A 144,179-nucleotide genomic window follows, 5' to 3' on the forward strand; every position below is an offset into this window, starting at 1 on the left:
CTCCTTCTCCTTCTTTTGAGCCAAAGACCACCACACAGGCTTTTCTTTTGAAAAATGTCTTTGTAAGTAATGATTTGTATAGCATTTTCTTTTCATGGTGTTGATGCTTTCAGTTTAAACCTTTATTTAGCTGAAAAGCAGTTCAAAGAACTTGACGGTTGCACTGTTAAAGATCCTCCCACAACATGCTAGCATCATTCCTCTTCAAGATACAGGACTGTTCTCTCAAACAAATCGGTTTTTTGCAAAATATTTTCATACATTTTCAGCTAAAATTGTATCCCAGTGGAGGAATTTATCAATTTCACTTTGCTCATACATCTAAAATCAAGCACAAATACTTTTAGAGTCTATTAAATATAGATTTTGTGAAATTCCCTGACCAATAATGGGGAAACAGGGCTCTAACAGTGAAATTTAAAGTCTTAATGTTCTCAGTTCAAGTAATAAAGTTCAGGGCCTGAAGTGAAAGAAGTCACATGAAATAAGCATAACAAATCTTACAGTGGAACTAGATCATCATCATAAGTCCTTTCCAACTGAAATTTCTATTCTATTCTATTCTATTCTATTCTATTCTATTCTATTCTATTCTATTCTATTCTATTCTATTCTATTCCATTCCATTCCATTCTATTCCATCCCATCCCATCCCATCCCATTCCATTCCATCCATTCCATTCCTTTTAATTCCATTTTGTGCCATTTTATTGCATTCCACTCAATTTTGTCCTTCTACAGAAAAATCTTCATGGAGAAGATTCACAGAGGAATTATCTATCTCAGATGTCAGTTAACTAGCTTTCCTAGTTTACTTTTCATTGTCTCATGATCTCTACTATTGAATTTTGTTTGTACATCTTATATACATTACATTCTTATAATCAAGTGTTAATAGGTGCCGTAAGTATGTATAAAGTATTTTTCCCCCCATTATGTTTTTTGTTCTAGAAACTCAGCAAGAAAAAAATCAGAAGTTTAATAATTGACTCATTTTCTGGCATTAATATTCCTTTGTATATATTTGGATTTATACTTTGTGTATTTCATTTTTGCTTTGTTGTTTTGCTGTGTTGGCTGGAAGGACTCTGCTAAAATTCACCTGTCATTCAGTTTAATTTCTTGTGTTTAGGGCTGTACAACATTCCGTGTAAAGTTAATCAATAGAAGGATTTATGAAACATCGAAACAGAGCAGTCTAAAGGAGGAAATTATAGTCAGTTCCAGTTATTAAAGATTTCCTATACTAAATTTAGTATAAGAGAATCCTTATACATCTTCTTTTAGGGTATTTGTCAAGTGCATAGACTGAAGAAACAATTGTTGTTGATTCCACTGCAATGTGTCTTTATTTGTTGCTTGCTATTTAATGCTAGCTGGAAGGAAGCAAACCATGTCATGTGGAGGTGAAATACTGATTTGATTTTAGTCACTAGCAGCAGCTCTTCCATTAATTTCTTCTAAAATTTTACCTGATGTGCAAAACCCTGTGCAATGGAAAAAGAAACAGCAAATTTTATAAGATGAAAATAGGATGAAAATATACATGACTCTGCATCCTTCCTATATTCAGCTGTCTCACATTCCAAGCTGCATTAGGTACATATATACATATTCATACATATAGGCATCTACAGGCATTTATATCAGGAGTATATAAAAAGAAACAGCTTTATATATCATTACCTACTTTAAATGCAGGATTTGTAGTCAAATACATTTGTTTCTTTCCAAGATTAACAAAACATTTGCTTCAATATTTATCAAAGACTTTTGACTCTACTTTCGTTTCTTCTCATGGCTAATCAGAATGCTTTATACTTTATACAGCAAATTTTATTAAGATATTTGTGTCTCAAAACACTTTGACTACCTAAAACTTATATAGACTTTTAAATGCTTACTTTGGAGGGGTTGAAGAGATTGACAATTTTGGTTTTGGTACTTTAGCTTACAGACAAAAAATGCTTTTTTAAAACATAGAATTTCACATGCAAGATGAATTGTCCCTTTACATGATATAAATATATATATGTATGCATATACATATATTTTTCTGCACATATGCAAGCACACACACATGTACTCTAGGAGGTTTGGTTACCTTATAATATATTAGAAGTATTTATAACAAAACACTCACCTATCACAATGTACTCAATGTGTGTCTTTCATAAATCAATTTGTAAATAATATTTCAATATAGGAACATGCAGATCTCTTAAGAACTTTTAAAAAGGAAATTATCTGCAGATGTCAGTGCAAATCCATTTCTTGTTTAATTTATCCATTTCTGTAGGCACTGACCTGAAGTTAAAATACTTCATTTTTTTTGTTCTCTCCAAGTGTAATCTGAAATCTTAATGAGTTATTCATTTTGCTTTTGTGAACAACAAAAATTATTGTATAGTTTCCATTGTTTCTCTCTCAGTTGCCTAGCATGCCTCTGGTACTCCATGACACATTAGTAAGTGAGTTGCTACTGATTCATTCACAATTTAAAATATTTTTTCATGAAGTTCTGATTTGCAGACAGCTCCTCTTGCCTCTTGTCCTTCCTTCGCTTACAAACTGGAATATAATGGGACCTGTAGAGAGAAAATAATAAATAAAAAACTAATTTCATTGGCATACAGAGCACACAGAAAACTAGCTTATGCAAAAGGCAGAGTGCTCAAACTATATGTTTTCTTTTCAACATGACAACACTGTACACTCATTTTAAACAAAAAAGTTTAATAATGCTGAATACTACAACAAATCACAAACAGGAAAACAAGGTCTGGTTCAGTTTTTGTTGCCACCTGTTTCTTTTAGACGCTGGTCAGCAGGCAAAAGGAAAGTTTTCAATTGCTACAATTTGTTCATGTTAGTACTACCCTTGTTCCTCAAAACGACTCTTTGCTTTACAAGAAGATTCTTTAGAAATAATTATCATTTGCATTATGGAGATCAACTTGTACACAAAACAATTTTATCACTGCAATGCATGTATATTTACAAGAGGTGATGGTCTTCTGTTAATTGCACAATACAGCTTAAGATAATAAAATATATACTGTAGCCAAATCTGGATTGCTTCTGAAAAGGAGTAATTTTGGGGTCAGACAACAATCTTTCTGCTTCAGTCCTCAGTGAAGAAAAAAAAAATAAAAAGGACAGTCTTTATCTTGCTAAGTTTCTATTTTCAAATCTTTATATTTCCTCTTGGGACATATGATATGGGAACTAGAGATAAAGAAAACATCAATAAAAAGAAAAATATTATATGGTAGTGAACATTATCAGAGAGTGAAACTGCAGAATAAGTTGCACTGAAATCTGTTTCTAGTGACATAACAAATAAGCTGAGAAGTACTTAAAAGCATTAATAGGGATGAGACTCTGTCTTTACCACTGGATAGGATCAGGCTCCATTTTGGGCTCACTCAGTATGTGCTGTATGTATTCAATGCCAATATTCAAGACACAGTCCTGTAATGTCATTACAAGGTCCCATCACAGTCACTTGCACATTTCCTTTTGCACAGCAGATTTTTTTTTTTTTTTTGATGGGGGACAGGGTCAACAGTCAAGAAATCCCTGCCCTCTAATAAGACAGCAGGAGAAGAAAAACACTTGCTAAGCACTTCAGCTGTTCTCAGATTCATAAAAAACACCATGTTGTGGAGATGATAATGTTTCTTTTTCCTGTTGGTCAGCTGCTGGGAAGCCCTTGGAAATTTGCTGGGTAAAAGCTCCAGAAACTCTGAGGTGCTTCTTTCATTCACCTTGGTACAGGAGCTACGGCAGAACTTCTAGTGCCAGATGCACCATCACAGGCAACATTTCCCATTATGCTGGAGGGAGGGACAGGAGCAGCAGTCCTCTCCCCGACATTAAAACTGCTAAGAACAATAAGGAAGCTCTTCAGCTCTTCAGAATGCTGATGGAAATCACAAAAAGTGTGACAATGTAGACAATGGCAAGACACTGATGCCCCCAAGAAGGGGAAGAAATTTGGGACCAGGGAGATAAGGCATCTGAATTATGCAGTTTGGAAGCTCATGCTCAAACCTGCATCCCCTGGGAATCAACACAGCACATTTCAGTTTCTATGTTATGCTGACAAAATCTCCCAGTTTTGCTCTTTCTCTAGTTTTGTACCTTTCACACTGCAGGAGAGTCTTTTTATCAATCTTAGTCTGTATCCCAACCTTCTTGCGTAAAGGTTAAAAAGAATGTATTGATTATACTGTGAAGTGTGCCAATGACATTTCTAAGGTTGTGTCATACAAATCTATAGATAGCTAGGCAGTGTTCATGCTTGATCAAGTTCTTGTTATTACTGGGAGAAGCTCAAACCTTAACAGATGAAAGATGTTTTTCAAATTACCTAGCTCTGTAAAATATTTTTCCTGATTCAGAGCATTTTAACTTCCACTTGCTCTTAATGTACAACAAATCACAGAGGAGTCTACAGAAAGGAACTGTGATGAAATCCTGGTTATGGGAGATCTGTCACTAACTTCAAAGCGGTCAGTATTTCACTTCAGGTTCTTGATATAAACAAGGAATATAAATCTTCGTTTCTAAGCAAACATTGATCAAGGTAGTTGTGTCAGATCTGCTCCTGGGCCTTTTCTCTGCATGTTTTGCAGCTGTCACATCATCCCTGAAGATATTCTCCTCTCTGCTTCTGCAATGGGGCAAGGAATTCTGAAAGTCAGCACCCTGCTGCTGCCTTACTGGGCATTAGGAGGTCCAGGAAAATTAGATTGGTGAAGCTTGGCTTCTCATGGATTGGCATGCTATGGTCAGATCTTCCAGTGCCTCTCTGTGGAACAGCTGTGACTGATACTCTCCATGCCACTGAGGCATCACAGTGCTTCTCCTCCCAGGCAAGATCTCTCATTTGACAAGGATTTCACTGCATCTGAAATTTTTCCCTCAGGTTGACACAAGAAGGTCTCCCCTCTCCCAGCAGTCTATTTTTGTGAACTTTTTAGGAATCTTATGAGTATTAAAACTGCCAGACAGCTGAAAATCTTCTATAAAACTTGTCTGGTCAGATAGATACATTTACAGAGATTGGCAGACACAAGCACTTAAGACTTGCTTCTGTAGAAAGACAAGTTACAGAGATTTAGACTTTTAGCACTTTTGTGACAGGATTCCTCAGTAGGTATTCAGGCTTTAGTCACAGGAGCTCAAAAAATTTCATCAGCCCTATCCACCCTGGAACAGCTCTGTTCCACACAGTTTTTGTTGCCGTTACAAGTAATTCTGAAGCCTGCTGACAAAAGGAAAGAAAAAATGCAATAACCCTTCAAGGGAATAAACAAATCAACCTTCGAGTCTCAAATGAGTGCTGAGACACAGGTCCCAGGGCTGACACTTGAGCTCCAGACTTTAAAATCTGCTTTGCCTGTGTGTCAGCCCTGGCTGTGAATAGCGAGAGGCTGAATGGCTTTCTTGCCGTCAGGAGTTCCTTACAGGAGCGGTTCAGTTCATGAGTCATTGGCTAAGCAGATGTCAGAAAGCATGATATCTAAAGTTGATTTCTGATGGAAATGTCAAAGGAGGTGTCTCTAATGCTGAAGTCACTTCTCAGTGATGGCTTGCTACTGGTTCATAACTGCTTTCTGCTCTGCTTCCATCTACCGTGAAAGTTGCTGTGGTGCTACCTTGAATGTGTGCTCAGACAGAACTAGACTGGATTCTGTTAAATGAACTGGATAAGCCAATCACCTAGCCAAAACTGATGGCACACTTAGTGTACTGAAACTGTCCATATTGCTATTCCTTCTTCATGGGCTAAATACAGAACCTTGGAAATACAGAGTTTGTAAATACATAGGAAGGAGAATTCACACTTTGTGATTTTTTCCTAGCAGCGATTCTCTCAAAAAACAATGAAGTTACAGATATCAATTTGGCCCTATTCTCACACCCCCATCTCAAAATATGATGTCATAGAGTCAAGTTCACTAAGAGCCTGCTATTTGTGAAGTGTACACCAAGCTTTGATCCAGGACAAGAAGATGTCTACAAGATTTGCATATAAAGGAAGTGCCTTTTTTTCCCCATCTATTCAGAGGTGAATTCAATCTTCTGAGCTTTTGTTCTCCATTTTAAATTTGTTTCTGTCAAATAACTAGGTACAACCTCTGAAATATCTCAATCAGTTCAAGTAAAAATAATAAATAATAATAATAAAGCATAGACAGTAACTTTTTCAAAGCTAGTCTGCATAGGTAAGAATGGAACTAAATTTTCTTTTATCCTCATTCCTCACACCATCTTAATTCCATAAAATATTGGTAAGTTATATGACAAAACATACATAGATCACATGTTCAAATATAAAAGGGAGGAGTAAACAAGATTAAAGAATTGAGAAATGTTTCTCAGTAAATTATATGTCACATGCTAGGATTTGTGTCAGCTCTACTAGACTATTTTCTCTGCTGTCCACACAAATTTCTGTAGCTTAAGATCTTTCTCATTTTACCATATTCAGATTCCTTTTTAAAAATTCACATCTTTTTATCTGTACTATCTGGAATTTAATACTGTGGAGTTTTTCCTCTTTCTGAAATTATCAGTTCATCACCTCTCAAAACAGCCACACTTGTGGTATAGTTATCACTTTATCTTGCAGAATGTGCAAAATGCAGACTTTGCTAGGTCCCTCATCAACTTATTCCCTATGGTCCAGAACTTTTTTTTTTTTTAATTGTTTCAGGTTTTTATTCAAATAAGTTTATACATTTACCAGTATTTTTCCAAGCTTCATGACTCTCCCACAGAGACTAAACTTCATACACTTGATGTTCTTAGAGCTATGTCCTTTCATCTTTCTAGAACAAAGCCATTTTGAAAATCTCTCAGGCTTTTTGTAGCTTTTGGTAATAAATCCAGGGGGATTTTTTTTTCTTCCCAGAGGCTCTCAGAGGGGTTTCAACTTGTATGAGGGTCTCACATGCATTGAAAAAACTGTCCCTCCCCTCTCAATTAAGGCTCACTTTACTGAGGCTCAGGCAACATCTTTAGCTTGTTTTAGGGGAATCTTTAGGTCAGTCCTGTGCAGGGCATCTACTTAGAGTTCAGTTCATGTGCTCACCAGGCATTGCTTCAGATAAGAACTTCTGCGTGAGGTCTCCTGGATCTGTTAATTAGACAAACATTTTATTGCCTGCCTTCTTGTGAGGTAGCTGCATACCGAGGGATCAAGGTGGCCCACTGCTGGAGGAACAGGCTGTCTTGTGATATTTAAAGTTCCCTGAAATGCTTTGGGGTAGATAGATGCCTTGTTGCCTTCCTGCCCCGACTGGTTTAGAGTCCTTTAACTCAAGCTTGTATAGACAACACCACCAGAAGACTGAGGCTACTTTGCCTTTTTATATCCTCTGTTGCAACATACAGAGAAGGTACATGCATCTGGCTTAAATGAAAAGGGCATGTGTTCGTGAGGTACACACAAAAGCATGTCATGAGATCATGAAGCCAATAGCATTACAAGCATGACTCTCCATATTCATGCCACAAAGCGATGCTACCAGCACACCTGATAACCTTCTCCAATATAGCTTCTGTGTTCTGTTTTACTGATTTTGTAGGTCCTTTTTATTTTTCTACAAAATGGACACACAGGAAGCTCAAAATTTGCAAAGTTTGTATTCTAACTTGTACAGAGTTCAGGTCTGCATTTTGTTTGCATTAACTGTTGGTGGTCTTGTGTGCTGAGTCGTTAATTTAACTGCTTACTTTTGCCCCATTAGTTTTCTTCTAATCTTAATTTATTTATTACTAGCTTAGTGCTCAATATCTTGCAGTATTTATTGTGTAAAAGACTGAGTTTAGAATATATTTAAAATACATCATTGTGGCTCAAAAATGGCTGGATCCCTCAAGAGTATGTCATTGGCAATATTAAGACTTTGCTTTGTGCAAGAAATAATTGAACTTGACCAAGTCCACTGGGGAGTTTGGTTTAAGGTTATCTAATCCAACCCCCTACAATTAGCAGGGCTTTATTCAACTAGATCAGGTTGCTCAGAGATTTTTCAGCCTGACCTTCAGTATATTCAGATAGACACCCTTCAGGGGTATCTATCTTTTTTCTGGGTATCCTGCTCCAGTGGTTTACCACTGTGTAAAAACTTTCTTCCTCATATCTAACCTAAATCAACCTTCTTTTAATTTAAAGACATTATCCCTTGTCCTACCACAACAGGTTCTGGTAAAAAGTTCATCTTTCTTATAAGCCACCTTTAAGTACTGAATGGCTGCAATATTGTCCTCCTGGAGCCTTCCCTTCTACAGGCGGAAAAATCCCAACTCCCTCAGCCTTTCCTCACAGGAAAGACGTTCCATCCCCCTGTTATTTTTGGGCCCTCCTCTGGACTCACTCCAACAGAAGCTTAATTAAGAGCAAATCTGGGTGTAAGGTCTGTCTGCTTCCAAAATCTCTGCATATGTTTAATATAAACTTTTTACCTCTTGGTACCTTGCATGCTTTTAGCATACAACCAGGTTCTATGTCTTCTAAACCAAGTGCAACAAGATTAACAACTATCTTTATCTAAAACTATATGTCATGGTAATAGAGACCTTTTTGAGAGAGTCTAATTTCAGGAAATTTCCTTCTCATCAAAGGAATAAGTGATTTGAGTGGTCATAAGAATTCTATATATTTTTCCAGCTAAACTAAGCATCTTGATATCTTAAGGACAGCAAATAATTTGGAGGACAATATAATATTTAAATGAGCATGAAAAGGATGAAAGTGTCTGAGTAATGTTTTAATCAGGGGAAAGTTTTTATAAGACCAAGTATTTAGTGTTGCTATTTATACCATTTCAAGTTTAGCCAGCAAGGCACAGTTAAAAGGGAACCATGGTTCCCTAAAAGTATCTTCTTTTGCCCATCCCATCAAGTCCTAATCAATATCACAGATTCAGTACCAGAAAAAACATAAGCTCCCAAAAGGAATACAGTAATTTCCCCAGAGGACTAAGGAAGGAGAAAGACTGCTGTGACTATATGGCAATGATTATTAGGATATCCCTCCCTGCAATTTGGTCTTCATGCATGGTTAGGGGAAAAAAAAGCTGGGTCAGATAAATATTTTCCTAAAGCGTTAAGTATACAAAATCCCAGATCAGAAAAGGATATGATGGGCTGGAGCATTTTTTGCAGTGCAAAGTATCTGACTCACAGCTAGGCCATTAATTAGAGACTCTTTCTATTGCAGTCGATTTTAGGGGCTGAACATTAATATACTTTGGAAGTCAGAGGTGGAAAAGATCTGGTGAATTGTCAGCTTCTTCTTTGCCAACACACGGTGCTTCTGAGCTAAAGGATGTAACTGATAATGGATAAGCTTTTCTGGGTTCTATTCTTATTTTCCAAATTACAGACAAGGAATATAAAATAAGACTTGAGATGACATTTTAGCCACGAGACTAAGAAAAAGATATTATTAAAGACAACAACTGTGTCGTGTGGGAAAGGTCATGATTTAATTGCAAGACTGTGAAATCAGGATGCTAAGCAGTAGGATAACATGTTTGAGAGACACATTCGGTTAAATGATTCAATAGAATAGAGGACATTATTTTTCATTTTCTGTGTAAAATAACCTTTCAAAACTCTTGATGAAAAAAAACCAAACCTGATTTACCTGAGTAAATCTGATTTTTTAAAGTGATAAATTGCATCTATAAGACTCTTCAGAAAAAGATTCCTCTTATTTAAATTAACTCTTACAATATGAAGCCTTCAAAATCTGATCCAGAAATAGTTGCCTTATCTTGATTTTATCAGAATCAATTGCATAAAGAGAGATCAGTGAAACCCAAGTAATTTTAGCAATAGTAGCTGAAGTGAAATAACTGATTAGCATGTACAGGGCCATTGTCAACAAACATGCTATTATTCAAAAAGACAATACTATACCTGTAATTATGAAAGAATAATATATTCTGAAGAAAGTAATATTTACTGTACTTCAAAATTAAGATAAAGGAAAAGTCCTCAAGATACTCTCTGCATTTAGTAGCTTAAAAATGTAAATGGTTTATATGTTATTAACTTGGCGCTTTACTGTAACTTATTGCAATGTATTTTTGTCTTCTAAAATTTATTTCAGACTTGTAGAAGCTGGATTGGCATCATATGGGACTGAGCTCTTCAATTTATCCAAATTACATATATCTTGAAGGCAGGGAAATTTTCCATAAGCTATCTTGTCAACATGTCTCAACCCTGACCTACTTATGGCACCTCCAGAGAGGAGCACACTTTTCAGCCTCCATGTTCATTCAGCCCTTGGCTGAGCTTGCTGATTAATGTCCCTGAAGAAGAGGGAAGTGGAGCTGTTTCATCTGCACACCAAGGGTTGGACCACCAAGTCATGCCCCAGAGTTGTTTAAGTGTTGGCATTAACCAGCCAACACTTACTCCCAGTTTCCTACCATGATGTCTGACATCAGTTCTGTCCCTTCAGATATGATGATGATACAAAATAGCTGAGCTGTCTCACATTCTAACTCGTGAAAATTGTTGGCAAGTGTTGATGTATGTTTTCTTAATTATGACTGCCATACACCTCTGATTAGTCATTATATAATACAATCTGTTCTGTATTTCATTTGGACTAACAGATTCTACTATTGTGGACATATATACACACCTAGAAAGATGGATAGGCCCAGTGCCATGGAGGTGATAGACTGCACAATCCAACAGCAATTCCTGTGTTATTCGGTCTCCTGTTGAGTGTGAATTTAAATCACTTAAATCCTGAATATTTCTGTCCTTTGAATATTATAAAATTTAAATCCTTTAAGAATTTTCCTTTAGAAAAAGTATACGAATCAAAAACAAATGATAGGATTAATAAGCCAATTGTTCACTTGGTTTTAAAAATCCATCATGAATTTTCTAAATCTCAAAGTGTTTAGTTAGGTTTTAATTTTCACACTTGATGTGCTTGATCTTAAATCGCTCAGTAATAAAATAGAAAAGTTACAAATCAGTCTGGTTAAATTAGAATATTCATAAAGTGAGGTGCCGTAAGAGAGTCATTTACTATCTTAGAAAGTTCACTTATGCAGTTCAAACAGATGAAAAATACTCCTTAATAAAATATAGCATATATATCAGGATCAGTACCAAGCCTTTTCTACATCCAAGGGATTTCATGCATCTCTGGGTATTGAGAGTAAGCCTCTAATAACACCAAGTTCCATTAAAGTCTTTTAAACTTCTGGACATGATGACTGAGGGAATAGCTGTTCCTGGTCCAGTCCAAGCCAGAAGAGAGGCTGAGCAGGCGAGCTATCTGCAATCCTAAAATTAGAGTGAAGCATGCCACCATCTGTCATTTCCACCTTACCTTATGGATGTTAAGATGATTAACTCTTAGAAAGTACGTACTGGTCCTGAGTGGGATTAGATTTAGGAGTATTTTAGATATTTACGCCTTTCAAAATTGTTGCCTTTTAAAATTAAATCTTTCTGTTTTCCAGATTCACTTTTGCATGGCTAGATGTAGGACAGACTACATAATTATATCAGGAAACATCAGGAAATGGATGGAAGAAATTGGTGCAAAGCTCAGAGGTTCAGAAGATCCATTACACCTGTTTGATGAGGAAGCTGAAGCTCTGGGACTGGTTTACATCTGCTCTGTGAAAGACCTTTCACAAGAGTGAACATGTAGAGGATTCTGCACATCTCTGATCATTTCGTAAAACCCTTATTTGGAAGAGAAGAGAGAAATAGTCATTGGTGCTCTTTGGCATTTCATTTTTTTTTTCACAACTGCAGTAATGTTAAACCTTTTTGAAGTATAAAATACACAAATGAAAAAAATTAATTTTTGAAACCATGGAAGGAGCTCAAATAGTTGAAACTAATAGAGAATGCTTTGACCAAAGGACATCACAATTCTGTTCAATCTTCATCATTTTCAAAGTGTCCATACACACCAGACTACCCAGACACTCCTTTATTAGAAGACCATCATCTGAAAACATTAGGCTGCAGGACTGAAATAACAGACTTAATTTATCCTCCAGAAACTTTGCTGCAAACAAAAACTGGTGGAACACAGACTGACCATAGTAGGTGAAAGTGAATATAGAGACGTTTTTTTTTTTTTCCTGTTCCCTCTAACATTCAGAATTTAGCTGAAATTTAAGATTCATTGAGAGTGGAGTCAGGAGGAGGGCATCTTTTGCATCAAAATAACTTGAACTATGCTTTTAAGTGTTCACACGACAAAAGTTCAAGCTTCTAGTTATAGGCAAGACAAATCTTGAAGGTCTTGAATAGCTAAACTGAAAGTTACTTTTGAGTTCAAATGGTTCATAAATCAACCCCTCAGCTCTTTTTCCAATCCATTATGGTTTAGGAAAACAAACCATCTACATCAGATTTTGTGAGCAGAAATATTTGAAGTCAGATCTCACCTCTTTCTTCAGACCACTCGGTACCCCAATCACCAAACTTAAGAGTATAAGGACAATGTAGTTTCATGAAAGAATACTTATCATGGTTTCATAGGTTCCCATTTTGGACACCTTCATAGTTTATTTAATATTCAGTTTGTCTAAGCTTGTGTTTTCATTTCAGCTTTCCCATTTTTAGAAGGCTGTTTAAAAAAGTGAAAGCACTGGAAACAACTTATCATTTTTAAGAATGTCTTCATCCTGACATCACACAGTCCCTCCCTTTCTAAAGCACTTCATTTCCATCCTATCTATAAATGTGCATAATTTTCATTCTGCAAATTTAGTTTTCATATGTCATACATTTTGGATCAGTCCTTACACCAGTCCTAAAAGACTGATTTTGAGAAAGTTTGTTATTTCTACTAATCCAGTAGAAGAGGTAAGAATCAATGAGTATGCACATTGGGGTTATTTAATAAGTGACCCTCTAAGGTGTAGCAAGGAGCATGAAGCTGGTGCTTAATGAAGGTAGTGTTACCTTTTGGGTCATGGTTTTGTATTTTGAATTTAAACTAGACCTCATAAATAGAAAACAAAGAGAGGACAATTTTTTTTCAGAATAGTCCACTTCACCAATTCATACATGAAATCAAATCTTAGTCTGTTTGCAGTAGGATAAAGGCCAGAGCATTGTATGAAATGAGGCATCACACTTTTTCTATGTCATGAATATATTCCACCAGTTTTTTACAATTATTGTTTTCATTATCTAAGAGTACACAGTTTAGGTCATTAGCATGTTTCCAGAAAGGAAGTGCTATTATTTCTGAAAAAGATACATCCAGTATTTTTATTGCACATCAGTCCACATATAGCTGAATAGTATATACATAAAAACTGCAATGGAAAAGGAGAATATATTTCTTTTACTGTCTCTTCCTCACATACACACAGAGACACGCTCATGCATACAGACACACACAAAAGGAACATTTTGGCCTCCAGCTTCCCAAATTATTCATATTTTTTTTCAGCAGAAATGCCAATAAACTGAAAAACACCATAGCCACAAAAAAGATGCTATAGCAGGAAAAGGGAGAGGTGAAAAGAGGAGTATCTGCACTGTGACACCTTACCTGGGAACTCTAGGGTGAAAAATACAGTCTCACACTGTGAAAAGCAGATCATCGAAGCAGACTCACTAAATCACCTTCCACTGCTAAGGACACAGGCCAGGCACCCTCGCCCCATAGCAGCCAATAAGGACCTACCTATTTGTAATGCTGCAAACACAGTTAGCAACATATTTGTTAGCAGGTGTCACTGTGATGAGAAGAGCAGACGGCAGTCAGCCTGTAATTATTGTGTGAACCCAATAGGCGTTACACACTTCATTTTGGAACACATCACAGAATTCTTTAATAGCTGGCCTGATTATTAGGATCTTAAGTTAATTTGTGCAAAATGTTATAAAAGTTAAGCACGAAGATATTAACATTATACAAATGAGCATGGTTCTGCCTGTTAGCTTGAACATACGGCAAGAAACAGAATGACACTATCCAACACTGTGAATTTACATTTAACAAAATCGCTAAGTAACAATTTTACAGTCATCTTAATTTGCATCACTAAAACCTGGCAGCATTTCACCCAAAATGCATTAACAAGAACTATTTATAAGATCAGTATCAAGGTTTTCATATAAAGCCAGTGAATTAATATGATTGTTAGAACAGTGCTTATATGAGTGATGCCTAACTTCCCTAGAAAAGTACTGTTATGGATCACCATCGTCGCTCCATGAACACTTCTCCAAACAATTCATATCAAAATGACTGTGAAAAGGTAAATTTTAGTAGAAGGTGGCAAAATATAAATGCAGCTTCTGAGGGTAATCAAATATCATCATATTGTTTACTATCTCGGGTGTGAGCATAAGCACTTCACAGTGGGAATGTTTTTAATCTATATTTGCCCAACATGGTGCAAAGAGAAGCCACAACTTACATTGATCTTGTCATTGTGTTTATGCAGCAGGTGTGAACTAAAAGAGGCGAGGTCCTGATTCCTGTTTCTCTCTTCATGGCAGGACTCAACCTCCCTCCCAGATCAGGTCCTGCTTTTCTCCCCAGAGCAATGAGGAAAGAAGCAAAGCAATGTTAGAGACCTAGGTCTAAGCATGGAGCTAGACAACAGCAGGAGGGAGTGCACCAAAACATGGAGACAAGAAGCCTTTCCAGATCTTACCATTAGGAAATATATTAGTATCAATAATTGATTTAGTTATAGAAATTTAACTAACCTTGCTTTCCTTTGAAAGAGTGATATATTCCTACAAGGCTAAAATTTCCTCTCAGATCTGCTCTATAGATTTTAATTACATTAATATACTATATGACATACATATTTTACTTTATACCAGTTGGGAATCTACATACTTAAGAATACCAAAGCAAACTGCTGTCACATGGATTTAAAGAGAATTTTACCATCAGATTAAATAAAAAAACAAAAACCCCATGACAAAAAACGCTGAGTTTCTGACAGAGTACACCACTTGTGTGCTGCTTTATATAATATGAATAATTTATATTGCTAAAAGTGCTTCCCCTGAAATATGGGTAGAAGCGGGTAATTGCCCATGGATAATACTTTATATATTTTGTAGGAGGAACATATCTCAACCCAAGAAAATACACTGGCACTAGGGCACAACTTTCAGATATGAATGACTCAATGAATCATGAATGACTATGATTTTCTTGGGACCTAATGGTTTAACACACACTTAAATACATAACAAATGCATGAAAAACCCTAAACAATCTAAATTGCTTAGCACAGAGTGGACTGTGAACTCTTCTGTACACTTCAGCTGCTTGGGGTTTAAACAATAAATGACTACATACGTATGGGGGCAGCTTTTATCTGGTTGATGGTGGCATCCATCCCCACTAGAAGTTTATAAATCTTTCTGAAATCTTCCTCTATTGCTCTGTCTTAACAGTGACATGCAGTGGCTGCAAGGTGTAACAGAGGTTTAAGAGAAGAGTAGTGCACAAATAAGAACATTTAACACATGACAACACATCAAATCGTTATACCACACAACAAGTTTCCACAGACATTGTTTTTACTGGTATTTAAACAGAGTTACTGCTTATTCACACCTCCATGCAATTGCACTCAGAGAGTACTTTAACAAAAAACACATTTAACTCTGAGGTTTTATGGACTACAGAATAGAGCTGCCTGTGTTCCAGGATCTGGTCAGGCACAGAACAGCACCAGAGGGAAAGCGGGGTTCAAGGAACGTTCCATGAAATATAACAGGTTTGTATACTGAATATTAGCCTTTGAATCAGGTGGTCACTTTGCAGTTGGGCAGGGAGGGAAGTTAGCCCACTTCTCCTTGGTGCTGAAGGATCCCCCAGCTGTTCCTCTTCCACAGTAACTCCACTCATGCCTGCTGCTCTTGCTGGAATTGCCATCTCATTGCCTCTGCTTATTTTTACATACTCATCTTGGTAAACCAGGTAGAATTTAATTTTGCAGAACCTTCTGAATCTCCTGTAGATTTAGGCCAACAAATGTACAAGTTTCTGAAAATTAAATTGATTGTGCTGGCACTAACCCCTTTAAAACAAGGAATGCATTAGGCAAGGCTATATTCTTTGTCTGCTTTAAGTACCAAAATCTGTCTAAGACATGGAGTTTGATCAGTCTCTATTCTTCCTCTTCCTGTCCCAGCAGATATTATTTCTTTGTAGTAAATGGTGCTTTGCATAGACTCTCCTAATGCTTGGCATATAAACATGTGATTTTCCTCTGAACACATGTTCCTTCCAATGTAAGATAATATTTAGATATTATTGTAAAACTTCATGTCTATCTGGAGCAATATAAGGAGGCTAGGAGTTGCAAATAAAATAAATATTAAAAGCTTGAGGAAAATAGGTGTTAATGAGTTGATTATAGTCCAAAGGAATTTGGAGTAGCAAAAAAAGACTTAATTAGGGGCATGAAGTCCAGCTAAGTCCATCTTCTAGCAACAAGAGAGAATAAAAACAGAATACAGAAAGCCATCTTTAGGAATCATTGTCAGTTTTGTTGAGATTAGAAGTGTATTATCTGATAGTCATATCTGGCACGGACTGTGACACTGTGAAATGCAGTTAGGGTGCTCTGTGTTGTTTTGTTTCTTAATTTTTTGACACAATTTTTTAATGCAAATATTAATTCTGACATTCCTGTGGCTATAACAAAAATTTGCTTTCCTGAATCTCTTATTTCTTCTGTGTATCTCCAGACTTAATTTTTCAGATTAAATTGGGAAAAAGTTTGTTTTGTTTTGCTTTCTGTGAAGAAAGTATATATTCCAGGAGCAGAACTGTCTTGATTGATACGTTATGCATCCATCAGCTGGGTTACATGGACTATGAGTCAGGGTATAATTGTGCCCTATGTCAGCATTTTCCTTCCCGGGTGCTTGAGACTGTGCATTGCAGAAACATGCTTCTGGGGAGAATACTTCAGAAAATTCTGCTAACTCCTTGGTTCCTTCCATCACCACTATGTCATATTAAGAGGCACAAAGTGACATCTTGATATATTGCTTATAGCCTCATATAAGGTAAAGTCTTATTAGAAAGTAATAAAAGTGACCTCCTGCTTTTTTGTCCATAATCTTGTATTACGTTAGGATGGAAAATCAGAGCTGGTTATGTTTGCCATTATTTTGCTGTATTTAAAATAATATTGTGCAACACCAAGGTTGGAGTTTGAAGAATGCTAAGAAATAATACTGTCTGGAGCAATGTATAAAATATGGATGAAAATAGAAATGACAAACATACTTCCCCATGGTTCCTTTTGGGTGTGTCTGATGAAGAAAGCAAATAAACTCTCTGCCTTCCTTTGCAGTGTGTTTCAGCTTAAGTAGGCACAATGCTCAAAACAATGTATTCTAAAAAAAAGGTCGGGAAATATTGTAAAAATCAGTTTAGTTTGGAGTGAAATGTGGCATGCAAGTTATTGTGCTCATGACCTGCATAACACCACTGAGAGTAAAGGTATTATGTTAATGTCTTTAACAAGTAGTTAAAGAAGTGGTAAAAGCCCTGTGCCACCTTAAATAAGCTTTCTCTGCTACATAAAACAAGTAATTTCTTTGAAGGAAGGGTTAGATTTTGAAAATCATCAAGAAATATGACTTAAAGTGAAAATTAAATTAAATATTTTTACCTACTTGACTTCAGAAATGTCTACTATTATATCTATATAGTACAAAAAATCTATTTAATTTAATGCAATTAAAGTTTAGCTTGTCCTATGGCAGGGATGTTACTCTAGGGGGAACAAAACTGGTAGCAATAGTGAAATTACAATAGTTGTTTTATGTCACATTAGTTAACATATGCAAGCTTATTTAACATGTGGACCACAAATAAGTGTAATTATATTAAAACAAGGATCTGTAGCTCAGAAGCAATAAAAATAGACTAGGTTGTATTATTAATTCTTGTGTTAAGGGTTTTGAGCCATGTTGATTGGCCTGAATTTTTTGATTTTGTTATGGTACAAAGGGATTGTTTGAAGTAATTTGTCCCCGAGAGAGGCTCACAATCCCAAGCGGGTTTCAATTCAGCAAAGCAAATCTAATTTTGTTTGCTTTATGCAAACCAGAAGGGGCTGTGGTTCATTCTGTTTTCACTGGAGGGGAAAGGCGCACTAATGGGACCTGCTGAAATGCATGCATTGCAAACATCATACCCCTGCATATATTAAATTTAGCTATGTGATGCACTGTGTTCATCATCTCATTGTGTACACAGATATGCTTTAGAACAAAGCCTTTAATAGTACAGAACCTTACTACATTATGCCAACACACTATTGTATTTATATTTAATGCTACAACTGGAATTTCTTCCCTTGGATAAAGTGTATTGATATGTCGTCTTTTTTTTCCCTCCTGTTACTTGTTATAGTAGACAGTACACTGAGGACATTACATGCTTGAGCTTCAAGCCATCTGAAGATTAATTATATGGAGGTCTCATAATGGTTTTTAATTTTCCTTTTTTTACAGCCCAGAGTTAAATAGGAGACATGTTCAGGATCTGATTGCCAAAAGAGCAATAATCCCCAATCCATCAGATCGGGGCTGGAAGATAAATGACGGGGAATAGCACCTGCAAGACAGGTAATGCTCCAGACAATAACCACTGCTTTGACAGATTGCTACCCTCTCCTCAGAGTGTCTCCTCTTTAGGCTTTTCAAATGTGGTCTTTATATTGTGTAAAGAGTACACCAGATCTGAATAAATGCTGGCTACAAAAGAAAATCCATTTCTCTAAGAGCCAAAGGAAATGTTGCCATTTATTTCACTGGGAGTTAAAGTGGGCCACTAAAAAAATTTTTTGATGGCAAAGTTGAAGGATGGATACATTTATTTGCATATAAGTCACATTATTTATTTATTGCATTTTCATAATAGTGCTATGGTTCACATGGTGTTGCTCAATTTTTTCCAGGGTGCTTCTGTTTTGAAAACAATTTCAATATTGCATAGAGACAGACACATCTCAAAACCCTTCAATTTGTCATTAGACTTTTGGCTGCTTGCCTATTTTGCTGATAATATTGCAAAACTACATTAATTTATTGAATGATTTTTGTGAATCAGTTCACACAGAATTCAGAATTATACTTGTCATGCATCAGATGATTAACTATTAAAAGCATAGGTTTACTTGTTATGCTTATTGTGTGGTACAGTTCAAAGTTTGCTTAAGTGTGCAATTTAAATTCAAAGATGGGTTAGGAATAATGATTCTCTTCCTTTTAAAGTTCCTTCACAAAACACTCAGGAATATTCTTCCCAGTTGTGTTCTGTGTGGCCACCTACCATTTTCTACAGCTACAGTGGCTACAGTGCATGGGATCAGACTCTCCTCTGTGCCCTTTACACAATTCAAAGGGTGTGACTGCACTCTATAGAGAGAAAATGCATGCTAATATTTCCTAATCTTGTAAAGCCACTCAGAGGTAATGCAGACAGGTAAGATTTTGTTTGTGTGTTATCACAGAAGAGATATTTGAAAATAAATTTATTCTTCAACCCTGTATGTCACCTGCACATTCCTTAACACCTAGATTAATACACACAAAAGTTTAATGCATTCTTTTCTGCTAAATTTAGGCAAAAGTTGAGATGTCAGTCTAGAATTAGGTTTTAGAAAATATTTTAATGGGAGAGTTCTTGCTCTCAAAATGGCAATTGCTCGATTAACAAAATTAATTTTCAAACTAAACTGAAACTTTTAAGAATGTAAGAAAATAAAACTTTAAAAGGACAAATAGCTGAGAGCACTTTCTAGAAGATAAATCCTTTTGAAATTGGAGGAAACACAGTGTTTTGCTCTGGTTTTATGGTAACAGAGAGAGACTAGGCCAAGAAATTTCTATGGTGTAAAGCAAGACAGGAGATCTGAGCAGCATAATTAAGTGCCTGCAGGTCAATATTGCTCTTCAGAGCTTCACACTTCAACAGAATGACTTTGAAACTATTTTTATTTACTCCAGGTGAGGATCTGGCCTGCAAAAAGAATGAGTATAATTTAAATGGTCTAAAAAATAAGTGCTTTGATCAAAGCACATTTATTAGATGAGGTTATTGAGCTAATATTATCTGAAATAGAGCTTAGAATTAAAAAAGAATGTTTGTCAGAAGAGTTTAAATTGAGATAATTTTACAGAGGGGGGCTGGGGAAATGTTGAAATTACCATCAATTGCAGTCATAAAGTATTTTCACTGCTAAATATGATTTATTACTTGCTCTTATTTTTTTATCATTTTTCATTTATATTGGACTAACCGCTTTACAAAAATTAATAAAATAGTGCATACTTTTAGAACCTTAAAGGCTAACCAAGATGAACATAAAGAGAAATGAAGGGAAGGGATGCAATGTCACTTCAATAATGCAATACATATAGCAAGAGGCAATCCTTGCTCCAAGGGGTCTTCTGTATGAATAGACAAGGCAGATAAAAGAGCTAATATTAATTCCTCAGTTTATGGAGGGAGAACTGAGGCACTGAAAAATCAAGGGACTTACCCGAATTGACAAAGAAAGTCTGTCTGAGTAGACACTGAATCCATTTTCTTCATGCTCTACTTCAATACCTTTCCCTCCCCAAAGGCTGATGTATATAAAAATAACACAAACTTTAGACAGCCTGAACTATTCATCAAGATCATGTGGGGTTGAACCTATTACAGTTTATTCTTAGTTGAGGGTCTGGCAGAGTAAGATGCTCTGTTAATCCCTGGAGTGAACTGATCTAAATTACAACAAGTGTTAGAGTCCAATTCTGTAAATGATAACGTAGTCTTAAGATATCTAGATAGTCTTGTCAATATTTGATCTATGAACAGGCTTGCAATTAAGTACTTTTGTATGTTTTATTTATTAGCCATTTGTTGTTAAGAAATTATGATTTATTACCAGTGCAGGCCACTCACAAAATTCTGTCATATCTATAAAAATATATTTCTATCTTTCAAAGGTGCTTGAAATACAGAAGGAGTAAATGCTAAATTTCATCGGTTTCTTATTTATGGAAAAGGAGTTCAAAGGAACATTATATTTGAATAAACCAGTAAGATATGTTCATCTGGAGGACTTCAGGAGCCTTGATCAACATAAGGAATAGCTCAAAATAATTAGAAGAATAGAATTCATTTATTTTCAATATATTTTTTCTCACAATGTGAATAAAAGTAAGTTGGAAAGTTATTGTAAGAAAAAACAGGTCCCAGTATGATCTACATCAGATAAAAGGATTTCTGTCTTCTGGGTACATCTCAGGATTCATATTTTCCAGTATTAATCTGTTGATATTTAATATTAAAAGATTAATATTGGAAAGTCTTTTAATATTTTCCAATATTTTTAGAAGTCCAAACAGCTCATAAAATCATCATAGAATCATTGAATGATTAGGCCTGGAATGGTCCTTAAACATCATCTATTTCCATTGCCCCTGCCATGGATAGGGAACCTTACACTAGACCAGGGTGCTCAGGGCCCCATCAATGTGGTCTTGTACATCCCCAAGGATGGGGAGTCCATAACACCCCTGGGTAAGTGCCTCACTGCCCTCACAGTAAAGAATTTCTTCCTCATATCTAACCTACCCTCCATCAGCTTACAGCCAAATACAGAAAGCCACAAGAGACAAATACAGATAAAGAATCTTATTAGGTAGAAAGAACTGTTCATAGATAAATTTTTTAAAAACCCTGTGCATATAAGTTCTTTTTGCTAAATTCTCTTTTTATGAAAAAAAAAAATTTTGCTTCTTTTATGAGTAATAATACCTGCTTTGATTCTATTAAAAAAAAAAAAAATTCCTATTGATGCTAAAGCAAAACACAGAGCTTGTCTGTATTAATATATTTTTCATGCTTATTCTTGCTGTCCTCATTAGGAATTCTGCTACAGAAGTTCCTTCAGAGTAAAACCTTAAGATTTTCTGTAGAAAAGCTTCTATGATGCTGTAACTATCAAATGGGGAAAAAAATCCAAATGCTCTAATACAGTATTGCATAAGGAGTTGGATCAATATTTGGCTTTTTTTCTCAGGCTTTTAATTTAAGAGATTTTGGGTGACATTCAATGAAATATTGCTTCTACAATACCTACATATTGAAAATGATAAAATCATAAAAGTTGAAGAAAGAAAACACTAGTCCAGTGAAAATACATGTATATGTATATATATATACATATATATATATAAGAAGCATAAAATAAACCATGGCTCTCAAAAATTAAATTGCTTCATAGGCCTGGCACTTGCCCAGTCAGGACTTGCTAAGGCATTGTCATAAAGTTTGTACCTTGGTTAACACAAGGTCTTGACATAATTTCATCTGTTATATTTCTAAATAAATTTAATTTTGTGGGTTTTTTGTTGGTTGGGGAGGGGGGGTTTGGTTGTTTTGTTTTGTTTTGTTTTGTTTTTGTTTTTGTTCTTGTTTTGTTTTTGTTTTGTTAGGTTTTTGTTTTATTTTCATGTAGAAAGATGCTGAAGTGTTTTTTGGAATATCTGCACATTGTTAGCACTGCCCAGGGGTAGTAGTGTTTGTACTCTATGTGCAATGCACTGCATGGGATTTTATTGTAGTAATTATTGTAGTTCATTAACTTTATTACAGCTGGATTAAAAAAAATTTGGCTTAACAAACTATAAACTAATAAAACCCATGTTTATCCAAAATGGTAACTTTTAAAGAGTCAAACCCTGGGATCAATTATAAGGGCTGAAAAGACTAGCAGAAGTTAAACTGATCTTCAAGATATGCAAGAAAATACCTTCCTCAAATGGAGGCTGCATTGCCTGACATTCCTTATAGCACATTACCTTGTTTATGCAAATGTTATGTTCCTGCCTTGACCCTCTCTTCAGCTCTGTACTATCCACTTAAGGGCTCCAGCTTCTGGAGATGATGTGAAGTACTACTGAGCCTCGTTCTGCAGGACCCCTGCAGAGATTTGCGCAGAGATTTGCGTGTTAGAGCAGGGATGAGGAGATCAGGCAACCTGATGATGAAGGCAGACAAGCAAGCACCAAGTGACTTGAAGACAGACAGACCTAAAAGCAGAACAGTAGCAAGGGACCTCACTGGAGTGATGGGGAAATCACACCTGCTTCTTTCTTTTGAAATGTGTCATTTAATCTCTTGGCTTTGATTGGTTTGAGAAATGGACTTGGAGGGTGATCAGACTTAGCAGCACTTGTGCCAAGATCCTCACTTGGCACTTGTCTCCTTAAGGCTGCCAACATTCTGCTGAGGCTCAGCTATGTATGTGTACCCTGGAACCCCATGGGGTCCTCTAGGACTAATCATTTCCACTTATGTTAAGTGTCTGGGCCAACTAAAATGCTATCAATATCTTCTCCAGAGTCTTCTCTATGGGTGCACAGCAGCAACAGGCAATGGCAGCTGGGAATACTTGGAATTAACACCCTGCATCATCCTGGAATATCTACACAAAGGACAGTCAGTTACTTTAAACAAATCAGAAACATCAAATCACATCTGGGAGTTCACCCAGTTGGAAACGAGAAAGATGTTCTGCATTTCAGAAATGTTGCCCTTCCAAGAGTGCGGGTGGTACACATACACTGTGTACAAGGTCCTGCATGAAATTGGCATGAGAAGGATAGGTGCAAAATTAGGATTACGAAGCAATATTTTTCTGATAGAGGCTCAAACCTTTATATATTTTTATATTCCCTACATGGCACATTTTTCAAAGATATACTCAACCTCTGTTCATTTTGACTCCAATTTCAGTGTTATACAATTGCTGGTATATTTGGAATAGTGGCAGGAAAATTCCATGGTAGTCAGGGACTTCAGGATCTGTCATATTAGAAGAAAATCTAAGATCTCAGTAAAATCAGCAAAACAAAGCCCAGATGACTGGCTATATACACATCAGGCTGGAACATATATCGGAGAGTGAAAAGCTATTTACAGAGGTTTAAAGCTATTTAGAAAAGATTGACACAAGAACAAATAGGTATAAACTGCCGGCGACTACCTTCAGTCTGGAAACTAGGGGATTTATAACCAGGAATGAGGTAAACATCTGGAACAGCTATCTTCTGTTATGGGAAGAAAAAACATTATAACTACTTCTAAACAGCAACAGTTTGAAATATGTCTTGCCTTACCAGCAGGTACAGGATGGATTTAAGAAGCAGCAAGTTTAGCTTACTGACCCACAGATTTGATACTCTGCTGTTATCTGAATCTTGGAAGCACTGTGGCTGGTGGCATCACTGATAGAGATGTTTTAGTGTTTGTGGCCATTGTCAATGAATGGTATTTGATCTGAAACTTTTTAAAGAGTCAATAGAGAGTGTTCTTCTGACCAGTATGTCTATAGTGAGCATGTCTCAATAAAACCAAAAGATTCTTTAAATGTCTTTCCTGCATTGTGCAATTAAATCTGCATACAAGTTGCCCTTAATATAATTTGTTGTATGCAAATATCAGATCCAATTCTGCCAGCTTTACTTATGTTAAGTAACCCTCAAACAAATATTTTCTATGAAGTCCCAGTGGGATAACTCACATAAGTGCTACAAAAGGTAGCAAAGCTTGGCTAGAAATGAACAAACCTGATAGCTCTCTATTATTTTCAGCCTCCAAACGGATGCAATACAAACATCATTTTACAGCTGATTTTCAAAAAGATTTTTCCTTGGATTTGGGCCACCTCAATAAAAAGAAATGTCTCAAATGCATGCATATCTTATTAAGCACATTTAGATTGATTTTCACTGTTAATGCAGGGAGTTGCAGGGCCAACTGTGGGACAAAGGCAGACCAAGGAACAAATTTTGGAAGCTGGTTAATAGTACTCTTCAAAACCTCTCAGCACCAACAGAGTAACTTCATTGCATTATATCCTCAAAGCCAGCTCTGGCACTACCAATCATCAGTGTGTTTTGAAAGGCATCATAGCCCTCTAGCAGTGAATTATGGATTGCACACCACCTTCCTCAGCAGCTTGTTGAACCAGAGTCATTTATTCAGTTGGTATTGAGAGTCTGGGGGCATGACAGTACATCTGACCCCTTTTGGGTAAAATTTGATCTGGCATTTCATTTCACAGGCTCAGCCACCAGTCTGTCAAATCTTCATTTTGCGGGTGCCCAGTAGAACTGCTGACGCTTGTCTCTAACTCCTGGTGCTTTCATCTTTCAGCAGCAATAAACATGTCACACTGCTGAGGTGAAACACAATCTGGAATTAAATTTACTGCATATAAAATATGGTGCCCTCTTTATTGGTTCAAATACTTGTCACTCATAATTTATTTGAAAGTGTATGGCATTCATGAAGCGAGAGTGCTGCTGGAAATGGAGGTGGGGGGAGCTGCAGAACTCCAAGCCACAGCAGTTTGCATGAGCTCTTCTTCTCCTTTAACACCCCTTTCCCCATCCCTTGCCAGTCCTGACTGTTATAAACACATCAAATATGATACCAATGCCTTGGCCAACAAACAGTATGTACCTCAGTAAAAACAAGCTCAGGTAAATCTGGCTCTGCAGATGCACATCAGTTGCAAAGTGGCTGGAGGAGGGTAACCTCTGTTGCCCTCAGAACAAGTGTGTAGATGTTTATACATGTACTTCTGGGGGATGAAGGGTGGGAAGGATGGGAAGGAGTGAAGTTTAGTCCTAGTCCATTTCAAACTCACTCACCATGCCTTTTCTTTCTGGCATCAACTTTTTCATGATTTATTCCAAATACTGTCGATCAGCTTTAACTAATACAGTTCTTGTATGAAGCACCTCTCTAATCTCTTCAAACACAGATGTGGAAGCGCGGCTTAGAGCATGGAGGCCAACAAAAGCACTTTGCCTGTACCAGTGATTAGCTTTGATTGACATAGTACACTTCTGCTTTCACAGGCATACTTTAACACCCATAAATGATTGTTTTAAAATGAGAAGCACTGGGTAGTGCAGCTCTGGCGTTAGTAAATATGCAGTACAAATGTGGTAGCAGATAACTGAGAGAATACAAAACACTTGATATTCTTTTCTGGCTTTTCTTCTTTTTCAGTTGTGTTCTTTTGGGTTGTTTTTAATCTAGCATTAATTCCTAATTGTCTATGAAAAATTATAGTCATGTATTCTGCTAAAACCTGGACTTTTGATCCTGCCTTATGTACGTTTCAGTTTTTCATAATAAGGTGCAATGGAAAAAGTAGTCTGGTTATGAAAAAAATAAGGCAATGCAGAATGTGAGGGTTTTTTCCTGTTGCAATACACAGTTTTATTTGTAATAACCTGATGAAAATAAGCAAGGATTAGAAAGAGGCAGATTCAGGATGTGTAAAGTCATCCAGACTACAAAGCAAAGGGTGCCAGCAAAAGAATGTCAAATATGTGCAGCCAAAAGCATTTGCAGACACAAGTTGTGTTCTGTTGTAACTGCTTAATTGCTAATTTTTTCTAGAATCCTCTTGATGTATTTATGAATGCAGTCATGTGATGCTTCAATACACACTCAAAAATGAAGTACTAAATCAGAGATAATATCAAAAAACTAAAATAACTTCCACCCACCAAGCATTCATAGCCCCCTTATCAATCTATATTGCCCATGCTTTCTTTTCCCCTCAAAAAAAAAGCCAAAGTTTGCTCTATGACCTATCAGCCAGGCAGCCCACATTCTGATGGGACAGGAATGGAAGCAAGTTACAGTTTTCATCCCCTTCTGCTGATCTCAGCCTCTGGTCACACATGAAGAGAGAGGTGTTTTCTTTGGGTATCAACAAACTTTAAAAGCACACAAATTTGAACCAGCATATAACACTACACTTGAAAATGAACTGGAGAGGAGGGCAGAAAATGGGGCACGGCTGTAATGAGATCCTGGTGAGAAACACCCATTAACAAGTGAATAGTCACTGTATGCAAGAGGTGAAATTTCCAAGTGATCTTAAGATGTAGATTTGTATAAAGTGTGTTACCAGTAATCAGTAACCCAATAAGGCAGATACTACTGACAGAATGGACTCCCAAGCATTTCTGTACTTATACTATGATATAAAGACCTGAATGTGCATTTTAGTTACATGGTCTCATGAAATGATGACACACAGGCTTCTTTCCTTCCACTGAGTAGGATCTAGTATCAAACCCAATTGTGAGACTCCTAGTCTGGTCTGTGAGAACCAACAGAGCACTGCACATAAATACTGACACTATACATAGCCAGAGTGAAAAAAAAAAAAGGAAAATTGAAAGATAGCTGATTGCAGTACCTCTGCATTCAAAACTACATTGAGGATTTATTTTACCCTTATGAAGAAGAAATTTCAAGTAATGTACACAAGCTGGGAAGTCACACATTTGTGGTAATAATTTTATGAGTCTTTAAATGTTTTATACATAAAGCTGTCATTAATTGGATTATAAAATCTGCATCCCAAGTTCCATCTGTGTGTGTGTGTGTGTGTGTGGATGTACATTCCAGCATTTTTGCAGGTATGTGCACATATGTATTCATGGTACAAGAGGAAAAAAATCAGACAAGTAATTTCTGCTGAATCCAGTGATTTTAATCTCAGTTTTAAAAAAAGTATAAATAACTTCTGAAAGTGGGGATGTCTCATTCCCTTTTTTGTTGAACAGCTTTTTGGGTTTTGTTTTTAAAAAGACAGTATTGCACACCAGGAGAAAAGGGCAGGTGCAACTGAGTTAGTACAGATGCTGGATATTCATAGTCAAGTTAAACAGCTTTCATAGGAATTATCTACACTTCCACAATAATCTAGACAGGTTTTATACAGATTTACATGCACTTTTCTTGAGAATACAGTCACCACAATTCAACAAAAACACAAATAGGACCAAGCATCCACCCTGCAGAAAACAAACATGAGTTCTGCACCTGCAAGGTTCACAGGAAAAAAAATCACTATGGCAAATTTTGCAAGAATAAATAGCAACCTTTTTGCATTTGAAAATGTTTCCATTCATTCTTTAGCCTTCCTGTCCGACTCCAAGGATACTCTGGATTTGCTACACTTTGCACTTTGTCCACAAGCAGTTTGGTTAGGAATGCCCCTCAGAAAGTGAAGTCTTCTTGTGAAAACAACATACAATTTGGCTGGGGAGAGAACAGAGGCCTGAACAGCTCTTCCCTGAACAAAGGATTTCTTAAGTGGAAGAAATTCTCTTCGTCTCGCCTGAGTGGTTGGGCTGACATCCGGGGAAAAAGAAAATCCTATTCCCATTGTACGCTGCTGATGGAGAGCCTTGTGCAGTCTTAATTGTTCTCTCTCTGTCTGCTATCTGACACCTTATACAGAATGGTACATTTCAAGTTCTCTTCCAATTTTTGTCTTCTGACAGGGATAAAAAATGCCTTTTCTTATATACTCTTCCACATTTAAAATCCATGGCGACCCACTCTTCAGGAAAATCAGCAAGGTCCCTTCTTCAAAATCCCATGCAGAGGCCCACAGGTCTGACTTTCTCCCAGGCAGATTCAAAATCGTTTCCCCTTGGGTCAGCGCTTTGTGTTGTCCATGACTGGAAAGAGTCCCTGGGTGGGTTTCCTCCAGTCGTTTCATTCTCTTGGATTTATTGTAGCTCATCCATTTTATGCCATCTTTTTCTTTCATCATCTGTGCTTGTGCTCTTATCTTTCTCCCTTCTCTTCTCCATTCATGGTCTCCATCCTTCAATTTCCCCTTTTTTACATGCTTTTCACTCTTGTCCAATCCTTTCATATCTCTCTCCCTCTTCTTCTGCACCTTTATTTACTTCCTGTTATTTTGCCCTTTTTCCTCTAACAGATTATTAAGAGCCATGAAACGTGTAGCCACAAGCTGTGTCTGACTAGGCAACCTGAAATGATAGCTGATATGTTTTTCAAATAAAGCCAATCCTCAGCTTTATTTTTTGTGAGGTCAACAGAAACTGGGTGTAGTTACCAGCTCTCTGGCTGGGTATGTTTTGAAAAGCTTAATCTTACTCCCTTGCCTTGAAAATGTTGGTTATTGTCTCTCCTGCATGAAGATATTATAGGTATGAAGTTTTATTGGCAGGGAGGGGAGATAGGTCTTTTATTTCAATTCTGTATGCTAACTAGTGCTAATTTACAGCACACAGGATACATCAAAACATGACAGAAATAAATGTAACTTCATGCACTTGTCCATGTCAATCTTTAGGAAAAAATAGAGGGAACTCTATGCTGTACAGGCTTTATTTGCAAGCACAGAGATTTCCTAAATTACTGTCCTAGCTGATCAAACAAATAACCATGGCAATAGGTTGAGAGCAAACCCTTACTCCAAGTCTTTGTGACCCTCTCCAGCTGCCACACATTTGGCCATCGCCCATGTTCTCTTGCCATGACAGGCCTCTATGTCATGAAATGTCCTAGCCTTGGCATCAAGTCTGAAGTCAGCCATGTAAAAGGACCTAATTCCTGTTGCACAAAAGAAGGAATGGTAAAATCTGCAGTGTAAACTGAGAGAAAGCTGAATATTGCCTTGTGAGGGTTTCAGTTCTTTTAAGTTTTAGATTTGCTAAAAATTCTGTCACGTCACATATCATCTATTTCATCCTCTTTCCCAAACACTTTGCACTTTTTTTGAGGCTTGGGATTGATTTCTGCAATCCTCCAGGAGAAGCAATCATCATGTTTCTGTTTCTTTTATTAGCATTTGTCTTAAAACCACTAGCACATGTCTAGTTCTCTCTTTTTTTTTTTTTCCAGATTCCCAGATGTCTATTTTTGGCTCCAGCAATCTGTATTTCAGAGTGTTTGTCATGTGTCAAGTTAAGATTATAACTTCGACCATTTAGAACAGAATAATTTGGATCCAGCATTTGCTTGAGAGGACAAGATACTTTTTTTTCAGGAGCAGAAAAACTATCTGGCACATCCCCTGCCCCATCAATTCCTATCTTCCCCACCAATAGGCCAGCAGAAAGACTCTCTGCTGGAGTGGCAAAGAAAGGAGATCTATTGGCGTCATGCTCATATTTGATGTTTCACCCAAATCTGGCTTGGACATTCTGGAAGAAGTTTTGAATTTAGACAGACCTGGCAAATTGATCTATTGTACCTCAGCAGCCCTCTGCAGTCAGTATGAAATGCAGAGTGTAAGGCAGACCACAGCAAGAATTGTTTACAAAGCAGAGTAGGAGATTCATGAGCAATCTTCAGTGATCATGGACTACTTGGTGTATGCAGACACTCCCTATGTTTTTGGTGGTTGTATATTATTTAATGTAAACCTCAGCACAAAAAGAACACACTATTGTCCTTCTAACAAATATCTGGCAAATATCTTTTAACCAATACATGGCAGTTTATAAGACTTTAGATCCACTCAGCCTCATAATACCCTCATGGATGATATCAGAATATATAGAACAGCACTATGAATACAAAGTCACATGGATATTTTCACTCATATTGCCTTCAGTTTAGTTTGCACATATAGTAGTATTCAATACATGGTTAAGCACACTTCATTCCAAACATAAATTCCCACTGAAGATCAGTGGTTTCCTATGGCACATGCTGGAGTGTGTGCCATGCTGAAATATAAGCAAGTCTGCCTTCATTTGAGTTAATCTTAATTAACCAGATTAAATCTAGCCATTACTTATCTGTAGAGTCTCTTTAGCAATACTTAGGAAAACAAACATTTATGTATGTCTGTAAGCATGTGTGTCTGTAGAGATGTGTATATTAATGCATGCACATGTGTGTTTGCATGTGTGTGTACACCACAGCAAGAATTCAAGTTATATTCCCCAAGGGAAAGTACTGGAGTGACTGTGTTGAATCAGTTTCAGTGCTGGTTGCAGCTGTTTTAAAAGCCTGGTTGGTTTTTTCATTCACCTCAGCCTGGATTTTAGTTTTTATTTTTGGACTTGCTCCATGGAAGAATGAGATGGATATAGGAAAGAAAACATGTCAATTCCAAAATTGTTGCTTTGCCTAGAGTATTCTTATAGAATTTGTGGGCATTGATCAAATCTAAAGGTTCCATTTAAAAAATGGCAGCCATTTTTTTTCTTTTTTCAGAAAAGGGAATAAATCTTTAGAGAAGATGTTGACTTAATTTATCATGAGTAGGGGGAAAATGAGACTAACACCTAGGAGTTTGGTAATTAAGAGAGAACAGAATGGATGACAAGATAGCTTCAAACATTGCTGGGCAATTTTTCCTTCAATAGAGACTGACGGCAATGGGGAGTCTATGGGGCCAAACCTGTGTCATGCCAGCCCATGCTTTCTCTGAATTAGCTGTCATCCTGTTGACTCCCACCTCTCACTTCTGGCACAACCAGCGTACACTCAGCAATACATAGTGCCTACATAACATATAGCCCTAACTGGAATAATAAATGCAGCTTAAAGCTGAGCCTTGAATCATAGAATCATAGAATGTTAAAGGGCTGGAATAGAACTTAAAGATCATCAAGTCTCACCTCCTACTGTCCTGCACAGAAATACCTCCCACTAGACCATATTGCTCTGGGCCTCACCTTGCTTTGAACAATTGCCAGTGTTGAGGGATCCCCAACCTCCCTGGGGTTCAGTGTCTCAATTCTTCCTAATAGGTAACTTAAACTTCCCCTCTTTCAGTCTGTACCCATTCCTCCTTGTCATATCACAACAGTTCCTGATGCAGGGTCCCTCTCTGGCTTCCCTGTCAACCTCTTCAGATACTGGAAGGTTGCCATGAGGTGTCCACGAAACCTTCTCTTCCCCAGGCTGAACAGCACCAACTTTCTCATCCTCTCTTCATACAGGAGGTGCTCCATTCCTCTTGACAACTTCAAGGCCTTCTCTGGACTTGCTCCAACAGTTCCATGTCCTTTTTATCCTTGTGGGCACCAGAACTGTGCACAGTACTCCAGGTGGATCTCACAAGAGCAGAGTGGTAGAATCACCTCCTTAACACTGCTGGCTAAACTTCTTTTGATGCAGCCCAGGACATCATTGGCTTTCTGGGCTGTGAGTGCACACTGCCGGCTCATGTTGAGTTTCTCTTTAACCATCATCCCAAAGTATCTCTCCACAATGTGACACTCAGTCACTTTGCACAACATGCAGGTGTGTCTGGGATTGCCACAACTCAAGTGCAGGATCTTGCATTTCACATTGTTGAACTTCATGGGGTTCACACAGTCCCACATCTCAATCATGTCAGGTCTGTCTGGATGACATCCCTTCCCTCCAAAGTGTCAACTGCCTCAATTTGCTGAGGCTGCACTCAATCCCATTGTCCATATCACTGGTGCCACCTTCACTTCTTCCAGTCCTACTCATTAGTCATCCCCATGTTTTTCCCTATTATGACCTGTTTCAGCAACAAGAACTAGAGCTCTTTCTGGCAAAGGGTGTAATCTACAGCAGGGTTTTCATGAGACAACTGCCACCCTATTTACAGGCTGTGTATTAGTTAATATAATTAAGGCATTGGTGCTGTAAATTAAATAGTATGGAAGACATTTTGCTGGCATAAGATCTGCACAGTATTTTCCATGTGCTTGCTTATGAAGCATGAAAAATGAACAAAAATACACAAATTAGAAGTCAAGATGCTAAAACCTTCTGCAACGCTTTACCAGTACCGTGTTATTTCTGTTCTGAGGAACTTTCTGGAGATTTCCATAATGGATAGTGATGAACTTTTCTTCCTTCTTTTCCTTCCCCCTTTTTAAGTGATAGCTTCCAAATTTCATAAATCCTATAATGTTCTGCACTGTAATTTGTTTGGAAGCCTATAATTGTTTAAGTTTAAGCCAGGAGATAAAGAATGCCAAACCACTTGAGCAGAAAAGTTGTATTAATGGATTTGTATTATCACTTGCTGATTTATTTAATCTCTTTTGATCAAATTGTGATTCTCAAACAAAAACAAGAAAAACTCAAGCAGTGGTTTTTCACCATGAGGAGGAAATGGGTAGAATAACACACATACGCACAAAAAAAAAAAAAAAACCACACTGAGACAAAAGGGCTTTTGTAGCTGAAAGGGTGCATCAAAAGTCTTGAAGGTCAGTCATGATTCAGAGGAAAATATGTTGTAGGAAGAGTTATATTCAGTAATGACAGCTAAAAATTTTACTCTTGGTTACAACCAAGAGACTGATCCTTGTGTTTCTTCACTGTGGTATCTGGGGATACCTTTCCCAGTGTTAGCAAAAACTAGCACACTTATTCTAGTAATCAGAAATACATCAATCTGCACCATTTCCAGCTATGAACTGTTAATGTATCCCTTTATATACAGATTCTTCCTATGCTTTCATAACTGGAGTAGCAAGAGGTTTAGCACCAGATGTGAGAAAAGTTGAGAAGTGTATTGAAAAAAGAATATGAGTCTTTGTTGACATTTTTTATAAGGTTTATAGCAAAGGTCCTTTTTCCAAAAGAGTGAAGATAAAGTACTGGGGGGTGTTCATATGTTATTAATGGCCTACATATTGGTGTGCACAATTTCTATGGAGGTCCATTTAGATATTGTGTTATCATCTTGTATAAGATATTTCTGCAGTAAACATTAACAGAGGACACCTCAACACCATGATATAGGAAGCAGAATATCTAGCTGCTATTCATCTGCAAGGAGTCAACATTGCACACTATGAATAAACTCAGTTCAAATGCATATGTGAATAAACAATTTTGCTGGTTTTAAACACACTCAATTTTCACAAGAGATACTATAATTTGGTTTTATACTTTGTATCATAAGTCCTTGAATGAAGGTTTTTTTGGTTCCAGTGCCACTTTAGCCCATCTCTGAACTTTAAAAAATATGGGAGCAATTTCATTAATATTAGATTACTTTCTGCTCCTGAATTCATTACATTCTGAATTTCCTTAATGGATCAAGGCCTCTGTGAGAAGAAAGTTATACTAAAGGTTTGACATAACTCACAAAGAGATGGTGCTATTTTTATTGCAGACAGCAAGAATTATACTCTCTTTGTATTCCTGTTTTAGGGGGGATAATTTCAGTCATTGAAGGAAACACATCCCTGGATTTGCTACCAAAGCTAAAGGAACATTTCCTTGTAATGGCAGCTCATGAGCTTTACAACAGTTTGCATCATGGAAACTGAGTTTTTGTAAAAACTGAAGGACAAGTAGCTATTATTTCAGACTTCTGGTGTTTTAGACTTTCAGTCATTGATTTTCCATTGAAATATGTTTTCACAAATGTTTTTCTTTCTCCTCTATCTGATATTTGTAATCAGTACACTACCCTTTTGATAAAATGTGATTTCCTCTTCTACATTCCTATAATACATCTCTTCATCTATGAAAAGCATTTAGATAGCAATGTCTTCAGTACAATTCATTATTTTACCTCTGGATAGGTAGAAATATTAAAGCATTTCATTTTATTAACTCAGCTTAAGACTTCTATAATGTTAAAGTCCTACCAATAAGCTGATTTGAAGACTGATACACAGACCTTGTATAAGGCCTTCTGCCTCAGCAGACTGTTATCCTTTATAAAAAAGGTGTGTAATTCTGGATTTCATACATGCAATTAGATAGTGCTTGGCAAACTATACCATATTTCTATCAGGAAGCAAACATTAAGTACATGTTACACAATATTTCATTTATGGCATGATATAGATGCAATAGAGAAAAAATTTAATTAGCTGGCATAAAAAGTGAAAAAGGGCAGATGCAATGTAACAGCACATCAGGAGATTTCAGTAGGGTTTGTAAATATTTTTTATATCTAGTCATAAGGACATACTTATCTGCTGAGGGCCATGGATCGCGACATTGCATCTTTCAGCGCATGGAAAGTGAGGGATGGGCTAGAACAGGGAGCCATGCTCCAAATCACAAACACTGAGGTATGGGAGTCATACATTCCTTGGGCAAGAGGCTGTGAAGATGGGTAAGTCCAGCCAACATGCCTGCAAAGCATCAAAAGTAAGTACAAAGGTCTGATGTTGGGCCAGGTCAGCAGCACCCAAAACCACACATGTACAAAGGAGGCTCTGCACACACAACACACTGTGGAAGTCAGGGCAGGGCTGTCATTAACACTCAGCCAAAAGAAAGATACACAACTGATGAATAAGTCTTACATTTTGGTTTGCATTGCAAGATGATTTCCTTTGCTGTGGTACCAGCCAGCAGACCACATATGATTGTTCAGCCTGGATAGTCACAAATGGAGTATCTTGTATAAAATGGATACAAAGCCTAGACCATCTCCAAGCACTAGTTCTGATGAATGTCTGTTGATTTAATTATGATTTAATGACATGTACTGACATTTACCTGATATTCTGAGGTTCCCCATTCAAGGAAAATTTTTTCATTACAATGACTAAATTAATTTGATAATGTGCAAACAAAGTACTCCATTTGTAATTATGTGAGTGGGAAACTTTGTTATTTCACTTGAGCCATTAATGCTTCTCCATATGATCCTGCTCCTACTATTGATTTTTTTAGTACATTTTGCACTGAGCCATCTGAAGAAAACAAATTAAAGCAGAGGATTTATGAGAAAGCCACACAAAATCCCAAAGATGATATTGTCCTCACTGAAATCAGGTGGTATTCAAAAAAAAAAAAAAAAAAAGAGGTGAGGAATGCAAAAAAAAAAGAGAGCACAAGCTATATTCTGGAAAAAATTAATTACTAAAATCTTACAAGCCTCAGGGGAGACATATGCCTGTAATCAAATTCTGGGAAACAAGCCCCTGCAAACTCTCGCATTTCAACTTCCAACTCACTACCATTTCATGTTCATTTTGTGATAAAATGTGACTCTTATAAAACAAACAAATAAACAAACAAAAATCAGCTACAAAATTTCCACTTTTCCATGCAACTGAAAAATCTCCCAAGTTCAAAACAAAGCAGCTAGCTGCATTCCAAACTCTTCAGAAATGAGGTAATGACTTTGCAATTTCATTCCTTTGGTTGGAGCAAAGAATAGAAAGTGGGAAAAGAGAGTCTCAAAAAATGTACTTTTTATCCCTTCCCCGTTGGTTGCCTTCTGCAGCTTTCAGCCCCAGGATTGCAAGGGATGATGTAGTGCAGCCGGTATGTACGGAAGCACTTGCAAACCCATTGTACTTAATGAGACTTGGAAACCAGTCAGGACCAGGCCACTTCTTCTTGTGATGCTTTTCATCAAGACCATAAAGAGGGACAGAAGAGAGGCGTGAAATGTTCCATAGTTTTAGTAAATATTTAGGACAGGATTTTTCAAAACTAGCCAGCTGATTTCCAAACATGCTCAGCTCCCAGGAAGCTCCTGAACAAGAGCCCATTCCTTTCAAGTATTGTCTGCGCTCTGTTTCAGATCTCAGCTTAGAGGACACTGCTACCAGACCAGCAATCAAGCACTCAAGGAGGAGATGCAGAACAAAACTCTTTTCCATATAAAAGGAGAGTTACTGGAAGAGTGTGCTATTTTAAAGGGTTTGGATGTTATTTTCTGTTTTACACTCAGCTCTCTGTTCTTGTCAATTCTACAAACATTTTAATATTCCTGACTTCACAGTTCCTCACAGTGTAAACTCTAACACCACCAACAAAATATGTAGCCTTAGATTACATCAAAAGATTCTTGTTTGAAGGAAAACGGGTCAGGAGTGTTGTGTCCAGACCTTGCGGAAGTGTGAAGTGGTCTGAGCCAAGTCCAAGGTGAAATAGACGTAGCCAAGATTTATGACAAGTACATAAGCTGCCCAAACAATTGTCATCCAGCATTGACCCAAAACATATCTCCAAGGTCCACCAAAGAGATAATTCAGGCTTCAGGGGTGCTGCATTTCATTTAGTAAAGGACACATTCATACCACTGTGTATGTGGATGTGTTTGTAAATATCTGCATCTATAATTTATGAAGCCACCTATTTGAGATTCTAGTCATTTATCAAGATGCTTTTGAGACTTGAGTCCCTATTTTGCAGACCAAATGTTAACATTTGATTGAATTTATTAACTCAATTAAATAAGAAGTGTTCCACATTAGAAGGCATAATGTCGGAATTAATTCCCAAAAAATGTGGTGATGCTTTAACTAATATCCTGTGACCTCCTGATACTCTCCAACACTGTCCTGATGATCTCAGTATAAATAATCACATCAGAGGTTTCCCAAGTATCTCTCTCCAGATGATATCAGATGTCTCCAGAGGGGCATGTGTGCATCCCCCTTTTGGCCAGCAGAACCACAGAATGCACCCCCTGCCTTTTCCTAGTCTCTCTTTCCTCCATCCTTCAGTGTCATTCACATTCCTTCACAGAAGAACAAGGTGCCAAATCTAGCTGGAGTGATCTTCAGGTAAATATTCCCTTTACTGACTTGATCCCAAACAGAAGCAGGATGTGGATATTTGAATATTTGACCAGGTACAGGGCCACAAAAAGAGTAAGTATCTAGGGATAGAAATCCAACCACACACATACAATCTGAAAATATGTCCTTGTTATTAGTGATCCATAAAAAAAATATTTTTGCTAACTTACAGCAATCAAGGTAAGTGTCTGTTTCTTTGTCAATATTTGCCTGGTGCAGATCAATTCTGCACCGTCACCAAAAAAGCAACAGCAAAAAACATGAGGCCATATGCGGACAGACGGCCTCAGAATCCAATCAAGGCAGTACAGCCCATCACTGACATCTCACCATCACACTGTCTACTCTCTCCTTACCTATTGATTTGAAGTCAATTGAAAGTGGGACCTCCGTCACCAAGCTGATCAAATCACCTCCCCCCCAAGCTCTTCTTGTAGTTAGGCTGCTCTAATTCTGAAAGAACAGGAAATAAGCTCATTAAAGGCAGTGCATGTAACAGGTTTTCTCATAACCACTGCAACTTGCAATCTGGCATGAAACCAAAGGCAACTTTTGCTGTGCAAGAAGAAAGAATCAGCAACATATTCTCAGACTAGCAAAAAGTTCTTGAACTCACTCACACTGGGGAGTGATAAAAGTCTGAACACCATGCCAGTACAACAAACTGTTCCCTCCAATTCAATCATTAAATAACACATGAAAATGTTCATAAAGAGAGGAGCAGAGAATATGAGGAATTTTTATTCTGTGCCTAGAAAAGAAGATGAAACATGCAGACTCTGAACTTTAACCTCACTAAACTAAAGAAGGCAATTACAAAGGTGACAGAGAACAGGACACATCCATAACAGAGCTCCACAGGCATCCAATGCATTCTAATCTCAAACATCCTAATTCCCATTTTGCATTATAAATCCCAGAAATTCTTCTGGTCAGGAGTTGAAACACCTTCGGTGGAAAGAGGTATCCCTACTGTCCTTCGGAAAGATCATGTCTCACCTCCCTGAGCCATTCAGGCACCATGCTGGACAGGGGATATCTGTCAGGGGCACATAACTCTGTAACACACTCCTCAGCCTAAACACACTAACTATCCACTAAAGAATGATAAAACAGAGACATGCTGTAGGAAAGATTTTTTTTTTTTTTGTATAATCTTAAGGATTCACAAAGACCTGGCTATATTCTCATTTCTTTCCTTGTCCTGCTATTCCACAGACATCTGACAAAGAGTAAAAATATTTTATTAAAACTGCTTTTCCATTTTGACATTCTTATGGAATTTGCCGCCCCAAAAAAGTATTCTTTAACTCTTGAGATTATTAATACCAGGTTTGCAATTTCTCATAAAAGGACTGCATGCTTTGTTGATTTTTCTACCACTCAAGATGAAAGTAAAAATTTCATATTCCACTGCACATTTTAACAGCAATGATTCTTACACTATATATACATACTCTTATATAAATAGTATATATTTATATTATATATACTATATACATAAATCAATATTCTTATAATAATTTATGTATTTTATCTCATATAATCCGCCTGCCTGATACAGCTTTTTCTAAATTCTGAAAGACTACTATCTCCTTATGCACTGCTTCTACTCAGACAGATGGAAACAAATATATGGACTATTGTCTTTTAATATTAAAAAAATCCTAAAAATTTATAATTAATTCTCTCCCAAAGAGTCCTACTTGATTTTCACCACTGTCTGTGTGGGTGATTTGGAGATGTTTAAGGGAAGCCACTGTTCTGTTGCAGAATGAGTCCCAAACATAGCTAATGTGTTAACTGGCTGTCATGAGAGAAACATGAGAGAAGCACACATCAGGTTTAGTGTGCATGTCCCTGTTTAGTTTAGGCCTAGCATACAGGATAGCACTTAACCTGATCAGATTATATTTGCATGACAGATACTTACGATGCTTAAAACATCTTTCTATTGTCATGACTATGTTCTGACAGAATTGTCTCTTTTGTTGAAGAATGCTCTCAACATTGCACAAATAAAATAGATCCTTCTGACACAATCCACTAAGTCCTTCATCTTGCTTTCTTATTAAGCTTTCTTTTTTTTCCTAGTCACCAACAGTGACTAAAAGTATCATTGACTTTTTAACTTTCCCCTGTTTTCTTGGAGAACTATTTACTGGCTTTCATTCCTAGTGAAAAAAACTTCTCATTTAACAAATGCATCATATTCTGTAGTCAAATCACTACCAACTCTTTTTACTTTCATCATTTGGCTTAATTCAGAAAATTTCATGCTTCACGTAAATCACTTTTTTCTAACTCAAAATTATTCCTTATTGAATAAACTAGAGTCACTTCAGTCAACAAAAATAAAGTAAAAAGATTCTAACCCTCCTTTGGTAGTTTACATTATTTATCCACTTGTAAAGTGGTGTGATTCTGATGCAAATGAAATACATTTTTAACTTATGTTTTCTCTTCTAATAGAAAATTACTCCAAAAGGCTAGAAATGTTCCTATTTGTGTAAGTGAACTTTCAATTACTGTAATCCCACAAGAACTGTACATGTGTGTATATATATATATGCCCGTGTTCATTCAGAGCAAAATTGAACCCATTAGTCAGTGCTTCACTTTGTTCTTGTTGGAACTGCCATTCAGGTGCTTTGATAAAACAAGTATATCAAGATCTTTTGGGATAACAATTCAGAAATGTTCATTCTCAGCTTTTAGTTTGGATCCAGGCTGGAAATATATTTCAAATCTCACTGAACCAGATTTATGGCATAATGTAATAGATGATTCACCAATACTTTTACTTGTGCCAGACTGAGACATAAACCCTAAATCAGCAATCAGTGACAGGTTTGGTACTGCATTGTCTATCTTAAAAAAACAAAAAATGGAAACAAAACAAAACGTCTCCTCAGGATATTAATGTGGTTGTGGAGATGCAGCAGTACCATGATACCAATACTAACATGGAAACCTTAATTTCCATATTTATATAAATTATCTACTGTAGCTTTTGTTAACACATGAAGTTTCCTTGAGTTCCTACATGCAGTCTGAAATACAGACAAAAAATATCAAATACTACCTTATTTTATTTCTGAAGTTCAAAGGAAATGGTATTTTCCATGCAAAAACTGTAACTGCTAAACTGTAAACTGGATAAAAGTCAGGGTACACAGTGATTCACATTTTAAGCAACTGTGTGTTTGAGTTTGCCATTCATATGTTCTGAATATGTTTTGAGATACACACTGGAAGTGTGTCTCTGTGCATGTGTGTGTGTGTGTGCTGTCATAACCTATCTGCCCAAGCATGGACTGTCTTGAAAGATTAAGTGCACCTATTTTGAACTGGAGGCTGCATGCCATAATTTTTAGCTAACCCGTTTCCTTCTTAGTGAAAACAGAAATAAAAATATATTGTGCACACTTCATTGCTAGAACCTTTGACCTCAGCTGCCTGTCTAGCTGAGACTGTGATGAATGCTTTGTGTCTCTTCATTTTTAATTGCTCATAAATTGTTATCCCATGAAACACAAAACTAGCCTTGTCCTCATTTTAGTAGGGGTTGGAGGTCAGCCTAACAGTAATACAATTAAGGAGTGTCTTTGTGTGGGGGTGTGGGAGTGAAGAGGGCAGGAGGGTTACAGAAGGTTGTGGTAGTGAAAGATGTATTCCTGTCCAAGGCAATACAAAGCAAATTCCACACATTCAAACAAAAGTCTTTAATGTTCAACAGTGTTGAGAAAAGCTTCTGGGAGGGCATTTAGAAGGGCAATAAAGTACACATCATCTTCTACATCTGTATAATCATTCTTAAACATACATGTACACATGGTTATATATGATAGCACTGATCTTCTCTTTGCAATGGCAGATTAATCCTGAGGGTCAAATTTTACTCAGGCATGAATGTTCTGATTTACTGATTTCAGAAAATATAATAGGCTACCTTTGACTCTTCTGTAAAATAATCTAAACCACATCTGTGGAGATAACTCTGCAGAGTTACTCTCCTCTCCATAATCTTCTTGTGGTTGTCACACACTTCCTTCCTGTTCTTGAAAAGCTGGACTACGCTTAATTCAAATAATATGCAGTATGCCACAACACAAAAATACCTTCCACTTTCAAAATGCCTGATAACAAATAATAAACTCTTAGCTCAGTGAGAAAAGGGATCTTGCGGTACCCAGTAAGGGCATTAGGGATCCTACTTTTGATTTTGGTTGAATTAATATGAAAATAAAGCAAGCTTTCTGAATTTTCTTTTGCCTCACACCACACATAATTCTGTTTAACAAAAGGCATTGATCTTTTGGTAATTGAGTATGTCTTCAGATTCCTACACATAAAACCATTCTGGTAATACTGGTTTCTTGTTGAGGTTACTATAGGCATTTTGTTCCAAAACCCATAACATTCCTTGTTTTCCTATTTAGGTCTAAGAAAATGTGGCATCTGTTGCTAAGCCACCAAGTTCTCAGCAACCCGTCATAGACCTCAGAAACAGACTTCTCCAGTCCTTTACACAGGCTAACTCCAACAGCTGTTTATAAAACACTAATAATATAGCATTTAGCACCCAGTGGTGAATTCTTCCTGGAGGACAGAAAATTCAACCACTTAGTCATAGCATAATGGCTGCTACCCGCTCACATAGATTCCAGCAGTCCAGACAGCAGAAAGTTTTAGTCTCAGTAAGTGACACACTGCTGATTTTGGCAGCCTAATTATCTGTACCTCCTCACCTGCATGCTCACCAGTGACCTGCTATCACACTTCCACAAAACATCCCACAGTTTCATCAGATATTGCATAGAAAGAGATGCAACATGTTACTATGGGAAGCTCCTAGAGTCGCATGATAAAAATATGAACTGGATTTCCAGGATATTCAGTTTTGCCTCAGAACTAAGTCTGGGTCTTTTTTTTTATACTGAAAAGTATTTATTTTTCAGTCACTAACATTTTATCATTTTACTTCATAGATTATTAATTACTTTCTCATGAACACTAATGCAGTGCTATTAGGAAAGAGAACAGAAGCTATTGCAGAATATTGTTTTCCCTCTAATGAGGGATTCCTTCTTGCTTTAGCTATACAAAGTGCTAGTAGTTAAAATTACAAATGGTCCCACTAAGGTTAAATTGTATTTCAGGTCTTTTGTAAAATGAATTCTCACTTTAGCAGATGAAAAATGGGGTGGAAAAATATGTATTTCTCTGATACATGGGGTCTATCACATTATGCTGTAATGTTTATCATGACTTCTGTAAGGCTTATCCTTTTACTTTAAAAATCCATTCCTTAAGTCTGATGATCTATGAGATTCATAGCTTCCTTGCTCAAAATGTAAAGCCATGGTAACATCCCTTGGAACCCAATATCAGTTGTGCCCCATGAAGTTCTTCTTCCATGAGAAGCTAGACAGCTTGCATTTTAAAACTGAGAAAAGCACTGCATTGGTTTCCTCCACATGACATTCCATGGAATTGCCAAGACTGATCCCTCCGTATCTTCAGAAATGCCCATTCTTCCTTATTCTTAATGTATATATGTATTTTCAGAAATTCTCTCAGGACTTCCTACCCAAAATTTAAGTATATCTTTGTCCTAGATGTTTTGGTCAGACATAAGCTGAAGCTCAACTTGCAAACACAGGTAGGCCTTAACATTTACACAACCCTTCTATAGACTTAATCAGAAAAAGCCTAGTATCAGCCAGATAAAAAAATCAGGGTGTATGTTTCAGATGTTTTCTCTATTAAAATTTATCAGAGCACAAATGAGAAATTTTGGTGCTCTTATTGAACTACAGCATTGACTTACAGCATTCACAATGAAAATGGCAGACCAGTTATTTTGTCTTAATAAAGTCTAATATTTCATTCTACTAACACAGAATTTTTCTTTAAACATTGTGTACAAAACCTCTCTAAAAATTCAGTAGGGTCATGTCAGGTGGGTGTTGCTGCCAACATCAGCCGCTCTGCAGCACTTTGCATCAGCAGGCAATCTGAGTAATAGGAATTCAATGGGCTCTCCCTTCTAATTTTTCTAAGAAAATGGTGATTTTGAGTAACTTTACTACTAAAGATACTTTTTTCCTCATAACTTTTCATGTATTCAGTTGTTCAGTTAAAGTAAATGTTCAGAATGGAGACTGAATCCTTGATACATTTGTACTGGATAATAAAGGGCTATATGGTGTTTTGAGGCCAACTGTGAAAAGTGACCTGACATTAAAATCAGATTGAAAGTAAGCTATGTCCTAGAAATTATGTGGCCTGTGACTGGTTTTCCCAATGATGCTGATAAAAAAGTCCATCACCTTTTTCCCCTTGTGAGTCCCTTACAAGGGAAGGGTAAGGGACGCAGCAGCAAAGTCAGTCTGATACCCCAGTACAAGTAGGGGATGGAGATCAAGGATACAAGGATTATTGATGTGAAAGAAACCACAGAAGCACCGGAGAATGGTCATGCAGGGATTACAGCTTCTCCGTCTGAAAAGGGAGCAGGATTGTTAACCCAACTGAAGTGCATCTACACTATTGCACATAGCAGGAGCAACAAAAAGGAGGAAGTAGATGCCATGCTGCAGCAGGAAAACTGGGACATAGTAGCCATCACAGAGACTTGGTGAGACAGGTCACAAAACTGAAGTGCTACAGTGGATGGCTATAAATTCTTCCAAAGGGATAGGCAAGGAGGCAGAGGCCGCGAGGCAGCCCTATGTGTTAGGGACTGTCTTGACTGTCTGGAGATTAATGATGGTGGCAGTAAGGTTGAGTGTTTATGGGTAAGCATCAGAGGGAACTTGTCAGTGCTGGGGTAACAACTGCATGATTTCTGGGGTCTTTTCCAATCTCACTGATTCTATGAAAGGCCACATGATAGGGCGACCGCTGATGGCAACACTCTGCCAAATATCACTGAGAGAAGGAAGGTTAAAGTCTGTCTCCCTCAAGCAAAACAAACTGAACTAAAAAAATAGTTCTAGGTGAGTTCTTGAAAGATACATTCCAGGTATGTAACTCCCAGGTATGTTAATAAAGCAGCTGTTTGGCCAAACAATATTTCTGATGTGTCTATTCCTTTGGCACTAGGAAGCCAAACATTTTCTTGCTTTTCAAAATACCACCTTTTAAAGAAAAAAGTTATCACCTTATGATGATGAGCCTACTTCTGTATATCATACTTAATTTCCTTTTTAAATATATTTGAGCCTCTCATTTGCAGAAGCTCATGCCTAGAAATAGTGCATCATGTGTTTTTAAAATTATTTAGCATTTACTATATATTACAAAGGTCTTGCATTTATGAGCTATTTTTCTTTAGGGCCATGGATTTTAAATGGGAAGTTTCTTAAAGAAAAGGAGAAAATTAATTTGAAGCTTCAGGAAGTCAGTGTCAGGGCAAAGCTAACAACTCTGTCTTCTCCAGCATGTGGCAACTTCTGAAGAGAACACTCCTGGACAAAAGCTGTCCCCTTTGAGGCAGAAAATTAACTCTTTCAGAACAGAGAACTCAGCCAGAAGTGTTGTTTAAAAAGCAGGTTATGTTTGGTTAGGATGCCCATTTTACAGTCCTAGTGTTAGAGGACCAGAGTAGCCAGGATTCCAGGGCACCTGCCTCTGCTTTGTGACAGAAGCATGCTGCTGCCTTGTATTTTCTTGCTGGTCTCAGGACGAGAACCAGGAGAGCAGTGAAAGCTGTTAAATGTAGTTCATAATGCAGCCATATCTTTGGCCTCAGCCCTAGCAAGCCCAGATGGGGAATAAGGGTCGTTTAGAAACAGAGCACTTCCCACAAACTAGAGAGAGAGAGATGTAAAACGTACTCACCTACTCATAATTTTCTTCCTCTGAAGTGGATACTGGGTCCTCTGTGACCCATTAGAGCTGGATTATTCTTCCACACTAAACAAAGAAGCTATCTGATTTTTTTTGCAAGCTTCTCAAACTACTGCCAACTGCCCAAAATGGGAAGACAAACTGCAAATCCTAATGAATAAACATTTTGCAAGATTAGCCATCTCCAAGCAGGAGATGTTCACTTTTATCTATTTAATTTATCAAACAAAAAATGGAAATGAAGATGGTAAAGCAAGATACCAAAATGATGGAATTGGAGGATTTCTCCCTTAGCTCTCAGCAGGAGTGTTTTCTGAGGGACAAAAGGATGATTAGAGACATGATGCAAATGAGACAGTGTTCTGGGTGGGGTTTCTCCACATCCACTGTAAAAAAGGAAAATTCCAAGCAGGAAAATGCATTTTAGCTTGTTCCCTTGTGGGTGTCTGGTGCTCGGTGATGCATCACAGGTGGGACATATCAAACAGTAAAACAAATCTTCACAAGCATAAGAGACATTTAAGATATCAGGAAATTGAACCCAGAGGAAAGAAGATCTTTATTTGAGAGTGGATGTGTGTTTTATTATGTTGGGTTATTTTAGTTTTCTTTACTGCCTTTCCACAGCATGGATAGAAAGCTTTCTTTAAAAATGAACAAACAAGTTCTCTAAATACTGCAGAATTTTGTGCCTACAGGTTATGGTTGGTTTAAGCAGTACATAAGGGAAAGCATAAAAGAGCAGGTATGCACACAAGAAAAGAAGCACTGACCTGCTGTAGCATTTTCCTTGGCAGCTGCCCAGATAAAAGCTGGTCTTTAGTAAACAACCTCATGGACTAAAAAACTCCTGAATTTATACATCAGAAACTAAATATTAGATGTGTCTGTTTGCCACCCCTTCTTAAAGTTGCCCACATAATCTTAAAATTATATCTGATGTACTTCAGTGATTAATTTTTGCATAAACAGAATCCTTTGTGAGCAGAATTTTTAAGTTCCAACCACTTACATTCCATCTTAAGTGCTAATGTGTATAAATAACTGATTTTCTGGAAATACTCAAGAGCACAGGAAAGGAAAGAAAGTTCAAATGACAACTTAAGCATGCTAATATGAACTGAAAATCAGTCAGAGAAGATGCACACTATCATTGGAGGTGGAGAATAGCCTCACATGTACCAGCGCTCCTAAAAGGCAGTAAATAAAGTAATAATTCAGTGTAAGTGACAAAAAGAAATTTTAATAATAGAAGTTTTTATAAAAAGATTGCTGTTTTTAAGGGACCACTAACAGTATTTTCAGAACTCTATCTAACACCATGATACATGTGCTTGAATCCTGCATATTCAAGATATGGAAGACATAAACTTCTTTTGTTTTCAAATTTAAAATTATGAGTAAGATGGATAAAATTTAGAAATAAACACATCTATTGCCATTCAAGACTTTTAAATGTTCTGAGTGACTACAAAAAATCATGTGAAAGACTAGTAGTTACTTCTACCACATGATAAGGAAACCAGTAAACAATTGCCCATGGAATTCACTTTATCTGATCACAACTACAGGTTATGTGATCGGTCTCATAGCTGAGTCCAAAGCCCATGGACAGGAGGATAAGAACTTCCAGAGAGCAAGTCATTCCACACCTAATACTTCTTCTAGCACTGGATTCAGTATCAGAAGGTACTTGGCCATTTTCATGAGCTGCACAGGGGTCTTAGACACTAACCTGCACCACCTCCTTGCCTCCAGATGACTATAGTTTGGCAAACTGAGCTTTAACAATAATGGGTAACTTGCACTCAAATCACACAATCGTATCACTCAAATCATACAAATCGTATTAATCTGATTTCTATTTTGAGCTCATTAGAATAGAAACTATTCCAAAGCCTGAGAAAGAATCAGCACTCAGGATTTATTTACTAACATTCACTATCCCAAAAATTTTCTTTTCTTCATACTAGATTTTCATTGAAAACTTTCACTTAAGTCTTGTCCTATGAACAGCAATCAAATGCAGAATAAAAATATTGCAGTAAATAACACCACCCTGTTAAGTATTAGAAAGATGAAGAAATTTTAGTTCTTGATGTTGTTTATGATGTCACCTTCAATGACTGGAGCCTTTTTATTTAAATTCCCCTGACAATACTCTATGTAGTCATGTTGGTCCAAATACAGAGGTGTGTTTCCCCATTCCCCCATTTCCCTATGTATTTGATTTAAGAGCAAAATGATCAAGGAATTCCCAAGGAAAACAACAGAAAAACACATGCACAAGTTGTAGATTGCTTCCTTGGGAGTAGAAATGGTTCCAGTGTTTAGTAGAGCAGCCAGGTACTTGCGCTCTCCAAAAATAGCTGGCAAAATTGCAGAGTGACAGCAGCTGAAAAGTCTGGTCAGCACATACACAGATCTTCTACAATGAAGTATGATGAACATCAACCAGTGATCTCGCTGTCTTCTGACATGAAAAGGGCTTTGATCAAGACTAGAAATAGGCAACAGTGCAAAGCACCCGAGGCACTTCTAGCAAAGCCAGCAAATTGACATAGAGCTCTTTCGTTATACAACACCAGAGTTTCAAGATAAAATATCTGTATAGGTAAAAGTCCTCTGCACTGAAAAATGGTAAAAATCTCTTTTTCCCACCAAGAATATTAAAGATGTACTACGAGGAGAGGAGAGGAGAGGAGAGGAGAGGAGAGGAGAGGAGAGGAGAGGAGAGGAGAGGAGAGGAGAGGAGAGGAGAGGAGAGGAGAGGAGAGGAGAGGAGAGGAGAGGAGAGGAGAGGAGAGGAGAGGAGAGGAGAGGAGAGGAGAGGAGAGGAGAGGAGAGGAGAGGAGAGGAGAGGAGAGGAGAGGAGAGGAGAGGAGAGGAGAGGAGAGGAGAGGAGAGGAGAGGAGAGGAGAGGAGAGGAGAGGAGAGGAGAGGAGAGGAGAGGAGAGGAGAGGAGAGGAGAGGAGAGGAGAGGAGAGGAGAGGAGAGGAGAGGAGAGGAGAGGAGAGGAGAGGAGAGGATGTGGATAGGTTCAATTCTTAGCACCTGACAGGAATTTCAAGGATATTGGAGACTTGGAAATGATTCAGAGAAAAGCTGTGGCTCAGTGACAGAGCTGGAACATATAAATCTTTTTCTTTCACAAAAAATATTTTTATAAAATAAGAATAATTTCTTATTTCATTACCACATTCTAGTGACTCATCATTCATTTATTATTTTCTCTTACCCTTCCAAAATACCCTCCTCTGTAAAGACATTGCAAAGTGCACAGCACATTCAAGAAAGCGTAAAGGGAAATTTGTGACAAATATGACAAATTTGTGAGCACATATGTCCTCCTAGCAGAGGGAAAGCAAGTATTTCAGTGAGATGTTACACTTTTTTTGTTGTTATTTATTTGTTTGAACAATAAATTACCCTTAGCCACTTACCAAAAAGCCTTTTGGTACTGTGTTATTTCTATACCTGCAAGACAGCCTGCATGGAATTTACTGAAAATGAGATCTGTCTCTGAAAGCCCCTCGTTTGCTTACCCTGTCCTGCTCCACAGTTGTAAAGTTTGTGTTGTTGCTATGTCTGCAACATTGCTGCTGCCTCAGACTGAGAACTGCTCCTTGATAAGACAGGGAATTCCATTAAAAAAAAAAAAAAAAAAGTATATTTATAGAAGCAAGGCTGACAAGGGTGGGGGGAGGGTATGGAGTGAATTGGAGAACAGGGAACAAGCACTCATGCTTGAAACCCCTTGCTTGTGCAATAATGAGCTTGAAAGCCTTGCTGAAGTGGTTTTACAGCTGTGCAACAAAATGGTGCGCTCTCCTCCCTTAATACTGACATTTTAATGTAGGATCACAGCTATTCAGATTGTCCATTGGAGCTGGCAGGCTGATGGTGTGAGCAACTACGCACTCTCATCAATGTCGCTTGGATGAAAGCTGCTGTCAGGCTCAATAAAATGGCAGGCTAGGCCAATCTGGCACACATGAAAGGAAACTGGAAGAAAGGCTTAATTGCACCTCCAGCAGATTCCAGTTATTCTGCTGGTCTGTTAACAACACGCAGCCTGGCATGCCAGGCCTGTCCAGTCCGCTGTGCTGCGCTGGTAGGAAAAAAAACTCCTTGAAGGTATGGCACAAATGTGCTCTGGGTTAGACCACCATAAACCCAAGCCAAGAGGTCACAAGCCTTCTCAGCTGACTTGGCAGCAGCTGCTGCATCCAGCAAAACACTGAGAACAGAGAAAGGATCCCTAAAAAAGGGTTGAGTTGATTCATTCTTGAGGGACTAGACTAGGATCCACCAGAACTGGGCAGGTGCCAAGATGGGCTGGGCACTCTTCTGAGACATCTCAGAGAAGCTCCAGTAGGAAGAGCACACATTAAAGAGAGACGTTAAGCCAAAGGAGGGGAGAAGAGGCATGACTGCTGAAACTGAATACTGCGACATTCACTCTGAGCAGAGTGCTGGGTGGCATCAAGGATGGACAAACTAGGCATTTGTATATTTTGTCTGATGGTAGGAGATTGAGGAAGAACAAAATACTGAGTTTTATTAATTCTCTAATTTGTGTTAAGTGGTCATGGTGATCATGACCTATTGTTGGAATGTTTGCAAAAAAATGTTTTCTGCTCATGGGTGTAAGGAGGCAAGAAAGAAAAATGTACTGGATACAAATATCTTTCCTAAAGATAGGGAGCAACAAGCCCTTGAAGTCATATTTTTCCTCTTAAACGGGACTGAGATAGTGGGAAGTAATGAGATTCCCTTTGCTAGCATCACAATGTGAAACTATGGAAAGAAATTCTCTAATTTATAAAATATAAAAGATAAAAAAAAGAGGCTTCATACTTGCAAGATGAGGCAGAATTACTCTTTTTTGTAGATCAACACCAAGTGGCCACAGGGTAAAATATTTAGTCCATCCATTCAGTCTGTGTATGAGGATTACATGATTTCTTAGTATTTTTATTTCTTGCTATTTTTTAAATTTACTTGCAGGCATGTTCAAGGACCTCATATAACAGATCCAAGACTGCTATTTTATTACTTTTTGAAGCATGATAAAAGGGAATTACACTGAACAAATATTAACATTTTCTATAGAGTTATTCTTTTGTAGCACAGTCTAGAATTACTCAAGAATATTATGTATTGTGATACGCTGAGGAAAAAGAATATATCCCTGTCTTGTGATAAATCCAATTTCAGTTGCACAAACCCTGACATTTCTAACTCTGATTGGATCACAACCTCACTGTCACCTATACTTTGTGTTCTTTTACTATCTGAGAATGAATGGATCTTCTTACTGTTAGGCACCCAGTACCTACACAACCAGTAGGAGAGACACTTTGGTCATCAGTATTGAAATTACCCCTATTTTTGGAACCTCTGCAAAGGAAATTTGAGTAAATGAACTTAGTAGCTCATCCATATAATGACCTGCCAAAAATAGAGAGCACAGTAACTTCCCACAGGACATGGATAGCTAGAAAGCTGCAAAGCTCCTTCTGTCAGCCTGACAAAAATAAGGAGAAATTCTTATTCTTTCCTTAAAGAGAAGCCTCTCTGTTTCCCATGGAGTTTCCATGCTAAAAAGCCAAGTTGCCTCAGCTTAAGATCACAGTTATAAAAAAATTAGACCAAGAAGGCTGTGATTTTTCAGCACACAGTAGCAGAGTAGGCAGTTTATGAGAAATTTGGTTTGGATAAGTAATTCTTATAAGGCACTAGTAATTCTGCTCTGCCTATTTTCTTTCTCCAAAGTACATTATGGTTCCCCAGATCAAACAGTGAAGTCATGTATGTGTCTGGATCTGGGGACGCTGAAACAATACACTCATTGCCTTGAGAAGATGGAATAGACAGTTCCACTGATTCAAAGTGCACTTGGGATAATATTCCAGAGACCCAGGCTTGGAATCATTTTTTGAGGGCTTGGAAATACACATATCAGAATTTTTGCAGCATGCTTGTGTCTACTGAGCTTTAAACTTGGCAGCAGTGCAGAAGATATTAAAAATACATGAAGCTTCCTTTAATGTAAAGTCCTCTGATGGTAAAGTGGATGGTCACTGAAATGGCCAAAGCCATTCCCTTCAGATGATTTCAGGAAAGAAATGCATCCTTAACTCAGTTGCATATGACACAAATATTCATCATCCTAAAAATGACACAGGGATCAATAAAAACTGGAAGAACTTCAGGACATATCCTTTCCTAATTGAAAAGCTTAACATGACCATTTCAACAAGAATAATATACCCAGATCTGACCTACTTAAAAATAAAAAAAAATCATTTTGTGGCTGCTTGTGTCACTGTATATACTTGTTTCCTTCAAGATAACTTTATAAAATATATAAATATTCCTTGCCAGCATTTTGATCCAAAAGTTTCATCCTTCAATAGTGCACATAATAGAATTGGTCAGATTTGAAGCATGGGAGCACTTTTTTATCTTGGATCTTTAATATTTTACAGTTCAGGCAACAGAATTTAACCAAACCATTGCAGATATAACTAATAAGATCTACCCTCACAAAAATTCTTATAGTATAGCTTTCATTTTGTTTCTTGATTTCCTGATTTATGTGTAGTAAAAACAGGGTTTCAATAAGATATAAAATTTGCATTCTTATTTAATTATCTCATGAGACAATTAATGTCCCTAAAAATTCCATATTTTGGCCACAAAACAGATTTAGTAAAAACAAGAGTGGCAGCACTAAAGTCAAAAGAAAGGTCTATTAAATCAGTAACCCTACTGATTTAAATAGGACTAGGACTGCACCCTGTGACTTTACGCATACTTATCATGCAAATTTCCAGAACATCCTAGTAAGCTTTTCATTCTAAGGAACTTACAAGGTCCTGCCTCCAACAAACTGTTTCCTAGAGATGCACTTATCACTCACACTTAAACCTCTTCTCTATCCTAAACTTACTGGTTTCTAGAACAAGATGAGAGTTTGGATCACATAACAGTGCTCCTAAGCCTCTTAAAATTATGAAATTATGCTGCAAATTTTAGGAGAATGGGTTTGTTTAAAAGATTTAATAGTATCTTTCACCATTCCGATAGAAAAATATTAATTTTCAATCTTAAGAAGTATCTCTTCTCAGAAAGTTTTTATTTTGCTCTTCTATGCCAACAACATGACACATATTTTTCTAACTCACAACATACCCTGAGGTTCAGTCTTCAGAAAGACACTGAGAACCATACATTGCTTTATTTCTTTCTGGTAGACAAAATCCCCTTATAAATAGAGCTGCCATGACTAAGAGGAAAGTCCTGTAAAACCAGGTGATAATGAATAAGATATTTTAATAGTTTAGTTTAAAATGCTCTGTTTTAAGATAATGCTAGAAAGTGACCAGTCACCAAATGTAACAGGCAAGATAAGGCAAATGAAATGTAGAAATCAGGGATGTAAAATAATCATCAAGCTAAGACTCATTATACACAAAGTTAACAACTGAAAAATTAAATGTATGGTTTAAACTAACTTAGATTTCCTCTAAACAGAGAAACTAAAATTCAACAGGCAATTCCCCTCACTCTAAAATGGTTTCTGAAAACTAGATCAACTGCCTTGAAGGTGCCAGTCTCTAACCAGTGACTACTGCTGACCTCGAGACATCTAAGTTAAAGTGGGCATCTATCTTCTGACCAGCTGCTGACACTCACTAAACTGCATGGCAAAGCTAGTAGGAATACAGTGCATCAGTAGGAGACTGGATGTCCTGTGGTTTGTGTTTAGAAATTCCTGCACCTCTAACAGAGACACAAATAGTGATGCTGAGTTCTAGGGGAGTTCTAGGGGAGTCCTCATGCGCAGTTCTAAAGGAGTTTTGATGCGAGGCAGTGGCAGTAGCTGGCTTTTGGCTGACTCCAGTGAGTTGCATGTCAAGAAAGTATGTCATGCACAGGTGACAACAAAACTGACCCAACAGGTAATCCCTGAGAAAACTTATACATCCAGCAGGGAAACAGGACAGCAAGGAAAACAATTTTATTTTCGTACAGGATGAACAAAGTACCTCAAAGTTGTGCTGTGAACACTTCAGTTTGCTCCTGTTGTTTCTAGCTGGAAAATCAGTTTCTTCTTCTGTAGTTTCCTGCCTCCTGATGACAATAGAGAGAACATATACTCGGTATTTAATGACGAGAAGCTGCAGCGCATACTAATGGTGCCATAGCTTCTAATATCATCCAATATCCCCTGCTGGCTTTGCAATTACATACACATGGAGCAGGGAAGTGGCATGTGGCACTCCCGGTGAGGATAAACAGGTGTCTAGAATTACCTACTGACATCTCTCAGAGGAAGAAGGTAAGTGTGAGTTAACTGACCCCACACACAGCTCTGAATGCCTTGGGGTCCCTAAGGGCAAAGGCTGATGTTGGAATAAGGGGAGTCTGGTCTGTGTGTCTGAGCGACTACCCTAAACTCCCTTCCCCCTCTCCTGGTTAGGAGGACACTTCTTATAACCAAGCCAAAACCCAATGTTTTGTCACCCACTATTGCACTCAGTGTAAAGGTAATTAATCAGAACATATTTAACAACAATAATCAAAGCATATGTAATCAGGGTCTTCATCTTCAGTTTGTGGTATTCCTTTCCACTGAATTATACATGTATGAAGTTCAGGAGAAAAAGAAGTGTTCTCACCTTGGGATTGGGAAGATAATTTTATTTCTCCTGTGTACTTTTTCCCTTAGACAGGAAAAAAAAATAACAAATGGACAGAGGGAAACTTTTAGAAGAGGGTTTTCATTGTTTCTAGGGTTAACAAACCAACAGTATTTTGTGTCTCTGCTGTTATTTAATGCTGCAACCTGTACTAGATTAAATTACATGGCAGAGTACCACAGTGTATTGGACAGCAGGCAAAGAACACACTATGCTCTACTCATTACTGTGCCTTTGACTAAGTATGTGAATTTGAGTGCACCTCCATTCTATAGAATCCTATATCCTATAAAGAATATTGATCCCTGTTTAGACTCAGTTTTCAAGACCAGGCTTCTCTCTTAATTGTATAAGGAAATACATGGCTGAGTCACTTTTTTTTCTTTTGGTTTTCACTGGAAGTCAAATGACTTTGAGTGGGTCTTTTGTAGACTCTCAGGGCAAAACTGTTAGCTTTTTATATTTCACAGAAAAAAATAAAATATTGCCAAAATTAAGCTATTTTTTAAAATCACTGAGATTTAAAAAAAAAAATTGGCTTTTCTACTCATAACTGAAATGTGCTTATTCACATACATGCATGCCTATATGAGTGTGCCTATATGATAAGTGTTACTATTTGAGAGAGACAGAAGAGATAGAGAAAGGGAGAGAGAGATAACAGCATGCCTTTGGTAGTCATTACTTCTGCATTACTTCTTCTTCAAATAGGCATCACTTTTTACTCCTGAAATTGTAAGTTTAGTCGGGGAGCCTCAAATTTCATTAAATCTCATGTTTCTATTTTGGCATGAGAGCAGGAAAACCAAATCGTGAACTAAACAATTTCTTTGGATACATCTCACCAAAGCGAGAGCTGTGGATCTGTGAAACCAGTGAGTGACTTGGTTGTTTTCTACTCTTCCATCTACAAGATTCTCTAACTCTGTTATCTTTTCAATTCCTTTATGTTTTGAGTCCAGGGAGGGAGGAGGGGGTTTGCAATTAAAACCGGCACAGGTCACTGCGTTGAGATGAAAGACGTTGAAGGCAGGCACCTGCCCGGGTGTTGGCGTGGAGATGGATGATGAATTGAACACTGCCACCTTTTGGCTGTGGCCACGGCCAGGGAGTTGCGACAAGGCTATTTTTGCCAGACTTCCTTCTAGAGCGGGCTGGGCATCTGGCAAAAGCACCCTTTCGTGCCAACCCAACGTTGGCTGCACTTCGCAGCACAGCCCAGCTTAGCACACACCATGTTGCCATCACGTACCTTAGATTTTGCCCCTTATCGGTAAGGTCCTCGGAACTGAGAAGATGGGCTAATAATACGAAGAGCTGTTAGCTTTACTAAAGACTAAGTGCAATCAAGTTGATGTAAACAGTCACTTCAGCCTGACTGTGGTACACTGTTTCTGCCTCAGGAATACTTGAGAGTATCTCGCATTGTGTTGTGCTGAAATAGTGTTTTCTCAAGCGGTGAATTATATACAGTTTGTACTTCAACCTCTTTTGAGCACTTAGCTGTGAATGTTTGTATCAGTGCCAGTGAGTGTGAGGTGATCTCATTAGAAAGAGAAAGAAAATACTATCAGCCACAGAATTATTTCACGGTGATTAAATGACAAGCTCTTATTCATGTTACTTCTTCAGTTCTTACACAGGTGTAACAAAAAAAAAAAAAAAAACAAAAAAAAAAAAAAAAAACGAACAAACAAAAAAATAAAAACCACGAAACATTTTCTTTCAGGAGCCCAGTGTCCGCCCCGCCGCCCCGGCTGCGTCGCTGGCCGAGGCTGGCGGAGGTGCAGAGCGGTGGCTCGCTGCCTCACCGAGGCACGATCGCCGCGTGTCCTCCCCACGCAAACCTCACCCACACAAGGGTGCGGGCCCTCGCCTCACACTCCCTCCTGCCCGCGTTGTACTACAGGGGCAAAACCCCGTTTGCTCAGCGGCGGAAGAGCTCCGGGAGGAATGTCCGTCCCCGGTGATCTTAGCGGGGCCGGGCTTTCACCTCCACTTTCTCGCCGAGCCCTTCACCTTTGTGAACCTGAAATACGCGGCTCGGAGGGGAGATGCCGGTGGAAAGGCACTCCCCGTCAAACACCGGGCGCTTTCCTAAGCCCGGCGCGGCCTGGCTGGCGTCCCGCGGCCCTGCGGCGGCGCGCGTTGCCCGGCAACGGGGAGCCCCGGCGCGCGCGCTGCCCCGGCGCGGCGGCGCCCGGCCGGCGGGAGGGGCGCGGCCCCGCGGCGGCTGCCGGGCGCGCCGCGCCGGGCCGGGCGCTGTCCCGGTGGGAGCGGCGAAGAGCCGCAGCACCCGCGCCCCCGGGGCGGCGGTCGGCCACCGCCGGCCGTTCCCAGCCTCCCCGGCAAGCTGCTCGGCCGGACGCGCTCCTCCCGCGAGTTGGGCGGCGGGCCCGGCCGCCGCGGAGGGGTCCTGGACTCCGGCCATGGGCTGGTGTGCGAGGAGGGAAGACAAAGCCCCCTGGCTCCCCTGCCCCTCCTTGGCAGAGCCCAATGCCCCGCTGCTTTCATTTGTTTTTGATCTGCCTCATTAAAAGACTATTGATGGCTTTAACTATTGTCCTTGTTTAGGTGCTGATTTACAAGCGCTAATATCTGACTGTGCCGAGATTAATGGGAGCCCGTGAAGTTTACAATTATCCGCAGGTCCCTTGACCACACATGGAGGGGTTTGGGTTGGGGTCACGCACTCTTATGAAAAACTCCAAAGCAGGCTTAAACCTGGGAACATTTTAATAGGATTGAATTTGTAATAGGATTTGGCAGCTTGGCCGAAACTATAGGGTAGGAGGGTTTGCTCTGGGTTATTTTGGAGTTGAGTTTTGGGGTTCGTTAACCTGGTGTCATTACTATGGCACAACAAGGTGTGGGTTTCAACACTGTGCATTTGGGGTTTTTTTGTGAAAGCCTAAGCGCAAGTATCTTTGATATGGAATATCAAAGATCCCTCTATCTGTACATACAGCATATATAGCGTATATGTGATAGGCTCCAACATTATGTATTATTTGATGCATATCTGTATGCTTTATGTGAGCTTCAAGGTGCTGAAATTATTGACAACATATATGGCATCTATTAAAAAAATACAAGTGTGTTACGTAACTGGAGCAAGAGCTCTGTTGAGTAACAAAACATTCCCATGCCAACTCTTGCCTTACTCAAAAAATGCCACATTAGGAAATAGTAACTGTGCAGTAAATTAGATTTGTTGAAAGTAGTGCTAGAAATTGAGGGGAAGTTATATGGGAAGGTGGGAGAGAAGCTGAAAGGGAATCATTTGAGCAATTAGTTCTCACAATTTGACAGCAGCGAATTTCAGTCGGTGGCACTGGCTCCTATGGCTGTTCATTCATTTACATCACTTTGTGCCAGGCAATAGTGCTGGTACACTTCTTATTATGCTTGGACTGCTGCAAAACAGTATCTTATTAATCCCCTCATTATTAGGCACCCTCGTTTAGTAGTTCTGGTTTTGTGGCTTACTGGGGATTTTTGTAGGGTTTTGTTTTTTTTAGTAACACAGCAAAACTGGAAATACATCATACTTGTCCTCAGGGTCATGAAAGTACTTCCTTTAAGGATATAAACTGGAAACCCTACAGCACCAAGAGAGGTACAGTGGTTAGAAAGTGTCATGAAAAAATAATGGGAAGCTAATACAGATACAGTTTGCTTGGTTTCAAAAGTTCTAATATTGCCAACTTTAGGGAAATGGGAGCTTATGAGAAAACAGCAGCAGGAAATCCTGCACTAATGTATGTCCCATGAAATCTCAGAAAATACCACTGGTCCTGCTGGAGTAGAATCAGACAAAAGACGGGCAGAGTTTCCCTCTATTTAGAGCCTTGAAGCTCAATTTTTTGAAGTTAAGACTGATGGAGGAAAGTGCTTGTTCAGGGGTCTGTATGTGTGTATTCTAACTGCTCAGTCCTTTGCACTATTGTAGTCCCAGATGCTGTGCATCTTTCCTGTGCTTATAAAATCAAGGACTTGAATAATATTCTGTGACAAGGTTGTGGGTGTCTGGCTCCCCTAGCCACATTTATTCATTTCTATAGCACTCTATAACTGCTCCTTGGAAATTCTGAGACAAAACAAACAAAATTAATATTTTTAATTAATTTAAGTTTAATAATTATTCCAAAGGCTTTGTTATTATTCCATAGCTATATTATTTGCTAAATTTATTCTATGGTTGATTTTCAACAGCAGCTATTCATAACGGCAGTGAGGGATTCCAAGATATATTGGCTATAAGGGTTCCCTGATAAGTGAGTGGGCATTGTGTTTTGCAGAGTAACCATTCCAGTCACCATATAGTTATAGCCGTATTAGGAGGATTAACAGCCAAAGTAATTATGATTTGAAATGTGCATCATCTCTTTTAGCCTTCAGGAGTAAAATGTGGAAATGAGTGGGACAGTCCTCACCTCTCTAAGAAATGTTGTTTTATGCTATTTGCAGGTCCAAGAAGACAAATCTGCTTCAGCTGAAATTATATTGGAAGACTTAAAAATCTCATCAGGACTAATTATATTTTGAGTATTTTCAAGAAAACCTTGTGGAATCATAATTTTGAAGCTACTCTGAATCTTGTGGGAAATTCAGTGGCCATGACTCTACAAGAGACATGTAGCCAGTGTATAATGAAATTTTGAGACTGTTTTAACCAGGGAAAATGTTTTCTGCCCCGCTATTTTCTTTGAACTCAGATTATGCTGTCTCATTAGCAGTTCCTCACTGACTGAAGTAGGAATCTGGATGAAAATGAACTGACAGCGACTTAATCTAAACAAGTAGGACATGGTAATTGCTCACAGAGAAAAGTACTTTAAAACAGTTAGTAAAAGCCTGTGGGGTAGGAAAGGAGAAGTGGAGCTGGGGGTGGGGGTGTTGCTCCTGAGCTAAACAGGTAGGGCTGACTGTTGGTTTGGTGCTGTGCTAGATACAGAGATAAGGCTTTTTCTAACATCAACTGGAGCTTAAGGCTGAAGCCCTTCAGGCTGCCCAGTGCTCTTGCTCTCTTCTCTATTTCTTCCCCCTCCCTTTATTGATAAGAAGCTCTTACACTTGCAGCAGCACCACTGGTGCTTCATTCTGGAGCAGGCCAGGAGATAATGCACCCAACACTGGGACAGTGAGGCCAGGTGTACATGCTTCTATTGCCTCTTAAATGTGTAGCTCTGCAGACACTTCACATTTGCTAAAGCCAGCACTGCCACCAGAAGAGTCAGTCCTGCCTGCCCCTGGTCCCAAGTAAGCTTTTCCATCCATCCTCTGGTTCCTTTCATGCTCATGCACTATCATACCAGCAGGCACAGGTCAAAACACCTCTGATGGTTGACCTTTGTAACCTACCCCATGGGAAAGTATGGAATGGAAGTAGAAATCCCCACCATCACACACCAGTCAGTCCCCTGAGCCAGCTGCCTGTGGGGCTGCTGCAGAGGGGCTGGGGATTAGGAATGGGGGATAAAGGAGATGATTGCTATTTTTGGCAGTAAAGTCAATGCTGTTCTCTCTGCATGATATAAAGGGTTGGCACTCCTAAAAGCCTCTCAAGGGTAATGTTGGGTTCAAACCAGAGTACAGAGTGGTGAGATGGCAAGATTGAAGTTTTGGCCACCATGACTGGGCACAAAACTTATGAGGATCAATGGGGCCAACCCAAGGAAAAGGAGAAAAGTGCTTTCTGAGATTGATGGGTGAAATAGGGATGGAAGAAATTTAAGAAGCAATCATATGGATTACCTCTGTGCATTCATGAGCACAATCCAAGAAGCACTGCCTCTCTACTTGCATTCACTGTAGCAAAGCCAGGTTCTGCAGTTGCCACAGCGAGGGCTGACTTTCAAAGAGCCAGTGACAATGGCAGCTGCTTTCAACTGTGCACCTGCAAGACCTTTGAAAACATCAGGTTGGATGAGAACCCAGATTACATGTTTGAACACAGGCTGTTGCCATGTTTCTGCAGTTATTATTTTCTCTTTCTGGTATGACAGAAATTTAGAAGAAATGCATGCATTTTGAAATTATGACAGATGAGACAGACATCTGGTATGGCATTGCAATTGTTTCAAGAAAAGGTAGTTTAAGATGTAAAAATATTAGGCAATTTTTTTTCAAATGACAAGCTTTTTTGGGACATTTTGTTATTTACTTACAATATACAGAATAATTTTGAATCTATTCATAATGATTGATTTTCACTGATAATGAAGTTTTACTCAACTCAAACTGGAAGGAGGATCTCCTTTTTCCATCTTTTAATGTTTTTAATGTGACACAAAAATTATAGACAAAAGTCTCATTATGCATGTATGTGAAAAGAAATGTGGATAGGAAAGAGAGATTACAGTCACTTAATCTGTAACACTTACACTAGTTTAAAATTAGAAAGCTATAACTAATTATCTCATTTGCAAAGATTGAGCAAAATCTTACCAAATATCCATGACAGAGTCTAATTTTTCATGTATCTCATATGGTATCTTTTCCATAATAGGTAAATCAATGAGACCCAAGTGCCAGTCATTGATCTAATGGACAGATGGTGATTTCCATTTGATAAGGATTAAAGTTTTGGCAATGAGGATGGCTAGAAGTATCAATTTTTCTTGTGGTGAAGAGATTGTTGAGAATTGCTTTCAAATATTTGTACTGTTAATAAAGGTTGTGGTTTTGTATACAGAGAAGCTAGCCCTGCTTCTCACAGCCGCTGCTGCTTGTGCTTGTCAAGTCACTGAGCTGCAGTGAAAATGTTCCACATTCAGCTTTGCACAAAGTGCACAGTGGGGTTTAAGGTGTTTGTTGTTTGCATGGAGCAAGAATTTGCTTTCTGATGTGCTGTGTAGGCAGGTGAGAGCATCTTTGAAAGTTGGTAACCTCATGAGGAGGCTTGATAAGTGTTTTTGAAAAATGCACTTTGTCATTCGGGCTCTAGTCTTTTCAAGACAGTCCCTCTGACATTAAAGGACTACTGATGACATCCCAGGTATCTGGATCCATATTACACAGAGGGCTGCTGCACACTGAGGAGGTGACTGGATCACTGAGCTTTTTCAGCCAGGCAAGTAACGGCTCTGTCTGGCCACAAATTTCTATGTGCAGACCCTAACAGGAATTTTCCCAGAGTAAAAAAATAAATCTTGAGTGTCCCATTAGACAAAGATTTTTATCTCCTCCAGCTGCCACTGATTTGCTTGTGCTCGCTGGTTGGATTGCAGTATGGAAGCCCACAAAATGAACTTACAGTATTCTTTTGGAGAAGTCTTTCACTGGGGTCATTGGTTACAGGCACTTTAGAGGCAAAAAGTGCTTGTTTCTGAAGTCCTTGATGTGGTATGTCCTAGCTAGCATCTCTCTAGGAAACAAAGGAAATCATGACAATTTCTTTGTGTGATTTCCCACAAAAAAAAATTGAGAAATGAAGAAGCAACACGAGAAAGTGTTTCACATTGTATTTTGTTTCCTTCTGCTCTTACTTTCACATTTCTGCTGCTTTTACTGCTGAAAGTTCTCTCAATTACTCTGGTCCCTGTCAGGTCTTAGAGCTTCAGTCATAAACCAGGACACTGGAAATAGGTTCTGGACAAACACCAGATGGAAAGTAATAATAGTTAAAACAATACCAAAATGTTCCTGCCCCAAGGATATTGCAACCTAAGGAATAATGCTCTGTTCTCTTCCAGTGAGGTGCTAACTCAGGATTATCATTGTGACTATGTGGTTTTCCACAGAGCTACAAGGCAAGCTGTCTTTTTGAGTAGAGAAAGTCTAAAGTGTTCCTATATTTCAAGAGTGAAATAGTAAGTAGTTATAGATACATAATGACAAAAGAGTAGAGTTAAACAATAGCCTGATATCTGCTAGGATGATCAATCATACTGTTCTGTATAATTAATCTTTAAACAGCTCTGGTAAAGTCTCAATTTAAATCCAAAGGAGAAAAATCTGTACGAATTCTGTATTGCATTGGATTTGGGCAAAGAAAAATCATATATATAAAGGCTGGAGCAAACAGTGAATTACAGTTACTGGAGTCTGCTCTGTCAGAGACTGTGTGGCTGTAATGTCTTCTGAGGCTGAAGAAGCACAGCTGGCACTGACAGTGGGGTCATAGGGTGCTGGTATTTATTATATAGTGAAATCTGCCTTAAATGAGCACACAAGGAAGCAGCAGAAAAGATTGGTTAGCAGGAAAGACCACAAGCTGGACAAAATTTTACTTAACCTGGTGAGTATTTTAGAGAAGCCTGGTCAGACTCTGCCAGTCATGCTGGGGGATGTGCAACAACATTGGTTTGGAGGGACAGTCTAAGTGCTGTGAGAGCAGCCTAACCAGTTCATATTTAGATCCTGACATTCATGTAAGTGGAGGCAGAAGATGCAGACAGGGAAAGCAGGTCTGCAGCTGGGAGCAGAATGGATTTCCTTTTCATTTCCTATTAATCCTGTTGCTAGCTTTTGTGCTACAACTCTGGGTTAGGATGAGAAGGAGGTGGAAGAATTTACTTTTTCTCCAAATAATGTACCCCAAAAACATCTAAATGAAAGTCAGTGCCTTATTTGAGTAGTGGAACAGCCTGCATATAGAAAGCCTGGATTAGTTGCTGTAAAGTGAAAAAGAAAACTTGATGAAGCATAGCTACAATTTTCTGGGGGTACATTTCTGTGTTGAAAGATGACTACAGAATGCTGTCTTCTTGCTTTCCCTTTTGCTCCTGCTGTCAAGCCATGTTAACCCAGAGGTGTCTTGTTTCCCTGCCACCCCTCCCACTGTTCCCTGAAAAAGGGACTATATATCCTGAATTTCTTTCCTACCTCAGCCTGTCCCTTCCATCTCTTTTGAGGATACTCACCATAAGTGCAATATTTACTGTGTGCATTTCCAAAATTTGCCTTTTTAAGAAATCTTAGGCTACACAACAGGGTTGAGATTTTTATTAGCTGGCAGAGGAAGTGAAAAGAATTTTGTTAGATACAACTGTATGTGCTTGTAATTTTTTCTTACCAAATATGCAAAAGAACACAAGTTGTCCTGTGAGTATCACAGCTTATTGAGTTTGATTTCCTACAGATTTGTATCTCGTTTCCTTCCCTCACTCCTACTACAATAGTTCTGTCTCCCTCTGTAAACCCTCTGACATCTGTCAGGCAAGAAATAACACACACCCTGGCTAATCTGGATCTATGCATATGCAGATTGGGCAGCTGGCTACTACCAAGCCACATAACATATCACATCCGAGTTCTTCCTGCTCTCTTTTCAATGGGGTTTTCATGCTGAGTCTCTCCATTTCCCAGCTGCAGATTTTTTAAAAAATGCAGTTGTCTCTAAGACTTCTGCTTGTCTTTCATATTGTAGTTAAATTTCCTAACAGACTAAAAAGTTATAAAGTAGACTGACTGGCAGAAAAGTCGAGAAGTAGAAGGACAGAAGCTCCATTTCCTTGGCAAACCAGCCTGAAATATTTCATTTAGATCCTTCTCTTTAAGGATAATACAGTACTTTGCTTTACTGTCTCCTATGAGAGTAAATTGTGAAATTTACTAATAATAGAAATTGTGAAAGTCTGAATCACAAATCAGCTTCAGAAGATGGCATCCATGTCCCTTTACTCCAGGTTGTAGTCACTTTTCTCTGAACCAGGAACCAAGCTTCAGCCTCTCTAGGAACAGCAGTTGTTTTAGGTAGGGATTTCTCTGCTTCATCGTGTTGACACTCTCACTCCAGACTGCCTGAGGTGTCATTCAGTGAGGCAGGAACTGATTCTTGGGTGATGATCCCTGTCACCACACCAGAGAAACATAAACTGGTATCAGTTTGATAGCTCTGGTATCTATTTCAGTATTGAAAACAAAAGTCAGACAGCACTGACTGATAAGTCAAGTGTACATCATGCCAGTTTGAAAACAGGAGCACCTGGATTGTCTTTCCTTCTTTGCCTACTGCAGGCATGAAGTAGGAGCCTGAGCTAGTGCCTAACTCTTCAAGCTGTTCTGGCTTTTACACTGAAACCCAGAGCATAATACTTGCTTGTATTTTAGCCTAATTGGCTGAGAAAATCATGGGGCTAGAAGTTTTAGATGTCTTTCTTTCTATGTCTTAGTAAGGATTAAAGTGCAATACATTTAGCTGTGAAGGCTCTCCAAAGAGCATCTGGAGAACATATGAAACCTACATATAGATTTACTTCAAAGGCTCTAATTTTTCCAAATTCAAGCAAAATTTTAATGGGGAGAACAATAGGTACATCTTTTACTCCCAACAAACTGTCTCAGACAAGCATCAAGTACCTGCCTGAAAGGTTGCATCATTGAACTGTTTTTAAACCATTAGACCTACCTGTTATAAAAACATATTTTTCACTAGCATTCTCTTCAGAAATGATCTGCCAGTTTTAACTGAAACCTAAAAAAAATATTTTGACACTCCAGCGTAGAAATTTATAATCACATAGAGTTTAGCAAAGTTACTTTAATAAATCAACTACCATAATATTGAGGTATGGCACAGAGAGCAGCCAGATTTACATGTATAAAGGGCTGGTGGTAAAATAAAAATCTTTGAATCTTGCAATGTATTTTGCAAAAGCTGAGGCTCATCTCACAGTCCTATACAAAATTATTCCTCCAATGAGGCAGTTCTCAGGTTTCATACTGACTATAGAAATTATGATTCTATACCCTAAATATCATAACAGAAGGAAAAAATGGCAAAGAGCTAATCAGAACCAGTGCTGAAATTCTCCCTTATGTTTGTGCACCTAAATTTAAAACATTCTTTTAAAAATTTAGAGGATCTGAAAAATATCCTTATTGTTCATAAGATTATTAATATTACACTTTAAATGTGTTTGACCATATTTTTTCAACTTCATTTTCCAATCCAGAATAAATAAATGGAAAGGTAAACAAAGTATTGGGGGAGAATTAAGGGGTATTGCAGCTTCACTGGAAAACAGAAGAGGCTTTGACATGGAGGCTTCATTATCACTTCCACTCCTTCCCTGTAGGGATTCATTAAAATGTCAGCTGTGTGAAGGTATACCCGTAAATATATAAATAATACATAATAATTCCATTTGCAGATTCCACTCGGGAATACTAGCCCCAAACCATTTTAGTCTTGCTTATACCAGGGAAAATCATAAGCATTATTCTGCTTTGGTGTGACTCCACTGGTAGTAATAATATTGGTGCTGCAATACAAAGTGGACACGTGGCTTTTCCTTCAGTATCCTCACACCAAGCTGACATCCTGTGGTTTGGGAGCCCTGTGGACTTTGTTGCCTTCCACCTCACAAAGTTAAGAGCTATGATCTTGAAATAACACCAGCTCAGTTAGATGTAATGGTGGTCTCCAGCTGATTATCTCTGCATGTTTGGACTGGGTGGATGAACTCTCACCTTAGGTCATCCCACAGCCAGGTACAAGAAGGTACTGTTGTTAAGAAAGTACAGTTATATGTTTGTGCAGGCCATCTTAGTTATGGTGTTGCCCAAAACTTGTGTTCCCATGAGAACATGGCTAATTATGTATGTTCCATATATGTTTACCAGGATCCCTTTATCACAATCTGCTTTGTGTTTGGGCAAAGGTGAGAGAGCTCAGTCTAGCTGCAGAGAGATGTCACCTGCTAGATGACTGCATCTCTCAGGATAACAGTGCTAGCTAGTATGGAGAAAACATTAACAACCTGGGGACAGCTGCTTGGCAGTCTGTGTGAAAGGGGTGGGTGGTCTCAGCCCTGCTCATAACAGGCAACTGGATGATAAAAACTCCCTTAATCGACACCCAAGCCAGCAATCAAGAGAGTCTAGGACCTGAATCATAGAATTGTTTTGGTTGGACGAGACCTTAATGATCGTTTAGTTCCAACACCTCTGACATGGATATCTTCCACTACACCAGGTTATTCAAACATTGTCAAAACTGACCTTCACAATTCTTCCTATTACCTAATCTAAATCTACCCTCCTTCATTTTTAAGCCATTTACCCTTGTCCTACCACACCCTGGTAAAAAGTCCCTCTTCCTTGTAAGCCCCCTTTAAGAATTGAAGGTGCTATGAAGTATCCCTGGAACCCACTGTTCTCCAGGCAAGACAACCTCAACTCTCTCATCCTGTTTCCATAGGAGACATGCTTCATCCTTCTGATAATCTTGATGAGTTCCTGAAGAATTACTCCAACAGGGCCTTGTCCATCTTACATGTGCTCTGGAGCTGGACTCAGTCCTCCAGGTGAGATTTCATGAGAGCAGAGGGGTTGAATCACCTCCGAAGTCTTTCTCCACAAAACTGCTTTCAGGACATAGAGAACATAGAGAGACTGGATTACCCTCTTGGCCTTCCCAGTGGTTCTCAAATAAAAGGGCTGAAGGCAAAACATATGGACAGTACCTTGGGAGACTTTGCCTAACACAGTCCCTATAAAACCCATTCCATGGGATTACAGTCTCCAGGCCTGTCCCTTTTATAAAGTCAGTACTTTATAAAAGTAGTAAATTGCCTTTTAAAAGATGCTATAATAATCTTAAGGAAAAAATACATAATTACTATAAATGCAAGTTTTCCATTGGGTCATACATCTTCATTTAACATAGTGATTTAGTGATTCCTAAAGGAAATGATAATAGTCCTTTGTTCTTAAACAAATAAGTTGTGTTCTTTATCCTCCAAAAAGCTGATAATATGATAGGTGTAGCTCTAAGGAATAATTATACTAAATGGCCATGGTTACCTCAAAAGACAGAATACATCTATTATGCAGAATTCCCTACAGAAATCTTAGAAATCTTATATGCATTGATTGCTAGTTAGCATTAGAAAGACTTTTGCAAGTTGACTTTACCAAAGCAGCAACTATTTGCATTAGCAAACAGGCAACATCAGCCAGCTGATAAGAATACAGTGGAGTAATGCAATTAATACAGCTATGTCTGTTAATTAGTGTTTGCTGACTGTCAAAAGAAGATACTGTTAGGAGACAAACTTATTTTCCTGATTAAAGAGTAGGGCCCATCTTGTTGAATTGAGCTGGACCCACTTTTGATCTAATTAAAGCTAGCAGAGTAGTGTGTGCTGGAAACTTATGCCACTCTGACATAGCATTTGCATATTCATAAGTGAGATAGATTGATATTTTGCAATTAACATGGGCCAATGAGAATAAAGCCTAATTAGTAAACATGCTCTCTTTATTAACTTTCAGGTCAGGCCTTTGTCATAGTATAAAGTAATAATGGAACAGGAAGTCCTTTTTGAAAAAGGACCTTATGCCACGTATAGTTTATTCCCTTCTCACTCAGCCACCATCTATCTACTTGTTACTCTACTACTGCTGAGAACCATTTAGTTCATGACTGGGATGGTGCTAAGGAAAAGGAAATGTATGAGAGTGAAAAAGGAATATGAGGTCAAAATGCAAGTGGAAATGTTGGTAGGTACAAGACTCAGATATAGACAAGTTCATTAAAATGTGCTCTTTTTTTCTGATTTGAGTTTTCTGATTTCAAATCAAATCTTCAGGTTTGGAATGTTCTCGCAGGTCCTCAAACGACAAAAATGAGTCTATAACAAGAAGATGCAATGCACATGCCAGAAGGTGGAGTATGGGAAGAGGGGGCAGGGGGGAAGAAGTTTAGGAGCTTGCACATCTCCGCAAAACATACAAATTGTTAGATAAATTTTATATATAAAATATAATTTTAAAGATCAGATTGTAGAATACTGATCTGCTCAGAATGAGCTGGCAAAATACTTAATAAGAAAAATTTATCTCTGCATACAGCATACTACACGTTTTCCAGAAGTAAGTTTCACATTCCTAACTAGTGTCCTCATTAGATTAAGTAAAATTAATTCTGTATGTCAGTGTTTACAAATTCACTGATTCTAGCCTTCATTTTTTCTCTATTTAAAATACACAAGGATAAGACATTTAACTAGATGTAACACATCAGAAAATGTCTCTCAAACAAATAATATGCAGTATAAACTCCCATTAACTAATAATGTAGTTGACATTGATTGAAAGTGATTAACTCTAGTGCTCTTTTTCATGTTGTTAGTTAAAATAAATACCAGTCTATAATGGGAAAAGTTGGCATCTTCTCATTTTGCAAATGGAATGAACAAAGCTGAATTCTTCCTCATATTGAGTTAAACTAAAGGATTAGTAGATGCATTAGGGAGACAGAGGAATCCAGGTAAAGCAATAATAGTCAATGAGGCAGTCTCAATCATTCACCTTTCCTACTTAAAAGAGGTTAGTTACCTAATGATAAAATTTCATGGTCAATTTGGAATGTGTAATTAAATCTGATTGTAAACCTACTGCTATTTCTCTCTTTTTCAGAGGTCAGTGCAGCAGTATAATGCCTGACCCTTGTCCATGAGCATTTTCTTGTAACTGACGCCAAATATTGTTTTGGAGGAGATATCTCTTTTCCCTAGCCTTCAGTCAGAAGCTTGCTTCTGTGTGAGAGCTGGTAAGTCAGTTGTACAGATTCTCATCCCTAAATGTTAGTCGTGACAGGAGCCCAGACCCCCATCACAGCTGCCCCCCTGGGAGCTTGGTGCTGGCTTTGCTGGTCTTTCACCACTTCTCTGTCTACAGGGACCTGGCCATGAGCATGCCTGAATATGGGGGCCCAGCTTAGTGAAGTGCTGTCAGTGCTCCCACAAGGTGCAGTCAGGCATTTCTTGGAGTGGTTGCAGTTTCACTGCACTGCTTCCACAGGGTTCCACATGGGTGGAAATCCTCAGGACACAGTGAAAGCTGTATGTGTAGTCCAGTTTCCCCAATCCTCTTACCATTTACCAGTTTCCTCCTTCCCCCTTCACCTTCTCACTGCCAGAGGTGCCCATCAGTAAAACAAATTTAGGATTGCTGTGTTCCCAAAATTCCTGAGAGGGCAATTGTCTTGTTTGCTTTTCTTATCTTCAGAGCAGGATGCCAGCAGTGATGACTGGACAGGTGATACACCAGACCTTCCCAATGCTCCTTTGCAGCACTGGGGAGTTTCACAAACAACTTTCTCCTTTTTTCACCATTTCTGCACCAAAGCTACTCCTTTATGACCCAGCTGCAGGGATGGAGGAACCAGGTATGTACTTTAGATGTCCAGTCTTCCTTCTGGTGGAGGAACCAGGTATGTACTCTAGATGTCCTCCCTGCAGTGCTGACACTGCCTACTTCTGTAACAGTGATTCTGCCCACTCCCTCGCTGGCTTTTGTCAAAGAAAAAGAAAGACTTCTGTACTGGCAGGGTACAAAAAAATGTCCTGAATATTGTTTACAGTCAGGAGAAGTTCATTATAAGAGGACCACAAAAGCAGAAAATGAGGATGCTCCATGAAAAAAAAAAATAAAAGCAGTAGCCTATGATGAACTGTAAGTGATAAAGTTAAGGCAAATAAGGCAAATAGTGATTGTATGCCAAATGTCACTGTTTCAAAGGCTAGAAGGAGGATATCCTACACTCTGGAAAAGTGTAGAGTAGCTACAGGTAGGGTGAGATGGAATCCTATGAGACTGAAAACAAAATTTATGATAACTTCCTGCATCTGGGAACAGTCCTCTAAAGAGGAACTGACCTGGAAACTTAGCTCAGTCTGAACTTTTAAAGAAAGTGGCCTGCTCTTTGGAGGAGTGCAGTTGGGTGTGTTTATCTCAGACCTTGCATGAAGCTAAAAGGGAGAACATCTGACTTGTGGATGATGATAGGCTTTAGGTATGAACAAAGCATCTGATTGTTCTGCCTTGGCAATATTGAGGCACTTGTGAGAAATGTAATTGTGAAAAATGAGAGAGGCTGTGTTTTCCAGTATTTCCAGTGTTAGGTAATATCTCAAATGAGATTTTCAGAGATGTAAGTTTAAGTGTACTTTAAATACCCAAGTTGTTTTCTGTGGCTAGCAGTTAAGTTTTAAGGCAATTTATTTAAAAGTCTTTCTTTTATTACCAAGCCCTGCATCTTCCAGGCACCCATCTGAAAAATCACAGTTTGAAGCCTAAATCATTTACTATAGCCACTATTCCTTCAAAATGTCCTAGGCGCTCAGATGAATGGCTCAGTGTTAAAACTTGATAAATTCAGATTAGTAAGGAATTATAATTATCTAATATCAAAAGCATTTGACCACTGGAAGAACTTATTAAGAACTGCTTTTAATTCACAATCTCAAGTATCTTTTGATTCAAGATTAGATTTTCAGAAAAGGGAATGCTCTAGTTTAAACAAGTATTAAATATAAGAAATCACTATTGTCTGTACTCTTGTTATATCACAGCTCAGATTAGCTGCCCACTATAGTCTGTCCTGAAGCCTGAAAGTTAATCACTGACTTAACATAACCTGAAATTGGAGGGGGGAAATGGAATTGATCGCTACTAGATTAAAAAAAAAAAAAAAAAAAAAAAAAAAAAAAAAAGAACAAAAAATATTTCTATAAACCTTTCATGATCTCACAATCATCTTCATGAGGTGATGAAGAAAGAAGAATATTCTCCTGTGTAACTGTGGCCTTAACAGCACTAGCCTGGCCCAAAACAAGCAAATAAACATTGGTACACATCAGCTATCTGGCAATTGCAAGTAGAAGAGAGCATAGAAGAGAAGGTACTAAGTGAAAATAAAGAGATAACAAAGATGATCTGTCAGGTCACCTGTCCAGTTTCGAATGCAAAATTACATTGGAGCTGGGGAGGAGGATGCAGCTGCCACAGTTTCCCAATCCTTCTTGAAATGGCTCATTTTCACCAGAGGATAAAAGTAATTTTGTTCCTTCTCCTCAGAAAAGACCTAAAAAACGCAGGCTCCTAATGCCCCTTGAGCACTTATGTTTCATTCTGAATAGAAAAAGTCAAATTAAAAAAAAATGAAATAGCATCTCTCTTTTGAGACTCTCCTGGGCATGATGACAAGGGTGAAATGAAGTCTCTGAGCAAACATGAGTATCACAAGACAAAAGTGCTGAGTAGGAAGCAAGTGGGACTGCACAAAGATGTTAACATGTCTGAAAATCATGTCCTTGTAGACTACAGAGATGTTAAAGACTGCCTGAATATCCCAGTTTCTACAGCAATTATGAAATTACTTTTCTATGTCTTCATGAAAAACAAAACTTCTGTGAGATTCATTTTCTTATATGACTTAATCCATCCCCTCAAGGACTGCAGAGACCTGTAGTGGAGAATTAAACTTTTTCTTCAACACTTCCTCTAGTATACTTCTGATTATTCCAATACCAACACTGTAACCTACAGTTTTATTTATAAAAATCTCAGTTTTTTAAGGATCTGTTCTGGTGTCATTTTTTGGGGGGCATTTCTACTGCCTATTTTACAGTGAGAAGGCCCTAGATCTTTGACTTCTTTCACAGTTCTTTCAAATTGTGGATTCTGGTCCTACTTATTTCATCAAAAGAAAAATGAAGGGCATTAGGTACATTTCTACTGTGCTACACTATTCATCTTGCATTAAGACAAAGCAAAATGGCTGCCTTGCATGCTGCAATTGCACTCTGAATTATTCAAATGCTTTTTCTTTCTCTTTTCATAGTTTGATGGTACCTGAATCAACTTAAACAAATCAAAGTGGGTAACAAATTGATAGAATTTCCCATCAGTCTTGCAGAAAATCTCATTCAAATAGCTGCAGGTTTGCCAGTCCATCACACTATGAAGACTTCCAGGGTGATGGGTCTGATGCCAGTGAGTCACCACACTTTTGTACTGGGGCTCCCTGCACTTCAGGGATGGAGCTGCTATTTTATTGTACAAGGGTGTTTCAGATAAAGCTGTGGTTAGCGAGATGTCCTTGTTCAGAATGGCAATAATCCCATTAATTAGTAGAATGCAGCAGCATATCTTTACCAATCTTGGTAAGATAACACATTTTATGTAAGATATTTGACATCCTCATAGCATGTTGTATGCCAAAACTCTCTGTCAGAACCTAATTACCATGTGAGTTTTGATAATGATATAAGCATGAATGGAATCTTATATATGCAGAATGTTTAGTTTGCACTTGCCATGCTCTAGAATATTCAAAGTATGTGTGTGTGAGGTATAGTATGTATAAGGATACTACATTTTTTAAAAGCTTGCCAAAAAAAATATGCAAAAATAAAATATGGACAGGTGGAAATTTCCATGCCTACCAAGTGCTCATCACCTGCTTATGGATCAGAGATTCTTGTGAAGAGCAGCCAGCTGCCCTAACCTGCTGGAGACGAATCCAGGTATCAGAGAGTTAATACACTTGCTCATTGGTTTTCTCAGCTCCTATTTTAATTTGCTCGCTTTTTTTTGGACAGCTCTGTGAAGGCAGTCTGGTTCGCTGCTTCACCATACTAATGAGACTCATCCATCTGCCTCTGTCATTGCCAGGCTCTCTTTTCTGCTGGAAGTCAGAGATGAACGCTCAGGACAGGTCCTTTCTAGGCTGCAGTACTTAATCATTTCTAAACACGCTAGATGGCCTCAGGCAGTGAAGGCAACAAGCATTTAACCCAGGCTTGGCAGCTCAGGCTTCCACATAGGCTGGCTCTAAGCCCTGATAATGAAAAGTAGCTGTGCTTTTACTCTCCACTTAACCAGATGCTCTTTGCTTCTTGGGGCAAAAGGTTAAATAGATATAAGAATCCATACTAGTTTTGAAGCCTTTTATTAGCAGTCCTTATAGGAGTGAAGTAGAGCATTCTGCTCCCCTGACTACATCTCTCTCAGAATCCTGCATTTAGGACTGTGTCCAGTAACTAGAGGAATGTAACCTTCTCACCCAAAGCTCATTTCTTGTTCAAGCAACAATAAATAGAACCTAAAGCCCACTTTGCCACTTAATTATTTAATGCTCTATTTTCATAGTAAGAATTAATGAAGGAGACATTACTAGTTTTGTTTAACAGTGGCAACACCTTATATTAACAGTGCAGATAAAGCGCTTTTTCCACTGTGGCTGGGACAACTGATTTATTTTTCCACTCCATCTACTGCTCCATATGTCTCTGGAATCTGCCTTTTTCCCAGAGCTCATGTTAGTATAAAGCAATTGTCTGGGATGTGTAAGAATTAAGTATCCCATCATTCAGGCTAGACATGCAATTAGAAGAGTTGCACTAATTTCCACTGCTGAGACCCTGTCACTTTAATTTATCCTTACTTTCCTGCATTTCGGTCTTCCCTGGTTTGAGGCCAAGGGTTTTATACAGCTTGAGGCAGTGGTTCTGTAGTGCCAGAGATCGGGGGGAGAAGTTGGTGGATGTGGGTGGGAGGGGGAAAAGACTGGACAAGGGGAAGTATTAAAGGCAAGAGAAGAACGAGAACTGGTTGAAAAGAACAAAACTGACATGTACACACTTAAAAGATCTAAGGCATGTGCCAAATAAAGATGTGTGGAGCAGCTGCAAGGGAAAGTAAAGCTTTCAGAAAGGCAGTCTTTATTGAACTGCAGCACTGGGCATGTGGCTCACCCCAAATTATTTTCTTTTTCACTTAGCTGTTTAGCATTGAATTTCAGCACCAGGGCTAGGTTCAAATGGCTCAGCTGTGAGCACTGCCAAATCTGCCCTCACTGTTCTTCAGGTTTCCCAGGGGACAGCCGAGGGTTCAGGAACATCAGCTTCAGCTCAGGTACCATCTCCCTGCTCCTGCTGCCTCCTGCACTCAGCTGGCGGAAACCTTTAAAATGACATAAATCTGCCAGTGCACCACCAAGCTCCTTGCATAAAAGTCCAGGACAGCCTCAGACAAGATTTTTTTTCTACATCTAGTCTTTGCACAACATTCCTGCTAAAGTCAGGATGAAATTATTCATAGATCCAACTGCTAAAGCTTGGAAAAACCCTTCACACTTCTCAAGCTTTCGTGCAATGGAAGTTCTCATTACATATCTCTATAGAAAACAGTGAATCTCTTTCTAATTAGGAAAAGGTTTGTACCAGGTTTTATGTATGGAACTGTCTGGGTTGATTTGTATGTGTGTCAGTCCATCAGAAAGAAATGTGCAGAAAATAATTGTTAATACTGGATGATAGAGAAATACAGTGCTACTGTAAGTAGTTATCTTGCTCTATTGTTTTTCAAACAATTGTTTAAAAGTAATGACACAATATATTTCAGTAAATGTAAGGAAAAGTATAAGAAAAACTGGAAAAACCACATCTACATTCTTTAAGTCTTTTTTAGCACAGTAAAAAAAATAAAGATATAAGTTGTCATTCTGGACTTACATCTCAGTGACGACATATTTGCAATTTATTTTCATGTTTTCTTACTACTGAGGAATATAGGATGCTACTAGGAGTACTTGTTACTAATAAAGAGTTAGAAAGGACTAAATAATGATGATAAACTATTATTATAACTTAAGTCAGTTGCTTCCTGTAGTAATATCCATCCACTGAGTTGGGTCTCATGCAAGGGCAAAATCAGACATGTCAAGGAAAAAGCTGAGATGAAATCTAGGTGGATCCTGAATTTATAGTTTGGATTCTATACATTTATTTCCATGTTCTTAAACATATTTGGTAAAATGGAAGGGGAATTGGGTACCAAAATGCCTTTGAAGCTCTCAGAGTTTGGGACTGAGACCTAGTGCTGAGGAGCCTGACAATTAAACTGTTCATATAATTTTATGCATTTTTAAATTCTAAGAAAAATGTTTTCCTACTGCCCATGTGCGTATCAACTGTAATTGAATGGTACATTACTATTAATTGGGTTTATACACTTGCATCTGGAGACCTGCCAAGAACAAGACCCTGCTTCTGGCCCCCATACAAACACAGTGACACTTTCTATCTTGAGAGTTCGAACTCTATGGACAAAATAGAGTAAGAACAAGGGAACAGAAATGGATGAGGTAATCAAAGTGAATGTAATGATGGCTTGAAAACACCGTAGGAACATTGCAATCTTACACAGATTTTCTATCTTAACCTTGCACTAAGATGCAACCAAGGCAACCTAGATCTCTCACCATATGTGCATGGCTAATTTCCATTAACAATTTGTGTTTGTGGAAAGCAGACAGGGAAGGGTTGAAAAGCAATTCAAACTAAGGTCTAGAAACAGTAAGAGGGGGAGAAGATGGGTGTAAAATCAAGCAGGTAATTTCCAGTATCTTTCCTCAAGCCTGTCTTCTCCAATGTTTGCTACCCTTCCCACACTCACACCCCCTTCTAACTTTTATGTTGTCCTCCACTGTGGGCATGATGAAGAGACCTGCCTCCACTCAAGTCTTAGGTGGGTTCCTCACCATGTGTTGCAGAGCCTGCCTGGGTCTTCTAATGACAGAAAGAAACTGGTGACTTCTCAAAACAGAAGTCCTCAACCAGTTTGTTCTCTCCCCATAGTGTTTTAGGTTGTATTTTGTTGGATAGTGTGTGTGAAAGTTATGCTTTCACACTGTGAAGATCTTACTGGAGTCAGATTTGTGTTTTGATGGGTTGCAAGTGATGGTAAGTCTCCTCTCTCTGTTTTTCTGCAGAAACTGTAATTTAAAGTGGCTCAGCTGATCCCATCAGTCATACCAGAGATCAGCAGAAGAGTGCAACTCTAACACAGCCAAATCTTTTCTTAGAGGCCATTTTTGTAAATACTCAGTGAAAATAAAATCTAAGCCTTGGATAAGGTAGATCTGCAAACTCAGTATTCTCAAGATGCCTCCACAAAATATTTAAGGAACATGTGAACTTGATTTGTGGTCTGTTCTCCTGTATGTTCGTACTTGCTGCTTGTGTTGACAAGAGCAAAATGAGAATGTCTGCAGACAAGTAAGCAGTATTAGCAGGGCAGTCTTCAGAAGTATGCTTATTCTTCCAAAGGCATTTGCATAATAATAAAGAAAGAAAGGTATATAAGGTAAACTACAAAACAGCAAAATTGTTTCTAAAACTGAGTGCTTTTCAAAGTTTTCCAAGAGGCAGTGGGAGCTCTTTGAAATCAATGAGGTAGTGAAGTGGTGGGAAAACAGAAGAGAAAAAGGAATAAGGATGAATATAGTGCTGTTAAATGCCCCCTTGTCCAGGGGTTACGGCATTTACCTGGAGTTGGGGGAACCTGGTTTGCATCAATGCACTATTAGAGTTTCCCTATAGGAATTTTAGACACGTAAGTTCCTTTTTGTGCCTCATCTTACCTATAAAGCAAGAAATGCACTATATTTTCCTAATTCTGGGAGGTGTAATTAAGGTTTTAGAGAAACGCAGAACAAGTTCCCCAGAGATCCTGTAGTTTTTGTAAATGAAGTGACAATGTCCCTCCATTTCAGTGGGACTTGTTACTATGTAGTAAATTCTACTATGTAGTAAATTCTATTACTGATCCCTATCTAGAAGGGAAAACTCAGCAGGAACTAGAAAGAATAAATCAGGAACATTTGTTCTGGGGCCCATGACACTGCTTAGTGGTCCTTTGTCATGACAGCACTTGAGCATATATATGCATATATGCATATATATATATATGTATATATATATTTAAAATAAGCTCCTCCATGCCCAGATCTGATGATGGAGACATTTAAAAGTTCCTAACATAAAAAGATGGTATTCAAACATCCAGTTACCAAAAATAAATTTGCAAAGATCAAAAGCTTTGCATTCACTGAACAGAGTTCTCTGTATAATGCATAATGTTTGAAAAGTGCTCGAATTGCAGCACACATTTAAATTTTGGTAATAAAACATTAAAGATACATTTTCAGTCAGGTAGTTCCATGATAAGCTGTCTCACACTGCAGGCAAGAATATAATAATATAATGGAAGGAATTAGCAAAATTATCTGTGTCTTCCTGGTCCTGGCCCTGAAACCAATACCACTGTTGGCATCTGGAGGCTGCACCTGTCATGAGTTATGGCCCTTGTTTTTACAGGAAGGATAAAACTGGTATTTCAGTGCCATCCATCATATGTAATAAACTCTCTGCCTTAGTATAAATGCATTTATATGCCACTATTGGAAACGAGTACAGGAAATACAAGCAGTCAACTGTATATGTTAGACACACTTTTTCTTATACTTTCTGTTGCTAACAAAAAAAGTCACTAGCTCTCTTCCAGGGGTAGTTTGGCAGAGCTGAAATCGCAGGCTCTGTGTTATGAATAAGCACAGTACCCTCTTTGCCCTTTACATCTTGTAACAAGCTTAGAGCTTCAGCTATTGCATGGGCTCTGAATTGCCTGACCAGAAACATGGACCCAGGGTTCATGGGTTCATGTTATCCCAAAATATTTGGTCATACAAACAACCAAATGCATTCTGCTCACAGAGGCTGTCAAGATGTCTGGGTGAGATAAATGTTTTATTTTCTGATGGTTTCTTATGAATTATAGAGCTGATGAGTGGTGGAGCACAGGAGGCAGCAGTGCCCCATGGGCTGTATTTGTCTTTCATGCTCTCCCAACAGCCACTTGCTGGAGCTCATTTTCATACCAGCATTTTGGTCCACCATCTCTCCACCTCTATTCAACTTTTGCTACAAGTAGGTAACAAAGATTAAGTTACCTTCCCAGCTAGCTTCTGGGATGAAACTCCATCCATTGTCAAGCTTCATCTTCCTAATGTAGGGAAATGAGCTTGTCCAGTGATTTTCCCTCAGTGAGAGATTACTGCACTCCCCAAATATGGGTCCATCCAGATGGGAAGAACATCCAAATTCTGGCAAGAACCTCTTACTGTATTTCTGGCCGTGACAGCCAATTACCCTGTAGAAGTTGGTTTGAAGGTTTAATCGTCAGGTTTCAAATCATTAAACACCCCAGAAATGTATTTTCAAACTATAGCAGAGTTGTATTCACCTTCCAGTTATAAGTGTCTGTAATCAGTTGTGCCATTAATTCTTTTGAATCATGTGAATAATGTCTGTGTCAGTAATAGGGAATAACATGAATGCTGTAGTCGAGCATTATAAAACCAGAATAAGACCGTGACTAAAAAAATAACCTTTTTGGTTTATGTAGTTCCTCTGAAATCGAGGAATTTATACTCTTGTTACACCACACAAGATGCCAAGTCATTCAAATCATTGTATAATTTAACAGTAACTGTGCCAAACTTGGTTGTGCCAGAGGGGTTGGACTAGAGGATCTCCAGAGGTCTTTTCCAACCATAACAATTCTGTGATTCTGTGAATAGAAAAGAATAACACTACAGAAGGAGAAGGTGTTGTTTTTTTTTTCTGATTCATGCATATTATATTTATTCTGTAAGTTCACATAGTAGATGGCAAAGAATGGCTACTTAAAAATCTGGGCTAATGTTTTTGCAGTGCAAATTTTTATGAAAATAGCTTGGATATCTGTAGGAATCCTTATGCAAAAATGTAATGCCAAGCAATATTGTTTAATTTCTTCTTTTCTGTAATATGGGCCAATTTGAAAAAATAAATAAATAAATGAACAAGCAAGAGAACAGCAGTGTATTTGCTCATGTGACTTTTCTCATTTTCAGGGACTTTGCACCAAACATGAATCTTAGATTCTTCATTAATTAAGCAAGAAACACTGTATAGGCATATCAGTTCAACTTTTCTAAAACTTTTCTAATTGTTATTTGTAGGAAGACTTTTTTTCCATTGTTGTTTTAGCCTTTCCTCTGTTATTATGAAGTACAATATATATCATATTTACGGCAAAGTGCCAGGCAAACCAGGATATCCAAATGAACAAACCTGGATGCTTTATAGCTTTTGCCCTCTTGAAATCAGATCTGGAAAATATAGGACCTAAATATCAATACTATAAGGTTTTAGTTTTATATCAGGCATAAATCTTAACAATTCACACTTAAGAATGAGCTCAGATTTTAACTTAATCTTTGGCAGGCTGCGAATTAAACCAGCAAACACTCAGTTTTGTCTTGTCTCCCAGGCAGCTCCTTGAAAAAGTCACTGTCTGTGCCAGCAAGCTTAAAGGTTTTATAGTTTGTGAAAAGCAGATCCAGCACTGCCGTGGTGGGCCATAGGCTCCCAGAAGACAAAGAATTGAGTCTTGCACTCCCCAGCTCTCTTCTGCTTAAATAAAGTTGCTAGTTGCCTAATGAATGTTAGCTGTAATACTCCCTGTGGTCAGTGGGGCTGTTGTTTAATGAATTGCTTAATGTGCTTGATTACTGTTACTATGTGGAATGAGGGAAATAGCCAGAGAGATTTGAAAGACCCACTGGAGAATACGATGAAAATGAATTGGATCAATAAGAAGTTTTTGCTCATCTCTGAACAACGCATTATGTGCTTTATTGTTGGAGTTGGGGATAATGTAATTTTGTGGCTTGTTGTTGTTCTCTTTATAATTCAGAAATATAAATCTCAGTTGACATTGGATTTTAGGGCTGGCCTTCCTGGAGTTATAAATGTTCCCCTGACTCCAGTCCCGGTTACTCACATAGACAGATAAATTAATTAGGAAAACTTTTATGCCAATTACTTTATGCCCTTGGCTTTCATATGTTTCTGAAGAGCGGCAGCTAATTAAAGATATGATTCATAATTACTGGTCGATCGAGTAGTTGAGTAATGGAATCAGGAACTGTTCCAAAAAAATTATCCATCACATCATTACTAATTGTTACATAATACATAAGGATGTAGAATTCAAATAAAAAATTACTCACATTTGAAAGATTCATTCAATTAGTGGGTTTGGGATATTTTTTATAACAATTACAAACACAAGATAGTTCTCACATTTTTAAAGATCACAGAGGTTTTATAAATATTTATAATTAAATAGGAGCATAATTTCCAGCGAGCAAAGGACTCAAGGGCCTAGCTGGAAGAGTGGGTTAGTAGTTAGTGAATTTATGCAAGCTGGAAATCAAATCTTTGGGTCAAATTAGGGCTCAAATGAAACAAATATGATGGTGCCTTCCTAGTCCTGCCACAAAACTGCTCTAGTTTGGCAAGCATTGCAGGCTAATTTCTTGAGAATAGAAGAGCTGTTACAAGTTATAACTTGGCACTGAAAAACGCACAGAAATTTGCACAGAATTTGTCAATACTCATTTTTCACAGTCAGCATTTGCTGTCCCAGCAAGAAGATCATAACAGATCCACAACCTGGTAAAACTGGTGAAATAGTGAAGAAAAAAATTCCTCCAGCTCTTCCTTGCTAAGTTTGCAGATGTTCTGTGTTATCACAGTTTATGAGCAGTCATGACACTTCATCAATAAAATATGTCTGGAAAACTTAAGTATGGGTTCATTCAGTAATTCAGATACCCCACAGGTAAGCATGGGAAATCGCTTGGTTCCGTTTTCTACAGGTTCCTTAAAGCGTAAAACTACCAGGTGATGAAGTTCTGTATGTATATCTATATGTGCTAAGCCTTCAGAATAACCCCTAAAGATAAAAAAGCAGGGCCAGCAATACTTTCAGCATGAACCTTCACAGAAGATATGAAGATGTCCTTGCTAGAAGTTCAAAAGTTACCAAGAGACACCCCAAGAACCCAGAAGAATTTTGCCTGACATAATATCTATTTTAACTTCCTAGAGGGCCTGACCCTGCATATTCTTCATCTCCTTTGCTTACTTAAGTAATTCAGATCTACAGGATTAGTCTTTTCACCTACTCTGCAATGTTTTTTTCTACTACACTTGGTTGGTTGTATATGATTAAGTTAACCTACCACTCATTAGACACATGGCATATGGTTTGGAGGAGGATTAATAAATGTTTTCCTGTATCTGAATGAGAGAGAGAAAATGAATGAAAACAAACTTCCACTTCTGCTTGCAGCTTTAAAAGGCTATTTAGCTGCCATCCATCTGCAGGTACCATGTGCTCCCTCCTGAACATCACCAGGGAACAAAGGAGAATTCAATTAACCATTTTGTATTTTAATTGACTTGGATTGCTATAGATATCTACAGCAGCTTGTAGGAGAGTCCAGCTGATGGATGGATAAGAGCATTCAGAAGGAGAATGTCCCTAAGACCTCAACATCCACAGCAGGAAGACAGACAAAAGAGAGACAATGGAGAGATGGACCAGCAGAAAGCAATCCCTTCTGAGAGTCAACAGTGAAATCCTCTGAAGTCCCAATGAGTGCAGGAATCTCTGATGAAACTTCCTCTTACCCTGTAAAGATGTTCCAGGGAATACAGATGCTTTTTTATTACCTTCTTTTAAGAATCTCTGTTCTAATAGTGCTACATCTTTTAAAATTCTGGTTTGTTGTGTCAGGAGACTGTACCTTCTGATTAAGTGAATAGAAAGTGTTTTTCCACTGCACCAGATCAGCTGAACACTTGGGGGTGAGGAAGGTGACAAAGTGATACATAGAAGTCTGCAGAGGTGTTAAGGATTGCAGCTGTAGAACTAAGTGCTTTTAAAACTTCAAAGTTAACATCCTAGGGAATAATAAAGTGCAAAAAACAAGTAATATACAATCATGATATTATATTAGATGGGAAATCAATACCAAACCTGGTAGTCTTATTACAGTGTGTTTCTGTCATGATGATTAGTCAGAAATAGCTTTTTGGGATTAATGGTGACAACCTCTGACCTGTCAACATCCTTATCAAACACCTGCCTGGCAGAGGCACAGATGCCCCTCATCTACAACAGCACCATACTATGAAAGGGCTGTCTATAAGTCAAATGAGGAAAGACATTCACAGCTCTAGAAAAACCCCCACCCCAACACAGCTTAACCTTAAATCACAAAATCCATTGGAAAAAAAAGGAAAAAAAAAAAAAAAAAAAAAAAAAGAGCACTTTGAAATTAATTAAAGCTAATTTCTCTACAGAAGTTTTATTTTTAAACTTTCAAGCTGCTATGCTGCTTGTTTATGAAACAATATAAATGTATTTGCACAAATGGAGCAGAATGAGGAAAGATATTTGAGTTTGATATGGTTAGTGGGTTTTATGGAAGTTTAGTTTCTTTCAATTTTAACATTAGTGTTATATGTTTTAGTTGTCTGGACATTTGTCTAGAGATAAAAACACCGTGGACATATGTCACACTTTCTCAATTTGAAACAGGACACAAGTGCAGTCAATTCTGAGTACCTTTGGGGCAGAGTCCTCTGTTGTTTTTTGAGGGGTTTTCTTTCATTTTATTTAAGAGAAGTCTTATGGTCTAATTTTAAGACACTGTAGCCTGTATCTTAGAAAAAAAAAATCATCTAGATTGCTCAGTGTGTATATTGTACCTTCTGACTTTAAAAGATAAATAAAGTTTATTTTAATTATTGTACAAAATCATTTAAAGCAATTGAAAAGCAGCAGTTTTGATTTAATAGTGAAAAATCACATACACTTACTCTCATTATGAAAATAGCCTTATAGCTCTTGGTGAAACGGAGATTTTCATATTTGGGTTAAAGTCATCATATGAGTGGTAAATGCTGCCATGTAGCAAATTCTCCTATACATTATATATTTAATATGACTAAACAAAAATACAGGCTTAAACTACAAAAATCAAAACCCCTTCAGCCATGCTTAGTGCTTGAAAAGTCACATTACCAACACTAATTAATCTCCTGTGGTTTATCAGATCAAATCAGTAGGCAATGGATTTTTCATAAATATTTGGGGTTACAATTCATTTTACTTTGATACATTTAAACATTTGATAATGAAAGTTATTTCAAAATTAAAAACCTGAACTATCATGAATGTCAAAATGGAAAGCTTTCTTTCTCTTTTTTTCTACAAATAAATAAAAGAAACAATATAGACATAAATATAGGTTAATTCAGTTGCAACAGAAACATTTTCAGGCAACTTGAAGAACTTGATAGGTTTTAGTCCATGATATTTGGAAGGTGCTACAGGTTCCTTAAATTATCCAAAAGAATGGAGGTGTGCAGAGCTGCAAGAAGGCAAAGGAAAGTGAGAAGAGAGTTGAGAGGTGGAACAGGGTACATAATTTCTGCACTAGCTAGAAATTTGCTACCTGCAACCAGTGCCAATTAGCAGCACCAAACAATAATGAAACAGTGAAGGCTGTCATTTCCGTCTCTGAAATACTTCAAACTTGAGAATCTCATGCAGTAACTTTCAGGCAAAGCAAATATTTGTCACTTCTTGGATTTCAGCTAATTATATGCTTTCACCGGGAAGGTGCTATTTATTCTGCATGCATGAACTTCTTTGTGGAATAAATTTTATTTGCAAAAATGCAAGATAACATGGTTCATGCTTGTGTGTGTCAACTGTAATAGGCACTATTAAATGAGATGTACCCTCAGAGCACATTTCATCATTACCACCTTTCTGATGTCAAAGGCAAATATCTGATATTGCAATGGATTCCAAATAATGTCCTAATGCACTTCATGTGCCACAAAACTTTCACTACCAGCAACATCAGTTGGGTTGTGTCCCTACAACTGGGGAAATTCTGTAAGATTTTGGGAAGTGTAAACCTATTATATGAAGAAAGATCCATTATCTAAAAAGAGGACTAAATTACTGTAGTCTCAGGGCTTCACCAACTGGTGCAAATTGAGCTGAAAATCTACTAAACAGCAGACGTTTATGTGACCCTTTCATCCTCAGACTCTACTCTTGGAGCTGTCTCCTGAGCATAGGTAAGTATTAACACATAGCATTAAGAATATATTGAACAGTACTGCAAGATTTCCCTGTCTCTGTCCTGACCCTCTGAGAGTTCTTCCTCCCTGTCTCAGCGTGGTCCCCAGGGTGACTGAGCCTCTGGCACCCAGGGAAGTGACAGTGGCAGAAGGCTGGTGAGTTCAACCAGCAGGACTTCTGCAGGAGCTGAGCAAAGGTGTGAAATTTCTCTGAGGCAAGATGAGGTAAATGGCCTTGGGATTCTTCACAAGGAGAAATAAATGCTGTTTATGACAGCTGTTCTCCAAAACCACCACACCCTGAGCACGAGCAGTGATACAGGAGAGACATTTCTTTCCCTGCTAATTCCTTGTGCGTGTGATGAGAGCTGAGACACTCTCACAGTTTGGGCTGGTGGTGGCATACAAGTAGGCCAGATCAATATATGAACCCTTGCAGTAAAAGAGACAGCCTAAATTATTAATATTATTTTTGAAAAATAAGGTGCTTGTTATAACATGATTCATGCTTGAAGTTTTCCAAGCGCTTAAAACAGAGTCCTCATGATTTACAAGTAAGAGATTATTAGTGTCTGAGAATTTAATTGACTGCCTCCTTTCGGCCGTTGACTTCAGCAGTAAATTTTTTTCCAGTTACCTGCTCAAAATAGCAGCATCTGCCCCTTAAACAACCGACACAATTCAAGGATGGGAAAGTGTCTGTCCATTCTCAAAATAAGGCAAAATTTAAGGCTAAAAGCCTCAATTTTGTAAAACTGGCACTGTTGGAAACAAATCACTGGACACTTTGAAATCTCTGAGGGGCAAAGAAAAATCAAAACCAATTTCTAATAGTTTTTCTTGTAAAACTGCTCTCATTCTAAAATGAAGTGGCATGTGGAGTATTCGGGTTGAGGTGAAGGAGATGGGCAAGCACAAAAGATTTTGTCTGCAGCATTGGGGAGTCTGCAATGCCACACGGTGACTTTCTCTAATTTATTCAACAGTGAATTGCAGTGAGATCTCTCAGCCCTGTTTACACACATATGTTCTGATGTACAAGAGCCCTTCTCTCTCACATAAAAGCTGACACACAGATGTATAGTATGCATGCTGTACTTTCCAACTTGGCAGCTGATGGCACATCTCAGCTCCACCATGGAAGTAATCCCCACATATGTATAGTTATTTTTAATGAATTAAGTTCTTGAAGTGCGAAGATCCATAAAGATCATTATAGTCTCCTTTGACACTTGAAGGTAAATATTTGCATTGCGCACTTCAAATTAGATGTGCAATGCCTGTTAAAAATAATGGAAGCTAGAAGTCTGGACTGTCTAATGATTTCCTTCTTGATCATTGCTATAGTACAGAAAATACAGAGAGCAAGTTCTTGAGTCCCTGAGGATGGAAAGATCTGTCAGCAAAGTCACCCCTAGGGTGGACAAGAACATCCTTTCCAGAGAGGGAATCTGCTAAATAAATGGTGCACTTCCCTAGTGCTTCCTGAGTGATAACAGGCACTTTCAGTTCCCTCTGCATCACCTACAGATATTCTATAAAGTATGCTGAAACATTTCTCAGGTCTGCTGTCAGCAGGCAAGAAGACCACTGGTGCTGTCACAGAGGACACAGAGGTTCCAAGGTAGCTCTGTGCACGGAGGACAGTGTGAGAACACCAGCGTGCTGTGTTAATGAAAGATGGGGAGCATAGGGGCAAGGGGCTTCCTGAGGTCTCCCAGAGCACTGTGCTACCCTGCTTATCACTGTGAATTAGCCAGTGAGTAGCTCCATGCCAGGAAGATAAGCTAACCAAGCTACACAGAGCTCCTCACCAGGCTGCCTAGTGCTCTTCCCTTGCCTGAGCTCAGCCATGTGGGTCTGTCCCCACTGCAGCAGAGTTGGCTGGGCAGTCCTTGGCCGCAGACAAACCTCTCAGATTTGCATCCTCTTTGAAATTATTCAACACTCCCAAAATTAATTGCAGGAAATGCATTTGCTAACAGGCCAAAGTGTCTGACAGTACTGGGAAGGGACAAGTGACTTTGGTGGGCTGGTGCTTGAGCTTCATCTTTTACCCCAGCAACCAAGAGACCAGATGGAATAGAGACAATTTTTCTCAATACAGCCCAAATTTTCCTGAGCTGTTTGCTTATCACCGAGGCTGAAATATTTATCTGCTTGAGGACCATCCAGCAATGCAGGAGTTCCACCATCCTGCACTTACTTCTTCCCAAGGAGCCCTTAGCTTTAGATATCATCATTCCTGCCCATGGATCAGAGGTTGGTACTAGGTGATCTTTGAGGTCCTTTCCAAATCCTTAACATTCTATGATCCTGGGCCTCTCTGAGATCTTAAAAGCCATTATGGTCATCTCTGCAGCGTGTTAGGACAACTACATTGTCCATAACTGTTACACCAAAGAAAAAAGAAAAACAGTACACATTTTTGCTATAACAGAAGTCATGTCTTACTGAATATATGCTTTAAAAATTGAAATATCTGATGCAGTGAAATTTCTGCTGACCAATATTTGACTCTTCTTGACCAAAACCAATAAAATAAACTGATAATTACCACTCCTGTATATAATGCTTTTAAGTGAGTCATCATTCTATAGCCAGGGTATACACTGATACACAGGAATTAACTGACAAGTGCCTGCTACAACATACAATATCACCAATGCCGTACCAAAAAGTAATAGAACCGTATATAATGTACAGAATGGCTTGGAGCCTTAGTGTCAGTGACTCAGGAAGAGGGAGAGTTAAAGAAATGATGTGTCACTCACTCCTAAATGTTGCAGTTGTCTGGTCTGTCGCTCTGATACACTGGTTTTGCAAGCCTTTAGTTACCTGGAAAATCCCATAAGAGCCTCCAGGGTGGGTGAAGAGGCGGGAGGAAGCTGGGGAAGTGAGAGTAGAAAGAAGGAAAGGAGGATTAAACTGAAGCACTCCTGTCAGTGCTACATTTCCCCTCCAGAGAAATCCTTATTTTGTACCACGTATCACAAGTGTGTATTTTATTGAGGAGAAGGAGAAGGAACAATCAGAAACTCTGTCACATTGTATCACTGTGAAAAGTAGTGGTGGGTTTTTAAAGGCAGGTATGTCTGGCTGGAGCAATTTCTCACTCCTTTTTAGAATTTTATATGTGGTTTAGGATGCTCGAAGAAAAAAAGCCAAGCCACCTTCCTGCACACTGTGATGTGAAGGAGCAGAATATGCTGTGGCCTTTCTTTGACTATAGATAGCCAAAAGATGCCACTAGCTAATTCACCCTTTGGCTTAAGTTTACTTTCATGTCAGATTGCACAGAGATACCTGCTCGGGTCCAGTAGCTTCATGCATGTACATGGAGAAACACATCATCATCATCATCATCATCATCATCATCATCATCATCATCATCATCATCATCATCAATATTATTATTATTACTATTATTATTATTACTATTATTATTATTATTATTATTGGTATTGGTATCAATAATAATAATAATAATAATAATAATAATAATAATAATAATAATAATAACCCTCAGCCCTTCAGGGTGATTTATTTTGGAAACCCACAAACCTATTCAAAAGAGAAGGCTGGGGGAAAATCTTGGGTATGGAAAGGTTACTCACATCCTGATTTTCTACCAGCAAAGGGCAAGACAAGTAATTGATCCTTTTTTTATTTGACCAATTCAGTTGCAGAGGAACATCCTGGTTTAGTGAACATTACAATCATTACAAACATTACAAGAGTATTTCAAGACTTCATGCTTTAATAGCTGTCTTTTGTTTAACCAATTAGAAAGTGACACTATTTAAAATAAAAATAGAGTCACATTCTAATTGGCGAAACAAAAGAGAAAGATTCAGCTCTACCAGTCATGGATAATTATGCCTTAAATCTCACTTTGACAGTGGCTTTCTCTGAAAGCTACACCTAAGTTATGACTGAGCAAGGGATACCATTTTGATAGATCTAATCAGGAAATACCAGAACAAATTGGGATGGATTCTTCCATTGTGTCAGTATCTTGCTCTTTTTCAAACAAGGAATATGATGCCTCCAATTTCACTGATTACTAGTTTCAGTGTCAGCCTTATCAAAGCAATGATAGGCTCAATACAAATGTCCACCTAATGTTATTTTCCCAACAAAAGTTGTACCTGACCTTAGTTTTAGAGACAGTGTAGAGGAATAGATCATATTTTTCTCTTGGCTCTACCTGGTTTTTAACTAGCTGCTTAATGTCACTGAGAGCTTTCATCCAAGGAGCTCTGCAAGACTAATACTGAGCATGTCACTGCGCTTCTTTTTTTTCCCTTGTGTCAGGATTAGAATTCACTTATGTTTAACTTATTCAGTTCTGAATGTCAGCAAAGCTGATCCTAGATTGAACACTAAACTTTCTGAAGACATGGTTGTCCACTTTAGGACAGAATAAAAACATTGTGCCTGACTGTGTCTGGCTCTGACAAAGCTCAATTGGCCTTTTTATGCCCTCCAGCAGCAAGGTTGGATTCTTGCAAATGTGCAGCCACTGTCAGAGCTGCATAATTGAAGGACTGACAGTTCTCAAGACTTCATTATTATTTTTTATTAGGGAATCTGTTGGCACTGACAGTTTTTTCTCATACTTTTCAAATACGCTGGATACTGGCAGCTGAGGATTCTGCATGACAGCTTGCATTGAAGTATCAGGGTATTTTTTATGTTGGTACAGAGAGAGAAAAACTGTCAACATGAACAAAAAACAGAGTGCAGAGATGGTTTTATATATCTAAGTTTATTTAAAACATAGTGCTATTTTGATTTTTCATTCACAAATTTTAATTGCATGTGAGCAAAGGTTATTGTTAAAAATGTAAGCACCGAGAAGAATTTAATGCCTCTAAACAAATAGATAGTAAGAGCATAGTCAGCAAGGGAAGAAGTTTCCTGATTCATAGCTAGTTTATTTTATTTAGGTCACCACTAGAATGGCTTTTCCAAGTATGTTTTTTTCTAATGGTTCAGTACTGAGCGATGCCAGATCATGAATGGCCTTCTTTATCCCTTCTTCATAAACAAGAAAGCAGAGCCTAGACAGATTGGTTTTAATGTTGATCTAAAGCAAAGTCTTTAAGAATATATAGGGAAACTGCTATGGTTGTTTAACAAGTGTATTTTAAATGCAGGAAAGATTTTCCTTGACTTTGCTGTCATAAAGGATTGCGTTGAACATGGCTAGCAACAAAACACTTGGCATATCAAGAGCAGGACTTTCAGATCCCAAACACCCAGCAAGGAGCAAATTGTGTTGAACACAGAAGCAGGAGATGTGGTTCCTTGGCAGACCTCATGAGCAGTGATGCCAAACTCTGAGCTGAATTACCAATGGGGAGTCGGTAAGTGCGAATAGCCCTAGATAGGGTTAGAGGTCTTTGTTTTTGAATGAGCACCGAGAGAAAATAAGCAGTGCCTCTACAGTACTGCAGAGCTTTCATAAAATTGACTCTTTAGAGACACAGGTTGATTAATTAAACTCACTAAAGTGGATGTGATTAAAAAACATACTGTCAAAGCAAGACAAGAAAGATGATGAAAAAGAAAGATTTTTATGTAAGAAATCATTATTTACATGAAATCATTTTGAGTTCATACAAAGGGTTTATTGAATGCACATTGGCCAAACTTATTGATGATTATGGATTTTCTGGATATGCCTCAAAACCAACATTTTCACCCCTGCATAATTGCTTTTTTTTTTCTCCCAACCAGTTTTATAATTTTATTAGCTGTATGGCTCCAATAATGTAAGCTATTTATTGAGAAATTATATTGTCACATCAATAAAAAAAGTATTATAAATAAAGTAAAAGTCATCTGATAGTTCAATTTGTATTTAATTTGCTGGAATTTTGGAGTTCTGTTTCTTTCTCATTACTAATATTGTAAGATATAAAGAGGTTTTAAGAAGAGGATGTATGTGTTTAACTGGTGCGTTATTCTGGTACTGGGGTGTCAACTTACGCAAATTATACTTGTTTGCCCAGATGATGCCTGCTCACTGCACATCATGACTGTCCCCTTGATGGGGTCTCCATGATGACAACCACAGAATTTGGTTCCAGGGCTATTTCCAAGTAAATATGGCCTTGCTTTCAGACCCACTGGAATCTCTCACTCTTCATGTCTATTAACTATGAAAATAACTCTCTATACAATAATTGCCTGTGTTCATTTTCAGTTCTTGGAACAAGTCCATGGACAGAAGGTGGCAGTGAGTTTGTATTTAAAAATCATTACAGCCTTTCAGGATTTTATCTGTCTTTTTGATGAGATGCTTGTTCTAGAGGATGGGGCAACGAACTGGCAGAGAGGAAATCTGCTCATCCCAACTATTCTGCTCTGTTCTGCAACAAGTTGTGAATCACCTCACGGCCCCATTTCCATCTATTCTTCACTCTTCATCAGTTTTGTATGTGATGGCTTTAAGATGTTGAGAGAAGTAAATATTTTTCTGCTTCCTTGTAGGCTGCTTGGTTATCTTTTTCAGTTTCTCTAAGTGCTAATGAAACTGAAAATAAATTTATTTTTAAAGCTTGTAAAATAATTAAGAAGGCAATTTAAAATGTTCCTTTGTTGTCCTTACGTATTAAAATAGTCTTGTAAATTCGTATCCAGTGATATAAAGACTCTGCTGTGAACATGTTACCTGAGCTTCAGTCCTGAAAACAGGATTCACTGTGAAACCAACAGGACTGGCCAAGGAAAGACAAGCTAAGCATACATGTATGTATATAGGATAAGGTCTTTTGTTAAAGACTGTTGTACTAGTGTTGCTGCACTTGTTCTCTGTTTGGTAGAAGGATTTCCCATTTCCAGAAACAATAACAAAAAAACACTTTATAATTTCACAAGTCTTTCCAAGTCTTTCCAAGTTCTTCTAAAACTTTATATAAAATTTTACTGCACCTCATTTTGGCATTTTTGACAGAAAAATAAGACAGTTTTTGAAAAAATAACAGGAGATGACTAAATTAAGTAACTTCTTAGTTAAGTAACTAACTTAAGTATTGTAGAAGCCAATTTTTCTACAGAACAATAAAATATATTCTGTACATGTACTTTCAAAAGTGCTCAGCTGTATGGCCAACAGTCAGCGTGCAGATAATTGTTCATCAGTGTACAAGGTCCCTCAGAGCTTGAATTATGACCTACATACTCATTTTCAGCTCTGACACTTAGGAACTTTCTCTCAGGAGAGAGGTACCAGCATAATGGGATCCTACATCCTGTCATGTGCAAGCCCCTGCAGTTGACAGAGTGGGGGGGGGGGGGGGTGTGGAATTTGAGGAGAGCACGACGGAGAATGAGGAAGGGCCAAGTCAATGCACGCATAGAGATGGTGCATCAAAGGAGAGCAAGCTCATAGGAGCCATGAAGGATGGCATCAGATGTAATTTGCAGATCCTAAATGGGGGCATAGTTTAGACATATTTAGCAGAGTAAAGATTAGCTTCTCATATGAATATGTACTGCATGGCATATTCCCCTTTGCAGGTTCACTCTGATTTTATTCAGAATTTCCTTACATGTATGTAGAGACGCATAGATAAGATAAAGGTAAAGATTATAATGATAAATGTGATAAAGATAGATTATGAAGTGACTGTATGTATATGTGATTGCTTTGTAATATATTCATACATATATACGCATAAAACAAAGTGATAGAAAATTATAGCATTCCTGTATTATGTGCAGATTAAAATGCATCCTTTTGCCAACAGGTCTCACCAGAATAGTTGTGCAAACAGTGTATATCTCTCTGTCATGCCACTATGGGTAATTAACATATGCAAAACACCACAGTCCTGAAGCTACCCAGCCCTCCCCTGAAATTTAGGCTCTATTTATTTACAACAAAATAAAGTGGACCCTTCTGGAAAGAAACATGGCTTTGTGGCTGCACCAATGCTGTCGCACAGATGCTTTAAATCTTTTATATCTCCCAGACCTCCAGGGGCTGGTGTTGGATGGTATTGAGCCAGGGCCAATAAATAATTTATGCTAAGTAGCAATTTAGTTGTTTGGCTTGGGGTAAAGAAATCCAAGAAATTCATAAATAAAGTTCCCATTTTTGCTGTGTTCCAAAAGTTAATTTATGTTACTCTGCAATTAACTAACATAAAGGTGAAAAAATATGACAGGCCTTAGGTAGAAAATAAAGCTCATAAATCTGCCGTATCTTAACTAGTGGTGCTTTAGTGATAGTTGGTGCTTGCACTTGGTTTCTTGCTCATCTCATTCACCTGTATTTGCCTGACCCAGAAAAATGTAGTAATTAATTTCTAATACTTCATCTTTGAAATAAGCAAGCAAACCAAACATTTTTTGCTTTTCTCTTTGAACTAGAAACTAGGTACTAGAATTTGGTAGGCCTATTTTTTTAGGCAAAATAGACAGAAATGGAAATGTATAATATGTGGATAAAGTCTGGTCATCAGACAGTCCCTACATTCAATGGAGTATATTTAAAACCAGATCCACACATTCATTGATGTCCTTTATGTATACACACCTGTATATACAATCCATAGGATTTAATGCAATACCTGAAGTCTTCCCCTTAACCTAAAACAGGTGTTTCCTGACAAAGACATGACTTTTCTTCAGCATCGTTCATTATCCTATTGACATTGTGTGTACTGTTTAAAAGGATATTCTTTCATGTATGTAGGTGTGTGATGGTTGCATTCATCTCTGTGTTGGGAAGAATAAAATTATACAAATATATGCTGTATGTGATGTGCAAAATACGGAAATTGGGTAGGCTGGAGGAATGAAAGGCAAAAAAATGGATTCAGGTTGTTCCAGGATGCATGTGTTTTCTGCTTGGATATTTGCTGCAAGGTCTTAACCATAATATTTAGTGACATTTTGCAGGTTTTATTGCTGTGTTTAGAACTTTTGAACTGTCCCTCTTTCTAGTGAGGAAGAATTAGGGTAAAATAGGGCATCCCATTGATTTCACGTGTTTTGTTACTCACAAGAAGAATTCTGACCATGGATGCAAGGAGCTTATTTCAGGGAGGTTGTCTGTTACCTCTTTCTACAGAAATAGACCTGACTATCCAAAAACAGAGAAAAAAATTGAAACATGAATATGCAAGAAAGAGCAACCAAGTCCTCTGCTTCTCTGCAGCGCTATGCACCTACTCGTTTCTGTGAAACTACACTGATTCAAAGTGGTATAATACCTCATATTTTCAATTTTAAGACTCATCTTCACAACTATCAGTAGTCTGAACAACTGCATTCAATATCCTTCCTTTCAGGATGCAAAGAAAAGGAGGCTTCTTTCCTCCCCTCAGTTTCACTCCTGCACAGTACAGTGTTGCAAACATCCCTCACCACAATCAATGTCTAACTTCAAGGGCTCTGTAAGCTTCAAACCTGTTCAGAGTTGAAGTGGCATAGAAGAGTTCAGCCACAAATACTCAGTTACTTTCCTACTGTAAAATAAATATATCTGACCATTTTCCAAAAGAAAAATGTTTTTGAAAGAGATTGCATTTGCTGTATGGGACTAGAATATGCTTCACTATTCCCTATAATATCTGTTTTCTTTTTCTGGAGGTTTCTGTATGATGAAGATGAATTTAGCTCTTCATTTCCTGAGATAGAAAGAAAATTAGATGATTGATTTCTCTTTTAATTGAAATCTAGAATATCTTGCTTTCTGACTCTCACTTTTAATCATGTTCCAGGCAGTGCTCTCTGTGTCAATGGCACAGAGGAGCTCTGTGGTGTTGCCACATGAGTGAACATGACCCCTTTTCCCTCTTTGGCTGACTATGGACCTCAGGTCCTGGGCCCAGGATGAATGGTCCTAAACTCTTCTCAAATCTACTTTTTAGAAACAAATTTCAAATTTGCCAGATAAGAGTCTGGAAAAGAACATGTAATTTATTTAATAGAAGACAAGGTGTGAATCTACTCATTAAAATTCATAATGAGATGCATCTGGCATCTTAGCACTTCTTACTATTCTGCAAATAGACTTTGTTAAAGGCCATTTTGCTCTTTCTAGCAGGACTACATGGCACAGATAAAGAGTTTCAAATTACAGAAATGAGAATACGTTTTCAAGACTATTACCTCCAATTTCCAGTCATTAAATGATTCGATGGTAGAGTTTCTATTTTAACTTTAGTGACCTCTAGCAGGGACATCAAGTCAAAACGACTCATGAAGAAAACTTTTAAGTTCTACATTTTCATATACGTTTAGAAACAAATAGAGGAATTGCTAAAAAGCAGTTCAGCCTGTTCCTCTCAGCCTGACTCAGATCAGATTTCAACCAAAATAATGTTTCCTCTAAATAGTGGGAATACCAAAGTAGCATCATTCCATTATTTTCTGAACAGGTGTCCTGGGTACAGAGACAAGGGGGTGGAGCTGTCAGGTCTGTTTAGTCAAATACCATTTTATGTCATAGACTGGACATGGTTTCAGCATGCTTTGCAGCATGGTTTCATGTGGCCTGAACCAGAAGGGAGCCCATTTTGTCTGGCTCACTCAGGCAAAGGGACTGGTGGACCCTGGCGCCTCTCTCATTTATTGTCACTCCCTTGCCAGGAGGGAGAAGTGAGGTGGCTTATTTGGAGTTTAGTTCCCTGTTGGTTGTCAAAAGCAACACAACAAGCCTTCCTCCACCCGAGAGATGTTTATTGCATTAGAGACTCAGCAAAGGAGCCAAGGGGAAGCACAGAGCTTTCTAATTTCTGGAGTGAATGATCCCTTTTACTCCGTCAAGGTTAAAGGATTTGAGCGAAGCAAGGCACATTTTCTGTTCACATACCTGGTTCTCACTCTGCCTCTGAGAGACTGATGCTCTACATTTTCCTCCTTTCACTGCTGCTTTACATTTTCTCATTTAAGAAAGTCAAAGGGAAGTCAGGAGGCAGTTTCAGCCCTGAACAAAAGAGCAAAACGCTTTCACATTCCCACCCCTCCTTACCACAGAAGCAGTGGGGTAAATAGGTCTTCTGCCAAAAGATGCTATGGTAGGGATCTCCTCTATCAGCTTGGACAGATAGGACAGGAGTGTCCTATGTTTCTTCCTCTGTTCTCCCATTACTGTCTGAAAAAGTCTGTTTTCTGTGTGACTCTTAACAGAGCCTAAGTGCTTGGTTACTTGTATTTTTAACATTTGCACTAATGATAGAGTATGTTAGTAAATAACATACAACCAGAAAGGTGAAACAAAAAGGAAGTTATTTCTCGAGACACAGAATGCTCAGAAGCATCAGTAGTTAAGGAGCATGCATAACTAAAACTGTGTATGCATGGAATTACATACAGATACATAATTGTAAGAGCTTGATCTTGCCGAACGTGTATTTTGTATTTTAAATGGATGCCATGTGGGATATATTTGCTTACAGTCTTAGAGATAAACTACATCTCTAACACATCTTTCTTAATTTAAGCATCTTCTGAGCAAATTAGAGGATTTATTCCATAGAGTGTGCTATTGCATAGCTCATGTATAAATTGGTTCAAAGTTACATATATGCTATGTGTATCTCCAGCTGATTTTAGTGAGGCTGCCTTATAGGAAATATACCATCCATGGTCAACCTACATGTAGAGTCCCACTTAGGTTTGCACAGCAGAAAACAATTGCTTTATGCAAAACACAAGTTACAGTGGTGACTTCTCAGAGTGGTATGATATAATTCACATAGCAGATTTATGCATCAAGTATCCTCATGAAAATGGGAAGTGAGCAACTGGATGTGTGGAGCTACGTTGCTGGAGTTAAACCACAACACTGCCAGGACATGAGATTTTTAAAAATGAGTAATCTCTGTGCTGATTCTCAGGTCTCATGTTTCACATTTGCATACACTAGATAAAGACTATGTATTTGTAACTTTGCTGTACTGAGCAACAAGGAAGCTAATGCAGCCAATTCAGGGCAGGAGAGGTTTGTAAAACATGCCCTAACCAACTACACTGAAGAGGGTTACTGAAGAGGGAAGTATATACATAAATACCAACTGGTACTAGTAAAGGAAAATTAATTAGTAACATTAAAGATTGTTCATCATAGTAAATATTCAGAAGTGCTTATGGTGCTTTCATAGCATCTGTTTAGGACTCCATTAATAAATATTTTTTTAAATAGGGTCTTTCTCCCTCTTTGAACCTTCTTATGTGATATTACTAAAATAATTCATAATTCCCTCTCAATGTGCACTCTATTTCTGCTTTCAGCTTTTAAATAAATACTGCATATTTACATACTCTCTTTGGTTACAGCTCACCCCTGATCTGCTGTAGAGCTGGGAGGCAGATGAGGACTGCACATCTGCAATTTAAGCAGAGCATTTGCTTGTGTGGAGACAATACATTTCTTGTGTTATGTTGAACAGTGGTGTTTCAGGAGCAGGACATGTTTTTGAGGAATAATACAGGTGCACATCACTCATAGTTAGTCTTGCTGCTTTCAGAGTGGTGCCTAGATTACTGAAGAAGGGTAGAGGAGAAAATAAGCCTCAACTGCATGGACAGAATGAATTAAAAAGATTCCTCCTTGCAAATTCACATAAATGTGTTCAATTATTATCATGTTGTTAGGAAAACAGAAATAGTTTCTTCCATGTAAGCTTCTGCATCTTGTGGATCCTTCTTGACCAACCTGAAACTAGTGGAAAAAATCTATTGAATTACGTAAAAATCACAGTCAGAATTTCATATATGGGGAAAAGCAATAATCTATTAAACCTTGTGTTACCATAGTTTATTGATGAAACTTGGCATTTCAGACAGTCTTGCTCATAAACACAACAGTAACACCTTGGTATTTCTGGTGAAAACCACAACTTCAGATACAGATTTTATTTCTCTGTATTAACCATTGTCCTGCATTTCTCACGTTTGTATATTCTAAAATCAAGGAAATAATTTTAAAGAACTTAAAGTGCTTTAGCTAGTAAAATCTAGTAGTTTCAATTTTTGTCTTCTGGGAAAACAAAGAAAAAGCTATGCAATATATTCAGTGATACAGAATATGACAAGTGTGTAGGTAAATATTAATAAAATATATCTTGTAAATAAGACATCCCTCACAACTGCAATTTTACATAGATTCATTGATACTAATGGTGTATAGGATCCCCAAGTCAACTCATCTACTTGATCTACATTATGTATGCAAAATCATACATATTGAAATTATAATCTTTATCAGTTTCATTTCTTTTTCCATTTTTTCTAAATTATTTAAAAGCTAAAATGAGATTATCAGAGGCTATGACATCATATGTCAAATATTCACAGAGTTCTCTAGGCCAACTTTAAACATCTAAGAGTTGGTCTTATACCCTGGGACAGTTAGTTTCTTGTAGTGAAAGAGTAATGACAGGTCTCTTTAGGTAATCATGCACGCAATTCTTATGTGTGTGTCGAGTACCAGTGAGAGAAGCCACCTTCCCAAAGTCCCTTTCCATCTTCATTGATCAAAAAGAGAGCTTAGATAGCTGTGCTAGATCAGGTACCAACTCTCAGATGCCAAAATGTAGGTAATGATTATCCCATTGAGTGATTTCATCTTCTGTTCAAGCCTTTTTGAAGTGGCAAATTAAAAATAAGAACAATTATAACAGTTCTTTCTTAATTTTTCAACCATTTCTTCCCATATGTGTTTCAGGATTACACAGAAACTTCTTCAAACTTTTTTTTTTTTTTTTTTTTTTTGCACCGTGTGCAAGTGGCTGTATGTCTCATACTGTTGTTTCATTTTCCATCTCAGTAATTTTCATCAGAGCCATCTCTTAAGACCATGGAGCCTTCTCTCTGCTGACGATTCTTGTTAGATCTGTTTCAGCATGGGAATATGGTTGTTTTCCTCAGGACTATATGTATCCAAAGCACTTTAACTTGCAAAAGTGAGGCCTAAACATTTCTGCTCATACAGTGAGTGGGTTACTTAAGGAAAGACAGTGGGATTAAGAGATCTTAAACCAGCCATGTTCACCCAGTCTGTTTAGCTGTCTGAACATTAGACTGTGTCAGTGCAAAAAGAAGAAAGTCTCCAGGGGGTGGTTTATGTCTCACAAAGGTTGCTGTCAGAGGTGTCCATGAACCTCACTCAGCAAGTCACAGACTCTCTCTCTCGGTGCCTAACTCAAAATGATGCCTGATGTTTAAAGGGCTGGAGATTCATTCCAGCGCCCAATGCAGCTTGACTTTCCAGAGTATGGACAGAAGTTAAGTCAATCTCACTGCTCCTACACAATGATCACCTAACTAAAAGAGTCCCAGCTGAACTATTGTGACCTCTTTATGTGCTATATTTGATGTTTTATTATCACCTAGTATAAATGTGGTTCTGACTAAAAGAGGGGTTTTAATTTTGTTAAAACAAAATCCACCCTGAGATTTTTCCTATAAATTTATGGCCTACAATTTTTGTAACAAAAAATGTATTGAGTAGTAGTAGTGTTCTTCGACTAGAACTATAATACCAAGATAGCAAAATATAAATTAATTTCCAATATTTTTCCTACTTCAGCTGCAGACACACACAGCTTATGACACAAACAGTATTTTAAATACCACAGGTGGATTTTCAGTATAATATTCTATCTATTCAAAGAGAAAAGCCTACCATTATTATCATTATTGTTGTTACTATCATTATCTTTACTCATAGGTTAGCACCAGTCCTGAAAATTAAGTTCTTTTCCTTAAGTTCATTTTGTACATTAACATGTTGATATATGACATAATTTTTTGTAAATAGAAAGAGCCATGTCTTTCAACACACTACTTACTACATCAAAATTTCCTGACAGCAAAGAGCAAAAGAATTCCTAATTTCCAAAGATTTCCAAATTCATGCTAATTCTGAGTCTTTCAGCACTCAGATGTATTTGCTATCATTTCCCCACATTTCTCATAGAAAATTTTCCATTTTTTGATATATTTTTCAGTTGTGGCACATTTCAAAATTTGGGCCTTCTATCTATCTGGCTTTTCCCCTCTCATTTATCATCATTTTCTGCTGTGTATCTGTCCAGTTATCTTTTTCTTTCCTTTAATTTCTGTTTCTTGGTCCCCAGATAGAGAATGAAATATTAGGTTTGTCAAGCGTATATCATTGTTTAAATGCCTGGAGATGATGGGTTAAACAGCACAATCAATGAAACAAACCTCCAGTGCATTGCAGCTACTGCAAATGATGTTCCCTCTGGCTGTTTAAGACCTACCAAGTCAATAACCTATTAATATCATACTCTGCTAGGGTCAGCGCCAAACAAGTCACACGTCTTTTCAAGGCATTCAGCTTATGAGGGATTAAATGAAAGGCTGTTGGTCCTTTGGTGGCCTTGAAAAAATTGTGATTTTTTTTAATCTTCCTGCAAGATTAAACCTTGTTGACTGAAATAAATTAAAAATTTAAAATGGATCAGATAGTAGTTACTGTAGCTACATAAAATCATAGAGCAACACAAACTGCACTACCAGTAATTCACGTGGAACTATCACACCTCTCTAGAATCTGATAACATTTTGCTGATATAGACTGCAAAATAAGTCAGCCAACATGACTTACTTTGCTCTCTGTATGTATGGTGAAAAAAATATTTAGTCTTGTCCCTGAAAATAAAATCTTCTGGTTTTATTTCCGAAATAGAACCACAGAGTACAAATAGTTTATGATGCCACTTAAAGTACCATCTAATATGAACACCACTTACAGTCAGTTATTTTTCATAACCTGAGGGCTGTATTTTACCCAAGGTGCACTTTTTAGGTCACAGAAGGTCTCCACATGCATCTGGAGAAAATTTGTTCTACCATATCAAGTCTAATTTATTGCATGGATCTGAAGACTTCATCACGATTAGTGCAAGTAGCTAATAAATAGTATGACAATGTGAGAAAATGTTGTAAGACCTTCTGAGAAAGCAACATTTAGTCTGAAATTTGTGATCACAAGCTGGGACATTTCCAGCTCTGAAAGAGATGTGGCTCGAGAGAATGACTTTTGAAAAATCCAAAATGTATCTCAGAGTCCTTTTAGTTACTAAGGACTTTCACTCTGACATGATCTGTTGGATCATGTTGTGCCCAAAGTTGTACCTGTTCATTTGCAATAGGATATCTACTTCCAGGCCTGTTGTGTCCCATTCTGAAACAGATCTTGAAATTTTTTAAATTTCCACATCTCAAGCCTATCCAAGTGTAAACACAAGAGACTTGAGGCAAACAACACAATGTCATTGGGAAGACACTGCCAGGAGACACCCAAAGAGGTCCCAATGCCCATCCACACATCATTAATAAACCACTCAATTCAAGGTGGTTAACAGTAAAATAAATCCAGACCTCATGTGCTCTGGATAAGGTTGCAAAACCAAGAGGCCTGGGTCACTGCACGTGTTCTGTCCTGTGGTCTCAGAGAATATTCCCACTGCAACCATACATGCAACCAGCATTTTAATTGGGACCTGGCAGAGTACTGAATACAGGTGTAAGTCAAGTATCTCATTTCCATCCTGATCCTGGACAAAAATTGTTTTCAAGTCAGAAGAACTTGAAGGTCTCTCACTTGGTAAAGTCACTTTTTATTAGGAAGGCTAGAGGATAAACTAATGAGAAGGAGAGCTATTTAAAAACAGTGATAATTCATCACCCAGATTAGGGATGAGCCTGATCTGATGCATCTCATGTGCCCTCAAGAAGAGTGAAGGTGAAAGTATCAAAAGGTTGGGGCTCAGTCCTGGAAGATGGTGACTCATTCAGTCAAGTACACCAAAGCATTATTTTCATACAAGGTTCAATGCCAAAAAATAATTCCACTGACTTTGGGAATGTATGTTGATTGAATGTCAAACCAGTGGTTAAGGTCTCCTTGTAAAGATATTTCAAGGCTCAGTTTCTAATTTAAAATAAATAAACAAGAAACCTGATCAACACGAAAAAATAAACATTACATTCAGTTTTCTCCTCACAGAATTTACACAGGGTTCAAAATACATTGGCCCAAATTAAGCAGAAAATAAAGAAGAAGTACCTATCTCATCCCTGATTATAAAAAAAAAAGAACTTCAGGGGCTAACAGTAAAGCCTTCTGGCAGAAAGAAACTTCAAAATCTATCCTTTTTTTCCCTTAACTGAGAATCCCCCTTTGAAGTACACTGCAAAGGATTCTGCCTGTCCCCAGAAGCCCTGTGCAGTGCCGCTAGCCATCAGCTCCCACCACTGCTGAATTAACATCCCACAGACACTCCGAAGGAGCAGCACACCTACATTTCCTAGCAGATAACTTATTTAGTATACGAGCTCCCGTTACCCACCAGGCCAAAAGAAAAAGCACCATACCCCTTTGGTATTATCCCTGATCCCCAAGAGGAGAGATCAGCTCTTCCATGAAACATCAAATAACACATCGCAGGCACAGTGGATTTGTGTGCGTGTGTGACTAGGTTGTGTAATTTCCACAACACTCTGTGGTAGAGTTTGGGGCCATGTTGCTTCACTGCTGGAGAAGGTTTGCTCTTTGCATCCCTATAAAGCATAGCATTTATGAAAGCATTACAATTGGTCAGATTTCTTCCTTTTTCATCAGGTAGACTGGAAGGCTGATCCATTTCTTCACACTTCCCTTTCAGGTAATTAGCTGGACAAGGGCAGCAGCACCCAGTGCTCATGGGGACTTGTGCTCCATTCAAGGGACAGGTGTCTCCCCACACCCACTTCAAGACCCTGATCGAGACCAGCCACAAACATAAGATGTGAAAATGAATAAAGAATTTGGTTCATCTAGCCAGTTTTTGTTTTCTGGAAGAACCACCGAAGTTCATTTTAGGAAACAAAAAGAAATACAAAATTGTTCATATCCTGGATAATGACTAAATATCCTTTGCAGATGCAAGTGAAAATTAGTGAGTTTTTTCCTGGCCTGACACTGAAAATAAAGGTTACTATCAGTATAGTTAATTTATACTGACTAATACAAGTATGTATGCATGAACAATAAATCCTTTCTTTGAATCCTCCCAAGTTTCTAGCCTCAGTACCATCTTGAAGTAGAACCAGTGGAAGTTTTCTCCACCCACCCAACGGAGCATGGAAATCCTAGTACTGCTAGTACTGCTGCCTGCTGCACCAATTAAAGGAGCAGAAAATGTAGTCTAGAATTCTTTACTGAATAGTCAAGAAGGTCAACTGAATGATAGCCAGGTCTGTATAACTGAAACTCTCTGTGCTCCTTTTACCCACACAGGTATTTCCAGGTTGTCAGAAGGACCAAATAAGATACCCCATTACATGATCCCTGGGGATCAGAATCTTCGCTTACTGAGACCATCACACAGCAGATCAACACCAAGATATGTTAGATGAGAATCTGCACCTGAAATATTTTTACCTTTGTGTCATGGTTGCCTTTGCGCCAAGGACTATGACTGTGGGCAGGCACTGACAATTGACAAAGGTCCTATTATAAATAAAGGCAAAACTTCAGCCTCAGGAAATTTCCAAGTGCCATGTCTGAGTCTTTCAAGCACAAAAGGCTCTGTTGCTTCTCACTGTAAGTCAGTGCTAAGTCCCTCATGCCCTCCACTTTCACTCCTGTCTCCCAAAGAGCTGGAACCAAAGACTGCTCCATTTCACAAGCTTTTGCAGGGATTTAAGTGTACAAAACCATCCCTTCAACTCTCACTCCGTGTCTTCCAAATGACGCCATGTTCCATTGCTGGGATGGAAGCCAGGTACATGCAAACAGTTGAGATCTAGTGCTATGCCCCTTTTATATGTTATTTGCCAATTCTATTAACTGCAATCCCAGTCAGTCAGAACTGAACCTGCCCTGAGCATGGTGGTGTTTTCAGTAAGATGAAGTCAGTGAAGGATATGTTTCTATGTCCTGTTCTTCATTTTAAGGCTTTATTCAATCCATTAGAGCTTCCTATCCAAGCCCCACTTTTCTTCTTCAGTAGCTGCTGCCTTCCCTGATTTTGGTGTTGTGATGCCTTTTCCATGCTGGCCCACAGACCTTTTACTAAGGAGCTATCAGGAAATATGGATAGCATTCAGAGAAAGAGTTAATCCCATCACTAAGAAAGTTCATTTTCTCATTAAAGTTTTTCACATATGAAATGTATATCTTTTATCCAGTTTTCAGGAAAATAACCAGTATGTGGCAAGGAAGTGTGGAAAAAGAGAAGTCCTTGAATTTAAAAATATTTAAATAGCACACGTCCCTTTGATTTCCACCTCACTTCAGAGTTTTTTCTTGCTCATTAATCTTCTTTGTAGCCCCCAGAATTGTCAACATTTTGTGAGGCTTTTGGGGTTTTTTTTAATCCATATATCAGCCACAAAAATATGTTAAGATGAGGGTTTGGGGAGGGTCCACAAAATTAACACAGAAACAAATACTGAATTGATAAACAACATGAATACTCTGGAGTTTGATTGACTGAAGATATCTAAAAAGCATGATATAAATCACATCACATTCTGATCCAGAATGGCCAAGTATGAATTCAACTGATAAGTTCAATTAGTTTTGAACTGCATTCTCCAAAACACACCTAAATGTTGCTCCTATGTTCTATTTTTTTATAAATGGCATTTTAAAAAATCACACATTTGCATTCCGGTAAGTAACTTGTATCTAAAGTTTTTCAGATGCTCCATAATAGTTTTGGAGATAAAGCAGGATTTCTAGAAGTGTTCAGTCTTTGTCTCTTTGCTGTTAGTGCATATTTTACCATGTGTTCCTTGCATACCCAGTTCAACAAAACAGCCAGTGGCAAAATCTAGCATTTAAGATGTAACATTGTTGGGTAAACAACCTCTCCTCTTTCTGTTCCCATCATAGTACATGGTGAGAAGCTTAGTGGAAGTTTATACTTACAAGGATGAAACAAACACAGAGATTTATTTGCTCAACAGTATTTTCTTCTTCTTTCTGCAATTTATGATGTCTACAGGGAGATGTTTTCTAATACTAGTGTTCTAGAAAGCAAAGCAGTGGCAGATCTCTTTGTAAGATAAATCAAACTGTTCCCAACAAAATAAATACGTTTGGCCAATGTAGCCTCTCTCCCACCATCACTTCCCACAATGACATTTCTTCACAGTGAAAATGGGAGTTTTATTCTGAGCACTCCTGAGGACTTCTGCAGTTGCCTATTAGAGACAAACTGAGCTGGTGACATTTTTACTAAAGGCTTGATTAAAACTCATCTGGGAAAATACTTCTTGTTCATTTTATCCAGAGGCAGGAGTCTTGGTCAGTCTTAGTTCAGATGTTGCTCTGTCAAGGATGGCCAGGTGATGGTTGGGGCTGGCCCTGGGAGTCTGACACCAAGAAAGGAGGTCTCGGGTGCCTTATCCTATGTCAACTCAATGTGCAACTCTGCCATTCAAGTAACATGGGAGTTTTTGTACATATTTATTCCTCTTGAAATTAGTAATAATAGTACTTACTCCCAATTAAATATCAGGAATAAAAATTATTTAAGCATTTGTCTACAATTGGTCTGCTCATTTCAGCATTTGTCTACCAAGAAGAAAGGATGGAAATCGCTACTTGTGATCAAGTATCTCATCAGGGGAATTGTTGCTGGGGGAGAAACGGGATTTCAAAAGAAGAAACCTTCTCAGAGAACAAAAATGGGCCAGCTATCACAAGGGCTTGGGCAGCCGATGTGCCAAATGGATTTGCTAGTTCCAGCTCTAGATGTCTCATCTTCTCAGGAATGTACAAGCAGGATCCATACTTGTCTGTGTCAATATGATTTGGCCTTTAGTTCATAGTAGAGTCATGGTGGTGCATGCATTGCTTAGGATTTTTTTTTTTTTTTTTTGGTCATGGTATGTGCTGCATATATTGTTTTATTGAAAAGTAAATAAAATTAAACAGAAGTTATCCTGAATGTCTTTTTTGAGAGCTATCACTAATGCATTACTTTAAAGACACATATTTTAATTATGTACAAGTTATGGCAGTATCACTGGGAACAAAACATGAACACATCACTGGCTACAAAGTTTGACACATCCAGTGTTGTCTGGATCATTTGGATTTTTCCTTCCTGTGGTTTATACTCAGCAGATTTAGATTATGATGTCCTGCATATATTAAAAAGGAAGCTGTTATTGAGGGTAATGTGCATAATGACACCATTTTTATTGTAATGCAGAATGCATGGCTTCAAGTGTTTGCAACACTTTAGCCAGTTCCTTTCAAATTGAAAACAGACACAGAGCCATTTTGAATGCAACCTGCTATCTTTAGCCACCAATCTTGTAGCTGACATCTCTACAAACAGTTCAGCCTTCACCAAAGTTGAGGAAACTTCTAAGAGCATTCTTCTTTAGTGCCCCAAGTTTTAAAAGTAATGTGCAAATGGTGATTTCTTTCATAAATCGCATTAAAGAAAAAGATTGGTTTTCCTAGGGAGAGAAGCATGGTCATTTTTCACAAATGAAAAGTGTCTCGTCCAAACAGAACACTGAATTTAATACATCACTATTTTATTCATGTCATTTGTAAACAGAAAAATATCCTTGCCAATGTCAGTATTTTTTCTCCTCTTTTGCCCTTTAAAAAATGCTTATAAATTAAGCTTCCTTCTGCACCTGTGAGCTCAAATGTAATGGCAGAAGCCCTCTGAGGCCATATGAGGCACACAAATTTCCCACCCAAACCTCACCAAGAATAGGTTGTACAGACCCCAGGAGGTATCCTCTGAATCCCGTCCTTCCAGAGGCAAAGAGCTTGTCCAGTGAAAATATATTTGGGAACTGTCCCAGTCTCAAGTTTGCATTTTTCTCTCCTCCCTCAATGGGAGATTGTCCATGGGGGAGAGAAATCTCCCCCAGAGACTGAGAGCCCTGAGTTCCCCCAACTCAGAGCCAGGGGAGAACCTCTGCCATCACCAAATGTCTATGCCTAAAAAGCAGCACTGTGACAAATCTGTGCAACACGTACTCTCTGGGGCACTAAAGTAGCCAAATGTTTGGAATATTTTCAACAGAATCACCATCCACTTGCCAGCTCCCCAGTTTCTAGAGACTCGTGTCCAAACCCAGGAGAGGAACTAACACAAAATAATGAAAAGGACAACCCCAGTAAGAAAGCTTCTAGAACAGCGTTGTCAGGATCTGTTTTCTGTTTATTGTCACTTGATACCTTAAAAGTACTCTGGGAAAAAAAGTATGGCTCATTTGCAGTAAGGTTAAGTACTGATTCAAAGTTGGTGCAGTCCTAAATTAATGATAGAGGCAGGTCAGGTGAAAAAAGCAATCTGGATTGCTTGATAAACTAATCTCCTTTGAACATCAAAAGTTATTGATATTCCAAACATGATGTAATTCATCTCAGAAAAAAAAAAAATAATTCATTTCAGACTCACAGATGAAAATCCCTTGGCCCAGACTGCACTGACCCTAAAAACCCACTTAATGCCCATATTATGTACAATTGCAAATCCCCCAGTCCAGTGCTTTGGCTGTGAGGGACAGTAAATTTAAAAGCAGAGGAATATCAAACAGAGAAGTGAATTGTGTCTAAACAGCACCACTGAGAACATTACTGGAATATTGTCCCCATCTTTCAGCCACTTCAAAACATATGTAGGAAAAAATGTGAAAATAATCCAGAAAACTATTATTATTCATTAAGAATTATGGAATATTCCACTCTATGGTAAGAAGTTAGATAATTCAGGGTGTTCATTTTCTTCAAGAAAAGGGTAAGAGCAAATTTATGCCATATAAAATTCTACCTGTTGAAAAGAAGGAAGTTTCCTGATAGCAGATGGCTCTCTAATGCAGAAGAGGCCTGACAATCAGAACCTGAAAAGTCAGTCTTCACAAATGATGATTAGAAATAAAGGATATTTCTTTAACAGTGCTATTAACTAATTGAGTAATTATAAAGGATGTGGTAGCCTTTTGAACACCATTAAGTATTTATGTGTTCACTGCAGAAATTGTTAATTAATATCTCCAGAAAGCCCCACACAACTCCAAGGTTAGACAATCAGTCCACTTCCATAAATAGATGAATCTCTTGCCTCCTCATGTTGCCAAAAGAATCGTTTCTCTTCATGCCACTGTGCATACCTAGGCATATTAATCCAGGCTCTAAGAGATACAACAGAAATGCATTGTTGTTAGGGTGACAGAGTTTTTTTTATTATTTCAAAGCCATCTTACTCTGAAGACCTTTTAAAATACAAGAATATGGTGGTTTTTTTTTTTTCTTAATATTTTAGGAGAAATTGAAGCTAAGGCTTTGTTCAGGGCTGTGCTGTTCTGAAAGGAAAATGAATATATGAGATAGAAAACAATCAGCTTCTAGAAGATGAATAGTTGTTTACCTGGTCAGGTGGGTAAGGAGTCATATCTCCCTAGGCATACAAATCCCCCTGCTCCTGCTCACAGTAGACATACAGGGAAGACAATTGCACAGAGAGGAAAAACTGAGAGGGGCTCTGTCACTCATTCACTTGAAAAGCACCAGAGAAAATCTTAACTTTGTCAGAGCACTGTTGATGAAGGTTTTCTAAATTAGAGCATTTGAGAAGGCCAGTGTATATGATGCAGCCCTGTGGTCCATTTAGGTGCCTGAACATATAAATAATCTTTGAAGGTGTTAAAAGTTAGCTGTACAGTAACTGAGAGTTTGTCCTCTCACCCCTCTGCCCCACTCTACTCTCATTACTAGGAACATGTAAGACAATTGTTGTAGAGAGACTATCTTTTAATCAGGCTCTAAAATCTCCACATACAATGTGTTTGCTGGATTTGAGTTTGGGCTGCATTTTCTCTTCACTCCATAAAATACTCCAGGGATATCAGGTACCCACTCTTCAATGGGTTGGTTGGTACTTGATGTCACTGGTCTCAGAGCTATTCACTGCGAATAATGTTTGGTCCTTTTTTATTTTAATTGCTGGAATGGCTGTGGATATAAGTTGCTCAACACAAAAGGGTGACAAATAATGATGAAAGACACTAGAGTGCTCTCATGTGTAGCTTGGACCAGAAGGAGAAAAGAGATTATTGCAGCTGAACTGGTCACATGGAATTTGCTGGACCTGCCTGCTCCAACCCCCTCCAGCTTCTCTCCGGGAATAGTGCTCTTACAAGCTAAGAAAGACACAGTTGGCACCAAAAAAAAAAAAAAAACCCAAAAAAAAACATTAACAATGACCTTTAGAAATTTCAAGGACATAACGCTGCCTTTGTGAAGTGTAAACAGATGCATTGTCAAATAGTTAAAGAACAGAATTGCCTGGATCTGTCATTTACCTCCTCACATCTCAAACTCCAAACTGTAAAGAGTCAGGAGGAAACGGCAGCAGCATGATTATACAGTTAAAGAGACAAATACTTATGTTGGTCTTCTCAGAGGCTGATATTTCTATTATATTTTTAATTAACATTTTAATCCTTTAAAATCATTTTAATCCTCGGGAAGCATGTTACAGAGTGAAATCGTTGCTATGAAAAGTGTCAAACAGATAATAGCTAAAATTAATGGTTTTGTGATATATCAAGTTTTCAAATTGTTCTTTTATTAAAAGAGCCTGACATTTTTCATTACAGTGAGCAGGGCTTTCTGAATAAAAAGTAAGCATGCACCCCAGATTACAGAACATTTAACTATTTGCATGATAAAGTCTTCCTCCCGGTTTTCAGTCTGTTGAATGAGTTGCCAATAGACTAAGTAAGTATCTTTTACAGTGGCAGATCGAAGCCCAGAGGTATCCCAGACTCCTCATGCTCTTCCTTGTTTCAGCTAGGGCTCTTCCTAGCCCCCAAAGCCCTTTTCGAGACCAGGGCTCGCTGGGGCTTTACCATGTGCTGGGCTCAGCTGATTGTCATTGCACACCCGCGCCAGGGGCTGCTCTCCCTCCTGCTTGGCTCAGAATGCCATTGGTGGTTTTCTCGTTTGAGCGGCTCAAGGCAACCTCTGAAAGGCTTTAACTCATAATAGGATCAATAACTGTGTGCATAATTGCAAAAACACTTCAGTAAGTGGATATGAGCTGCTGCAGACCTCATCTTCACACCTTTGCAAACACACGGTTCCTTGTCTCACAGTCAAGCTCCTCCTTTGACATTTCTCAGTGCAGCACACACAAAAGTAAGAATGCATAAACTGTAAATCCCCTGCTTACTAAGAGCCAAAAATAGCTACAGGTAGATATTATGACCCATAGGAAATGGGATCATTGTCTCAAAAATAAAATATTAAAGCGATTCCTCTAAGAACTAGCCTTTTCTTAAAATCACCTTGGTATTTGATCTTAAATATGTCTTCTTGTCAAACAATGTGCTAATTCAGCGGTGAGCAGAGTCTTCTCCTTGTGGAAGTTTTGCAATGTTTTACTTGGGTGTGGTTACTCCAGTGGTCTTCTTTTTGTTTTTTCTTCTTTAAATGGAGAGCATAACATTACCTGTGGTAGAAGAACGGTGAAAGGAGAGAATGAGTGATGCCATTAAAAGCTGTGGATTGCCATCACATGTGTTCTTAGGCACATGCTGGATAATACAGCGCTGTTTGCACAAGTCTGCTTTTCATGCTGGGGAGGCTCATGTAATAAGCAGTGTAATGAAGCCACAGGTATAAAATGCACTGCTGCCTGAGGTCACCAATTAAGGCAATGTATGAAACCTGAATTAAATGTTTCCCCAACCCTCCCTACCTCTCTTTGGGTGCACAAAGCTCAATTAGGCACTCAGTAGTTTGGAGATCTGTTTTAAAAGAAACTTGCATAAATGCCTTAATGCATCAGGGTGCCACTTGAGGAGATGTGGTTTATTACCCCTCTCTGGCACTAACTTGTTGAGAGCCCTGAATACCTCAGTTCCTCCTCTCTACTTCCCAAAAGGAGGATAAATGGCATTTCTGTCCCTAGGGGCACCTCTGTTAGTTGTCACATACAGTTGATGTGAAGCAGGCACGCTCTGGGTTTGCCTGCCTGCTCTTCTTCACACCCAGGGGATCCAGGCTCTAAAGGGACTGCAGCCCAGAAGAGTGCACAATAAATTCCCTCTTGGTGGCACACAAGCACAAAATTGGAAGGACAAACAGCCACACTCACATCTGGTATCTATCTGTCAGCGTTTCAAATGAAAGTCAATCATGACCACACCCCTGAGATGTCATCGCTAGATCTTTCTTGGGGAGTTGCAGCATGCCAAAACCTTCTATCAAATTTAGCCCATTTTATCCCTAACAGAATAAAACATGTCACATTTGTCATTAAGTCTTTGCTGCCCAAGCAGTGTCAGCTCCCTGACAGTTTTGTGATGATGTCAGAGTTGCTGGGTTTGACCTCAGTATCCATGTCTAGTTTGTGTGCCAGCAGCAGAGATGTCCTCACCACCAGTAATGCCATGGAGAGCAGAAGCACCACCAAGACTGGGTTAAACTGGGGAGTCGGGGGGAGGGAGGCAGCAGGTCTCTTTCCCTGTAGGCTTCTTGAGTCTGGATTTTGGTACCCCCTACCCTTTCAAGGTCAATGCAGTGACCTTGAGGGCAGGCTACAACGTCTGTTTATTTTCCCAGGCTCTCTCTTGCAGTGGGAGCGGGGAAGAGGGGTGACAATGGCAGGGAGAAGGTAGCATCCTTTGTGGGGGTAGGCAAGGGAGGCTTAATTCTGCTTTTGGCCGTACACAGCTTGCACCTAGTGTACAAACTAATTAAGACACTTCCTGTATTAAAGAATAAACACCCACACATTGAAATCATACCACAAAATTAATAGCGTGGTAAATCCAATACTGCTAATAGCAAAATTCTTTTTTACCTAGACAGAAATTATTCCAAAATCAACATGAGGAAATAGTGACATGTTGGCTAGAAAAAAAAAATAAACAAATCCATTTATTTTCTCACAAAAAGTCCATGTAAGCTGTAAATCCTGACCTGCATTAATTAAATTTCACTTTTAGAAAACTGTGGTGCAAATTCCCCTTAATCCACAAAGTCTGACTTAACCTGGGGGGTGATGGGAGGAGATTTCTTGATTCCCAGCAAAGATCTTTCTTGCATCCACTACAGAGCCTTAGTCTTTATTCCATCGTACAGTGAAAGAAATGCAAGGGGGTTTGAATGCTGGGGGGGAAAAAGAAGAAAAGGCAAAGAAAAAAAAAAAAAAAAAAAAAAAAAAAAGGGGGGAAAAAAAGCCGCCTTCTTTGTGTCCTTATCTCTCCCGATGCGTGTTACATGTTGCAGCAAAGAGCAGGGGCGCTGAAGCCGAGCCCAGAAATCCGACTGGATTTGACGACGCCCCCGGTAAACAGCGTGGCACAAAAGTCCATTGTGCTATGAGATAACTGCGGGCTGAATGGGGGAGGCTGTCACGGGGGGGATTGTTGGGCCAGTCACCATCGGATCACAGTCGAGGCCTGAATTCCTTTATGGTTCATCAGGGCCTGTTGGTACCACAGAAAGTGTCATGATCCTTTTTTTCACTGGGGCCAGATGGTGTCCTTTTCTGAGGCCTTCCTAATGCCCGGTTTTCCACATGTAAAACTCCTGGGAAAATGACCTAACTCACAGCTGCTTAGTGAGGCTTGAGCAGGTCTTTAGAAAGACTTCTGTCAGGAACAAGGCGGCCGTACCACTCCGGGGGAGCAGGGGGAGGCCACCAACACAAACCTTCCCCTGGCCGCCTGTATTTAAGCGGAAATAAAACGTGGCCGGGGCAGCGCCGGCCCGCGCGGCCGGGCCGGGGCCGGGGCGGGGGCGCCGTCGCCGGGCAGAGAAGTGCCAGGAGGGGCCGGCAGCCGCGGCCGCCGCTTCCCCTTCCCCGGCGAGCAGATGGCCTGAATAAAAACATAGAATGTGGTCCAGAAGGGTCGGGAGAGGACAAAAAGTGAGGGGTTCCCCCGGCCGCGGGCGGCCGCCCGGAGAGAGGGGAGGGAGGGAGCGCGGCTGAAAGGGAGAGGCAGAGAGGGACTTTTGATGTCGGAGCGCCGCGTTTGCCTCTCCTCGCCCTGAATGATTCCCGAGGGGCCGCGGGACCGCAGGTGCGGCGCTTAGAAAGCCCCAAGCCTTTTCTGTCCATGAAATAATGCCTGGCCAGAGGAGCTCTCCCAAGGCTGCGAGGGATGCAAAGCTGAACAGCTTCTGTGGCGGTGCTTATTTTCCCCAACTAAGGCGTTAGCAATAATTACCTTGATAACTTTTAGCCACGGTGATTGACCTTTTAGCCTTCACTGTACATCACTGTATCAGGATGTTTTCTATTGCCTGGCTTTGCCAGGGAATTTTTTGGTTTGGGTTGATGAAAGCATCCGTATCCATCCTTCGCACATTTTTTTTTGGAAGCACTATGTTTCCGGCCGTACATCTGTCAGTGTATCTGCAAATATTTCAGCAGCTGCTATACCTATCCTACAAGTTTTCCAATGGCATTCTATTTTCAGAAGCCTGCACATAAATACACACAGCTCAGTAAACATACCAACACTCAGTTTTATTTTGCTTGTTCTGTGACCCAGAACATGCTTGAATCCCTGTGTTAAATGCATTTCCCCTGATATGTTTTAAAGTGAATATGGGAAGCTCCAATAGGATTTCTTTCCAGAACATGGCCATCTAAGAAATTAAATAGAGCTGTCTGAAAAGTAGCTGTAATTGTTCAGAGAAAATTGCGAGATTTTCATAAAAATGTTGTTTTTCAATTAAAAACAGAAAACCACAACTGAAGAACTAGGCTAAAAGTCTTTCAGTGCTGATACATTAAAAATCAATTTTGGTTTCAAATATTTAATTTATGAAAAAATAATATAAAAATATGCTTACTCTGACATTTTATATTTTCAGACTTGCACAGAACACTTCAATGAATGTTCTTTTTTTTGGCTAAAATCATTTTCTAACGTGTTTTTAGTTCCAACAGAATCCCAATCCTCATTTTTTGATTTGCAGTCAGATCTGAGTGGAAAAGAAATGTACATTGATCTCAGGTAGGTATTGTTCAAAGGTTTCTTTCTGTTCTTGTTAAGAATACAAGTTAACTTTGTTACAGAATATACATCCAGGGTATGAAAAGATGATACAAAAGAAAACAAGTAATTTTTCAATCTCACCTTCTCAGCTAAAAGAATAGAAGATGGAAGAAGTGTATGTAAAGATGATCCTAGTTGCTCAGAATAGTGTCATTTTTCAGTGCTCTTTGAGAGTGAAACTTAAACAAAAACAGCCCAAAAGTGTTTGGCCATTCTAAACTGCTCTGTTCTGGAGCATCTGCCTTTGACCCAAAAACTACTGACATCCATGAATTTAGTTTCTCTTTGGTAACTTGCAGATTATTGATTTTATCGTTTGCCTGACATTTCACAGTGCATTGCCTCACTTACAGAAATGTTCAGCATTACACTGTGATGTGAACTGTCATAAAGTGAGGTAACATTCCATAAAATCCTAAGGGGAAAAACACTTTGATGAGATGCAGTCCAACTTGGAAGGACTATATTTTTTCTCAAGCTGTTCTAGGCTCACTCACCCTGAAAAAGCACATTTCAGAAGGGACAAGATAATTTTAAATAAGAACTGCTGTTTAAAAGGAAAAATGAAAAGGATGAAATCTTTAATAGTAACAAGAGCAGGAGTCACTATTGGTGTGTAATGTAAAAAAAGTGAAATGCACATGTACTGTCTGTGCTCTGCTTTCAGCAGAGCAAGAGAGTTCAAGAGAAACAGCTTGTGCTTTACATTTTTTATCTGCTCATTCCCCTTCTTGTTCTAAAATGTATCACTGGGCCTGAATACCCCCAAGAAATCAGGCAGAGGCATCCGGCACGTACTTAGGATCTGTGTCTTGCAACAGAAGGAGCCCGAGAAAGAGAGCCAGCCCTTCTCCTGCTGGGTCAGTCACATGCAGTCAGGCTTTTGCATAGAGCTAGCCTTCTGTCTCCTTCCTTTGAGGGGCAGAGTAACATTTTGTAGTGACACAAAGAAATTCTTCCCTCTCTTGGTCATAAAGACCCTCAGCACTAGATCCTCTTTATCAACTGCTCTTTTCTTATAGGATACGATATATTTTTATTTACATATGAATTGATCAGTTTGTCCGGAAAACTTGGAAAGCCCAGTGATTCACAAAAACATAAACCACTCTACTTGTAGTCATTGCTGAAACTTGAAGAAAACAGCAATCTCTTTGCTTTGCCTAACTCTCCATAATGTATATCCTCTCCATTATTCATGTTACTGCTGTGCAGGGCTCATAGTTGGGATGTAATTAGTTAAATTTTATGGATGACAAAGCAGAGAAACAAACTGCAATGAAATTATTACCACAGATGAAACAAAAGCATTTGGCCACTTTCTTCTTCTTTTGGGAAAGAGATCCCTGTAAAATGCCTGGCTTTTCATTGCCTTTGAAAGTGGCTGTGCAGTATGTGAGACACATTGCAGTAAGAGCTCAAAATCTTTTGTCCCATGTTTTGGGCACACACCTACAGGTGCATGTGCAATACAAAAATGCATTTCTTTCCAGACTCTGCTGTCATTTCTTGTACTTTCCATATGCTGCTATTAGCACGATGCAACTCACCAACAACTGTGTGGCTTGTAAAGCAGGAGAAACCATGACAAAGATAAACAACAGGAAGATTTTCTGGCTTCCTGAGTTTTCATCCTAGTCCAATCAGAATCTTGCAATTTCTCCTGGTCTGGTAATTGAGAAACACCAAGTGAAATTACTAAATGTGATGTACTAAAACAAACAAAAGCCCCCCTTCACATTCAGCATGCCTAGGCTCCTTGTACCGTGTAACTCCTCCCTAGAAGAGGATGTGGAAGGCAAATGGGCTCTAAAAGCAACTACACAAAGCCAGAAAATAAAAGTCCAGTGCATCTGTGTCAGGAAATTCCTAAATTATAGATAGCTGTAAGCAGACTGCCATGGGAAGGGTCACTCCGTGCTGTTCTCCTCACAGTCTTTCCCTAAGCAGTTATTACTAGACACTGTTAGGGACAGGAGCAGAAGGACCTTTGGTCTCGTTCAGTACAGCTGTTCTCTTGCTCCTCTGTTCTTATTTTATTCCAGCAACAAAGTCTATTTTTATTCGCCTCCCTAGAACTGTGGCCAGCACACTGGAAAGGATTTTGCTAGGAATCCAGATTGCTGTGAGTGTTCATGGTACACACAGGGACACTTTTTTTCCTTTCTTTGTCTGCGCAGGGTAGCTGTGTCAGAGGCATTCTCTGTCTTCTCCAGCTCAGGGTGCTGAAATGCCTTGCAGTCAGGAGGAAATATACTCACGGGCCTCAGTGCTTGTCTAGTAAGCCTGAAAACAACATTAATGTCATAACATGGGTAGTTTGACACCTATGTAAAAGTAAGGATGGCTCCTCTCCAGAATATTTATCTGTCACCAGATATTATCTATACTGAGAGCTTTAAAAAAGGCACTTATTTAATTCACAGGAATGATACTAAAATAATCCCACTGTGTAGGATTCCTTTACTTTCTGCTGACATGGATATCACCAGAGGAAAACATGAATCTAAATGTCATAGTTAAAAAGTGTCATAAATGTGTGGATTTGTGTGGAAAATGCAAAATAACTAATCTTCGCACACTGAGTCCCAACTCAACCCAAGCAAAGGACCAGTCTTAAATTCTGCTTCAGCCTTATTTCCCATCTCATGTTTATGGCAAAATCTCATGTCTAGCAAGGAGCATCATTCATTACTGGATAAAACCATTCCATTTTGTTCTCAGAAGAGAGTAGTTATGGGTCATGGTGCTGACCTCTTTGCCAGCAGCTTCACATGTCAGACACTCAGGAAGCCTATCAGTAGTATGCTTCTAGTGTGTCCTAGAGATAGATTGGCTCCAGAAGGACTTTTTAAATTTACTGTTGTCCGGGATTGCACTGGAGGGATTTAGCCTCCATGCTGTGGTCGGTTTGCAATCAGACTGCACCAGAATTCTTGCCCGGCACAATCAGTGCCATGTCTCGTGCCTGGGCAGAGACGTGGGACAGAGCAGGGAGGTGGCACGGTAAGGACTGGAAGCAGAAATGGCTGAGTCAGAGGAGTTGCATGCTAAGCTGATCTCCATTCAGACCAGGCAATAGGTGGGCAGCACTTTCCCCATATAGCCCCTGACACTGAGGCCAGAGCAGTCCTTGCAGCCCCTGACAAGTGGAGGCAGGAGTCACATTTCCTTAGTGCCTGCACGAGTGATGCCGTGTACCTGTGCCACAGGTCCCTCGCTGCCATCGGCAGGCCTGTTTAGCATAGATGGATCGTGGCAGCACTGCAGCCTTCAGTCTATTGCCAGATGAAATTTATAAGTAATGTAATGCCAGCTTGGACCAATGAAGAGTGGTCCTCAGTCTCTGCACAAAGTAACACAGTCACCAAACACACTCACTCTTCAAATCACAGACTTGGTCCAAATATGCTGGAAATTGTCCTAAACAAAAACCTTAGCACAGATTACCTGCAGAAGCTTGGCAGAAAAAACATGGGTTTGATCTCTCTGGTAACTTGACAGGCTGCCATATCCAAACAACCACATTTAGGAAAGCCTGGATTTCTGTGTGAACATTGCCCTTCTGCTGGATAAATCCAGCCCTCTCTACTGGGTAAATTCACATATACTGATGTAAATTAGCAGCAACAATTATACAAATAGTCAAATGACAAAACTGCACTGATCATCAACTAGTACCACCAGCAAATCAAGCCTGTAAATGCCTTTGACTGTGGATCTCAGTCTATTAGAAGTTAGGCACCCCAGTAAAGACTCCTGGCATGGTATTCTGCAGCAAATAAATACCCACTTCTCGTTGCTAACCTGTCTTCTTGGTGACTCACCAGGCAGAGAGTTCCCATCTGGGTGTATAAGAATAAGCAGTTTGATACAGAATTTCATAACATACTTATATGTTGCTCACATCCTTCTGTTGAGCTAAATTGATCTTTTTTCTTCTCATTTCCTGGGTAGATTGCATTTGGTCTATGAGTAAACACAGTGTGGCTGCCCCCTTTTCCCAGGCTTTCTAATGAGAATGTGCTGTCTGATCAGGTGCATGCACTCTGCTGTCATTTGCAGCCTGACCTGAAGGTCAGAGGTGATTTGAGCAGGCTCAGGGATGCATACAAATCACATCCTCTTGTCTGTCTGTTTTGTTGACTGGTTCTCCTCAGGGTCATGGCTATCTTAAGTAGCAGCCTGAAGGATAAAGTGCGCCCTGTCTGAGCTGTAAAACTTTGACTTTGGACCAATTGAATCTGACATACAGCAGCATGAGGGTTGGTTTAGCCTTTGGATTCAGAACAAATCACTGGCTATCAATAGCTGATAGTGACATGCAGTTTACCGAATGTCCCCTTTTCTCTGGCAGCTGTATATTCTTTGGGAAAAATGGATGTGTTTTTAAGTTTCTAAGGTCATGTTTTAAATATGATGTTGCACACACTCCATTAGAAAGTAAGTGTAGCAAATAAATAAATAGCTAGAAAATGTTATTCTGTTTTATGAGTTTGCTCTTGGACTCCCAGGTGGTACACAGTATGGGAGATGGGGGAATAGACATAAAATGGCATAAGAATGACCTACTCTAAAACAAAATTTTTTTAGGATTAGCCCACTTACTGAAAACTTTCCAGGAATGATATTGAGGAACAGCCATATAGAATAAAGCACTCTGTCCTCAAGACTGGTGTTCTGCAGGGAGCTCCTTCGCCAGCACAGCAGTCGACGCGCAGGGCTACGGGTGCAGGAGCAGCGTGTTCTGCCCATACCCTCCCACTGTGCACAGACCACCAGGCCCAACCTCACAGTCCCCATATTGCTCCTGCCACAGTGACAGGGCTTGCCAGTGTGGCAAGCACCCACTCATGCTCAGCCCAAAAAAGGAGAAGTTTTTAAGGCTACCAAGCAGACACAGCTCTCAGCTGGCATCAGCCGAGGCCAGATTCAAAGCAGTGACCTGGAAGCAAGTGGCTCCGTATCACCCCCATGGGTCGCCCAGCCCCCTAACACTTCACTTATTAAAAGGCGACTCTAGGACTATGTCAGTGCCCTTGTGCCTCTGCAGCATCACACTAAAAACCCACTCTTCTCTGTCTTATATATTTGTAAGTCAATTTTATACAAAGGAACCACTATTTTGTTGGTCAAAATGCTTTGGTGGCTTCTATTTATTATTCTATTAAGAATCACATTACTTTTATCAACAATTGTATTTGTTTCATTTTCTCAGGTCTGCTGTCACAGCACTGCTTGAAAATTTTTGCCAAGTTTGTGTTGGAGAATTATACTGAAGGGAACTCTGTCTTCTCATCATATTGTAACTTGGTAGAAAATGAAAAAGGGATTATAATTATAATTATAATTATAATTATAAATATTATTATTAAGGTATTGGTTGTTGTTGTTTTGTTGTTGTTGTTGTTGTTATTATTTCATATATATATTATTTTTTAAATTAGCCATAAAACCAGAATAGCTGTGGTGCCACTCTCAGTAACTACCATGTTACATTTTTTGGTTTATCCACATATAGAGGTTATCCAAGACTTATAAACTTTTCATAGAGTGCGTGTGTAGGGCTCCACTGATTGTAACGAAACAGTCTGGACAAGAATTTTCTACCAAAGTGGATTTATTCAATGAAGAACCCGATTATTTCATAACTTCTTTTTTTTTCTCCACAGAAAGTTCTTCCCTACCATAATAAAAAAATTTAACAATTGCATTAAAAAATGAAACATTTTCAGTTTTCAGCCAAATGTATTTGTGTTTTGGGTGAAAAGGATGAAAGGCAACTGTTTGCAAAAGATAATCTCATTTTTCAGGCTAGTTATGAACAAGCTGTATCTAGTACAGCCTTAAACTACCATTAAGTAATAAAATATTGATAGTACACAAAAACTGGTGAATTCATTTTTGACAGTTTCATCATATCTGAAGACTAGTCCCAAGATCTTTCAGGTCTTAGTGAAATAAACAAAGGGTTCAACATACGGTAGAATTTCAGCCTTAATGATATCATATCTGTGAATTGTGAAGCAATGCTACAAGATGAAGAATTGATAGCAGCATAATAGGATATGTTCTTTTCCCAGCAGAATCCAGCAGAGGATTGTAATAGTTCACCAGGGGAAGTAGGGTTAAAAACCTCTGACCCCTGATATCACATAAACATTGCCAAAAAAAATAAAAGCCTTGACTGACAGTGAGACGCATGACTGCCTCAAGTCTGCTCTGAAATCTTTGCTGATAATTACTGGCTTGAATGGTATGAGAAATGGGCAAGAAGGGTATCAGCCACATGAGTGTACATACTCAGAGACCTGAGCATCTCTAATAAGAATTGATGTAGTGTGTCATTTGTAATTTAATCAGCAGCATTACATCTTGATAGCAAAAGGACAATCATGAACATTTTTGCAGTAAAGATTAACAGACACACCCCTCAAATTTCTGCTGCCTTAATGTTCTAGCTGTGACAGTAGCTAATAAATAGAAGAAACTGTGAGTTTATGCTGACACGTGTCCCTGAGCTGGTCCCATAGTGTGTAGGTGTTTTGCTGCATGTGGCACTAAGTGACCTGAGACTTCTTGTGAGCACAGGCAGAGCAGTACCAAATCGATCCACATTTTGGCCTCACTCTTTTCCAGTGGCTGTTGTATCCCGAAGTCCAGGTCTAGATCCAGAGCTGAGCCTCTCACAGCCAGGTCCATTCCAAACAGATCCCCTTGTCCCTCACAATTTGTTTGTAAGTTTGGGAGTCATCTGCTCTACCTTCATGTCCAGGCTTCCCTGGAGGCATTCAGTACCCCAGCATGCACCAACTTGCTTGCACCTGACATGCAAGAAAACTCCATGGATATTTGGAAGAGATCTACCCTAAAGCTAATGCCTAGGAGTTAGTCATCTCAGCTGAAGCTCCTCAATTTAGACTTTCACTGTAATGGTGGAAAACAGGCCCCTCTAGAGGCAATTTGAGCAGTGTAGTTTAAAAACTTAAGGTGAATGGTTCACTGAAAAGATTTTTTTTTTTTCTCTATCCTCACTGAAGAAAAAACAGAGTGGTTAGGATATCGATGTTTCAGACTTCTGAAGAGAGGTGAGTTAAATCCTTACTCTGCTTACTGTCTCCAGGAAATCCAGTCTGCAGGCTCTTCCAACATCTGTGTCAACATTTTATTCAAAACTTTAAGATTTCTCACCGACTGTATCTGAGTAATATTTTTTCTTTTTTTTTATTTTGTTTCTTTTCTGCTTTTAACAATGCTCAGTTTTGAGAGCTGAAAGAATTAGCAGTAAAATTACTCATGGGAAAAAGCACATTATGACAATGAAGCAAAGGTCTCTAGTGTCTGCAGTCCCACAGTGAGTATGCATGTTCAGATGTGCATATTAATTGTCATTTATTTCAGTGGCAAGAGGCAAGGAATAAATGGTGCATGGGCATCTGTTTTCCAATGCTTACCTAAGGTGCTGACTCACATCCATAGGTCACCTGAAAATAAAGCTAGTCCCTTAGGATCCAGGCCAAATGTTCTGGGAAAATATCCCATCTTGACAGCTTTTGAGTCTTTGAAGCAACTGTTAGTGACTGATTTTTTCCTCATTTTTTCCTTTACAAATGTAAAATAACCTCCTGCTAATTGTATTTTCAGAGCCTTGTCTAGTTATACCACAATTCCATTAAGTTTTAGCCTCTTTCCTCTCATCCACCAAAACAAGAAAGGTAATTCATATTGCAGTTTTTTTCCTCTGGATCAACTGATATCAATCTCATGGCACAACCTGATTTTAGGATTGTTTATTGTACTTCTTACTTCTAAATTTCAGTCTGTGTTGCTTAGTAGTGATTAAACAAATACATTAATAATTCCAAAACAGACAACACAAAATAAAATCAAATTATAACTTACCCAAATAACAAAGATCTGAATCTCTGACAATTATGTTAAATTGTGATATTAAAGAGCTTAAAGAAAAGCTAATGTGTTTCATTATTTACTGTAGGCTGTTTTCATTATGATATTCTCCTGCAACTTGCAGGTTTTTGGCAATATCCATATACAATTCTCAAAGGGAGAAATGGTTGTTTTCACAGTTCTCATGGTTAAAACCTCTGCTCTAATCAATGAGACCTTTGATTTCCTCAAACAGGTTTAAAAAATGTCTCTTAAGATCAGTTTCCATCACGGTGTATTTCAGGACTGGTAGTTTAACAATTGCTCTCCAGGAGAATTACTTATTTCTTGTTTTATTTGTGTGAGGAGCTCTACAGTGTGACAGGTCCATGAGAAAGTGAACCCAGCCGAGGAGCAGGTGGTCTGCTGCTCCTATGTTATTGCCATTATGTTGCCTTTGTTAAATTACTCCATAAACCCAAGTTTCCTCACTGCCATTTGTTAAATTTGCCTACCTCCACTCTGTGAGCACAGATAATCAGTCAAACCTTAATTGGGGTATATTTAGATCAAAGTATGTAGCCAGCGTTTGCTCCCAGTACCTGGGTTGCAAATGATAGTCACATGAGTGGCTTGCTCTATTGGACATGCTTTTTGTTTAACCATGATCATTGCTGGCAGGAGGCTTTTTGTGCAAGTGAAAAGCCCTTTAGAATTCCTCTAATTCTGACAAAGAAACTGTCTTTGGGAGGAGAAATTGAGTATTGCCTTCTTGCATCTGAATAGTCTTTCAGCTCTATATTCACAGCAATATACTTAATGTCTGCAGACAAGAAGCAGAAGGTTTGGATTCATGTTATTTGTTCCTTATCTAGCTTCTAGAAAGTCTTGGAATCTTGTATTTTTACCAGTTAAGGAGATATATGTAAGGTCTGTGAGTATAGGCATGGATTTCTCTTGAGAAGTGTTGCAAAAATACTTTGCTACAAAAATCACAGAGGTTGTCTTTTTTTTATTTAAGAGGTAATAAATCAAAGCAAGGTTTGTGTAGGGATGAGTGATACATCATCTTTGCACTGCTCCTCTGAGAAAGGTAGAAAATGTTTATGGAAAGATTTCCATTTTTTACCTTATTTCTGATCTGATTGCTGGTTTAATCAGTTGTTTTCAGATGGATTAAATTAGCTTTATTTATTACCTTTCACATCATTCATTTCCTTTGGTGGAACCACTTTATATTGTCTTTTATTTATCAATATCATGGTAGCACCTAAAGGCCCCATCTGAAGTTAGAGTCCTGGTGCTCTGAAAACTACAGAGAATAAAAGGTGGCTCATTCCCTGAAGAGCCTGCAGTTTAATCAAGACAGCAAGATACATGCTACACTAAATTTGGGACACACTATCGAGAGCAAAACACCTACAATGAGCTTTCAGCACTAATAGCTCTTCGGGGTTCAGTTGAGCTAAGGCATACACAGGCACTAGATTTTAGGGCACGTTGAGCAGCCTCATTTAGTTCAAAGTGACAAGGACATATGCAAAGCTGATGATAAATCTTCCAGGGCAGGAGGTTAGGTTGTGTGACCAGGCCATTGGCCGGTTGAGAGGGAAAGCTGTCGTTAGGGACAGAAAGTTGACCTGCTCTTTGGATTTCTCTACATTTGAATGCTGAGTTAACAAAGCACAGATTTAGTATGTTTAAAGAGTCAATGCAGAGAAAATACTGTAAAGTAGCTCTGTTTTCCACAAAATTCCTCGCAGACCTTATTCTAAAGGAACTTTGCAAAGAGTAAAGGCCACTTTTGAAGCAACATAAAGGCCACTTTTGTCAGTGAAATAAGTTGCTGGACTTTTTCCCCACAGATTTGTATAGAGCACTGGTTCACATCAGGGTCTGAAAAAAAATTAGTTTTGATTGTATATACATACATACAAAAGGGTAAACAGTCTGAATAAAGCCCTTTGTACTGGATTAGTGTCTTAGGTCTTTAACCCAAGCTGCAGGTTTGGGATGTCTTTGTTCAGTTAGGTTTTCGGGGCTGACCAAACTGGGTGTGTTTGAGTTTCATTCCTCACCCTTTTGAGGTCTGCAGGACTGATTCCTTGCATTCAGTGCCAGCAGTACTGTAAGTGCGCGATGCTTTATTCTCTAAGCTATTCATCCTTTCAACCTTTGGCTTTTTTCTTCCTTAATCCATCTACCTTACTAAGTTTTCAAGCCAAGTAAAATGTTAAATGTACTTCAAGCAACAGTAACACAGAAATAACAGAGACCATGCCAAGAATTTCTGGCTGTTTTGTTTATTTGTTCTCTGTGTGTGTGTCTGTGTGTATAAATATATGTGTACACATGTGAATGTGCATGGGGGTATATGATTACACCACAAAAGATGAATCTACCATGTGACAGAAGTCATGTAAAGCACATATTTCAAAGGATATTATACAGAGAAAGGCAAAATAAACACATTTTAGCAACTTCTCACTAATATCAGAAACAAGTAATTGCTCTACATCATGAATACTTTTGTGGAGAATTCAAATGCTTAATACTCCTTGTCTGAAGCCTTGATGACTTTTTTTTTGGCTGCAGGGGACAAGAGGCTTACATACATGCCACCACTTCAAAGATTTGCCTTCTATTAATTTTTTACTTAAGCTTCAGAGTGTTAAATTGTTCAATTTAAGCCGTGAATATATTTTATAAGATCATCCTAGCCCACCATTTTTCCCAAAATAGAGAAGTTCAGGATATTTGGCAGTTTCACCTCCTCACCAACTCTCTGCAAAATATATATGAATAATTTCTTTGAACCTCAGCAGCTTGTGATACAGAGAAACACAAGTTCAAACCTTAGTCTTTCCTTAATGATGGAAATAGACTGTTCTAAAAAAAAGTGCTGAATTTGATGATTTAGATTGGAAAAAAAAAAGCACATCATAAATAGAAATGTGTTGTAACTTTTCCAATTGGAAATTAAAAATAATGGGCTATTTTCCATTTCCTTGTGGGGTTTTCATGAGCTGAATCAATATAATGAAATGTTCTAGTCAGCAAAACAAATCAAGAACCTTTTACTGCTTTTATCAGAAGAGATTCCCAGTGAGGTGACAGAGGAGAACAGAAGAGAACACATGACATTATGCAACTATCCTACATCAGAGTGTGAGTCCAGCTGCTGCTCCTGAGCTAAATGCTCTCTCTGCTTAGCCAAAGCTTGGAAAAAGATGGAAATGTGAGATTGCCAAGAACAGGGTACACTGTATCTAATCCATCTCAATTATAAAGAAAAAAAATGGGGATCCAGTGATTTCCTGTGCTCCCACTATGACTTGGAGACCTTCTCTTCATGCAATTCCTGAGGATGAGAATCTACATGACACTACGAAGTCAATTGAAAATATTCCCAGCTTACTTCTGTACCGGTCTGAAATGCAGGATTGAGCCTGATGGCATGCTTCAGATAGGACTCACAGTGGAGTTCCTGGAGCAGAGTCCTCCCCACACAGTGGCTCTGCTGTGGAGGCTTCCCACTACTCACCATGGTCTAGGACTCAAGAGCAGCCTGCCTACAAATACTGCTTAGAGCCCTGGGAACACATCAGCAGAAAACCACTCTGACCACTGGGTTTACATCACGTTGTGTTCTGCAGGAAATGTTTGTATTTGTTTCAGAGAGAAGTCCTGCTGTTTTAGATTAAGTGCCTTTGCCATCTGCTAAAAGAATGGTAAAACAGCACGCAGTCAGCTGTTAAAGAACAGAGAAAGAAACTCAGTGCAGAGCCATGTTCTTGCTAGCCCCATGGTAAAAATTCCCATTTCATAGGGAGATCCATTATGCTTTTTTTTGTGACATTTTCATCTCTCTAAAAGGTAGTGTCAAAAAATACAGCTTCCACAGCTGTCCTAGTTTATCCTAACATCCCTCTGCTCTCTGCAGCCAGCACCACTTCCAGGGCAGGATTAGACACCCTGGAAGAAAGATCACTGGGGTGCCAGCCACAAGCAGGTCGCTGCAAATATATGGACACCCGTGCTCTGAACCAAACTATTATGGAGAAAAAGATGTGAAGGCTGCTGACCTATTTCTTTCTATGAACAATTTTGTTGGGTTCTTTTAGGATTGTCCAACTGGCAGGGACTGTGCGACAATAGAGCTTCAGACCTAGGCTGACTGGCAGTAGATGGAACTACCTGGAAACTTGCCACTCCTGATTGCTTCTTCAGAGCAGACCATTTCAAAGCTGGTGTAAGGAATATGTACATCAATCAAGAAAGTGCTGTTGCTCTTGCTAATAACAGTAGATGATATATAGAAGGCTGTCAATGAGCTTAGACTTTTGGATTCCCTAAGGCTAATGCTACCCAAGTAAATTAAACAACTTGAATGAAAATCCTCTGGCACTGAAAGTTGATTGTCTGAACCATTAAATTGCTAGAGTGGTCCTTGGCACAGTTTTGACCAGTCCAACTAGTGCTCTCCCAATTCCTAGACATGCTACAGAAGTTGGGTCAGTCCAGAGACCATTCCCATTAGGCAGTCTGTGTATATATGGATTCAAGCTGTTCCAGGCCAGTTGGTCAGAAAACAGTCCTGGGCATGTTTGATTCACTGATATAGATGCATCCAAAATGTACTGAGGATATTAATACAGATATTCTTGTGTTATAGGCACCAGGTTATGGACTCTGTGAGCACATTAGACCATATCCTGATCATGCTGCCAGGGCTTGTCATAGAAGGCTCACAAATACTAAGGTGTTTCAGAAGCCTGAAAATCATTTAAGATCTTAGGGAACTTCCCAGCATGAAGTCTAACCAAAGACCCAGTTTACTGAGTAGTAGCCTGTGCCCAGCAGTTATCAGAAGGGGATACCTAGGGAACAGTATAAAAACAGTACAAAACCCCTCTTACACTTTTCTGAATATCAGCAATTTGTAGTTTAGGTATTTGATAGCTTAGGATTGATCCTTCAGTCTCGAGAAATGCTGTGCTGTCTATTGCAGTGATAAAATGACATTTTTGCTCATATTTTTGAGCAGAAAAAGGAAGTACTGATATTCATCTAGCTATCCTGGAAGAGCCAGGTTGAGTTCTGCTCCTCAGGCTTTCCTGGGAGCTCTTTCTGCATATTCTGAGCACTTTGGGAGTGACAGTGCAACATGCACTGGGAAGATAGACAGGTAGATGGAGGAGGGATGTTTAGCCTGCAGGCTACTAAAAAATACGTGCTCCCCCTGATAGTTACTGTGTGCTGTTTTGCTCACTAGTTAAAAGGATGAAGGGAAAGCTGGTCACCTCCTACTCCTTTTCCCACTTAACAGCTTGTTCAGCTGAATGTTGTACACAGAAATGAAGAAGGCGTCTAGGAAAGGGTGAGGAACATATTTTGCTCTTAATTTTAAATAGATAGGCACATGTGGTTAATGAGTAAGGTACTGGTCACTTTGTGATGAGAAGCCCTTCCAGTGTATCACAGGGGTCCTACAAGACTGTATATGACATCTGCTTTAGTCCATATTTGGTTTTTATGGCAGTAAGCCTGGACATTTTAATTAATTCCTCCAGAAACATACCATGAATATAAATCCAAAGTCAATTAATGTTGTTTTAACTATTGACAGCAGGGAGAAATAGTGATCACTGTATGTCAATACAGTAAGTTAGAATCTTTTAAAAACCTAAAAATAAATGTTGCAGAGGTAAGTTTGTGCCTTCAAGACCATATGAAGCAATGCAGATGGGAAGCTAATGGATAGTCTCTTCTCAGAGGACAGCAGAAAGGGACATTTGGAGCATTCCAGGATTCCCCTTGTCCTTGCTGCTTAGCAGGAATAGAGGGGGACGTGTACCCCAAAATAAGGAAGTTTTGATAGGCTGGACACTGTGCTACACCAAAGGCTGAGGAAGGCTTTTTGCCCTCCCCAAAATCCACCAGGGTGGTCTGTTTGCCTCTTAGTCATCCTTATGAGCTCCCTATAACCCTTCTCTGTCCTTTTCTCTCCCATTTACCATGCTTCAGAAAACATCATTGTGTTCCTCCATCATTTCACCCTTCCTTTGGGATGTGTGTGAGCGTTGTCTGAACACATCCTCTCTTCTCTGGGTTCATTTTCCCTCTGATGCAAATCAGAGGCAGTGAGGGCCCCAGTCCCTGGTCACTTCTCTGTGTCAGGAGCTGTTCTAAAATCCAAGCAGCTTGCCCCTAAATTTTAACTTGGCCATGCAAAAAGTGATACAATTGTAATTTTTTTTTCATACATTTGGGAATGTTTCTACTCAGATTTCACTGGGTTTGGCCATGGCAAACTGTGACAGACATAGCAAAAGATCCCGTTTTGGTAGACCTTCTGAGCTGTCATAAGAAGGAAACATATATGAAAAGGAAATAGAGCAGCTATGGCAATTTTTGAGAATGGGGGAAAAAATAATAGATATAATAGGGTTGTTAGGGACTTGGCTTGACTAGCTAAAGAGAAGCAGCAGAGACAGGCCAGTAATTGTATGTGTGTTTCTGCAAGTTGACCTTCCTTTGAAGGATGCTACAGTGCAGCACCTCCCCCCAAAGAGTAAAGAGTTCTGCAGAGAGAGGATGTGAGAAACTAAGAAAATTTGCTTTCCTGCTTCTGCTTGGCTGGTGCTTCCTCTTTGCTGCAGGAACAGAAGTCATCTGCATGCCAGATTATGGCACATTCTCTAATTCATGTTTTCACTTCTTAACATGCAGCATGCAATAACCTGCATCCTTCAGCAGCCCAAAGGGATGGAAACCTCTGTTGTATAAGACTTGGCCCATTTAGCTCATTGCCTCGAGTCTGAGGGCACTGATGAAATTGAGTCAGGAAAAGGGTTCTAAACTTTTTATCTGACACTACAATTGAAGTGGCTGTACTTCTAACCATCAGCCTTGTAACACATATGGTATTCCTAGCTGCCCACCACTGCTTTTGCTAGTGCCACTGAGCAAAGGTGAGAGAATAATAGCTACTATGACAAGAATAGAGAGTAGGAAATGACAAGTTGCATATGCATTTGCACTGCATATTGCAGTGTGATTTGTCTTTTTATCTTAACAATTCCTATTTTTACTTTAAGGTCTAGCACAGAATTAAGCAAATAGATTTTATCTCTGCTTCTACTTTTATTTCTGCCCTTCCCGGAAAAAAAAAATATATAGTTTTATTCCATATTTACTCAAAATTATTGCTTTTACTATTGCACTTACATTCCCTATGCCAACCAGTCTATCCTGTGATTAATGCCACATCTCTGACAGCTTCTGGTTTTATCTGACTGATAAGCTCTGGCTTTCAAAACCAGTCTCCTGGCCTGCATTGCGCACCACTGGGGGTACATGGAGATGAGTTGTGAAACCCTTGGCTACAGCAACTACCTAACACAGACACAGATCTCCTGAGGCCTAGAAGTCTTTTCAGACTCTGGAAGATGTTTATAAACCATTCCAAAAGCCTGCACACCCTCACTTTACATATTTTTACACGTGTTGGTGTAACACTTTTTGCTGATTGATGGGGAAGAGTATTGTATTGCCCCTGGCCTGCGGAGAAGAGAGGAAGGAGGGTTCAGGGGTTCTGAAGCAGCACTTGCTTTTAACCATCCAGTTGGCTCCCTCCAGGGTAAATCTGTGGCAGGGTGACACAGTGGAAGGGACCCTGGGAGCTGGCCAAGCAGTAGGAGAAGCAAGCAGATGTGCAGACAGTGAAGGAGATGTGGATAGGATAGATGGGGATATGGATATGGATATGGATGGGGTTGGGGATGCAGGCACACCTATGGCATTGAGGCCAGGTCCATTTCTGTGGACTTCATAGCATGCAGTAGAACATCAAATTATTTACAACAGTGACAAATTTGCTTATGGGCACACAGCATTTTAGAAATAAATAAGTTAACCCAAAATAAACGCTGACTGTAGAACAGTTTATAAGTACCATCCTCAAAACTGGCCTTTTGATTTTCTGCCTCAGTTTTCTTATCTGTAAATAAGCTTAATATTTAATTCAAGCATGCTATTTGGTTTAATTGGTTGATAGTTTTAGCTTAGAAAGTTAAATGCTATGTGCATTTTGCTTACTTTTGCTTACCATTAATTTAGCTGCTACATTAATGAGTGGCCCTAAGCTTTTCCTGTGAGCAGCATCTGAAGCTAGAACTCTGCCAGTCTTTAAGCAATGAGGGACATTCCTCTGACTGTCCTTGTCAGAGCAGGGGAAATCTCACAGCAATTTTCAATGATGGTCCCTTGGCGTGTGCCATGGACCAGAGCAGCACAGGGTGTTGCCTCAGTCAGCAGCTGGGATTAGCCCCTCTACAGGTTCAAGGAAGAAGTCCCATGTAAAATGAGACTAATGAAAGCAGTAAAGCAGAGAAAGTTTCTTGCTCCTCTTCTATTCCTGCCGTCAGTTAGCATAGGGACTTAGCGTAATATTATTATAACATTTTTTACAGTAGGAATTATAATTGAAACTTGTTATGTATGAGGATAACTAAAACTCAATCACTTCACACTCTTCAGACCATGCCTGAGGATGTTTTGGGGTAAATAGATTGCTCAGAAACAGCCAGTGACTACAGCTAAAATTACATTTTACCAACTGAGCTGAATCGCTTTTTAATTACAGCACTGATGTCCACATGCTGTCACCACCGTCTAATACTAAGATGGTATTGATTTGATTTTTAACTTTGATGTACCAGGGGAGAAAATGCAGAGTAGTATTTTTTCTGAAATCTTTTTTTCAAAGTAGTCAAGAGCCCCAGCTGTAAAATGATGGGTTATTTTTTGTCTGTCTCTTTTTATGTTTGCTTGTACTTTGAATATTGTTACTGTCCACCTTGAATTTGTTTAGTTGTATACAAACATTTTGAAATTAAAATTTATCATTTCATGATACTGGTGAACCTCAGGAACAATTAAATTTTTGCTATGCATACAGACATTATATGAAAGAACTTAAAAAGCTATCAAGCAGACATATCAACCACAGGAATCTATATGACCACTATCTCCTGTGATAATGCAATCCTAGTGCATTAATTTCCTTATAATTAGCAATTTGTAGCAATTACAAATGCTTTTGGAACCAAGATGTCAAGGATCTTCTATTTTATGAGAAATTACTTTTTATGAAAAATTATTATTTTACGAGAAATTATTTTTAAGGATATATTCTGTATCTTTACTGGTCACTAAGTGCTACTAGAGCAAGAGAGTTTTTTCCTTTGTGAATGTAGACCTTTCCTTCTCTGTCTAAGGAAAAATTTTAAAAACTTGCCTGGAATAAACCTTTAGTTTGCAAAAGGATTGCTACCTTGTCCATGAGCTGTAAGGAAGACACAGCCACAAGGCATCTCTTCCTGGGCTGTTCTCCGTGGGGAGTAGCTCCTGCCCTGCAGACTCTTCCACTCCCAACTTTCTTAGGCTCAGGTGAAGAGCTAAAAAAGGCTATTTCATACCTGTATGTGAACATCAAGTAATATTGGTCCAATACATAGGCTGGTGGTTCAGAACTAGGAAGAATAGAGTCAGTCCAAAATCCATTTAATTAGAAGAGACTCTAACTACCAGCTGCCATGGGTTTGGAGGTTCATTTGCACAAGCACTGTGGAAAAGGTAATCCATTCATTGTGCAGGTGGGACACTGGTCTGTACAGGTATTCCTTGCTGTCGTGGCTTAACTCCAGCCTATTGGTAGAGGTGGGAATAGAGCAGGCATCATTAATATCTGAGCTAACAATAAAAAGGGAAATGAAAGTATATTAACTGCACCCACTGCATAGTTGTAAATGCAAAGGTCTGTCTGAGATTAACAAACAGCTTTTCAGTGGAGATGGGACTATAACTCACTTCAGGGGCTCCGATCTTTGATGAGTTTATGAATGAAAACAAAGATCGAGTGAATGAATTACGGACATGATTCACTCAGTTGTCTCATACACTTTTATGACCTTTTAGTGTTTTCAGTTGCCAGGAGGACGGGATGCTGGGATGGCCTCCAGGAGCCCTTTGCTTGAGCTCTGGCTCAGTTAAAGACTTGCAGTGTGTCCTTGGGAAAACCTCTTTAATATACCTCACATCTCCACTCCCCATCTGTAAAACAGGAATGATAATTTTGTGACCTACATACAAATGTATGTAGGTCACCTGAATGTCAAATTCAGTGATGAAAAGTTCTAAGTTGTAGCCTACTGTGCTATATTTCCCCTGTCATCACAGAAATACTCTTATTTACTCCAGCTAATATATATTTATTTTTATATAGACTTTCCAGCCTAATTTCCAACCTAGAATTTCCTACTCTGTCAAATAAATAGCAAACTACTCAAATAAATAGCAAACAGAGACAAAAGAATAGGGAAAAATGAGAATATCCAAAGGGGAGATGCAGCTGTAGTAACCAACTCTGAAGCTCCCACCCCAAGGACCTTGTGAAGAAGTCTAAGCAGAGTCAAGAAAACAAAAGAGAAGAAATAATTTGTACTTTTTTGATGTTTTTCATGGTTCATAATTCCAGCCTTTTTACCACAACTAACAAGGTCAAAGAGAAAAGTGGTGGACATGAGAAAAGTGGTGTTTTTCATAAAATCATGTGACTGCTGAATCTGGATCTTTCCAGATCAAACCAGTTGCTGCAACATATGCAACAATAGCATGAGGTGTTTGCCATGCTACTAAAGAAAAATATTGCACAAAAAAACAAAGTAGGCCTTGGGTTGTTTTGCTTTTTTGCTGGGGCCGAATTCAAGAATAAGGGTGTGGTCAACCCATTTCCTGGGAGTTTTCCTATCCTGCTGCTCTTTCAAGTAGAATTTTGCCCCAGGCTGACTGATCTTGTAAACCCAGCTCTGCTTGAGAAAGTTGATTTTGTAATGGATATTATCTAGAATTTTACTGTGTAGAAATTACAGTAAATTCCATTACCCCTGTCAGGGCTATTACCAGTGCTTTGTATGTATTATTTTATAATGTGTGTGCATATTGCTTACCATACATTAAAACAACCTCTTAGCAACACATTTTGAGTACTCTGCCATCTTTTGGAGTGTGGGCAAAAGGAAGGGAAGACGGGCTTTATTCAAGTTGGCAGTTTCTGAAGGGTTAATAACAATGAGGAATTTGTATATAGCTCATTAATTGTTATATTGCATCCCTTTATCTAAATTGTTAGTGGCCTGCTTAGTCAATTGAAACATATTACTTTGATATTAAAGCTGCAATCAAAATCTTTATTCTTGTGCATGTTCTACTTGAGAATACTAATCCTTCAGAATAGGGCAGTTGGAATTATCTTGAAAAGTATTACAATTCAATAAACCATATGCTCAAAAATAGAGACATCCGGTTCAGCCAAATACCCTAGGAACTGATGCAATTATTTTGACTTTCCCATACAAACAGATCAATTTGAAATTTTCATTTGTTGCACAAGCCCAGAGTATTCCAACTAGTTTTTGATGCTCTGTGAGGTATATCTGCTCTAGATTTTCTCTCTAGATCAAGGAGTGAGAGAAGAACTTTAAAACTTCTCCAGATATCACTGAGGCTTTGTTGTCTTGACAAAATTCTATTTTCACCTCAATGAGGATAGCAGTGTGGACACATTCCCAAATTTAGCATCTGCATTACTCCCTAGAATAAAGAAGGATGAGCATTGCCCTTAGTGCCCAGGTAACCTAGGGATGTTGCAGAGCCCAAAGGTGATCCCTGTTACAAGCCATCTGAGTGGAAGACAAAAGCAATAGATGGAGCAGACCAAAAAGAAGGGAAATAAGGGGTAACACTGACCAGAATTGGAGTTTAGTCACCTATGTTTTCAATCATCACCAGGAGCAGAGTTTTGAAAGAGAAAAAGGGCAGTGAAATAGCCTTGAAGAGGTTTGTGGAAAAGAGGGTGCATAGGCATCTCCACAACCTTCATTTAAGTAAGCCTAAATCCTGAGTGACTCCATTCACCATGCTGGAGGCGGTCAGGAGTTGCAGAAGTGTATTAAGACATGTGGGTTGGGCAGCAGAGTGGTAATGATTTTTGTCTTGGACCAGGGAATTGTTAAGAAGCTCCCTGTAACTGTGCCCATACACTCAAATGTGCACTCCAGCAGTGAAGGCACAAGTACCTTCAGGTGTGTAGGGGACTGAGGTGCACTGCTTAGAGCATTTCCATTACATTTTGTGTGACGTGGTTTCCTGAAAGAGCCAGCAAGACACAGAGCTCTCTTCATTTATTTACCCTGCTAATTTAGAATGTACTGAATGAATGATCAGCATGTGTCTGTGTATAAGGGTATGTGTGTGGGTGTGTAGGTGTGTGTGGGTGTGCGTGTGCATGCACATCCAGGTGGGAAATGCTATATTACTTGGAGCAATAATTTTATAAACAGGGAAAATTACAGACCAGTGCAGTAAAAGAATGAACATCCATATTTGTGGAGTTGCGTTATGTATATGTTTTATTATCCCTGTATTATGTATTGGTTTATTCCTTTGTACCCCCGTGTGCAACTTGGTTTATCCCCAGTTTTCCCGCCTTGTCCTCCCTTCCCGCCTTCCCAGTATCTATCCATCACCCTGAAAGAGGCATTTTACCCCCCCCGGGTGCCTTGTCTATCACTCGGTGCCCCTTCCCATCCATCCAGAAGCTTCTACTCAGGGCACCGGGTGATTGGGCGAGGACCTGGGGCTCCCCCCATATCCTTCCCCCATTGGACCCCACCATATCCCCCCATCCCGGAGCCACCCCCTATCCCTATCCCCATTGGTCGTTGGATACCCCTCCCTTACAGTTTATAAGCCAGTGCAAGCACCTTGTGCTTGTTCCTGTTGCCTGGCACCGTTCTAGGACATTTGGCCCCGTTGGGCTACAATAAACTCGGACTTAGCCCCCAGCAGGATCCGCTCTTCATTTACCACCGCGAGGCTTGCTAGCGCTGCTCGGGACCCACAAAGGCACTCTCCAAACCCCAGCTGGGAGCGGCGGAGGGTGCCTCAATCGCCCACTCTCGCCCCAGAGAAGAGCTAGCCGGGGCTGAGACAAAGGGAACCGGGGCGGGAGCGCGGCAGCTGGCGCCCAACGAGCGGCCCCGTTTTCGCGGCGTTGGACCCTCGTTTGAGGATTTTAGGGTCGCGCAGACCTGAAGAATCGTCCTCCTGGCCGTCAGCTACCCCGGCGAGAGCAGACCCACGTTTTAGTTGGTGGCACTCTTGGGGACAGGATCGGCAGCTCTGGAAAGCACCTCCGGAGTCGATTCTCTCGCGGAGAAGCCCTGCGATTGGTTTTTCTTTTCCACCCTTCCCTCTCGGACCCCTGTGGTTTGTGAGTATAGGGGCCCCTGGGGCTTTCCCGGTCCTTTTTTTTTTTTTTGGTTGGTTCCTTTCCCCTAAGTTTTAGGGGAAGGATACCTTTTTGGTGGGTTTCTTTTTCCCCGGGGTTCGGGGAAAAAATTCCTGTTTTTGGTGCTTCCCTTTCCGGGCGGGAAGCTTAAGGACCGCGACAAAGCCGGAAGTGTGGTCTTTTGTTTTTCGTTCGTGTTTTCCCAATCGTAGGCGCTGCAGCACGATTTAACATCTAACAGCCATGGGTGCAAGGCTGTCCGTGCCGCAGAAGAGCATTTATTCCCAAGTTATGGGTATCCTTTTAGTGGGGGGAATTAAGGTTAAAAAATCTGAAGTAAAACGGTTCGTTCAGTGGTTGTCGCAAACTTTCCCTGACATTTCGCCAGCTAAATTATACCAAGCTCCTTTTTGGGAACAGGTAGCGGGGAAGATCCTGCGACAGTCAGATCTCTCTCTCTCCATATTCACCCATTTGGCTCTCCAAATTCGCGATATAATTAAATATCGCTACGAAAGTCTGCCACTGCCAGCCGCAAACAAACCGATCCCCAGTTCGGCGGGTAGTTCATATAACCCTACTCCGCTTCCCTGTCCCTCAGCCCGGTCGCTGCAGTACGATGCGGCAGCCGCCGCTGCGGCAGAGCGCGGGGCGGCTGCTGTCGCTGCTCCCGAGGCTGCGGCTGCGGCAGGGCACGGGGCGGCTGCTGTCGCTGCTCCCGCGGCTGCGGCTGCGGCGGGCGCTGCGGAAAAACTGCGGCAAAACTCTCCCTCTCTCCCGAAGTCGGGTATTATCAGACAGGCATCCCGGCATTGCCCGCAGGCAGATTCTGGCCCCTCTGAGAATACCCTAGACACCCCGCAGAGCGGTGCAGGCACTGTCTCTGCTTCTACCCGTTCCCCTTCTTCCCCGCGCTGTACAGCCCCGTCCCGTAGAGACTCCGTTCGTTTTCAGTTATCCCAGACCCCCGAAGATCCCTCATCCCCCATCCTCCATCCCCAAACCCCACGAAATGGCTCCCCTTCTTCCCCCTTCCCCAGGACACAAGATGGAGGTGACCGCGTGGGTTTTCCCGCCACTCGTGCTCCTTCTTCCCATGATCCCTGTCCTCCCCCCTCCCATAATCCCTTCCGGCAGACCAACCCCTTCTGCTCCCCAGATTTCTCCGCCCACCTCCCTCCTCCACCCCCCGTCAACTCCCCCTCCCTTGAATTATTCAACACCCCACCCCTCAGCTCCACCCCCGGGGAGGGGAGTCCCCACCATACCACTCCCCCTGCTCCAGACCACGCCTCGTCCCCTGGTTCCCACGACCCCACTTCCAGTTCCCACGCTTTCGGTTCCGGGGGGGGGGAGCGTGGGAACCCCGATCCACCCCAGTCCCTACCTGCCTTCTCGGCCGCACCTGTCACCTGTACCCCGCAGCAGGGGGGTAGGCCCCTTGCACAGTGGTCCCCCATCCCCCAGCAGACCATCAAAGAGCTCTGCAAGGCCAAGAAGGGGTTCGGGATGGAAAGCGAATACTTCCGAGGCTTATTAAAAGCAACCCTCTACTCCAAAGAATATGTCCCAGCAGACATGCGAACTCTCTTCTCCTGTTTAATTACCCACGGAGAATTCCTCATCTGGGAGTCCGAATGGAAGCGGGAGATCAGAGAGGTGTTACCTGACCTCTGGGCCAATGCAGATAGCTCTAGGGATGAGGATGGGGCTGTAATATCGCTAGACCACTTGTGCGGGGAGGGGGATTGGAAAATGGGGACCAAGCAGGCGGAAAAAATCCCCAGAGAGGCGCTGCAAGTCAGCACTAGGGCAGCAGAAAAGGCGTTTTTTAAGTTAAGACCCAGCGGTACGGTTATTAACTTCTTGTCCCTAAAGCAGGAATCCCTAGAACCTTTTGTCGCGTTCGTGGATCGCTTACATCACGCGATGGAGGCTCAGGTCCCGGACGAGAGGCTGCGAGAGGGGATGCTTGCCACAGTTGCGAGGCAGAACGCTAACGACGCGTGCCGGCAAGCAATCCTCAGTCTGCCCCTGGACCCTGAGCCTACCCTTCAAAGCATGCTACAAGTCTGTGCGAGGAATGTGACAGTTCCTGCTAAAGACATTCCAGAGACTCCTAAACCACCAACAAAGAGAGTAGCCTTCATTAAAACCGTGACACCGCCAGCCACCCCTTCTCCAGATCGCCGCCCTACAGGAGCACCCCTGAGGGGACAACAGCACCATCAGGCCTGCAATCTATGTAGGCAGAAGGGACATTGGGCTTCCCAATGCCCGCTGAGGGACGAGTTTTTTAGGTTTAAACAGCAGCGACAAGAAAAGAGTGCCCCCAACTCGGGGAGAAAACAAAAAAACTGAGTCATCAGCGCAGTCCCTCCCTGCACGAGGACATAAATATGGTGGGTTCTATAACATCAGAGGAGGGGAGGGACGACTACCTGCAATGCCCACCTGAGGACATTTCACTGGACTTGACACACCAGATTATGGCTGACAAACCAGCCTATATGAGAGAAGATGTGGATTTCATTCCCACTGCTTGGCTGGGTCGAGGCCCGAACCAGCCCAAGCCGATACTTAACATCGTATCTGGTTTCTCCCCATATAGGTTGGCCCTGACTGAGGCTCTACACCTAAGAGACAGCGACTGGCACTCCATCGCTGTCGACACAGAGGACCCAGGAACCTGGAGGAACCTCCACAGTAAGTACATCGTTCTTGGGGACACAAAATTCACGCCTCTCGAAGTCACTATTGCACCATCCCTGACATCCAGGAACACCGAGCGATTAGTGGTGTGGCTGCACTGCCCCCATCCTCCAGTCTTCCTTCCCAAGGGCCAAATCATCGCCCAAGCCATTCCAGCATCTGGGCCTCCGGCACACCCTGAGGATCTATGGAAGAAGTCAGCGAAGAAGAGCTACCAGGTGTGCCAGGCCCAGGTCATAGGGAAGGAAAGACCAAAGCTCTCCTTCTATATGCGGAAGGATGGGGAGTACAAACACCTAAGCGGTCTCCTAGATACAGGAGCAGACGTGACAGTCATTCCCGCACGGGATTGGCCGTCACGCTGGGAATTGCAAAACGTGGCGGGGAAAATTCAAGGTGTAGGGGGTTCTCAATTGGCAAAGCAATCAAAAAACATCGTAAAATTTGAGGGGCCGAACGGACAATCGGCCTATATACGCCCGTTCGTATTAGATTACACAGAACCCTTATGGGGGAGAGACCTGATGGCCCAGTGGGGGGTCACAATTAACATCCCGACCCCCCAGGTTTTTCGGGCAACAGTCACTGAGGAGCGTCCTACCCGGAAACTTAATTGGCTCACAGATACACCAGTGTGGGTAGAGCAGTGGCCGCTCAATAAACAGAAATTAAAAGCGCTTCGGGAGCTCGTGAAGGAGCAACTTGCCAAAGGGAATATCCAGGAAACAACATCCCCCTGGAATTCCCCTGTCTTTGTCCTGAAAAAACCTGGCAAAGACGAGTGGCGCCTCCTTCATGACCTTCGCGCCATCAACAATGTAATAGAAGACATGGGTCCTCTCCAGCCAGGGATGCCGTCCCCCACGATGTTACCAGAAAATTGGGAATTAGCTGTCATTGACATCAAAAATTGTTTTTTCCAAATTCCCCTACACCCTGATGACGCACCACGGTTCGCCTTCTCGGTTCCTTCCATCAACCGAGAAGCCCCAATGGAGAGATACCACTGGAAAGTTCTTCCCCAAGGCATGAAAGTCAGCCCAAGCATTTGCCAGTGGTACGTCTCTTCATTGCTGTCCCCTGTGCGTGCAGCCACCGAGGGCGTGATCATCCAGCACTATATGGATGATATTCTTATTTGTGCCCCCAACAGCGATCTACTTACACACGCGCTTGAACTGACAACCAGTGCGTTGGTTGCTGTAGGGTTCGAGCTGCGAGAGGATAAGATTCAAAGAATGCCACCTTGGAAGTACCTGGGTTTGGAGATAAACAAGCGGACCATTGTTCCGCAAAAATTGGCCATAAAAAAGTCAATTCGGACTCTAGCCGACGTGCAGCAGCTGTGTGGGTCTTTAAACTGGGTGAGACCCTGGTTAGGTATTAACAACGAAGACCTAGCCCCTCTTTTCAATTTATTGAAAGGGGGGGAAGAGCCTAGTTCTCCCAGGGAACTCACTCCAGAGGCCAAAGCTGCTTTGCAGAAGGTTCAGGAGGCAATGTCTGCCAGGCAGGCCCACAGGTACGATCCGGGCCTGCCCTTCAGATTCATCATATTGGGCAGACTGCCACACCTCCACGGTGTCATCTTCCAATGGGCAAACACCCTAGGAAAGGGCAAGGATCAGGACAAAAGGGACCCACTCTCCATCATAGAGTGGGTATTCCTGAGTCATTCACGATCCAAAAGGTTGACACGGCCACAAGAGCTGGTGGCAGAGCTAATCCGCAAAGCGAGAACGCGGATTCGGGAGCTGGCGGGGTGTGACTTTGATCACATCCACATTCCTTTGAAATTGGAATCGGGCCAATTCACAAAGGCAATGTTAGAACACCTGCTGCAAGAGAATGAATCATTGCAGTTTGCACTGGACAGCTACACCGGAAAAATTTCTGTTTTGAGACCGGCCCACAAAATTTTCAATTCCGAAATCCAATTCACTCTGTCAACAAAACAAATTCAGAGCAAAAAACCCTTAAAGGCTCTAACAGTTTTTACGGACGCGTCCGGAAGGTCCCACAAGTCAGTAGTGACTTGGAAAGATCCTCAAACTCAGCAGTGGGAGGCAGATGTTGTTGAAGTAGAAGGATCCCCTCAAGTAGCTGAGTTGGCCGCAGTCGTTAGAGCTTTTGAGCGGTTCTCTGAACCTTTTAATTTGGTAACTGATTCGGCCTATGTAGCAGGTGTAGTGTCTAGAGCACAGGATGCAATCCTGCAAGGTGTCTCCAACGATGCCCTTAACAGGTTGCTCTCTAAGCTGATAAGGCTAGTCTCCCACCGAGAGCAACCGTTTTATGTGATGCATATCAGGTCACACACCGACCTGCCGGGGTTCTTGGCCGAGGGCAATCGCCGTGCCGATTCCCTCGCTGCCGCCCCCGCACAGCTGGCGCCGCTCCCGGACAAATTCCAGCAAGCCAAAATAAGCCACCAGCTTTACCACCAAAATGCGCCTAGTCTGGTCCGGCAGTTCCATCTAACCCGGGACCAGGCCAAGGCCATTGTGGCCACATGCCCGTCCTGTAAGTCGCTCCCACTACCATCGGTGAGCGCAGGGGCTAACCCTAGGGGTCTGAAGTCCTGTGAGGTGTGGCAGATGGACGTTACTCATATCCCCTCCTTCGGGAGGATGAAGTACGTCCATGTCTCTGTAGACACCTTCTCTGGAGCAGTTTTCGCCTCTGCCCACACAGGGGAGAAGGCCAAGGAAGTAGAGAAACACCTGATACAAGCCTTCTCCATGCTAGGCGTCCCAAAACAGATAAAAACAGACAATGCCCCCGGGTACACATACAAGGAATTCGCAGGCTTCCTGCAGCAATGGGGAATAAAACATAAAACTGGCATTGCCTATTCCCCGACAGGTCAAGCCGTGGTAGAGAGGACTCATCAAAGCATCAAAAGGATGCTTAAACAACAACAGTCGTCAGCTAAAAATGAGTCCCCCCAGGTTCAGTTAGCGCGGGCCCTTTTTACCATCAATTTCTTAAACTGTTCCTTCGAGTGCCTCAACCCCCCCCATCGCGAGGCACTTTAATTCCTACGAGCAGAGCAAGGTCAAAAAAAAGCCGCCAGTTCTCATTAAAAACCCTGAGACCTGGCGGCAGGAAGGACCCTATGACTTGGTCACCTGGGGACGGGGGTACGCTTGCGTATCCACGCCCTCAGGCCTGAGATGGGTCCCTTCCAAATTCGTCAGACCATATGTCCCTAAGACCCAGAAGAGAAAACCGGACAGTCCTCAAGTTGGGTACGCCGCCCTCCGACGGCGGAAAAGGTCCCCCTCACCTGGTCCCCCCTCTTCCCTCCCTGGCTCCTGGGATTCTCTGTTCCCCTTTGAGTTAGACCTCCCCTACCTCGACTATTAATTTCAGTTGCTTTCTAAAGAAACAGGACTTTTGCTGCTGCTGGGACTCATTGTGTTTATTACAAGCTTTAACATAGTGATGAACTGAAACCCTTGAACAAAGAAGGGTTTCAAGAAGAAGAATTTCCAGAAAAAGGAAACATCTAGTTTCAAAATGAGCCCAGTGACTGTGAAGCCCCCGTTTAAAGACTTACTTTATCCTCTTCACCTTTCTTTCTTTTTAAACAAAAAAAGGAGGAGATGTGGAGTTGCGTTATGTATATGTTTTATTATCCCTGTATTATGTATTGGTTTATTCCTTTGTACCCCCGTGTGCAACTTGGTTTATCCCCAGTTTTCCCGCCTTGTCCTCCCTTCCCGCCTTCCCAGTATCTATCCATCACCCTGAAAGAGGCATTTTACCCCCCCCGGGTGCCTTGTCTATCACTCGGTGCCCCTTCCCATCCATCCAGAAGCTTCTACTCAGGGCACCGGGTGATTGGGCGAGGACCTGGGGCTCCCCCCATATCCTTCCCCCATTGGACCCCACCATATCCCCCCATCCCGGAGCCACCCCCTATCCCTATCCCCATTGGTCGTTGGATACCCCTCCCTTACAGTTTATAAGCCAGTGCAAGCACCTTGTGCTTGTTCCTGTTGCCTGGCACCGTTCTAGGACATTTGGCCCCGTTGGGCTACAATAAACTCGGACTTAGCCCCCAGCAGGATCCGCTCTTCATTTACCACCGCGAGGCTTGCTAGCGCTGCTCGGGACCCACAAAGGCACTCTCCAAACCCCAGCTGGGAGCGGCGGAGGGTGCCTCAATCGCCCACTCTCGCCCCAGAGAAGAGCTAGCCGGGGCTGAGACAAAGGGAACCGGGGCGGGAGCGCGGCACATATTAATATTCTGGTTGTTTCCAAGACAAAAGAAGGATAAGAGCAGGAACTGAAAGAGGAGTGTTTGGTCAGAAATGTCTTTGTGTTTTCTAAGCTGTTCACAGAAACCTATGTTTCCATAGCCATTCATATGTCTTTGCATTTCAGATCGTTAGTGTCATGACAGCTGTTATTAAGAAATATTATGTAGTGGGTAAAAAAAAATTTCACATATTTTGCTGATAAAGTTAATTCATTCAAGGACATCAATTAAAAATCAGGTTTTCTAAAATGCACCTTTTAGTGTTAAATTTGATGACACCAACTCAAATAAATCAAACTTGACTGCAACCTAAGGAAAACAAATGCTTAAGCATTGTTTTAAAACACATGGTAAATAGAAAGCTCAATAATGAGGAGATGGTGCCAGGAATGCCAGGATATCATCTTCTTACTATGATTCAACTTAAGGTCGGTGACATTGATGTGACTTTGAATTCAAGAGAGGAAATATTTCATACTAAACAGAGCAAGAATGAATCCCCTTTGGAATAGTAAAGGTACAAATTGCTTTAGTTTTCATTTCTGTACTGCTAAATTTGTATTTCATGTGTGGGACTGTAATTGATGACTGCTTACTTGTCTGGATGAAGAAGGTTGAAAAAAATGCATTCTGATTGTCAAGGTTTTTTTGTATTAGTGGCTAAAATAGCAGTCATCATGCTGAAATCTTTGTAAACAACACACAAGCAATTCTTTTCTTTTTAAGCAAAACAGAAAAGGAGAAAAGAAGCTTCCAAGCCTAAATATCCTTGTATCATCTGGCTGACATCTGGGACTATAATGTACAAATTTTCCTGGAATATGATTTGTATCAGCTAAGCAAACTCCAGTGTACCAGTTAAAGCATTAGATCTTCAGTTAAAGCTTTGAGGGATTTGAGGAGATTTTAACACCAGGTATCCTAATTCCCTTTCTACCAAAGTTCGCAGTTAAAAATAAAGAGGTTTCTTCCACAGTGTTTGTCAGTAAATACTGTAAAATCTATAATTATTATTTTCATATGCCAATTTCTCAACTCTTCCAAAAACTCCCAGTTGCCTCTCATTATCTGATAGTCCCACATCTAAATTTCCCCCGATCCCTTACAGACAAGATTATGTTCCAGTTAACAGTGTAATTCATTAACATTCTCTGTGTTGTAGAGGAAGCGAAGCAAAACAAAGCTCTCTCCAGTTAACATTATTTTCACATCTTTTCAGGAAGAGGTGGAGTTGTTTCTTTATTTGTCTTTGCTGAGCTTTTATCTTAGTCATTGTTCTCTCATGAGAATTTCAGTGAATTGGAGAAAAAAAAAGTTTTCTTTCCCTATATAGCATATGAGCATGATCCACGTTCAACAGGACATGTTTTGGTTTTGGCATTTTAATAGAGTGACTGAGACTGAGTATGCTTGGATTTTATCTTTCCCTGGACTTGGAACTGCCTTGAGGAAGTGACTTTTATTTGAGGGGGGCAAAGCCATCAAGTCTATCTAAGACATGGATAGAGCAATTGTCAGAACCTGATGAGTAAATAAAGGGGAAAACACAACACTGAAGTCAGTGGCAAAGGACTCAGACAGTGATCCAGAGACCTGTTCCAGTTCTGTCTTATTTTGTTTATTAACTCTGATTAGCATTAAACCAGAAATGGAGTCGGTGTTCTTATTGAAGACCAATGAAATCAGCTTAGATTTGTTTACAGAAGAGTAGAATCCATTAAGAATCTATGTTTCATTTCAGGAATGAAATTTTTTTTCATTTCATTTAAGGAAATAATGTCAAGTAATTCCTCTAGGGTTGGCTTCCAGAGCCCATAATAAAACACTTGTAGTACTTTAAGGGAGAATTATATGTAATTGGAAAATATTATGCGTAATTGGGAAACATTTGCAAGAGAAAGCAATCTGGGAAGGATCAGTAGCACACCTCTTTTTACTCTGAACTGAACCAAATTTGCAGTTTTCTATATTCACCCTTTGTTTTCCCTTCAATGAGGGATGTATAGAGAGGCTCTATGTCATACAGATACTTTTCTCAGCTGGCTACACTGTTCATACTAAGATGGGGTAGCTGGGTGTTTCTAAGTCTGAAAGGAGGGATGACAGGGAGTTTCCTCTTATAGGCATCCTGATCCTTAGGGTGATTTTTGGGTAAATCCACCATATCCCATAGATCCCTTCCCTTCTGTGGATCTCTAGTGTGCCTCATTTTTGTTCAAAAGAACATCTTGTCCCTGATCCAAAAAAGCACATATAAGAGACTAACCATATGTTTTAAATAGAGGAGAAACAACAGATTTACCGAAAATATGTATTTTAGACTTCTGATCAACTGGGGTTAGTATTAATACAACTCAGACTGCAACTGCTGCATTGTAAGAATACATGTTTTTGTTTTGTTTGTGTGTAAGCTGTAATTGTTACAGAACCTATTCCCTGGAAGAAACATGCAAATAAATCATTATGTGCTTCTTCTGTGCTCCATTATACACTTCATTCACTTCATTGCCTTCACAGGGCAAGTGAGAGAGTTCATTTTGTTGACTGCATTTTCCTAAGGCCTAATGGTATCACACACACCACGATGCAGAAGGCACTGCATGACACACACATGTTCCTGCATCACAGCTCAAACTGCAGTGGATGCAGACCATTTTCTCTGGTTAGTGTTTAACTGAAAGTCTTTGTACCCCTAATCCACCAGCCTGCAGCAGACAGCCTGTTCAGGCACTGCTAATTGTAGATATTAGAATTCTAATAACCTGTAATTTGCAACTTAGGTTACAGCATCAGAGAAAACTGGAAGACCATTTCTCCTATTGACAGAGGCTAAGTCATGATCTCATGGACTGAACACAGAATTTCTCCATGCTTTTCCATGGAGCTTTATTTTTTATTACTATGATTTGATAAAGCAGTGGAAAAGGCATTCCATTGTTGGTTTCCAGGGTGCCATCCTTGCTTGTCTTTAGACAATCAAATACCCTTATGCTCAGAAATTGTAAGGAAAAAATGCAGAAGTAGGTCTTTCATCCATTCGGTCTTGTTTTTTACACTTCATGAATGGACTTCACCTGCTGCAATTAGAAAAGGTCCAAACTTATTAAATTGTAGCCTTGGCAAAACTGTTGCATGTCAACAGCTACTTTGAGCAACTAGCACGTCTGACTCAAATTATTTGCATCTGCTGGGGGTTGTATTACCATCCTTTTCTCTTTTAAGGGGGGAAAAAAAAAGTGTATTTCCCACTACACATACACACAGTCCTCTAGTGGTATTGTAAAATACACTCTTTTGGACTCTGGATTGCTGTAATGTTGTTTCAGCTGATAAGTGTTAACAAGAAGCCAATACAATGGAGTATGAAGCCAGTGTGAAAGCTCCATCAGAACAGA

At 39.5% G+C, this 144,179-nt stretch overlaps 1 long non-coding RNA gene across 2 annotated transcripts; it reads right to left on the reverse strand.

Moving 5' to 3' along the window:
- Window positions 1-1,328: 1,328 nt before the first annotated feature.
- LOC116183425 (uncharacterized) lies at window positions 1,329-86,929 on the reverse strand. Of its 2 annotated transcripts, none has more exons than XR_014953695.1 (3): window positions 86,302-86,929; window positions 2,144-2,588; window positions 1,329-1,487 (listed from the first exon to the last, which is right to left on the reverse strand). It is a non-coding gene; the product is annotated as an uncharacterized LOC116183425 (long non-coding RNA). The 2 variants fall into 2 exon arrangements; XR_014953696.1 differs by lacking the exon at window positions 86,302-86,929 and adding an exon at window positions 37,740-47,995.
- Window positions 86,930-144,179: the final 57,250 nt, after the last annotated feature.

Source organism: Lonchura striata, chromosome 3, assembly GCF_050655825.1.
Source record: "Lonchura striata isolate lonStrDom1 chromosome 3, ASM5065582v1, whole genome shotgun sequence".
NCBI classification, from domain to species: Eukaryota; Metazoa; Chordata; class Aves; order Passeriformes; family Estrildidae; genus Lonchura; species Lonchura striata.